Below are 138182 nucleotides of genomic sequence, written 5' to 3'. Positions count from 1 at the left end.
CCTGCAGGGAGATTTCTGTGAGCCATTTACTGAACTTCTGCATTACTTTGTCGACTTTCGAAAGTTTACTTTTTTTCGCGAGCCGCAGCAGGTTTTGTAGATGCAAAGAATGATACTGTAATAGGAAAATAGTCAAGTTTTATTAAAATGCTGCATTTACCAAAAGTCGTGTTTCTCTTCTTCCTCTTAAAACAAACTGCCGCTTCCATGTCAAACGAGTGTTTCGCAGCAGAGTATTCAATTACAGAAGTAATCCCGTACTATGGGATTAACTCAGGTTTCATTCACTTTACGATTATTTCCTGATCATTTCAGGACCCAAAATCAATCTAAACTTTCTATTCAACTAGTAGTATTCCATTAGCCCTCGACAGAGCGAGTGACAAAGGACTAACGCTCGAAACGTGTGGCCAATTTATCTTTTAAACTCGGCTTGTAACACTCAAATGCCCTGTTATACTCTCCCACCGACGCAGTACCACAATTTCTTTAGAAACTTACCCCCTTTATTCATTTTTCTTTACATTTGATGGTTCCAAGAGGTTCCTTTTTTTTTTACATAGATTACAGATCTGAATACCGCTCGTCTATAGAAAGAACACGTTGAACAACCTCCATACCCATATGTTTGTTTAGTGTTTCTTGATATTCCCTTCGATTGCCACACCTTCCTTCTTATGAGCCTAAGAAAGCTGATGTAGGGTGTTATGCTCACTAAGGGGACAGTTATTCATTAGAAGCTTCATTGGCTTTTTTTTCCTCTTTTATGTGGTAAGTTTTGTTCGAAATTGAAAACCAAAATTCTGCTCACCAGTATTTTAACTTCATGTTTTCCGAAAAATTACCTCAGTTGCAAACTCAGAATGAAGTAGAAACTCTGAAAAGTTACTACAATGCTCATATTTAGGATTTGGCAAACTTTCAAAATTATTTTGAGCAATAGAAATTTCAGCTAATTCGTTAAGAGAATAAACTTCTGCGTATTCTAGAATTTCTTAGTGATCATTGTCAGCAGATATGATTCAGTCCAAGAGTTCTTTCTTCCTTCAGCCTGGACTGGGGATTTAGCCATAAACTGCAAAGCTACACATGAGGGGGCAGCTTCTAACCAAGTATTCTAAAACTTTATTAGTTAAAGTCAAGGGGGTTTTGCTAATCCTCTGACTTTTGAAATTCAACATATTTCATTGGAACAGCATTTTCTGTAATTCTTTTCCGTTTCACCCTAAGGCAAGAAACTGAGGTGAAATTCTCCAGCTCACTTCTTGTTATAGTTGCTTCCAAATCAAACAGAGCAGCAACTGTATGTCTACATGCACCATTAGCACTATTAAAAGGAGAAAATGGGCGCTAGTTTCTTAAACCTTGGATCGACAGTCACCTCGTTCGCACAGAAACTCAACATAACTGAAATATAAATTGTAAGGAAAAGGGAAAAAACAGCACACACTTATGACTTACCCGCTTTTGCAAGCAAAGGAAGCGGGCTGGATGCTTTCAGTATTTTTAAGTACGATAACACCCCGGTAGAAGTCTTTTCCACCTTCAGTTTAAGACCTTTTAGTTGGTTTTACTTTGAATTGGAAATAGCAGTATCCCGTCTGCTCTTAAATCGCTTTCATCATTACGCAAATGAAAATGCTTCGGTGAAGCCTCTTTCTTTAAACTGCATTGCCTCTTTTTTCTTTACTTACTATATATTCACTAAAAATTGTTCAGTTTATAGAGGATATTGCGTAAATTACACTTCTAAACAATTTGAGTTTTCTTTTTGCCATAATTTCCTTAGAAATGTTAAAAAAATAGAGTGTTGTTCCCTCGGTTGTTTGTACTACCTTCGGCCAGCGGTCCACTGGTGGTATCCAAGACCTCGGGCACAGTTTTTCCCGATACAGACCTCCAGACCGGTGAATGATATATTATATTTATTGAATTCGGTTTTCGTTTGATATCATGCTCCACCTCATTCAATAATTGCTGCCTGGTCATGGTTTCTGCTGGTATGAGAGCGAAAAAATAAAGCATATGTTCAATAATCCTATGCAAGGACATGATAAATAAGGAAGAATAGGAGATTCCAGCCCGTGGTAAACATGCGCTGATTCTATTCGTCAATTAAAATCAAAAGGAAACAAGAAGAGACTTTTTAAATACTTTAGCGAATAAGTTTTACCGTCTGGCGTAACTTTCATGAGTTTTGTTATACAAAAACACAGTTTGGTGGATCGAGGTGAACTGCACAGAGCGATTTGTTGCTTTGCTTTTCTCTTTCTTGTTTCTGTTCGTTTGGTTGTTTTTTGTTTTGTGTTGTTTTTTTCCGTTCATTTAGCAGAACAAAAATTGACAAATGGTCCTTGAAGTGAATCAGTAAAAAATGGAAATTTCACGCAGCGTTTGACTACAGTCAGTAAACTTTTACGGCAATTCATTTGCGATAATTTTTTTTCCGCGCCCAAAAAATATTCCTGCCGGAGTAAGAATGTTTTTTTTTTTACTATCGGTGCTTAAGGGTTAAACTCGATTGTGGTATGGTGATTGGCTGGAGCACTGCCATGGCAACCTAACATGTCTCAAAATGAGATCGCACATATCAGTTGATACAATTTTCGCGAGATCACACACAAAACTGTTTCAGCTCATCAAAGAATAAGTGTCTCAAATTTCGCAACCCATTTCGAATCAACTTAACTTCGTCGAAAAGATAGGCTGAAATAAAACCAACTAGGCTAGAATTGTCGGGACAAAAACTGTGCACATTTTTTGGCATGTTGAAATGATGATACTTGAACAAGTTATGAACCAAAGGGAAATTTGCATCAAAAGATTAACAAAGGAGGTGTAAATTGTTTAACTATTTGATTTATTGGTTGATTTAAACAACAACTTTAAATGTGATTGGTTGATTTAAAATACGACTTTGAATGTGATTGGCTCATTGAAATGTCCGATAACAAACTGTGGCAAGTGAATCAGTGGAAAGTAGGATTTTCTTTAAACCAATCAATCACAATCGAAGAAATAGTAATTTTTATGAGTAATTTTTGTCAATGGCCTGTTTAACGGCTGCTTGAGAGTCAAGTCTTTTTTGATTGCGACACAGAAGCGAGATGATACTAAACCATCTATAATTTATAAATGGTAGTAGTTTTTTACGGGAGCCAGGTTGACAAGCAAATTATTCCTAGACCCTCAGAAATATCTTGTTTGAATATTTTCGAAAGTTGCTTGTCATTTTCAGTCACGCCATAACTGATTTATTAATGAAACCTGATATAATTATACATAGTGCTTCAGACTGTTAGTTCTAGCTCGTGTCAAGCTAGTGCTCTAATTATCTCTCGATAAGCGATCAATAAAAATTCATATTTTATACAAAACGCGAATACTACAGTCTGTGTCAATTCCCTGCTGATTATAAAGCGAGTTCACTTTTCTTCATTTTGTTTATTTTTTGCGCGAATATATTATGGGATCCCCCTGCCTTGCCCACTATATTATCTTGCGCAGGGTGATCATAACAATATGTGTTGCAATCACGCCATCACCATAATCACCAAAACAATACTCTACCTCTTCTATTATCACTGAGTACTCCTAATAAGTATCTTCTTTGGGAACGAATTGTGTAAAGTTCAGTACAAGGCGATAAAGGATTTATCACTAATAAAATATCCGTCTCCGGAACTCTTCCTTTTGTAATAATTGATGAGTTAACTGAAGTATTTCATCGAACAACGATAGCTAAACGTGGTAAGATTAGAATGACCACCATGAAAATAAAAAAATGAATTAATTCTAACTTTGAAAAATACATCGAACATCATGGATTTTATCTTTTAATAGTTTTGTGATATCCTTGTGAAACTAATTTATTCATGAAGCTATGCTGTCAAGTAGGGAATGAATTCGTTCACTCAAAATGGCAGGTGTTAAAATGCTCGATATTTTTTTTCGGTAAAATAATAAAGTTTTTATATTCTATCGCCTCGGACGTTTTCCGAAAGTTACTCTCGAAACAAAACCAATAGAAAGAAATGAAACTCGACCCATTTCAAAAAGTTTTCATCCATTCGTCTAAAATAACATTGAAATGATGAATCATTGATGAGAATAATTTGAGAGATTTTCAACACAACATTCGCCGACCGTTGCAATTAGAATGACTCTCGAAAACATCTTTTTTCCTCCAGAAGGCGCTCAGCACGCGAGTATAAACTAGAACGACACGATTGCAACGTAAGCTGCATCGGTCTCTAAGTGTCACCATAGCAACACACCCAAACTCAAGATAGTCTCGATTGCGATGGCTCTCACCTCGTTTTCGTATAACAGCCTTTATTTTGGATGTACTCCTTGTGATAGTAACGTTCTCACTGGAAACAGCCTTTGATGGATCGATGTTACTTGACAAAGAAATATTTAATTGGCCACCTGAACATCGGAAAATAAAAATTAATCACCAAAGTGTTTGTGTTCAAATTGTTCTAAAAATACTGTGGAAGCTTTACATAACTAAATGTTTTTTTTTTCCTGTGAAAACGTCCAATTATATTTTTCAATGGAAACAATTTCCCGCAGTTATCGTTTTCAATGTTATCCATAAGTTTCTCACATCAATAATTAACACCTAAAACTAAAGCTCGACTTTTGAAGATTACTTTTGTTCTGTTCCACTGAGTGTGAAGATTTAAAAGTGACTTTAAAGATTTATTGATAGATAAAAATAACAGCTGGAAACGAGCCCAACGTACATAGATACGTTTTGATATAATTTTTACAAATTCCCTACAGTCGAGAGCCTCCTTAAATTTGCAAAACTTAAGTTGAACCGTACGTTTTTCTCTTTTGATTTCTGTTTTCTTTTTCTCTTAGTTTTTAATTTTTGTCGCCAAAAGGTGAACCCTTTTACGTTTACATTTATTATCTTTATATATTTAATTTTTTCAAAAACATCGTGAGTTTTATTTTCCGATATAACAAACGATTAATGAGATTTTAACCACGCTCAGGGGTGTCAGAGCTCTATCGTAATTATCCTGAGAAAATAGCACTGAGTCGAACTAATAACTTATTTCTTTACTGTTTTGTCTACCTGCTGTGGTAAACGTGGAGGGGAAGTAATCATTTTATTTCACCGAAAAGGAAAGCTTACAATAAGCTTATCATAACAACAACTCAGATACCAAGCTTCTCCTTTCCACCTGGCGCTTGATATGAAAATGCGAGAGTTAGGTTTTCACGCATCTGGGTCTAAATTGGGATTTGGATTCCGCTTGCTAGCAACCTTATCAAGTTTATCAAATTTAAATACAACAAGGTCTATATTGAAAAAAAAAGCCAAAAAATTCAACCGCCTCCCATAGATTCCCTCTGAGCCAACAAAGATCCCCCTGTAAGGAAGACGAACGATGGCTATTTATCTACTAACATGACTAAGAGTTTGTCCCTGGTGTGACATAAGTCCCATCTTTTCAGCTCCAATTCAGCTCCAATAGGCCATAAAACACAACAACGTTCAGTAGGAGAAAACTTTAATTGTCTACCATAGCATCCCCCTGATCCAACAAAGATGCACCACTGTAAGGAATTAAGGATAGGGGCTAATTAACTATTATCTATAATTATCTCCAACCAACCTTTCAGCTTCAGTTGGACGTTGGCAACCTGCTCTGAACAAAATTGTTTCACACCTCAAGCGAAGACAAGTCGGAGTCTGTCTAGGAAACAACGATTAGTTTCCCCCAGGTATGGATACAATCTCTTTTTCAAGTTAAAATTGAAGTACGTCTGAAAGAGGAGAGCCAAAACCCGTGCCTCCTCAATTGCAACTCTCTTTTTCCTGAAAAGGGTTAATAAGCCCTAAAATTAAAAGGAATTACAGATACTAAAGTTCTCACCGGACGTTACAATGTACAATTTTTAACGATCTTTACTTATGTGCGAAGCCCAATTTCCTATAAAGGTAGCATTTTCTCGTCACCGAATTTTTAAAAGACGATTCTGAATGGATGACGAAACAGGTGAGTCTCCTAATTTGTAAATTTTACGACTTCAAATTTTACTCGCCTTACGGGCTTCAGAAGTTTTTTTTTGTCGTAGAAAAAAAACATATTTATAGGATTTATTACCAATAAAATATCCATCTCAGGAACTCTTCCTCTTGTAACAATTAATGACTTAACTGGAATATATCATGAACAACGATGGATAAATATGGCAAGATCAGAATGAACACCGTGAAATTAAAAAATGAATTAATTCTAATTTCGAAAATATATCGAACATCATGGATTTTATCTTAAAATAATTTTTGTGCGTGAATCTAATTTATTCATGAAGCTATGCTATCAAAAAATGGACTGAATTCGTTCACTCCCAATGGCAGGTGTTAAAATGCCCGAGATTTTTTTTTATGTAAAATGGTAAAGTTTTTTTATTCTATCGCCTTATATGTTTTCCGAAAGTTACTCTCGTAGCAAAGCAATCAGAAAGAAATGAAATTCGACCTGTTTCAAAATGTTTTAATCCACTCGCCTAAAATAACACTGAAATGATGAATCATTAATAAGAATAATTCCAGAGATTTTCAACACAACTTTCACCGACCCTGCCGTTGCAATTAGAATGACTTTCAAAAACATCTTTTGTCCTCCAGAAGGCGCAAATCTAATACAGTGCAAAAAAGTACGAGATTTTTTTATATAAAATAGTACAGTTTTTATATTCTATCGCCTCAGATGTTTTCCGAAATTACTTTTGTAACAAAAAGTTTTATTTCATTCGTCCAAAATAACATTGAAATGATGAATCATTTATGAGAATAATTCGAGAGATTTTCAACACAACATTCGTTGACCCTACCGTTGCAATTAGAATGACTTTCAAAGCATCTTTTGTCCTCCAGAAGGCGCAAGGCATGCGAGTAGAAAACAGAACAACAAGATTACAACATAAGGTACATCGATCTCTAAGTGTTACCATAGAAACACACCCAAACTTAAGATAGTCTCGATTGCGATAGCTCTCGTATTACAGCATTTATTTTGGATGTACTCCTTGTGACTCAAATAGTTACGTTTCTACTGAAAATACTACTTGATGGATCAATGCTATTTTTAAAAGAAAGATATATTGAATTGGCTACCTGAATATCGGAAAATAAAGATTTATCACTGAGGTGTTTGTGTTCAAATTGTTCTTAAAAGACTGTGGAAGTTTAACGTTACTAAATTATCCATAAACATCAATTCAGCTCCAGTTGGCCATAAAACACAACAGCGTCCAGTAGGAGAAAAACTTAACTGTCCATCATAGCATCCCACTGATCTAACAAAGCACCACTGTAAGGAATTAAGGATAGTGGCTATTTATCTGCAAGAGTTTGTTTATGGTGCAATATAATTCACCCTAAACATCATTTTAGCTCCAATTGGCCGTAAAACTATAACAAAGTATAGTTTGAGAATAATAATAAGTGTTTCCGATAGAATCCCGCTGATCCAACAAAGAGGTACTACTTTAAGGAAGGACGATGGCACATAATTTGTTATGAGGTCGTCTGTGGTGTAACATTATTCCCTCTAAACAACCTTTCAGCTTCAGTTGGCAGTTGGCACCCTGCTCTGAACAAAAGTGCTTCACACCTCAGGAGAAGACCGATGGGAGTTTGTTTAAGAAACAACGAGTAGTTTTAACCAGGTATGTGTATCACTGCTCCGCAGTTTATTGCACAATCTCCTTTACAAATTAAAATTGAAGTGTGTCTGAAAAAGTTAAGCGAAAACCCATGCCCCCTCAATTGTAGTTCTCTATTTCCCAATATAATGGTTAAAGAGCACTAAAATATAAGGAAACCACAGATACCAAAGTTTTAAATGGATGTTACATTGTACAATTATTAATGATCTTTACTTGTGTGCGAAGCCCAATTTCCTATAAAAGTAACATTTTCTCGTTACCGAATTTTGAAAGTTGATTTTGAATGGATGACGAAACAGGTGAGTCTCCCGATTTCAAGAAATGTAAGACTACAAATTGCACTCGCCTCATGGGCCTCAGCAGTTTTGTTGTAATAGGAAAAATATACTCGTGCTTATTTACAGCAAATTGCACTCGCAATCATGTTATTACCTATACTTAAAGTCTTTTACAAGCTGTTAAAAGTAACTAACGTTTTCACGCAGTTTCACATTTTTTCCCGCAAACTGATCAGAAAAGATTAAGACTTCAAAAGGAGAGGGAAAAAAGGCAGATTTTAAAGTGACAAAATTTCGTTTTTCTTCAATAACCTATTAAGGAATTTTTTCTCAAAATTGTCTTTAACTCAAACATTAGCAATAAACAATGTTCATCTTGTTTTCGCAGGTGTCATAGATCTGATATGCTTCTCATGGCTCGTCGACAAGCTTCATTTTTTATCGTGCTATTTTTCATTTCTCAACTGTTCCGTAACAATGCCAGTCAGCAGTGTGGAGCCGGCGGTGACCTATACTCTATTTACCAAATGATGCTGAAGGGCCACACTTACAAGTCGTTCAAGACTGCATCGGGTACTCTAGAATGCAGAGAAGCTTGTCTTGCTGATGTTAAATGTCAAAGTTACAACGTCGTTATGTTTATTGCAATATGCGAGTTAAACAACCGATCTAAAGAAGCTAGACCAGAGGACTTTGTCAAGAACAAGGACAGATATTACATGGCGAAAGGTCCAAAACGAGGTGATAGAAAATGCAAAGATTTAAAAGAAGTATTACAGTTAAGGAGAGGGGGAGGGGAAGGGGGGAAGGGAGGTAAGGGGGGGTAGGGGGGGCGACATTCAACTGATAGCTCGCTATGCGAGCGCAACTTGAAGTGTACCCAATGTGATACTCGGCATTGTCTGACACATATCTTTATAGAAGTGTCAATAGACTGCCAATTATAAAGTAAGTCATATAAACATTCCACACACAGTATATCATAAAGGTGATGTAAACAAACAATATGGGTAATCTGACTTTCGTGGATTTTACGCTGTCAGCAATGAATCTTTCTTACTCTTATTCTGCTAACATTGATCGCTTCAATTGCAGTTCCCCTTGGATCAATTCGTGAGTTGCCTGCGGAATCGTGCAAGGAGATCAAGGCGAGTGAAGGAGGAAAGGCGGTCAGCGGTAATAATTATTGGATGGATTTAACCAGATCTGGTAACTCTATTTTAGCTGGCTGTGACATGAAGACTGAAGGTTGGTACAAGACATGGTTCTTAGCATTTTGTTGCCATGCCAACGAGAAGACTTTTCTTAATCGATATTCTTTGTCCCTAGTTGCAGACTATTGTGTCAAACACCAGTGCCAAAACAATGCAAAGTGTGTGAACGGTGAGACGAACTACGCGTGTGCGTGTAACTCTGGTTGGACAGGAAAATATTGTGAAAAAGGTTAGCCATTTGTTGAGAAAAAGCATTTTATCTTCATCTTCTGTAATCAATTCTCTTTCAAACAAAAAAATTATCTTACTCTCGATTTTTATTCAAATGATTCAGAAGCCTTGTAATAAATTATAATAATGTCAGAGGAACTTATAAAGCTTTTGAAACCCTTTACCCTAAGAGATTCTTGCAATTAATCGTAACGATAAGAATTAAAAATTTTCCGTTTTCATTTCTTTAACTTTGTAGCCGAACACTGTGATAATTACAAGAACCTAAGTGATGCCAATAGAAAGAGCAGTTACGAAACACCCATCAATACAGAATTCTGCGACAGAGGACTCCTTGAGGGATGGTATCGTTTTGTGGGAGCTGCAGGAACAAAAATGCCAACAACGCGTGTGCCAACATTCAGATGTGGTACATACTTGTCAGGTTGGTTGGGTGGTGCTCATCCTTCAGTGGAAGATGGTGAAGTTTCCAGGACGATATGCTTTGGTGATAATAAACTCGGCTGCAGGCACAGAACCCAAACTTCTGTGAAAAACTGTGGATCTTACTTCATCTACAAACTTCATTCCCTAAGTCGTTGTTCCTTACGCTACTGTGGTACAGACTGACTTTGAAGCAAATGCACTTCACGTAATAAGAGGATTCATAAAGAAATAAATCCTCAAGTTCATGTTCATAAGGCTTAAGTGTGTTCTACATTTCTTTATCAAAATCATTTTAAATAGAATTGATGTGCTTTAATGCTAGTCACGAACCACCAAAATGTGTTATTTAGAAGAATTACAAAATCAAGAATGAAAATACAGTTGGTAAACCCTAAACTTGAGGGTAAATAGTTCATGTGCAATATTGCAATTGCAATATGAATGCATTCATTTACGAGAGATGCGTTGAGGATGATCTTAGGTAATTGAAAAAGATGCAAGGCAGGAAACGCGATAGACTTTATTAATTACTTGAAGACTTGCTTTTGAATAATCTTGTGTATGTCGAAATGGGAATTTTTTTTTCGAAAATACTGAACAGTTCTTTTAACTTTTAACTTTTAACGGTAGCTCTTTCAGAGAGCATAGAACTTCATTTCATAGCCTGACGCCGATTCTTAAAAAAGCACTTTTTTTGTACCACAAGGTTTAAGGGTTTTTAGAAAAATATTATTAGAAGTAGCAAAACTTGCCTTCTAGAATGGGCTTATGATGTTTCCGCAACAAACTACGCATTTTCATTGAATCTGAGTGAATGTTAAGATCGTGCATCATTTCAGATAAATTTTGATTATGCAAAAAGAGTAGAGTTAGAAGTTTAATGTTATTAAACGGAGGGATGGTGTATTCATTTATCTTTGCAAAATATATGAGACGATGTGTCCGTTTTGGAACTGTCCAAATTTTACACTGAAACGGGTCTTGTGTTGCAGCTAATGTGGTTAGACGGTAGCTATAACCTTACGATAACGAAAACAAAGGTTTCAACGAACGAGAATCCAATGCAAACATAACAGTCGCGCAATGGGTCCGTTATAATTTTCATATTGCCAGTCTTGTTTTTGCTTTGCCCAATCTTAACTTGCCCGATCTTAACCGCCAAAGTATGAAATTTGAGGAAGAAACTCGTTTTGAAAAGAGTCAACAAACCGAGGGTACATACTTAGTATGCGGGAACTGTTTCGCGTAATTCAATATAATTCGTTAGTGAAGTGAGAAATAGTGAAGTTGGTCAATTATTGACAGCTTGCTAATTGTCGCCTTTATAATTATAAGCTAGAGACCAACACTTTCCTTGAGAGAGTGGAGTTAGTCCCCGAGCTAGCACGTTGTATTGGGTTTTTAAGAATGGAAATGAAGAAAGTTACAACTGTGCAAGGAGTGTTAGAAATTCATTCAACAACAGGCATAAATGACGCCAAATTTGATATGTAATTGCAACTTTTGTTTTGTTATATGACACCAATAGATTCCAGGTTGCAGTGCGTCTACAGTGCGTCTTCCAAAAGGAATATGATTGATCTTCTTTCAAACTAAAAATTTTAATTTAAAAATTTAGACCTAACCAAGAAGTACGGGCTACGCTCATTTCTCCCAAGACTCTGATGCCCAAATGTTTCCCGAAGGTTCCTATAATACGAAAACTGACACCGATATTAATCTCGACGCATTTTCATTAATTTTATTCCATTCGATCTTAAATTACACTCTAAAGTGATGAAAACTTAATGAGTTTCATTTAAGAGATAAAACAACATTAAGCAATCTTTGCATCAGAACTGACTTATTAAAATATTTTACCCTCAAGAACCCGCTAAACACGCCAATACAAAAAGAAACGACTAGATCACATGATAAGTTGTGTCGGGTTCTTCGTGTCATTACCTTGACACACCTAGCCTCTATATAAATACACGTAGACTCAATTCTAACTACATTTACTTAATTTGCATATTCCATCCTCCATTAGGACACATCGTATTAACTACAAACGGTTCTTGTTGGATCGATGTTACCTCAAAAAGAAAGAATGATCAAAAATTCAGCAAAAACTAGAGATCAATCTCGGAGTTTTTTTTTGTTCAAACAGTTCTGGAAAGATTGTAGTAGCTCTTTTGTTCATCATTCTTAACCCTTTCACTCCCAAGATCTCATTAGTAATTCTCCTTTCCGTCTTCTATACAATTCTTATGATGTTAGCTCGGATAATTTGTTATTGGATCAACTACTAATCCCTTTATTGATATTTGTCTTTTTTCTCATCACTTGTCTGCTTGATATTGTATTGATCTCATAAGGAAAAATTCTTTTTTGGTAAGCCATGGGAGTTCAGGGATGAAACAGAGACTGCCTTCATCCCACGCAAGTGGCAAGTGTTTTAAGGTCTGAAATTTTTCTTCGTGTGACAAATATACAACGCCTATAAGCAACAACTATGCGATATTATCGTTATAATTGTTTTCCAAAATTCTTGTTTCGAAACACAGTACTTTTTGAAGTGATGGAAAATTGATGAAATTTCAGTGAGAAAATATAATAACATGATAGGTAAGCTATTCATCTCTATTGAGTCGTCTTTTGATAATATTCAACCCCAAAGGTCCTCTTAACAGCTAAATGAAAATGACTGATGCAGAGCACAAAACTACAACGTAGCCTAAATCGAGTTCTAAGTATCTTCATCCCAACGTGCAAAAAATGTGCACAGTTGGAGTTCTAAGAACTAACCGTTAAGAGTAAAAATCCTCTATTTTCAACTGTTAGCCGTAAGAATAGAAATTAAAAATCCTCCCATTTACAATGTGTCATTTTGGAGCTGTTAAAATCTTAAAATAACATGGGCATTCATTACCTTGTGGCTAATGTGGTTACGAAGGTATCTGCACTAATAACGAAAACAAAGACATTTGGCACAGGTCCGACGGAATCATATTCCTCAATAGGGAAGTGTGGAATGAGTTGACAGAGAAGTGACAAGTTTGCTTTAGGATCTTCAGTTTCTTTATTCAGTGTATGACTGGTGGCTGTCCTGAAAGGCATAATTAGTTTACCTAGCTGAGGAGGAGAAGCCAATTGAAATATTTAAGGCAAGAATTAAAATTGGACAAGAACACCGCTCTATTTCAGCTTTCAAAAGAAATCTGATATATTTTCTCAGTCCTAACTACAACGCCAAGAAGTTCGAGCTTATGTCATCTTATCTTACCACTACGCGGAAATCAGCAAGAAAAGCAGACAATTGCTCTATATCAACCCAACAGGAACTCGATCAGGAATTACCCCTTTTGTTTGACTCTTATGGTGTTTGAAAACAATGACTTTTAATTACAGACTTTTTTTACTTAATAGAAATCATTTTTAACATCTAGTCAAACGTCATGGAAAGAAATTAACCACTTGCCAAAACATGGCCACAATTTTTACCGTTAACCATAAAAGGCATACACCTATAGTGACCTTCATAGTCGTGATCCCGAAGAATTCAACCTGATCTGTTTTATTTAAGTCTATATTTGAGCGAGTTGGGGAGTTTCAAGATTATTTCAAGATTTATTTTGTTCCAACTTTTAAAAGCGTCATACTAGAGCTACTCTAAACTAATTCAGGAAACGGAAGCCTCCATAGTCTCAGTTCATCATCCTTTTTTTCCAAACTAAAGAGGCCAGACCAGAGGATTTTGTCAAGAACAAGGACAGGTATTACATGGCGAAAGGTCCAAAACGAGGTGATAGAAAATGCAAAAATTAAAAAGCAGTGTTACAGTAAAAGGGGGAGGGGCGACATTCAACTGATAGCTCGATCTGCAAGCGTAACTTTAAATTTTTACCCAATTTTTACACAAGTGTCTGTACGCATATTTTTACAGAATTGTTTAAAGACTGCTAATTATAGAGTAAGTCCTAAACACGCAAATTATATCTTAAAGGTGATGAAAACAAACAATATGGGTAATCTGAATTTCGTGGATTTTACGCTGTCAGCAATGAATCTTTCTTACTCTCATTCTGCTAAAATTAATAACTTCAATTGCAGTTCCCCTCGGATCAATTCGTGAGTTGCCTGCGGAATCGTGTAAGGAGGTCAAGGCGAGTGAAGGAGGAAAGGCGGTCAGTGGTAATAATTATTGGATGAATTCAACCAGATCTGGTAACCCTATTTAAGCCCGCTGTGACATGAAGACTGAAGGTTTGTACAAGACATGGTTCTTAGCATTTTGTTGCAGTGCCAATGAAAAGACGTCTCAAATTGATTTTCTTTTTCCCTAGTTGCAGACTATCGTGTCAAACACCAGTGCCAAAACGATGCAAAGTGTGTGAACCGTCAGACGAACTACAAGTGTGCGTGTAACTCATCTGGTTGGACAGGAAAATATTGTGAAAAAGGTTTGCTTTTTGTTTAGAGGAAGCACGGATCCATTGTAATCAATTTCTTTCACAAAAAAAGTGGTTTTACCCTCGATTGTTATTCAAATGATTCAGAAGCCTCGGACTAAGTAACAGCAACGTCAGGGGATCTTATGAAGCTTTTAAAACCCTTAACCTTGTGAGCTTCTTGCAATTAAGTTACATTTGTTACAATAAGAATTAAAATTATCCGTTTTCATTTCTTTAACTTTGTAGCCGAACACTGTGATAATTACAAGAACCTAAGTGATGCCAATAGAAAGAGCAATCACGAAACACCCATCAGTACAGACGCGACAAAGAACTCCTTGAGGGATGGTATCGTTTTGTGGGAGCTGCAGGAACAAAAATGCCAACAACGCATGTGCCAGCATTGAGATGTGGTACATACTTATCAGGTTGGTTGGATGGTGCTCATCCTTTAGTGGAAGATGGTGAAGTTTCCAGGACGATATGCTTTAGTGATCGTGTAAATGGCCCAAACTTCTGTGAAAAACTGTGGATCTTACTTCATCTACAAACTTCACCCCCCACCTATGTGTTACTCACGCTAATGTGGTACAGAATGACTTTGGAACGAATGCACTTCACGTAATAGGAGGATTCATAAATCCTTAACTTCATCTTCATAAGGGCTTCAGTGTGTTCCACGTTTCTTTATCATAACCATTTTAAATGCAATTGATGTCTTTTAATGCTAGTCACGAACCACCAAAATATGTTATCTAGAAGTATTCTCACTCGTAATGTTAACGAGGACCACTCGCATAGAAAATCAAGAATTACAATTCAGTCGGTAAATCCAAAACCAGATGGTAAATAGTTGAACCGCAATGCCTCTGCATTCATTTATTAAAGATACATTTATGATCTCTAAAATACTAAGCAGTATGTTTTTTAAAATCTGAATTTGAGTGGTTTTTTCGGTTGTAACTCCCTTAAAGAGCATTCAACTTTATTCCATAGTTTGGTACCGATTCCTAAGAAAGCACTTTTTGTACAAAAAGGTTAAGGGTTTTTTAAAAAATATTGTTAGAAGTAGAAAAGCGTGCGTTGTAGAATGAGCTTTTAATGTTTCTGCAAACAGACGTTGTAGTGCGTCTGCAGTGCGTCTTCCAAAAGGAATATGATTGATCTCCTTTTAAACAATAAATTTTAAATGAAAAATTTAGACCTAACCAAGACGTGCGGGCTACGGTCATTTATCCTGACACTCTAACGCCCAAATGTTTTCCGAAAGTACCTGTAATACGAAAACTGACAACCAAGATATGAAGCTCGACGCATTGCCATTAATGTTATTCCATTCGATCTTAAATTACACTCTAAAGTAATGAAATTCATGACTTCCATTTAAGAAATCAAACAACGTTAATTTATCTTTGCATCAGAATTTAAATGACTTTTTAAAATATTTTAGCCTCAAGAACCCGCAAAACACGCCAATAAAAAATGGGAAACGACTAGATCACATTGTAAATTGCGTCGGGTTCTACGTGTCACCAAATGAACACACTAAACCTCTATATAAATAGATGTAGACTCAGTTCCAATTGCCCTTATTTAATTTGCATATTTCATTCTCCATTTTGGACACATCGCATTAACTACAAAAAGTTCTGGATGGATCGATGTTACCTCAAAGAGAAAGAATGAATAAAAATTCAGCAAAAACTAGAGATTAATCGCGGAGTTTTTTATGTTCAAACAGTTCTGAAAGGATCATAATAGCTATACGTTCATCATTCTTAACCCTTTCACTCCCAAGATCTCATCAGTAATTCTCCTTTCTGTCTTCCGTACAATTCTTATGATGTTAGCGCGGATAATTTGTTATTGGATCAACTACTAATCCCTTCATTGACATTTGTCTTTTTTTCTCATCACTTGTCTGCTTGATATTGTATTGATCCCATAAGGAAAAATTCTTTCTTGGTAAGCCATGGGAGTTAAGGGATTAAACAGAGACTGGCTTCATCCCACGCAAAAAGGCAGGTGTTTTAGGGTCTGACTTTTTTCTTCGTGTTACGAATATAAAACGCCTATTTCCAAACAATAAACAATTATGTGATATTATCGTTATAATTGTTTTCCAAAAGTTTCTTGTTTCGAAACACTGAAAACAAGAACTAACTCGACTTTCTATATCAACTTCTTTATATTCGACCAGAGGCGAAGCTGTAAAAGTGAGAAACATATATTTTAAAAAAATGATGAAATGCCAAACAGTACTTTCAAATAATGGAAAATTGATTACATTTCAGTGAGGAAAATATAATAACATAGGTAAGCTATTCATCTCTATTGAGACGTCTTTTGATAATATTTAGCCCCAAAAATCCTCTATTTTCAACTGTTGACCGTGAGAATAGAAATTAAAAATCCTCCCATTTACAATGTGTCATTATGTAACAGTTAAAATCTTAAAATAACATGGGTATTCATTATCTTGTGGCTAATGTGGTTACGACGGTATCTACACTAATAACGAAAACAAAGACATTTGGCTCAGGTCCGACGGAATCATATTTCCTAAAGAGGGAAGTGTGGAATGAGTTGACAGAGAGGTGGCTAGTTTGTTTTAGGATTCTCAGTTTCTTTATTCAGAGTATGACTGGTGGTTGTCCTGAAAGGCATAATCAGTTTACATCGGGCTGAGGAGGAGAAGCCAACTGAAATATTTAAGGCCAAAATTAAAATCGGACAAAAACACCGCTCTATTTCAGCATTCAAAAGAAATCAGGTATTTTTTCTCACTCCTAAAAACAACGGCAAGAAGTTCAATCTTACGTCATCTTATCTTACAACTTCGCGGAAATCAGCAAGAAAAACAGAAAATTTCTCTATATCAACCCAACAGCAATTCTTTCGGGAATTACCCTTGTTGCTTGACTCTTTTGGTGAGTAAGTGTGTTTGAAAGCTATGAGTATTAATTATAGACTTTTTGTACTCAATTGAAATCATTTTTAACATTTCGTTAAACGTCACGGAGAGAAATTAACCTCTAGCCAAAAAGTGGCCACAACTTTAACCGTTAACCTTAAAAGGTATACCCTTATAGTGACCAACACAGTCGTGATCCCGAAGAATTCAGTTTGATCTGCTTTATTTAAGTCCATAATTAAGCGAGTAATGGAGTTTCAAAATTATTTCAAGATTTATTTTCCTCCAACTTATAAAAGCGTCATACTGCGAAGAGCTGCTCTAAATTAATTCAGGAAAAACTATCTAAAAACGGAGGCTTCCATAGTCGCAGTTCATCACCCTTATATAATATGCCCTGAAATAACACAAGTAAGTAAGTAGTCTTAGCAGACAATTTAGCAGAACCATCATCAAATGTTGCTTATTTGCGGAGGTTCCTTAATCATGTAGTTTTTCCCGATGTGGAATTTAAAAGATGATCAAACTATATAGACGACTAAGCGGATTCACCAGATCGATATCGGGAGAGAACTCTCTCGAAAACTATTTAACATCTTTGCCTTACCCGTACATGTTAAACGAAGAGTATTTCATTAATCGGTATAATTGTCTTCTTGAAATCTCGTAAAAAATTGTTCAAATTTTAGGGGAAATTAAAATTCTTTTTGTTTCTTCCCCAATTTAATCCTTTCCCGCAACCTGATCCCTGGTGGAAAAGTTTGCAAAAGGATATTGGGGAGCGGCAGCTTTTAAGGTGACAAAATTTCTTTTTCTTCAATTACTCATGATTTCTCCATAAAAATGTTCCACAAATGATTCTTTTTCTCTTGCCTCAAATTTTCTTCGGAATGGAAAAACTGCTAGTCTACATTAGATCTCTTGTTCTGCATGATATTTTCTCTCGCAATTATTTAAAGCATGTTTTTATTTATATATTTACTAATCATGAATATTTGGACTTTATCAGCCTTCCATGCTTATTATGACTTTTCCAATACTCCACCCTTTACATCACTTATTAGTTAATAAAAATGTTCATCTTGTCTCTTCAGTTGTCATAGATCTCATATGCTTCTCATGGCTAATCAACAGGCTTCATATTTTGTCGTGCTATTTTTCATTTCTCAACTGTTCCGTGACAATGCCAGTCAGCAGTGTGGAGCCAGCGGCGACCTATACTCAATTTACCAAATGATGCTAAAGGGCCACACCTACAAGACGTTCAAAACTGCACCGGGTACTCCGGAATGCAGAGAGCCTTGTCTCGCTGATGTCAGATGTCAAAGCTACAACGTCGTTATGTTCATTGCAATATGCGAGTTAAAGAACCGATCTAAAGAGGCTAGACCAGAGGACTTTGTCAAGAACAAGGACAGATACTACATGGCGAAAGGCCAAAACGAGGTGATAGAAAATGCAAACATTTAAAAGAAGTATTACAGTTAAGGAGGGGGGGGGGTGGGAAGGGGGCAAGGGGGCAAGGAGGGAGAGGGGGGCGACATTCAACTGATAGCTCGATATGCGAGCGCAACTTGAAATGTACCCGATATGATACTCGGCATTGTCTGACACATATCTTTACAGAAGTGTCAATAGACTGCCAATTATAAAGTAAGTCATATAAACATTCCACACACAGTATATATTAAAGGTGATGTAAAGAAACAATATGGGTAATCTGACTTTCGTGGATTTTACGCTGTCAGCAATGAATCTTTCTTACTCTTATTCTGCTAACATTAATCGCTTCAATTGCAGTTCCTCTCGAAACAATTCGTGAGTTGCCCGCGGAATCGTGCAAGGAGATCAAGGCGAGTGAAGGCGGAAAGGCAATCAGCGGTAATAATTATTGGATGGATTCAACCAGATCTGAGGGTCTGAATGGGGGGGTCAAAATGTCGGTTGTCGGTTAAAATTTCATTACTTTGTCGGTTGTCGGTTGTCGGTTAAGATTTTTGACCTTTATCGGTTGTCGGTAAATCTCAGTTAATAATTAAAAATACACGTTAATTATTCACATTTATTATGCAATTTGCCCAGTTTTAAGACTTTAAACTCTAGACGAAGTGTAATACTTGTAATAATTCATTATTTGTTTTCACTTAAACCTCGTTAACGCTGTTTTTTAATTTAGCAACGTGCTCATCTACCCCACTTTTGTTTGCAAATCTAGTATACCGATAAAATTCACCAAAGCTTTTATTATAAATGCGAATTTGCTTCCTGTCGACTACGGAGCATCGAAGTAAATCAAGAGAGGTAAATTCTGCAAAGAATGAAACACCCACTTTAGCCCCTGGGATACCTAATTTTAATTTGTAAGCTACGGAAGTCTTTTTTCCGTATATCGAAGCCTCTCTTCAGACTCGTCGGTGTGGTGAACGGCGTAGACAGCTGGCGGCAAGGCCCCAGCCTTATCTTTTGTGGTCTCACTCCTAACTGTCCGTTGGCGTACTGGTCTGTAACTCTCTAGCCACTCTTTGATCTGTCCTTCCATCCCTGGTGTTATGTCCTCACTTGGCAAAGGTGTCATCGTAGCTATAGCAGAAAGGGGCATGGCGGATTGAGGTACCGGATAGTAGGATTTGTCATGCGTGTGGTACTTTGCTGCCCATCTAGATGTGCGCTTCAGAGATTCCTTGCAAATTGTTCCAAAATCCTGGGCATATGTGAGTACCGTAAATGTCTCGCGTTTAAGGTGCGAAACAGCGTGCAAATTTTCCACTTCTGTTGTGAGCAACGTTTCGAGCAGCAGATCATCTACAAATTGGGGGTTAATGTCCATCACGCTCTTGTATAGCCTTTCTATGCCCTTTTTAAGCAAAGACACAGATACTTGCGTCTTCTGTGATACAGTTCCCTGTGGACCATTGGTTGGATACGTCTCGCTCAACTGGTAGCGTTCTTTCACCTTACTCACAGTGTCTTTTACATAGCTGTCAATCTTTGTCACGTTCTCTTTTGCTTGTTTCAAGGACACTCCGTCTGGTTTCATACCCTTAGAATGAATTCCAAAGGTATCGTAAAGGGAGCCAAGAATCCCCAAAAAAGATACCGTTTCTGAGAGGCTCGTCACTATCTTCAGTTTTCCAGCGGAAACATCTGTAACAAACAAGTTCTTGTCTACAGAGCATATCCCTTCGATTTGTTTGAATGAGCATGAGTCTTGTGTCCCATCTAACTTTTTGAGATCTTCTTCCCTACCTGAGAAGATTGAGAATTTATAAATTTTTTGTTGTTTTCTGTGTTTTCAACCATGATTTGGGCTTTAAAAATAGCTCCACGGTTTCTTTTACCAACGCTACAAGAAGACGGCGCGAACATTGGTTGTCTTGGTTTATTTTTAAAAATACATTTTAGCCCGGCAAATTCTTTATTTTAGCACGCAAAATGCGCCACAATGCCCATCAAAGTGATAATAATACAGTTTTTTTAGCCGGAATTTAAAAGAAACTATCTTTACATAGCGAACGCACCAAGTGAGCGTTTTTCGTTGTATAAACAAGGCAGTGTTTATAAACAAGGAATACCGCAGAATTTCCAAAGTAGCGAAATTTATGACTTTTGAAAATCAGGTAAACGAACTACAAGTGCTAATTCAGCCCTACCATCCTGAAACTTTTGAAGTTCTCCTTGTTGCCTTTTGTTTCTCTCGATGTCACCTCCTTCAGTCATGATCCTCTTTGCCAGATTTTCATCTTCTTTTGCTTCTTCTCGTGATTTCCGTTTCCTTCTCACTTTTGACTCGTCACCTTTCTTCTCAGTGTCGTTCATTGACTTCTGCTTGCTTTTATCAGATGTAGCCGGCGCCTTCAGCAACACTACTGGCTTTCCGGTCCAGTTTGTGACCACTTGGATAATGTGTACTAAAATATTAAATACCGTGTGTTTTAAGTTTTCTCTTTAGTAGGCTTTCGAGAAACTTACACAGTTCTTATCAGCAAATGCTCGTCAAGATGTATAAAACGTGCACATCGAGCGAAATCTCTCGTGCGTAGCTTCCCTCGAGGAGAGAATTGAATATTATTTGAACGTCTGGTTTTCAGAAACGAATAAATTTAAGGGCGTGTATAAATAAACGGAGTCTTTAATATGTTAAGCTACACTGTTGTTCATTCACCAATTAATCAGAAAGAAGCTTATAAACTGATTTACTCGCTACTTCTTTGTAGAGATTTTTCTTCTCAATTGTCGCATTCAAATGGACGGTGAAAAAGAAAAAAAAAACATTCCGCTCCACAAAACAACAAACAAAAAACGGTGGAACTAGAGTTTAACCACGTTAATATTTGAGCTTAATATTTAACTACAGAACTAAAGTGATTCATCAAACTCCGCTGCACGCGTTCCACACTTACCGTTGAGCTCACTGCTACTTTCATCCGATATTAAATTTGGAAGTTCAAGCTGCCATTGCCCATCCGTCAGAATTGCAAAATTTTCGCATTTGCCCGCAGGCGATTTCGCCAGGCGAAATAACTTAAACGAAAATCCGCCAATTCCATATTGATGTGCCTGCTCCTTTAGTCCTAAAAACTCCGTAAGATGTTTTTTTAGTTCAGATACTCCTCTATGAGCTTCTTTGTCTACTGAGGCCCTGCTTCGATGACGTTCGATGGCGACTTCTTCACCTTTTCGAAAAAAACTCACGATGACTTTAGCAATCCCAGTCATGACCCGACCGCATGAACAAACAACGAGCAATAAAAAGACAACAGCAGGGCGTCTCGTCGGCTCGATTGTGATCCGCTGTTCTTGAAATGAGACAGCAGGGCGTCTTGTCAGCCCGATTACGAGCCGCTCTTCTTGAAATGAGCCCACGCTGCTCACCGAAAAGAAGGATCCCGTGGATTTAAAGTAATTTGAAGACAAGAAATTCTATAATTCGGCTAAATTTGGAATTAATGTGGTTATGTCGGGTGAAGAAGGATTTTCTGGGCTAGAAATCATCAAAATGCTGTTCTTTCTGAATACAAACATCCCTATCACGTCTGACCATGTCGGTTGTCGGTTAGAATTTATTTGTCGCTAGTCGGTAATTTTTTACCCGTTTCGTCGGTAGTCAGTAATTTTTTACGCCCTTTGTCGCTAGTCGGTTAACCCCATTCACACCCTCAGATCTGGTAATTCTATTTTAGCTGGCTGTGACATGAAGACTGAAGGTTTGTACAAGACATGGTTCTTAGCATGTAGTTGCTGTGCCAATGAGAGGACTTTACTTAATCGATTTTCTTTCTTCCTAGTTGCAGACTATTGTGTCAAACATCAGTGCCAAAACGATGCAAAGAATCATGCACTTTTGAACAAAAATGATCGTTTTATCGCTTTTGACTGATATTGCCACACATACTTGCCTAAAACCAATTAGGATGCGTTTCGTTTGTGGTCAGGGAATCTTAGAATTAAAAAAAAAAACCAAAAGAAACTCAAGGAAAAACAAGTGGTAAATGGCGACTGCCTTCCATTATCATGTGCATGTATAATCCGAAAGAATATTTCTCTACGAGATTGCCATTACCAAATGGTCTTTAACTGGCTGTGTTCAATCACCTAATTCACATAGGTGGGAAAGATTTCACCTTTCATTTAGGAAAAAAACCGCATTTCCTTCCTTAGGACATTCTTGTAAGGAAATTCGGAACACAAGTTCCCATCTTAAAGACGGGGAGTACTGGATTGCTCTTAAGAAGAAAGGAAGCCTTCTAAAGGTCTACTGTGATATGACAACCGATGGAGGTAGGGAAGGGATGTTTAAGAGAAAATGATAACGATAACGGTGTTTTTTTTACTTCTGCACAAACTGTCCTTCTATAATAAATGGAGTGCAATATCATTTTGGTTGATCAAGAATTTCATTTAATTTGATTTCTTTTTCCCAGGAGGTTGGCTTCTGGTCTCCAACGTTGTCGTCGGCAACCTATCCTCGCTACGGTATTCATACGAATCATCATACCATGAAATAAGCAATTGCCACTACAAGTCGTTGTTATTCACGACAGATGCCATGAAGGAACTGAGAACACATTTGTCTTTCACTCAGTTGAGATTCCATTGCAGCAAAAACAAGGGACGTACTCTCCATTTGACCACGGCTTCTAACAGCAGTGGTGAAGCAGTAGTACAATACTTCAGTGGTCAGACAGATGCCAATCCGAAAGCGTGTGGCTCGTTTGTGAGGATGAATGATGACAACTCGATGTTAGCTGCTGATTGTTATCAATGGCGTAATAAAGAGTGGGGATACTCTTATAAGGGAAAAAATAGATTTCGTGTCGTTGCTTCACGCGGAATATATTACTGGTATTTGATTGGGAGCTTGTGGGAATGTGACGACATCTCCAATGATAAAAGTGCAGAATATTTTGGATTGTTCACAGGTGACTTCTGGAGGGCTTTTGTTCGTTAAGGCCAAATACAATTAGTAACTAAACAGTTCTCACTGTCTTGAAAAAAGTCCAACGGCTCACCGAGATCAGTGTCATGTTTTCTCGTTTTCTATCCTTTTGTTGCTAAAGCAAGCCTCCGCTGTTGAAATAAACTGTCATTAGAACTATCGGGATAAAAACTAAGCGCAATTTTTGGCGTGTGAAATGATGATACTTGAACCCCGATGCAACCGTATAATAATTATTTTGGAAACGGTGAAAGGACTGAGCGGAGTCCAATTCGGTCTGTAATCATATGAGTGAGTAGCCAAGTTATGGTAGAAAGAGAAATTTGCATCAAAAGACTGACAAAGGAGGCGTAAATTGTTCAGCTGTTTGATATAATTGATTGATTTAAACTACAACTTTGAATGTGATTGGCTTATTGAACTGTCTGATAACAGTGTTTTGACGAAGGGCTAACGCTCAAAACGTCAGCTTTTATACTCGTTACGGTGTCAAATTTACGGTATCAACTGAATTGATAATACTCAATAATCCTGTCTGATAATAACTTGACACGTCAGTTGGTGGAAAATAGGTCTTTTTTCCAATTGTTACAATGTGGAAATTACGATTTACTCAGTAATTGGCCTGTTTAAAGGCTTCTTGAGAAGCGAAAGTCGTTTTAATTGCGACACAGAAGCGAAACGATAAGGTTATGATTGCTCCTGAACGAAATCCAATATATAATTTGTTAATGGTAGTAATTTTTTAGTTTAAAAATTTCAGACGATACTCTACCTGTTCTATTATCACTAAGTACTCCTGATAAGTATCCTCTTTGGGAACGAACTGTGTAAACTTTAGTACAAGGCGATAAAGGATTTATCACAAATAAAATATCCATCTCCGGATCTTTTCCTTAATTTTGTAACAATTGATGAGTTACCTGGAGTATTTCATCGAACAACTTTGGATAATTATGGCAAGATTAGAATGACCAGTGTGAAATTAAAAAATGAAATAATTATAACTATGAAAAATATATCGAACTTCATGGATTTTATCTTTATATAGTTTTGTGATATCCTTGTGAAACTAATTTATTCATAAAGCTATGTTGTCAAATAGGGACTGAATTCGTTCACTCAAACTGGCAGATGTTACAATGCCCGAGACTTTTTTATGTAAAAAAATTAAAGTTTTTATATTCTATCGCCTCAGATGTTTTCTGAAAGTTACTCTTCCAACAAAACCAACAGAAAGAAATGAAACTCGACCCCTTTCAAAAGTTGTAATCCATTCGATCTAAAATAACATTGAAATGATGAATCACTTATGAGAATAATCTGAGAGATTTTCAACACAACATTCGCTGACCCTGCCGTTACAATTAGAATGACTTTCGAAAACATCTTTTGTCCTCCAGAAGGCGCAAAGCACGTGAGTATAAAATAGAACGACAAGATTACAACATAAGCTACATCGGTATTTAAGTGTCACCATAGAAACACACCCAAACTCAAGATAGTCTCGACTGCGATAGCTCTCGCCTTGTATTCGTATTACAGCCTCTATTTCGGATGTACTCCTTGTGACTTAAATAGTTACGTTTCTACTGAAGATACTCCTTGATGGATAGATGTTTCTTGACAAAGAAAGAAATATTAAATTGGCCAACTGAACATCGGAAAATAAAGATTTTTTTTTTTTTTTAGAGGGCACGGTAACGAATCCTGCAATCTGAGTGGTTCTCAACCCGGTCAGTATTTTCCTATCTCTGCCCACGGGCCACGGTAACGCTTTCGTGAGTCGCCGAGTACATCCCAAATTTCGTTGCAGTATTTTTAAGCAAAAACTACCTTAAGCCGACTTATGAATCCTCTCTTTTCTCTCTCTCAAATCACTTTGGTTGACAAAAAAGTGTTGATTTCATTACGTTGGTTGACAAGCGGCCTAAAAACCGTCTGCAATTGATTTTAATCATTCACAAAAAGTACCTAGAAAGTTAAAATGTGAGGTATTTGGTTACAGTTAAACTGAACAATGGAACTTTCATTCCTTTAATTCCTTTTGAATTTTCTCAAGCAATTTGTTCGTAGTGAAAGAGCGAGCGAAGTTTTAATTTTAGTTCGACAATAAATATACGCTCTCAGTGAGTCTTTCCATGTCCGTTCAGTTTGGACATTTGGAACATAAATTGCACAACAGAAACTGAAGGAACTTATTGAGAAAAAGCCGCATTAAATCCCCTTGTGTCTCGTTGGAGTGTGCCGTTCGAATTTAGGTTTTGTGGAGGAAAGGAGATTTACACACGCCGTTGCAGCAAACAAACGAGCAAACTCTCACAACCTCAAAATAAAAAATTTGAATTTACTCACAATTACTTTCCTGGCCGTTTACTTATTGAACAGAGGTAAATCTTCGTACGTGAATGAATCGTCGATGAGAGTGAATAATACTTTCCGTTAGATCATTGACTGTTTTTTAAGAAAACATCGTCGTGACAGACCTTGCCAAACTAGTTCCGTTGTTTTTCAAATCTTCTTGCGCTTTTTTTTCTTACGCGCTCTCTAATTGATAGGTGTCAGATTGTGACAGATACTTGTAAAAATAATGTTTCAAACTTTGTTTGGAAGCCTTTTAAATCAACTTTATCATTACGCAAGTGAAAATGTTCCAGTGAAGCATCTCTCTTTAATTTGTATCACCTCTACTTTAACTACCATTTACTTGCTCAAAATTTGTTCAGTTTATGGAAGATCTTGCCGTATTTATAGCCCTAAATCATTCGGGTTCTTTCAGAATGTATTTCGTTAAGTTCAAAAAAAAATATATGTTATTTACCGGCTAAGGGTCGGTCCGTATGGTGAAAAACTGTGACCTCGGCCTTGAAAATGCTGCCCTCGGCCTACGGCCTCGGCAGCATTTTCAAGACCTCGGTCACAGTTTTTCACCATACGGACCTCCCAGCCGGCAAATAACATATATATCTCCGAAGTGTTTGTGTTTAAATTTTTCGAAAAATACTGTGGTAGCTTTACATAACTAAATTATTCATAAAGACATCATTTAAACAGAGACTACCTTCAGCTCACACAAATTAAAGTGGCAGGTGTTTATGAAAACGTAAAATTTTTCAATGAATAACAATTTTTCGCAGCTGTCGTTTTCAATGTTTTCCGAATGGCAAAAAAAAACACCTAAAACTAAAGCTCGACTTTTGAAAATTACTTTTATTCTGTTTTCACTGGGTGTGAAGCTTTAAAAATGACTTAAACCTCTTATTTAACAAATAGAAAAGCCTGGACTGTGCTCTGTTCTGTTATAAAGCACTTAGGAAGCGGCTAGAGCACGAAAGAAGTGTAGGGAGAAACACGAGACGTAGTAGAGTGTTTTTCCCACTTCTTGAGTGCTGTAGCCGCTTCCTAAGTGCTTTATAACAGAACAGAGCACAGTCAAGGCTTCTCTATTTGTTTTATAATAACGAATCCGTTGAATTCCCCAAGCATCGCTTTCAATTTTCAAAACAAACTTTATTTCCAAAGCGAACAACAGTGTCGTCAGCATGCTCTATACTCTCATAAAGCACGCTGCAATAAGCCAATCAGAATCCCTGTTAGAATGGTTCAAATAATCTGATTGGCTGCATAAGACTAAAGCTGTCAAAAGTGTCAAACCATCAAGGTTCACATTCTGCGATAGTTTACAAACTAAAATAGTTCGGCAAGTCGAATCTTATACTTTGGCCTGAAATTTTTAAGTCTCTAATACAGAATCTTGAAGTGAAATGTTCAGTGAACTTCAGCCGAATTATGGCTCATAAAAACACGCGAGTTTTTTCACATGAAAAGGTAGAAAACAAACTGTCCAAGGGGAGTGTTTTTTGAATGAACGACAGCCAAATTCACCGGAACATGAAGATCGCTCGGGATGACAGCACGGCAAAACTCGGCTGCAGTGACAGATGTGACTTTCCACTCAACGCACCGGAAAGGATATCAGAGCAAGCTCTTATTTTTTTCACTCGAAGGGCGGCCGATGTAGATTCTGAGGCTTGCTTTACTGTGTTGACCAGAGATCGCCATGATGATCGAGCCGCAATGGTCTTCAGCATGATCATATTCGCTCAGACATCGTCATGATTAGAATGAATTTTAACAGTTATGCCAGTTTGGTTGTATTTTTCATCATTTCTGTTTTGTTCTGTTTTGTTTTTGAACACTGAACTTTATATACTATATGAGTGTTAGCTGTGTTTGATTTTTATTTCCGTAGGTAAGCTTGCAATCTAACTGAGCGTGAATTGATCTTTAAATCTCGGAATGTCTATTTTGTTTTCCTTTGAGGATTTCGTATCTACTCACCTTGTAATAACGTAAATTACGGCACTTGGTATGTTTACAAACCTTTATTTGGTTCTTCTGTTGCTACTTGCCGGCTCGCTTGTTCCGAAATTTCACTTTCAATTATCGGAAAAAAGCTTAAAAGAAGTCCCGTAAAAGGTCGAACATAGTACAATTTGGCAAATGGCGTGACAGCTTTGGCTAAGCTCTATGCTCAATACTCTCATAGAGCACGCTCTTTCAACCAAAGACAGCGCGCGTTATATCCGAACTTTATTATAATGATAGATAAAACTAAAAGCTGGAAACGACCCCCACGTACATAGATACGTTTTAATATAGTTTTTAAAAACTCCCTTCAGTTGAGAGTCTCCTTAAATTTGCAAAACTTGAACCAAACGTTTTTCTCTTTTGATTTCTGTTTTCTTTTTCTCTTTAGTTTTTAATTTTTTGTCGCCCAAAGGTGGACCTTTTTGCACGATGTAAGATTTTTTGAAAACCACATTTATTATTTTTATATTTTATTATTTTTATTTTTTCAAAAACATCGTGAGTTTTATGTTCCGATATAACAAACGATTGATGAGTTTTTAGCCAGGCTGGCAGCATGACATCAAAAATTATCCCTCAAGGGTCTCAGAGCTCTATCGTAATAATAAACAAGAAGATATAACCAACTTCAGTTAATATCCCGAGACAATAGCACTGATTCTAGCCAATAACTCGTTTCTTTACTGTTTTGCAGGTAATTTAGTGTTAAAAACCGAGTTGAAAACGTAAATTAGACACCGTAAAGGGTAAAAAAGCAGACGTTTCAAGCTATAGCCCTTCGTTAGAGCGATAGGATAATTTTTGATGTCATGCTGTCAGCCTGGCTAGAAACTCATCAATCGCTCTGACGAAGGGCTAACACCCGAAACGTCAGCTTTTTTACCCTTTACGGTGGCTAATTTACGTCTTTAACTCAGTTGTTAACACTAAAATTACCTGCTTTACTCTCCCACCGACGCAGCACCACAGTTTCTTTAGAATATTACTCCTTTATTTCTTTATTGTTTTGTCTACCTGCTGTGGTAAACGTGGAACAGAAGTAATCATTTTAGTTCACTGAAAGAAAAAGCTTACAATAAGCTTCTCATAATGGCAACATGGATACCACGCTTCTCCTTTCCACGTGGCGCCTGATATGAAAATCATTTAAACAGAGACCAACTTCAGTTACGCAACGTGGCAGGTGTTTAACGTCTACGTTTTTTTCCCTATGAAAACGGAAAATTCTATATTTCAATGAAAACAACTTTTCGCAGCTATTGTTTTCAATGTTTTACGAAAAACTAAAACACCTAGAACTAAAGCTCGACTTTTGAAAATAACTTTTATTCTCTTGCACTGGGTGTGAGGCTTTAAAAATGGCTTAAAAACTTATTGATAGATGAAAACAACAGCTGGAAACGACTCCCACGTACATAGATACGTTTTGATATAGTTCTAGAAACTTCCTACAGTCGAGAGTCTCCTTAAATTTGCAAAACTTAGGTTGAAACAAATGTTTCTCTCTTTTGATTTCTGTTTTCTTTTTCTCTTTAGTTTTTAATTTTTTGTCGCCTAAAGGTGAACTTTTTTACACGGTGTACGATTTTTTGAAAACTATATTTATTATTTTTTTTTATTTTTTCAAAAACATCGTGAGTTTTATGTTCCGATATAACAAACGATTGATGAGTTTCTAGCCAGGCTGACAGCATGACATCAAAAACTATCCTTTAAGGGTCTCAGAGCTCTATCGTAATAATAAACAAGAAGATATAACCAACTTCAGTCAATATCCCGAGACAATAGCACTGAGTCAATCCAATAATTCGTTTCTTTACTGTTTTGTCTACCTGCTGTGGTAAACGTGGAAGAGAAGTAATCATTTTATTTCATCGAAAAGAAAAGCTTACAATAAGCTTATCATAATGGCGACACAGATACCACGCTTCTCCTTTCCACCTGGCGCATGATATGAAAATGCGAGGGTCAGTTTTTCACGAGTCTAGATCTAAATCGGGATTTGGATTCCACTTGCTAGCAACCTTGCCAAGTTTATCAAAGTTAACTACAACAACGTCTATATTGAAAAATAAGATAACCAAAAATACAGCCGTCTCCCATAGATTCCCTCTGAGTCAACAAAGATCCCCCCTGTAAGAAAGACGAACGATGGCTATTTATCTACTAAGAGTTTGTCCCCGGTGTGATATAATTCCCTCACAAAAATCAATTCAGCTCAAATTGGCCATAAAACACAACAACGTGCAGTAGGAGAAAACTTTAATTGTCTACCATAGCATCCCGCTGATCCAACAGAGATGCACCACAGGAATGAATTAAGGATAAGGGCTAATTAGTTCTTATCTATAATTATCTGTAAACTACCTTCCAGCTTCAATTAGTTGTTGGCAACCTGCTCTAAACAAAAGTGCTTCACACCTCAAGAGAAGACCAGTCGGAGTCTGTCTCGGAAACAACGAAGGTATGTGTATAACTGTTCCGTAGTTTACTATATAATCTGTTTTTGAAGTTAAAATTGAGGTACGTCCGAAAAAGGTAAGCCATAACCCGTGTCTCCGCAATTGCAGATCTCTTTTTTCCTGAAAAGGGTTAATAAGCCCTAAAATTAAAGGAAACTACAGAGACTAAAGTTCTCAACGGACGTTACAATGTACAATTATGAACGATCTTTTCTTGTGTACAAAGCCCACATTTCTATAAAGGTAGCATTTTCTCTTCGCCGAATTTTTAAAAGACAATTTTGAATAGATTACGTAACAAGTGAGTCTGCCGAATTTTTAAAAGACGATTTTGAATAGATTACGTAACAGGTGAGTCTGCCGAATTTTTAAAAGACGATTTTGAATAGATTACGTAACAGGTGAGTCTCCTAATTTCAAGAAATATTAATTTTTTAGACTACAAATTGTGCTCACCTTATGGGCTTCAGTAGTTTTGTTGTCATAGAAAAAAATATACTCGTGCTTATTTACAGCAAATTGCACTCACAATCTTGTTATTACCTATGTGCTTAAAGTCTTTTACAAGCTGTCAAAAGTAACTGACGTTTTCGCGCAGTTTCTCATTTTTTCCCGCAAACTGATCAGAAAAGACAAGACTTCAAAAGGAGAGGGAGGAAAGGCAGATTTTAAAGTGACAATAATAACCTATTAAGGAACTTTTTTCCAAATTTGTCTTTAACTCAAACATTACCAATAAACGATGTTCATCTTGTATTTGCAGGTGTCATAACTCTGATCTGCTTCTCATGTCTGGTCGACAAGCTTCATTTTTTACCGTGCTATTTTTCATTTCTCAACTGTCCAGTGGCAATGGAAGTCAGCAGTGTGGAGCCGGCGGCGACCTGTACTCCATTTACCAAATGATGCTCCAGGGCCACACTTACAAGTCGTTTAAGACTGCACCGGGTACTCTGGAATGCAGAGAGGCTTGTCTTGCTGATGTCAAATGTCAAAGCTACAACTTCGTTATGTTCATTGCAATATGCGAGTTAAACAACCGAACTAAAGAGGCCAGACCAGAGGACTTTGTCAAGAACAAGGACAGATACTACATGGCCAAAGGTCCAAAACGAGGTGATAGCACATGCAAAGATTAAAAAGCAAAATTGCAGTAAAGATAGGGGAGGAGGGGAAGGGGGGAGGGAAAAGGGGGGAACATTCAACTGATCTGCGAGCGTGACTTTTAATGTACCCAATATGGCGCTGGGCATCGTCTGAAGCATATTTTTTGCAGAAGTGTCTATAGACTGCTAATTATAGAGTAAGTCCTAAACATTCCACGCAAAGTATATCTTAAGGGTAATAGAAACAAACTATATGGGTAATCTGACTTTCGTGGATTTTACGCTGTCAGCAGTGAATCTTTCTTACTCTTATTCTGCTAACATTAATCACTTTCATTGCAGTTCCCCTCGGATCAATTCGTGAGTTGCCCGCGGAATCGTGCAAGGAGATCAAGGCGAGTAAAGGCGGAAAGGTGGTCAGCGGTAAAATTTATTGGATGGATTCAACACGATCTGGTAACCCTATTTTAGCTCGCTGTGACATGAAGACTGAAGGTTGGTACAAGACATGGTTCTAAGCATTTTGTTGCCATGCCAATAGGAGGACTTTTCTTAATCAATTTTCTTTGTCCCTAGTTGCAGACTATTGTGTCAAACACCAGTGCCAAAACGATGCAAAGTGTGTGAACCGTGAGACGAACTACACGTGTGCGTGTAACTCATCCGGCTGGACAGGAAAATATTGTGAAAAAGGTTTGCCTTTTGTTAAAATCCTCTCCCCTTTTTAGGAGCATGTTAAACAAATAAGATGAGGGATGCTTAATTAAGATATGTTTATCCACAGATGTCAACGAATGCGTGGAAGGTCTTCGTGGTTGTGATCCCAACGCCATTTGTGATAATACTGTGGGTTCCTACAACTGCACATGTAGACCAGGATTAATTGGAGACGGAAGAAACAGCTGCATAAGTACAAGTAAGGATGTAAACCACTTTGTGTGGAGACGTTGTTAGAGGGATAAGCTAGAAATTACTGCGTACGATTGTACATTTGACTACTACAATAGTTGAGTATTTCTTTTTTTTTTTGTTCCACAAATCCCGCAAGAATTATGCACTTTTGAACAACAATCATCATTTTATTGCTCGTGACTGATATTGTCACACATACTTACCTAAAACCAATTAGGATGCGTTTCGTTTCTGGTCAAGGAATTCTAGAATTAAAAGAAACTCAAGGAAAAACAGAAAATTACTAATCAGTTAACGCACATTGGTGGAAAGATTATGCTTTTCATTTAGAAAAAACCGCATCTCCTTCTTTAGGTCATTCTTGTGAGGAAATTCGGAACGCAAGTTCCCATCTTAAAGACGGGGAGTACTGGATCGCTCTTAAGAAGAGCGGAAGCCTTTTAAAGGTCTACTGTGATATGACAACCGACGGAGGTAAGGAATGGATGTTTAAGAAAAACTAATAACGATAACGGTGGTTTTTTTTTTACTTCTGTACAAACTGTCCTTCTATAATTAATAGAATGCAATATTATTTTGCAAAATAAACAATTTCATTTCATTTCATTTCTTTTTTCCAGGAGGTTGGCTTCTAGTCTCCAACGTTGTCGTCGGCAACCTATCTTTGCTACAGTTTTCAGAGGAATCATCATACCATGAAATAAGTAAATGTCACAACAAGTCCTTGTTACTCACGACCGATGCCATGAAGGAACTGAGAACACAATTGTCTTTCACTCAGTTGAGATTCCACTGCCGCAAAAACAAGGGATGTACTTTCCATTTGACCACGGCTGGTAACAGCAGTGGTGAAGCAGTAGTACAATACTTCAGTGGTCAGACAGATGCCAATCCGAAAGTGTGTGGCTCGTTTGTGAGGATGAATGATGACAACTCGAAGTTAGCTGCTGATTGTAATCAATGGGGTGATAAACAGTGGGGATACCCTTTTAAAGGAAAAAGGAGAAATCTATTCGTTGCTCGTGTCCACGGGAAATATCGCTGGTTTTATAAAAGGGAGCTCAAGATGGGAATGTGATGACTTAATCAACAATGATACAGAACATTTTGGATTGTCCACAGGTGACTTCTGGAGGGTTTTTGTTCGTTAAGGCCAAATACAATAAGTAACTAAACAGTTCTCACTGTCTTGAAAAACATTCAACGGCTGACCTAGATCAGTGTCACGTTTTGTCATTTTTTATCCTTTTGTTGCTAAAGCAAGCCTCCACTGTTAAAATAAACTGTCATTAGAACTATCGGGAAAAAACTATGCGCAATTTTTGGCATGCTGAAATGATGATACTTGAACCCCGAGGCAACCGTAGTTTAGTCATATTTATAGTTAGTTAAAAAAAAATTATCTGTAAAACTTATTTAGGAAACGGTAGAAGGACTGAGTGGAGTCCAATTCGGTCTGTAGTCATAAGAGTGAGTAGCTAAGTTAGGAAGGAAAGAGAAATTTACATTAAAAGACTGACAAAGGAGGCGTAAATTGTTCAGCTGTTTGATATAATTGATTGATTTAAACTACAACTTTGAATGTGATTGGCTCATTGAACTGTCTGATAACAGTGCTTTGACGAAGGGCTAACGCTCGAGACGTCAGCTTTTAAACTCTTTAAGGTGTCAAATTTACGTCATCAACTCAATTGATAATACTCAATAACCCTGTCCGATAATAAATTGGTACGTAAGTTAATGGAAAATAGGTTTGTATTAACTCGTTACAATCGAGGAAATTACGATTAATTCCGTTATTGGCTTGTTTCTTGAGAAGCGAAAATCGTTTTAATTGCGACACAAAAGCGAGATGATAAGGTTATGATTTCTCATGAACGAAATCCAATTTATAATTTATTAATGGTAGTAATTTTTTTTCTGGAGTCAAGTTAACGTGCAAAGTATTCCTTGACGCTCAGAAATATCTTGTTGTAATATTTTCGAACGTTGCTTGTCATTCTCAGTGATGCCACAACTGATTTATTAATGAAATCTGATGTAATCATACGTAGTGTTCTAAACTGTTAGTTCTTGCTGGTGTCCAGCTATTGCTCTTATTATCTCTCGGTAAACGATCAATAAAAATTCATGTTTTATACAAAACGTGAATACTACAGTCTAAGTGTTAAGTCCTTGCTGATGATAATGCAAGTTCACTTTCTTTCATTTTGTATCTTTTTTTGTGCGAATATATCATGAGATCCCCCTGCATTGCATACTATATCATCTTACGCAGGGTGATCATAACAATATATGTTGTAATCACGCCATCACCGTAATCACCAAAACCATTTTATTAGATTAAAAATTTCAGACAATACTCTACCTGTTCTATTATCACTAAGTACTCCTAATAAGTATCTTTTTTAGGAAGAAATCGTGGAAAATTCAGTACGAGGCGAAAAAGGATTTATTACCAATAAAATATCCATCCCAGGAACTCTTCCTTTTGTAACAATTAGTAACAATTAATGACTTAACTAGAATATGTCATCGAAAAACGATGGATAAATATGGCAAAATTAGAATGACCACCGTGAAATTAAAAAATGAATTAATTATAACTTTGAAAAATATATCGAACATCATGGATTTTATCTTAAAATAGTTTTATATCCATGATATCCATGTGAAACTAATTTATTCATGAAGCTATGCTGTCAAAAAGGGACTGAATTCGTTCGCTCCAAATGGCAGGTGTTAAAATGCCCGAGATTTTTTCTTCTGTAAAATAGTAAAGTTTTTATATTCTATCGCCTCATATGTTTTCCGAAAGTTACTCTTGCAGCAAATCAAACAGAAAGAAATGAAATTCGACCTATTTCAAGAAGTTTTAATCCATTCGCCTAAAATAACATTGAAATGATGAATCATTAGTGTGAATAATTTGAGAGATTTCCAACATAACATTCGCCGACCCTGCCGTTGCAATTAGAATGACTTTCGAAAACATCTTTTGTCCTCCAGAAGGCGCTGAGCACGCGAGTATAAAATAGAACGACAAGACTACATTTATTTTGGATGTACTCCTTGTGGCTTAAGAGAGAATTTTTCTGGAGACCGCGTGAAATCAAAAAAATGTGGCACATGCCTAGAAAAAGCCCTACCTTCATACTTCGCTCAAAGATACCTTAGGGTAAGTCTATAAACGTGGTATAATTTTTTTGTTCAGAACTGTTTTTATTTTCTAAAAAATCACCAAACACTATGTCGAGCCCCAACCGCCATAACAGTGGCCGAAATGAAGCCGACGAGTAGGGCAACAAAAACGTTATTCTTCAAAAGCGCAAAAGAAAGCAAGTCTTTCCGAATATTATCTATTTGTATACGAGGTATTAACAAATGATTTGAATCTAATAACGGGATTATTGACATAACTATGAATTATTGGCGAATATTTGAAAATCGCCAAAATTTGATTGATTAAAAATTTCATTTTGGAGCAGTTTTTCAATAAAAATTTTTCCTACTCGGTATAACTCGGAATCACTTGAGATGAGCATTTCTGAAAATTGGAAACGATGTTCTTTTCAAGGATATAAAAATTAATTTGGGGCTCTTAATTACTGCGAAGAAATAGCCCGATCTATTTCGTGCAAATCGCAACGCCGCCGTGTAAACAACCGCAGATAATCCAATTATTCTTTTATTATCGAAGCCATAATTTCTTCAAAATCTTACCGCTTTGAGCTGTGCTTTATCAGAAACTCAATATGTTACCCTTACTTTCTGAAACCAGTGATTAAGGAGTGATGTTTCCATTATTTTTGTTTCAAATCGCCATGTTCACTTGAAAAGTGTTTACAACGTCCGGCTTGACCATTTACAATACTCGGAGCTGTTCATAAATCATCGCAAACCATCGCAACTCTTGACTTATTTCTGCTTCCATACAACTCCAGTATATACAAAAGTCTTTTTAGCACGATAAACCAAGATGCTTTGATTGCTTACAGTTTCAGTTAAGAAACGTTTGGCTCCCCAAATGGCACAACGATGTTCACCAACTAAGTCGTGCGTCATCACTCATGTTTGTCACGCAATCACGCTAAACGTGCACAGGACACCCAGACAGGCATTCGTCTGCAGACATCGCTGTACCGAGTGCAGGGCCAACTAATATTTATTTCTTAGTCAGTGTTATGTTTTAAACAAAAACCTGCGCGAATTCACTTAAAAAACGTTGTAGATCTCTTTTAAGTGTTTTGAATCAGTGCCATTCTGAAAAACTACTTTTTGACGTTTTCGTAAATTTAGTCACCCCCTGGTACTGACTATACATGCGTTGTTATCGACTCTATTTCCACGACTTCGCGCTTGCAAAGATTCTATTTATCAATAGGCACTTCAAGCACGACGTTTAACGGCAAACGGCAAACGCAAGCTTGCCTTTCATTTTGTTACCTATTTATGGAATTCTTAAAAAAATCCTGCACAAAAAATAAAATAAAATAAATCGAACGTACTTAATTCCGTGTACACACGCCTAGAGACAGACGACAGATATTGAATTTTTGACGTTCGCGGGAAAAACAAACGTCATGCGTAACCTCTCAAATGACGAACTTCCCTGTTAACTAAAACAACTGGAAGTTAATTGTCTAGTGCTCCGTGATTATATACATCACCTACGTGTCCCTAGTGGATCGATAAGGTCTACCATGACCTTCAGTGGCAGGCAGACAGGTTCCACGGTGAGGCGTTCTTTTCTAATGACACTGGAAAAATTCTACCGAATATGTAAACAGAACAACAGACTAACAATTTCGTGCTTTATCTAAGCGCTTTGAACGTTAAACTTCACTAAAAACGTAAATCTTCGAGTCACAAAGTCGGCCGCTTGTATCAGGCCGCGAGACATTACGTGTTATTTGATATCGCCTGACTGTAGGTCATTACAATTACATTTTTTAAAGCTTTGGACTTACACAATCTCTGTTTTTTGTTTTTGTTGTTGTTGTTTTTTTTTAAATTTTCCTTACGATAGCGTGCTCATCAATTTAAACCTTTCGATTTTGTACCTTGATTGCTACGATGATAATGGCCATCGCTAGAAACTTGACAGTTTTTTTTCAACTCGAACTCGGAAAAAGTTGTTTCCCGTCCCTTAATCAAACAATTAATCGGCCATTCTCTGAGATCCCGAATTCTCGACAAGACAGAGGCGGCGTACCCTCGGAGATTCAAGAAATCAGGAAGTTCCTCCATTCCAGCTAACTGAATGGGTTTTATAAAGCAAAAAAAGAAAGAAAGAAAGAAAGAAAGAAAGGAAAAGAATACAGTGTCATATACTTAAGGTGTTTTCCTGGTCAATGAAACCAATATTCAAGCTACATGTAGTTCGTCACTGCTGACAGGTACAGCTAAAACAAAGGGCTTCGATCTTGCTCACGTAAGGCTGCTTACGATGAACTGAGATATCGAGATACCGAAATATTGGAAGGCAACGTGAATATCGATGCCCGTGCTAAAATGAGATCGACTTCCGATTCAACATCATTCACGCCCACAGCCTGTTTGTGTGCTGAGATGTCTTTCTCACATAAGCGCAGAGGGACTATAAGAGAAGCTTTTCCTGCAACTCGACTTCGCTTATCTTGGGAGCAGCATCCCCCAACAAATCTTTGAAAGGAGCAATTGATTTCCATTTGGTACGCTCACCTCTTAAAAAAATCGGCAGCCAAACGAAAACACCAATTTAGTTTGCTTTGGAAAATTTATGGCGCGACGCTCATTATATGGTTAGAAACTGTGCCTAATCTAATTTATTTTTTAGCGCTGAGTATTTTAGAAAGCTACTCCCAATTTAATTTTTCCACTCCTGCACCTGTCTACCCTGCAAGCCGTCACAATTTACAAAATAGGATAACACATTTTTTTACGTCGTTAAAAATTAATGCAGTGAAATTTCCTCTATGCTGTAGTAACATATACCTAATTCATTTAGCAGTCTAGGGTGATGTATGAGTGGTATCGCGCTTAAAAAATGCAAACAACGGTAATTTTAAATTCTGGATTTAAAACTTTTTCCCGGAAATAAAAAATAGGGGATAAGAAGGAAAGAAAATAAGAGCGTATTGGTAACCGAGCCTCCTTTCGAGTGACATGTTATTGCGTGACACCATCGCAAAAAACGAACGTCAATGATTCATTTCATCTGTCAGGATGCTCTGGCTCGTTCTATAAAAAACAAACTTCCATTCTTATTGTGAAAGGAAGACTTGTAAAATGTGAGTGTTCCAAGCTGAATATGGGTTATAACTGTCCAGCAATGCGACGTTTCCGGCAGGAACCTTCGTGAGATGTTTCCACTGTGATTTGGTATACACCGCCTGTAGTGCTGTACTATCGAAGCTGTTGTCAAGTCTCTTTATAACAAGATTGAGGCAAGGAACCAATCTTAGAAAGGTGTTTTTCGCCAGGTGAGCCTAAGAAATCCAGTTTACAATCTAGTATAGGTCAAAGCGATAAGATTTTGTTGGAATTATGGCTTCGATAATAAAAAGCCTAATTGGATTATCTGCGGTTGTTTACATGGCGGCATTGCGATTTGCACGAAATAGACCGGGCTACTTCTTCGCAGTAATTAAGAGCCCCAAATTAATTTTTATATCCATGGAAAGAACATTCTTTCCACTTTGTAAAAATGCTCATCTTAAGTGATTCCGAGTTATACCAGGTAGGAAAAATTTTTATTGAAAAACTGCTCCAAAATGTAATTTTTAATCAATCAAATTTTGGCTATTTTCAAATATTCGCCAATCATTCATAGTTATGTCAACAAGCCCGTTATTAGATTCAAATCATTTTTTAATACCTCGTATACAAATAGGTAAAATTCAGAAAGACTTGCTTTCTTTTGCGCTTTTGAGGAATAAAGGTTTTGTTGCCCTACTCGTCGACTTCATTTCGGTCATTTTATGGCGGTTGGGGCTCGATACAGTGTTTGGTGATTTTCTAGAAAATAAAAACAGCTCTGAACAAAAAAATTATACCACGTTTATAGACTTACCCTAAGGTATCTCTGAGCGAAATATGAGGATAGTGATTTTTCCGATCATGTGCCACCTCCCACGCGGTGGTAAAAAAAATTCGCTCTTAAATAGTTACGTTTCTACTGAAAACAGTCCTTGATGGATCGATGCTACTTGACAAAGGAAGAAATATTGAATTGGCCACTTGAACATCGGAAAATAAAGATTAATCACCAAGGTGTTTGTGTTCAAATTGTTCTAAAAATACTGTGGAAGCTTTACATCACTAAACTATTCATAGAGACATCATTTAAACAGAGACTAACTTCAGTTCACGCAAAGTGGCAGGTGTTTAACGTCTGTGCTAAAAAAAATTTTTCGCAGCTGTCGTTTTCAACGTTTTCCAAAAGGCCCCCTCTTTTGATTTCTGTTTTCTTTTTCTCTTTAGTTTTTAATTTTTGCCACCTTAAGGTGAACCTTTTTACACGATGTACGATTTTTTGGAAAACTACATCTATTATCTTTATATATTTATTTTTTCAAAAACATCGTGAGTTTTATGTTCCGATATAACAAACGATTGACGAGTTTTTAGCCAGGCTGAGAGCATGACATCAAAAATTATCCCTTAGTGGTCTCAGAGTTCTATCGTAATTAATAAACAAGAAGATAAACCAGCTTCAGTTAATATTCTGAGATAATAGCACTGAGTCAAGTCAACCAATCCTTCTTTACTGTTTTGTCGACCTGCTATGGTAAACGTAGAAGGGAAGTAATCATTTTATTTCACCGAGAAGAAAAGCTTACAATAAGCTTATCATAATGGCGATACGGACACCACGCTTCTCCTTTCCACCTGACGCATGATGTGAAAATGCGAGAGTTAGTTTTCCACGTATGTGGATCTAAATTGGAATTTAGATTCTGCTTGCTGGCAACCTCACCAAGTTTATCAAAATTAAACAAAACGGCATCTATATTAAAAAAAAAAGCAAAAAAATTCAACCGTCTCCCATAGATTCCCTCTGAGCCAACAAAGATCCCCCCTGTAAGGAAGACGAACGATGGCTATTTATCTACTAAGAGTTTGTCCCTGGTGTGATATAATTCCCTCATAAACATCAATTGAGCTCCAGTTGGCCATAAAACACAACAACGTTCAGAAGGAGTAAACTTTAATTGTCTACCATAGCAACTCACTGATTTAACAAAGATGCACCACTGTAATGAATTAAGGATAGCGGCTAATTAGCTATTATCTGTAATTATGTTTAAACAACCTTTCAGCTTCAGTTGGCCGTTGGCAACCTGCCCTGAACAAAAGTGCTTCACAACTAAAGAGAAGACCGGTCGGAGTCTGGCTAGGAAACAACGGGCACTTTCACTCAGGTATGTGTATAACTGTTCCGTAGTTTATTATACAATCTCTCTTTCAAGTTAAAATTGAAGTACGTCTGAAAAAGGTGAGCCAAACCCGTGCCTCCTCAATTGCAGATCTCTTTTTCCTGAAAAGGGTTAAAATAAGCCCTAAAATGAAAGGAAACTACAGAGACTAAAGTTCTCACCGGACGTTACAATGTACAGTTATGAACGATCTTTTCTTATGTACGAAGCCCAAATCCTTTAAAGGTAGCATTCCCTCGTCACCGAATTTTTAAAAGACGATTTTGAATGGATGACGAAACAGGTGAGTCTCCTAATTTCAAGAAATGTAAATTTTTAAGACTACAAATTGTGTTCGCCTTATGGGCTTCAGCAGTTTTGTTGTCATAGAAAAAATATACTCGTGCTTATTTACAGCAAATTGTACTCGCAATCATGCTATTACCTCTATGCTTAAAGTCCTTTAAAAGCTATTACCTATATGCTTAAAGTCCTTTAAAAGCTATTACCTATATGCTTAAAGTCCTTTAAAAGCTATTACCTATATGCTTAAAGTCCTTTAAAAGCTATTACCTATATGCTTAAAGTCCTTTAAAAGCTATTACCTATATGCTTAAAGTCCTTTAAAAGCTGTCAAAAGTAACTGACGTTTTCACGCAGTTTCTCATTTTTTCCCGCAAACTGATCAAATATATTCAGACTTCAAAAGGAGAGGAAGGAAAGGCAGATTTTAAAGCGACAATAATAACCGATTAAGGAACTTTTTCCCAAAATTGTTTTTAACTCAAACAAAATAAATAAACAATGATCATTTTGTATTTGCAGGTGTCATAACTCTGATCTGCTTCTCATGTCTCGTCGACAAGCTTCATTTTTTACCGTGCTATTTTTCATTTCTCAACTGTTCCGTGACAATGCCAGTCAGCAGTGTGGAGCTAACCGCGACCTATACTCCATTTACCAAATGATGCTCAAGGGCCACACTTACAAGTCGTTCAAGACTGCACCGGGTACTCCGGAATGCAGAGAGGCTTGTCTTGCTGATGTCAGATGTCAAAGCTACAACGTTGTTATGTTTACTGCAATATGCGAGTTAAACAGACGAACTAAAGAGGCCAGACCAGAGGACTTTGTCAAGAACAAGGACAAATATTACATGGCGAAAGGACCAAACCGAGGTGATAGAAAATGCAAAGATTTAAAAGAAGTATTACAGTTACGGAGAGGGGGAGGGGAAGGGGGGGGAGGGAGGTAAGGGGGGGTAGGGGGGCGACATTCAACTGATAGCTCGCTTAAGATTAAAAAGCTTAAGATTAAAAAGCAGTATTACAGTTAAGGAAGGGGGAGAGGGAGGGGGAGAGGGGGAAAGGGGGAAAGGGGGAAAGGGGAAGGGGAAAATAGGAAGGGGGAAATGGGGGAAGGAGGGGGGAAGGGAGGTAAGGGTGGGATGGGGGGCGACATTCAAATGATAGCTCGATACGCGAGCGCAACTTGAAATGTACCCAATATGATGCTCAGCATTGTCTGACACATATCTTTACAGAAGTGTCAAGTGGGAAAGAAGTGGGAAATGGCGACTGCCTTCCCTTATCATGTGCATGTATAGTCGGAAAGAATATTTCTCTACGAACGAAGAGCAGCATCTTAACAATTATTACCAAATAGTCTTTAACTGACTGTGTTCAATCACTTAACTCATATTCGTGGGGAAATTATGCCTTTCATTTAGGAAAAAAACCGCATTTCCTCCTTTAGGTCGTTCATGTAAGGAAATTCGGAACTCAAATTCCCATCTTAAAGACGGGGATCGCTCTTGAGAAGATTGGAAACTTTTTAAAGGTCTACTGTGATATGACAACCAGATGAGGTAAGGAATTGATGTTTAAGAAAAACTAATAACGATCACGGTGTTTTTTTTACTTCTGCACAAATTGTCCTTCTATAATAAATGCAATGCAATATTATTTTGCCTAATGAAGAATTTCATTTCATTTCATTTCTTTTTTCCAGGAGGTTGGCTTCTGGTCTCCAACGTTGTCGTCGGCAAGCCATCCTCGCTATGGTATTCATTTGAGTCATCATACCGTGAAATTGTCAAAACAAGTCGTTGTTCCTCAAAACAGATGCAATGAAGAAACTGAGAACACACTTGTCTTTCACTCAGTTGAGATTCCACTGCAGCAAAAACAAGGGACGTACTCTCCATTTGACCACGGCTGCTAACAGCAGTGGTGAAGCAGTAGTACAATACTTCAGTGGTCAGACAGATGCCAATCCGAAAGCGTGTGGCTCGTTTCTGAGGATGAAGGATGACAACTCAAAGATAGCTGCTTATTGTAATCAATGGAGGGATTAAAGAATGGGGAAACTCTTATTAAGGAAAAAACAGATATCGAATCGTTGCTCTAGTCCCTGGGAAATATTACTGGGCTTTGTTTGATGGTAGCTCAAGATGGGAATGTGACGACTTCAACTCCAATAGTGGAGAATATTTTGGATTGTTCACAGGTGACTTCTGGAGGGTTTTTGTTCGTTAAGGCCAAATACAACTAGTACCTAAACAGTTCTCACTGTCTTGAAAAACTTCAACGGCTGACCTAGATCAGTGTCACGCTTTGTCGTTTTTTATCCTTTTTTTGCTAAAGCAAGCCTCCACTGTTGAAATAAACTGTTATTAGAACTATCGGGATAAAATCTATGCGCAATTTTTGGCATGTTGAAGTGATGATACTTGAACCCCGATGCAACCGTAGTTTAGTCATAATAATAGTAAGTTAAATAATTATTATCTGTAATAATTATTTCGGAAACGGTGAAAGGACTGAGTGGAGTCCAAGTCGGTCTGTAATCATAAGAATGAGTAGCTAAGTTATGAAAGAAAGAGAAATTTGCATTAAAAGACTGACAAAGGAGGCGTAAATTGTTCAACTGTTTGATATAATTGATTGATATAAACTACAACTTTGAATGTGATTGGCTTATTGAACTGTCTGATAACAGTGCTTTGACGAAGGGCTAACGCTCGAAACGTCAGCTTTTAAACTCTTTACGGTGTCAAATTCACGTCATCAACTCAATTGATAATACTCAATAACCCTGTCCGATAACAACTTAGCACGTCAGTTGGTGGAAAATAGGTTTTTTTTCTAACTTGTCACAATCGAGGAAATTACGATTAATTCTGTTATTGGCTTGTTTAACAGCTTCTTGAGAAGCGAAAGTCATTTTAATTGCGACACAGAAGCGAGATGATAAGGTTATGATTTCTCCTGTGCGAAATCCAAAACAGAATTTATTAATGGTAGTAATTTTTACGGGAGTCAAGTTAACGTGCAAAATATTCCTTGACCCTCAGAAATATCTTGCTGCAATAATTTCGAAAGTTGCTTGTCATTCTCAGTGATGCCACAACTGATTTATTAATGAAGTCTGATGTAATCATACGTAGTGTTCTTGTCCGTTAGTTCTACCTCGTGTCAAGCTATTGCTCTTATTATCTCTCGATAAGCGATCAATAAAAATTCATGTTTTATACAAAACGTGAATACTACGGTCTAAGTGTCAAGTCGTTGTTGATGATAAAGCAAATTCACTTTCTTTCGTTTTGTATCTTTTTTGTGCGAATATATCATGAGATCCCCCTGCATTGCCCATTATATCATCTTGCGCAGGGTGATCATAACAATATATGTTGCAATAACGTCATCACCGTAATCACCAAAATCATTTTATTAGATGAAAAATTTTAGATAATACTCTACGTGTTCTATTATCACTAAGTACTCCTAATAAGTATCTTCTTTGGGAACAAATCGTGGAAAATTCAGTACAAGGCGAGAAAGGATTTATTACCAATAAAATATCCATCTCAGGAACTCTTCCTTTGTAACAATTAATGACTTAACTGGAATATATCATCGAACGACGATGGATAAATATGGTAAGATTAGAATGACCACCGTGAAATTAAAAAATGAATTAATTCTAATTTCGAAAAATATATCGAACATCATGGATTTTATCTTAAAACAGTTTTTGTGAGTGAATCTAATTTATTCATGAAGCTATGCTGTCAAAAAGGGACTGAATTCGTTCACTCCAAATGGCAGGTGTTAAAATGCCTGACATTTTTTTTTTTTATAAAGTGGTAAGGTTTTTTTTTATACTATCGCCTCATATGTTTTCCGAAAGTTACTCTTGTAGCAAAGCAATCAGAAAGAAATTAAATTCGACCCATTTCAAGAAGTTTTAATCCATTCGCCTAAAAAAACACTGAAATGATGAATCATTAATGAGAATGATTCGAGAGATTTTCAGCACAACTTTCACCGACCCTGCCGTTACGATTACATTGACTTTCAAAAACATATTTTGTCCTTCAGAAGGCGCAAATCCAGTACAGCACAGAATAGTACGAGAGTACGAGTACAGTTTTTATATTCTATCGCCTCAGATGTTTTCCGAAATCACTCTTGTAACAAAACTAACAGAAAGAAATGAAATTCGACCTATTTCAAAAGTTTTATTCCATTCGTCCAAAATAACATTGAAATTCTCATCTCATTTATGAGAATAATTCGAGAGATTTTTAACACAACATTCGTTGACCCTACCGTTGCAATTAGAATGACATTCAAAACATCTTTTGTCCTCCAGAAGGCGCAAGGCACGCGAGTAGAAAACAGAACAACAAGATTACAACATAAGCTACATCGGTCTCTAAGTGTTACCATAGAAACACACCCAAACTTAAGATAGTCTCGATTGCGATAGCTCTCGCCTCGTATTCGTATTACAGCATTTATTTTGGATGTACTCCTTGTGACTCAAATAGTTACGTTTCTACTGAAAATACTCCTTGATGGATCAAGGCTATTTTTAAAAGAAAGAAATAATGAATTGGCTACCTGAATATCGGAAAATAAAGATTTATCACCGAGGTGTTTGTGTTCAAATTGTTCTAAAAAGACTGCGGAAGCTTAACGTTACTAAATTATTCATAAACATCAATTCAGCTCCAGTTGGCCATAAAACACAACAGCGTCCAGTAGGAGAAAAACTTAACTGTCCACCATAGCATCCCACTGATCTAACAAAGCACCACTGTAAGGAATTAAGGATAGTGGCTATTTATCTGCAAGAGTTTGTTCATGGTGCAATATAATTCACCCTAAACATCATTTTAGCTCCAATTGGCCGTAAAACTATAACACTATAACTATAGAAAACTATAACTATAGTTTGAGAATAATAATAAGTGTTTCCGATAGAATCCCGCTGATCCAACAAAGAGGTACTACTTTAAGGAAGGACAATGACACATAATTTGTTATGAGGTCGTCTGTGGTGTAACATTATTCCCGCCTCTAAACAACCTTTCAGCTTCAGTTGGCAGTTGGCCCTGGGCCTGAACAAAAGTGCTTCACACCTCAGGAGAAGACCGATGAGAGTTTGTTTAAGAAACAACGATTAGTTTTAACCAGGTATGTGTATCACTGCTCCGCAGTTTATTGCACAATCTCCTTTACAAATCAAAATTGAAGTGTGTCTGAAAAAGTTAAGCGAAAACCCATGCCCCCTCAATTGTAGTTCTCTATTTCCCAATATAATGGTTAAGGAGCACTAAAATATAAGGAAACCACAGATACCAAAGTTTTAAATGGATGTTACATTGTACAATTATTAACGATCTTTACTTGTGTGCGAAACCCAATTTCCTATAAAAGTAACATTTTCTCGTTACCGAATTTTGAAAGTTGATTTTGAATGGATGAAGAAACAGGTGAGTCTCCCGATTTCAAGAAATGTAAGACTACAAATTGCACTCGCCTCATGGAACTCAGCAGTTTTGTTGTAATAGGAAATAATATACTCGTGCTTATTTACAGCAAATTGCACTCGCAATCATGTTATTACCTATACTTTAAGTCTTTTACAAGCTGTAAAAAGTAGCTAACGTTTTCACGCAGTTTCTCATTTTTTCCCGCAAACTGATCAGAAAAGATTAAGACTTCAAAAGGAGAGGGAAGAAAGGCAGATTTTAAAGTGACAAAATTTCGTTTTTCTTCAATAACCTATTAAGGAATTTTTTTCTAAAAATTGTCTTTAACTCAAACGTTACCAATAAACAGCGTTCATCTTGTTTTCGCAGGTGTCTTAAATCTGATATGCTTCTCGTGGCTGGTTTCAGTGGTTTTGTTTTCATAGAAAAAATATACTCGTGCTTATTTACAGCAAATTGCACTCGCAATAATGTTATTACCAATATACTAAAAGTCTTTTACAAGCTGTCAAAATTAACTGACGTTTTCACGCAGTTACGCACGCTAAGCATGAACAAATTCTTAATTATCCCTTAGGGGTGTCAGAGCTCTATCGTAATTAATAAACAAGAAGATATAACCAAGTTCAGTTAATATCCCGAGGCAATAGCACTGAGTCAAGCCAATAACTTATTTCCTCAGTTCATTGTTTTATCTACTTGCTATGGTAAACGTAGACGGGAAGTAATCATTTTATTTCACCAAAAAGAAAAGCTTTCAATAAGCTTCTCATAATGGCGACACGGATACCACGCTTCTCCTTTCCACCTGGCGCATGGTATGAAAATGCAAGAGTTAGTTTTTCATATATATGGATCTAAATTGGAATTTGGATTCCGCTTGCTGGCAGCCTAATCTAGTTTATCAAAATTAAACACAACGGTATCTATATTGAAAACAAAAAAGGCAAAAAATTCAACCGTCTCCCATAGATTCCCTCTGAGCCAACAAAGATCCCCCCTGTAAGGAAGACGAAACGATTGCTATTTATCTACTAAGAGTTTGTCCCTGGTGTGATATAATTCTCTCGTGAACATCAATTCAGCTCCAATGGGCCATAAAACACAACAACGTTCAGTAGGAGTAAACTTTATTTGTCTACCATAGCACCCCACTAATCCAACAAAGATGCACCAATGTAAGGAATTAAGGATAGTGGCTAATTAACTATTATCTATAATTCTCTCTAAACAACCTTTCATCTTCAGTTGGCCGTTGGCAACCTCCTCTGAACAAAGGTGCTTCACCTCAAGAGAAGACCAGTCGGAGTCTGTCTAAGAAACAACGAGTACTTTCACCCAGGTATACGTATAACTGTTCCGCAGTTTATTATACAATCTCTTTTCCAAGTTACAATTGAAGCACGTCTCAAAAATGTAAGCCAAAACCCTTGCCTCCTCAATTGCAGATCTCTTTTCCCGAAAAAGTATAATAAGTCCCAAAATTAAAGGAAACTTCAGATACTTAAGTTCTCACCGGACGTTAAAATGTACAACTGTGAACGATCTTTTCTTATGTGCGAAGCCCAAATTCATATAAAGGTAGCATTTTCTGATCACCAATTTTTAAAAGCAATTTTGAATGGCTGACAAAACAGGTGAGTCTCATAGTTTCAAGAAATGTAAATTTTTTAGACTACAATTGTACTCGCCTTACGAGCTTCAGTGGTTTTGTTTTCATAGAAAAAATATACTCGTGCTTATTTACAGCAAATTGCACTAGCAATAATGTTATTACCAATATACTAAAAGTCATTTACAAGCTGTCAAAAGTAACTGACGTTTTCACACAGTTTCTCATTTTTTCCCGCAAACTGATCAGAAAAAGATTAAGACTTCAAAGGAGAGGGAGGAAAGGCAGACTTAAAAGCGACAAAATTTCGTTTTTCTTTAATAACCTATCAAGATATTTTTTCCAAAAATGTCTTTAACTCAAACGTTACCAATAAACAGCGTTCATCTTGTTTTCGCAGGTGTCTTAAATCTGATATGCTTCTCGTGGCTGGTCGACAAGCTTCATTTTTTATCGTGCTACTTTTCATTTCTCAACTGTTCCGTGACAATGCCAGTCAGCAGTGTGTAGCCGGCGGCGACCTATACTCCATTTACCAAATGATGCTCAAGGGCCACACTTACAAGTCGTTCAAGACTGCATCGGGTACTCTAGAATGCAGAGAAGCTTGTCTTGCTGATGTCAAATGTCAAAGCTACAACGTTGCTATGTTCATTGCAATATGCGAATTAAACAACCGAACTAAAGAGGCCAGACCAGAGGACTTTGTCAAAAACAAGGACAGATATACATGGCGAAAGGTCCAAAACGAGGTGAGGATTTTACGCTGTCAGCAATGAATCTTTCTTATTCTATTCTGCTAACATCAATCGCTTCAATTGCAGTTCCTCTCGGATCAATTCGGGAGTTGCCCGCGGAATCGTGCAAGGAAATCAAGGCGAGTGAAGGAGGAAAGGCGGTCAGCGGTAATAATTATTGGATGGATTCAACCAGATCTGGTAACTCTATTTTAGCTGGCTGTGACCATGAAGACTGAAGGTTTGTACAGGACATGGTCTTAGCGTGTAGTTGCTGTGCCAATGAGAGGACTTTACTTAATCGATCTTCTTTGTCCCTAGTTGCAGATTATTGTGTCAAACACCAGTGCCAAAACAAGGCAAAGTGTGTGAACCGTGAGACGAACTACAAGTGTGCGTGTAACTCACCTGGTTGGACAGGAAAATATTGGGGAAAAAGGTTTGCCTTTTGTTAAAATCGTTTCCCATTTTTAGGAGCATGTTAAACAAAGAAGATAAGGAATGCTAATTAAGGATATGCTGATCCACAGATGTCAACGAATGCGTGGAAGGTCTACATGGTTGTGATCCCAACGCCTTTTGTGATAACACTGTGGGTTCTTACAACTGCACATGCAGACCAGAATTAATTGGAGACGGAAGAAACAGCTGAATAAGTACAAATAAGGATGTAAACCACTTTGTGTGGAGACGTTGTTAGAGGATAAGCTAGGAAAATTACAGCGCACGATTTACATTTTGACTCTACACTTTTGAGTATTCCTTTTTTTTTTGTTGTTCCACAAATCGCGCAAGAAGTATGCACTTTTGAACAAACAATCATCATTTGATGCTTGTGACTGATATTGTCACCCATACTTACCTAAAACTAATCAGGATGCGTTTCGTTTCTGGTCAAGGAATTATAGAATTAAAGAAACTCAAGGAAAAACAACAGTTGGGAAATGGCGACTACCTTCCCTTATCATGTGCATGTAAAGTCCGAAAGAATATTTCTCTACAAACGAAGAGCAGCATATTAACAATAATTACTAATCAGTTGACTCACATTGGTGGGAAGATTATGCTTTTCATCTAGGAAAAAACCGAATCTCCTTCTTCAGGTCAGTCTTGTGAGGAAATCGGAACGCAAGTTCCCATCTTAAGGACGAGAGTACTGGATCGCTCTTAAGAAGAACGGAAGCCTTTTAAAGGTCTACTGTGATATGATAACCGATGGAGGTAAGGAATGGATGTTAAGAAAAACTAATAACGATAACAGTGGTTTTGTTTTACTTCTGTACAAACTGTCCTTCTATAATTAATGGAATGCAATATTATTTTGCAAAATAAACAATTTCATTCATTTCATTTCTTTTTTCCAGGAGGTTGGCTTCTGGTCTCCAACGTTGTCGTCGACAACCTATCTTTGCTACAGTTTTCAGAGGAATCATCATACCATGAAATAAGTAAATGTCACAACAAGTCCTTGTTACTCACGACAGATGCCATGAAGGAACTGAGAACACACTTGTCTTTCACTCAGTTGAGATTCCACTGCCGCAAAAACAAGGGACGTACTTTCCATTTGACCACGGCTGCTAACAGCAGTGGTGACGCAGTAGTACAATACTTCAGTGGTCAGACAGATGCCAATCCGAAAGCGTGTGGCTCGTTTGTGAGGATGAATGATGCCATCTCGAAGTTAGCTGCTGATTGTAATCAATGGGGTGATAAACAGTGGGGATACCCGTTTAAAGGAAAAAAAGGAGAAATCTGTTCGTTGCTCGTGTCAACGGGACTATCGCTGGTTTTAAAAGGGAGCTCAAGATGGGAATGTGACGACTTTATCAACAATGATACAGAACATTTTGGATTGTCCACAGGTGACTTCTGGAGGGTTTTTGTTCGTTAAGGCCAAATACAATAAGTTACTAAACAGCTCTCACTGTATTGAAAAATATTCAACGGCGTTTGCGTCAACTAGATCAGTGTGCACGTTTTGTCGTTCTCTAACCTTTTTGGTGCTAAAAGGCAATCGGTCCACTGTTTAAAACAAACTGGTCATTAAGACCTATCGGACAAAAAAATATGCGCAATTTTTGGCATGTCTGAAGGAGTGATACGGATACGGGGATGCAACCGTAGTTTAGTCATTATGTATAGTGAGTGAAAATATGAGTCTCTGTAAACACTTATGGAGGAAAACGGTTTGAAAGGACTGAGTGGCGTCCAATTCGGTCTGTAGTCATAAGAGTGAGTAGCTACAGTTAAGAAGGAAAGAGAAATTGACATTAAAAGACGGAAAGGAGACGTAAAGGGGTCAGCTGTTTGATATAATTGAGTGATTTAACAATACAACTTTGAAAGGTGATGGGCTCATTGAACTGTGCTTTGACGAAGGGCTAACGCTCGAGAAGTCAGCTTTTAAACTCTTTAGGGTGTCAAAATTTACGTCATCAACTCAATTGATAATACTCAATAACCGGTTACGATAATAAACTTGGCAAGTAAGTTAATGGAAGAAATAGGGTTTTTTAAATTGTTACAACGCAAAAATTCCGATTAATTCCGTTATTGGCTTGTTTCGTGAGAAGGCGAAAAGTCGTTTTAATGGGCGACACAATAAGCGAGATGATAAGGTTAGTGATTTCTCCAGCGCGAAATTCAAACCGAATTTATTAATGGGTAGTAATTTTGTACGGGAGTCAAGGTTAACGTGCAAATATTCCTTGACCCTCCATAAATCTCTTGCTGGCAATATTTTCGAAAGTTGTTTGTCATTCTCAGTGGATTGCCACAATCTTGGAATTTATTAATGAAATCTGATGGTAATCAATGACGTAATGTTCTAGTCCGTTTAGTTCTACCTCGTGTCACAAAGCTAGTGCTCCTATTATCTGCTCGATAAGCGATCAATAAAAATTCAGGGGTGTTTTATACAAAACGTGAATACTACAGTCTAAGGTGTCAAGTCCTTGCTGATGATAAAGCAAATTCACTGTTCTTTTATTATGTATCTTTTTTGTGACCGAATATGAGTTCATGAGATCCCCCTGCAGTTGCCCCGTATATCATCTTGCGCAGGTGGATCATAGGCACGATATGTTGCCATCACGTGACGGTACCAACGACCATCACCCGTAATCATCAAAATCATATTTATTAGATGGAAAAAAATTATTTAGACAATACTCTACTGTTCTATTATCACTAAGTACTCCTAAGAAGTATCTTCTTTAGGACCAACAAATCGTGGAAAATTCGTACGAGGCGAGAATAGGAGTTATTACCAATAAAATCTCAGGAATCTAACATAAAATCTCAGGAGGAACTCCTTCCTTTGTGTAAACCCACATTAATGACTTACATGGAATGAGTATCATCGAACACCCGCTGGATAAATATGGCAATTAAAGCACTGAGTCAAAGCCAATAACTTATTTTCCTCAGTTCATTGTTTTAGTCTACTTGCTATGGTAAACGTAGACGGGAAGTAATCATTTTATTTCACCAAAAAGAAAAGCTTTCAATTAATGCTTCTCATAATGGCGGGCACCGGAAAACCATTACACACGCTTCTCCTTTCCGCCTGGCGCAGTGGTTAATTAAAATGCAGACAGTAAGTTTTCATATATATGGATCTAAATCTGGAATTGGATTCCGCTTGCTGGCAGGCCTAATCTAGTTTATCAAAATTAACCCCAACGGATGTATCTATATTGAAAACAAAAAAGGCAAAAAATTTCAACCGTCTCCCATAGATTCCCTCTGAGCCCACAACAGATTCCCCCCTGTAAGGAAAAGACGAAATACGATTTGCTATTTATCCTAGCTAAGTAGTTTGTCCCCTGGTGGTGGATATATAATTCTCTCGTGAACATCAATTCAGCTCGCAATGGTCCCCCCCAATTAAAACACAACAACCGTTCAGTAGGAGTAAACTATTATTTGTCTACAATTAGCACCCACACTAATCCAACAAAGATGCACCAATGTAAGGAATTAAGGATAGTGGCTAATATGAAACTATTATCTATAATTCTCTCTAAACAACCTTTCATCTTCAGGTTGGCCGTAAATGGCAACCTAGCTCTGAACACAGGTGCTTCACCTCAAGAGAAGACCAGTCGGCACGAGTTCCTGTCTAAAAGAAACAACGAGTACTTTCACCCAGGTATACGTATAACTGTTCCGCAGTTTATTAACAATCTCTTTTTCAAGTACCAATTGAAGCACGTCTCAAAAATGTAAGCCACCAACAACCTTGCGCTACTCCTAATTGCAGATACTCTTTTCCCGAAAAAGTAGAATAAGTCCCAAAATTACAAGGAAACTTTAGATACTGTAAGTTCTCACCGGACGTTACAATGTATAATCTGGGTGACGATCTTTTCTTACGCCCGCTGAAGCCCGACAAATTCATATAAAGGTAGCCATTTTCCTCATCACCAATTTTTAAAAGCAATTTTGAATGGCTGACCAAAACAGGTGAGTCTCGTTTAATTTTCAAGAAATGGTAAATTTTATAGACTACAAATTGTACTCGTGCCTTACGAGCTTTCATTGGGTTTTGTGGTTTCATAGAACAAAATATACTCGTGCTTATTTACAGCAAATGCACTAGCAATAAATGTTATTACCAATATACTAAAACGTCCTTTACAAGCTGCTCAAAAGTAACTGACGTTTCACACAGTTTCTCAGTTTTTCCCGCAAAACTGATCAGAAAAGTAAGACTTGCAAGTGGAGAGGGAGGAAAGGCAGACTTAAAAGCGAACAAAATGTTCGTTTTGTTCTTTAATAACCTATCAAGATATTTGTTGTGCCAAAAATGTCTTTAACTCAACCGCTTAACCAATAAACAGCGTTCATATTGTTTTCGCAGGTGTCCTTAAATCTGATATGCTTCTCGTGACTGGTCGACAAGCTTCATTAATTTTATTCGTGCATTACTTTTCATTTCTCCAACTGTTTGCCGTGACAATGTCCATGTCAGGCAGTGTGTAGGCCGGCGGCGTGACCTATACTCCCATTTTGATTGGACCAAAGTAGATGCTGCAAGGGCCACACTTACAAGAATATCGGTTCAAGACTGCACCGGCCCGTACTCTTCAGCAATGCAGAGAAGCTTGTCTTGCGGATATCAAATGGTCAAAGCTACAACGTTTGCTATGTTTAATTGCAAATATGCGAATTAAACAATCCGAACTAAAGAGGCCAAGACCAGAGGACTTTGTCAAAATACAAGGGACAGTATTATTACATGGCGGAAAGGTTCCAAAACTGAGGTGAGGATTATTAACCGCTGTCAGCAATGATAATTCTTTCTTACTTTATTCTGCTAACTCATCGCTTCAAATTGCCAGTTTCCTCTCGGATCAATTCCCCCGGGGAGAGTTTGCCCGCGGAGTATCGTGCAAGGAAAATCAAGGGCGACGTGAACGGATGGAAAGGCGGTCAGCAAGGTAATATATTATTGGATCAATTGGATCATAACTATCAACCAGACTCTTGGTAACATCTATTTGTAGCTGGCATGTGACCTGGAAGGACTGAAGGTTTGTACAGGACATGGTTCTTAGCGTGTAGTTAGGGCTGTGCAAATGAGAGGAACTTTACTTAAGCGATTTTTGCTTGTGTCCCTAGTATGCCAGATTAGGGTGTGGGTGCAAACACCAGTTCCAAAAACAATGCAAAGTGTGTGAACCGTGAGACGAACTACAAGTGTGCGTTGTAACTCACCTGGTGGGACAGGAAATATGTGAAAAAGGTTTGCCTTTTGTTAAAATCGTTACCCATTTTTAGGAGCATGTTAAAACAAAGAGATAAGAATTGCTAATTAAGGATATGCTTATCCACAGATGGTTCAACGAATATGCGTGGAAGGTCTACATGGTTGTGATCCTAACGCCATTTGTGATAACACTGTGGGTTTTCTTACAAATCTGCACATGGAGACCAGAATTAATTGGAGGACGGGACGAAGAAAAGAAGAAAAGCTGAATAAGTACCAGTAAGGATGTAAACCACTTTGTGTGGAGACGTTGTTAGAAGGATAAGCAGAAACGAAATGATCAGCGCACGATTTTACATTTTGACTACTACACTAGTTGGGTATTCCTTGTTTTTTTATTGTTCCAACAATCGCGCAAGAATTATGCAATTTTGAACAACAATCATCATTTATTCGCTTGGGACTGATATTGTCACACATACTTACCAAAAACTAATAAGGATGCAGTTTCGTTTCTGGTCAAGCAAATTTAGAATTAAAAGAAACTCAAGGAAAATAAAACACAGTGAGAAATGGCGACTGCCTTCCATATCACTCACATTCGTGGGAAGATTATGCCGTTTTTTATTTAGGAAAAAAACCGCAATTTCTGTCACCAGGGATCCTGTAAGGAATTCCCGGACCGCAAGTTCACCATCTTAAAGCGGGAGAGTACCTGGATCGTTCTTAAGAAGAACGAGAGCCTGTTAAAGGTCTTACTGTGATCTGACAACCGATGGAGGTAAGGAATGGATGTTTAAGAAAAAACTAACAGGATAACGGTGGTTTTGTTTTAGTTCTGCACAAACTGTCCTTCTATATAAAGGGAAGGCAATATTACTTTGCAAAATAAAGAATTTCCTTTTATTGCCTTTCGTTTTGCAGGAGGTTGGCTTCTGGTCTCCAACGTTGTCGTCGGCAACACATCTCGCTACGGTGAGTAATTTGAGGTATCATACCGTGAAATAAGCAATTTGTCATAACAAGTCGTTGTTACTCACGATAGATGCCATGAAGGAATGGAGCAAGGACACTTGTTCTTTCACTCAGTTGAGATTCCACTTGCCAGCAAAACACAGGGAAGCACTCCTCCATTTGACCACGGCTGCTAACAGCAGTGGTTGAAGCAAGTTGTTACCATACTTCAGTGGGTCAGACGAGATGCACATCCGAAAGCACTGTGGCTAGGTTCGTGCAGGATGAAGGATGACAACTCGAAGGTTAGCTGTTGATTGTAATCAATGGGGGAATAAAGTTGTGGGGGTACTCGTATTTTGGAAAAAACAGATATCGAGTCGTTGCTTATGTCCATGGGAAATATAACTGGCGTTCTTGAAGGGAGCTCAAGATGGGAATGTGACGACTTCCACATCATGGTGCAGCATATTTGATTTCTCCACTAGGTGAATCTGGCGGGTTTTTGTTCGTTAAGGGCCCAAATAAAACTAGTAACTGAAACATTTCTCACTGTCTTGAAAAAAAACTCAACGACTGACCATGATCAATGTCACGTTTGTCGTTTTTATCCTTTTGTTGACTTAAAGCAAGCCTAAGCTGTTGAAATAAACTGTTATTGGAACTATCGGAGATATATACCTTTTGGTAGGAAAAGGCATGGTGAATGATGATACTTGAACCCTGATGCAACCGTAGTTTAGTCATACTTATAATTAGTTAAAATAATAACTATCTGTAATTAATTTATTTGGAAATGGTGAAGGACCGAGTAGGGTCCAATTCGGTCTTTAATCATAGGATTGACTGGCCAAGTTATGAAAAAAAGGGGAAATTTGCATCAAAAGAGTGACAAAGGAGGCGTAAATTGTTCAACTGTTTGATTAATTGATTGATTTTAACACAAATTTGAATGTGATTGGCTTATTGAACTGTCTGATAACAGTGCTCTGACGAAGGGCTAACGCTCGAAACGTCAGCTTTTAATTCTTTACGGTGGCAAATTTACGTTATCAACTTAATTGATAATACTCAATAACCATGTCCGATAACAACTTGGCACGTCAGTTAGTGGAAAAAAGGTTGTTTTTAACTAATCACAATCAAGGAAATTATGATTAATTTTGTTGCTGGCTTGTTTAACAGCTTCTTGAGGAGCGAAAGTCGTTCAATTGCGACGCAGAAGCGAGATGATAAGGCTATGATTTCCCCTGAAAGAAACCCATGTATAATGTATTAATGGTAGTAATTTTTTACGGGGTTCAAGTTAACATGCAAAAGATTCCTTTTCCCTCAGAAATATCTTGTTGTAATATTTTTGAAAGTTGCTTGTCATTCTAGTTCTCAGTCATGCCACAACTGATTTATTAATGACATCTGATGTAATCATACGTATTTTCCTAGGCTGTTAGTTCTAGTTCGTGTCAAGCTAGTGCTTTTATTATGTTTTATACAAAACGTGAATACTACAGTCTGAGTGTCAAGTCCCGACTGATGATAAAGCGACATCACTTTCTTTCATTTTGTTTATTTTTTGTGCGAACATATCATAAGATCCCCCTGCGCTGCCCACTATATCATCTTGGGGAGGGTGATCATAACAATATATGTTCCAATCACGCCAACCTCTTAATGAACAAACCATTTTATTAGTTTGAGAATTTCAGACAATACTCTACTTCCTTCATTATCACTAAATACTCCTAATAAGTATCTTCTTATTAACTTCAGTACAAGGTGATAGCGGATTTATCACTGATAAATATCCATCTCCGAAACTCTTCCTTTTGAAACAATTGATGAGTTAACTGGAGTATTTCATCGAACAACGATGGATAAATGTTACAAGATTACAACGACCACCGCGAAATTAAAATATAGAAATAAATTCTTCAAAAATTTGAAAAAGATATCGAACATCGTAGATTTTATCCTTTAACAGTTTTGTGATATCCTAGTGAAACTGATTCATTCATAAAGCTATGCTGTCAAATAGGGACTGAATTCGTTCACTCAAACTGGCAGGTGTTAAAATGCCCGAGATTTTTTTTTATGTAAATTTGTAAAGTTTTCATATTCTATCGCCTCAGATGTTTTCCGAAAGTTACTCTTGGGGCAAAACCAACAGAAAGAAATGAAACTCGACCCATTTCAAATTCGATCTAAAATAAAATTGAAATGATGAATCATGAATGAGAATAATTTGAGAGATTTTGAAAACAACATTCGCCGACCTTGCCGTTGCAATTAGAATGACTTTTGAAAACATCTTTTGTCCTCTAGAAGGCGCTAAGCACGCGAGTATAAAATAGAACGCCAAGATTACAACTGCATCGGTCTGTAAGTGTCACCATAGCAACACACCCAAACCTAAGATAGTCTCAATTGCGATAGCTCTGGCCTTGTATTCGTATAACAGCCTTTATTTTGAATGTACTCCTTGTGAGTCAAATAGTTACGTTTCTACTGAAAACACTCCTTGATGGATCGATGCTACTTGACAAAGAAAGAAATATTGAATTGGCCATCTGAACATCGGAAAATAAAGATTGATCTCCGAGGTGTTTGTGTTCAAATTGTTCTATAAGAAGACTGCGGAAGCCATTCAAATGATAGTTCGATCTGCGAGCGTAACTTTAAATGTACCCAATATGAGGCTGGGCATTGTCTGTCGCATATTTTTACAGAAGTGTCTATAGACTACTAACTATAGAGTAAGTCCTAAACATTCCAAGCAAAGTAAATCTTTACTCTTTCCTATTCTTATCCACTAGTTTAAGGAAGAATACAATGTTTTATTACCAAAATTTGATGCATGGCTGTGCACAAAACTTAAATTTGACTGCACATCTATGGCCAATATAATACCAAGTCCTACATAATAAATTGTGAACAGGGCCAGGAGAAAAATTAATGTACAATACATCTGCACAATTCACGTAATTATGAAAAGTTTTCAAAAGACCTGTTGATAACTGATACTAGGAGATCTGATCTAATAATATTCAAAAGAATCTAAAATTTGGTAGAAAAATTAGAATTCAGTGTAGGCCAATTTCACAACATTCTAAGAAAAAATGTTCTAATGAAAGAGGCTTAACAAAATTTTGCAGCATAACAGCTTTTCACAACAACCATATGTATCTGCACAAAAATAGTAAAATCGTTCCACGTAGTCACAATCCTGGCTTCAATGCAGATTTCCTATAATCCTATAATATGGGTAATCTAAATTTCAAGGATTTACGCTGTCAGCAATGAATCTTCCTTACTCTCCTTTCGCTAAAATGGGCCATTTCAATGCAGTTCCCCTCGGATCAATTCGTGAGTTGCCTGCGGAATCGTGCAAGGAGATCAAGGCGAGTGAAGGAGGAAAGGTGGTCAGCGGTAATAATTATTGGATGGATTCAACCAGATCTGGTAACTCTATTTTAGCTGGTTGTGACATGAAGACAGAAGGTTTGTACAAGACATACATGCATACCCCCATGAATGTCAAAACATCAGTGTCAAAACGATGTAAATTGTGTGAACCACGAGATGAACTATACGTGTGTGTGTTACTCATCTGGTTGGACAGGAAAATATTGTAAAAAAGGTTTGCCTTTTGTTGAGAGGAAGCACGAATCCATTGTAATCAATTCCTTTTCACAAAAAGAATGGTTTTACCCTCGATTATTTTTTAAATGATTCAGAAGCCTCGTGCTAAGTTATAATAATGTCAGAGGAACCTATGAAGCTTTTAAAACCCTTCACCCTATGAGATTCTTGCAGTTAAGTTACAATCGTAACGATAAGAATTAAAATTTCCGTTTAAAATTTTTGAACTTTGTAGCCGACTACTGTTATCATTATAAGAATCTAAGAGATGCTGATAGAAAAAGCAGTTACGTAACTCCCGAAAACCAAACACATTATTTGTGTAACGACATACTCGTTGAGGGATGGTATCGTTTTGTGGGAACTGCTGGAACTAAAATGTCAACCACAGGTGTGCCATCATTAAGATGTGGTACAAAATTGTCAGACTGGTTGGGTGGTGCTCATCCTACAGTGGAAGATGGTGAAGTTTACAGGACGGTATGCTTTAGTAATAATTACAAAATTTTCAAATTCTCTGCAAAGATTTTTTTAAAAAAAACTGTTCATCCTACTTCGTCTACAAACCTCATCAGCTATCAGATTGTCCTATGCGCCACTGTGCCACAGACCGACTTTGAAGCAAATGTACTTCACGTAATAGGATTCATAAATAAATCCTTAACTTCATCTTCATAAGAGGTTAAGTGTGGTCCAATTTTCCTTGTCATAATCATTTTAAACACAATTGATGTGTTTAATGCTAGTTACAAACCACCAGAATGTCTTATCTAGAAGTATTATCGCTCGTAATGTTAACGAGGACCACTCGCGTAGAAAATCAAGAATGAAAATATAGTTGGTAAATCATAAACTCGAAGGTAAATAGTTCAACTGCAGTGCCTCTGCATTAATTTATGAGAGATGCGTAAAGAATGATCTCAAGTAATTGGAAATGATGCAAGGCAGGAAACGTGATATTTAACCGTCATGGTCGCCAAGTGATGGGCGTTAGTATATAGCTTTAGGCAAGCCTAAGAGCGGAGCTCGCATTTCTTTTTTCCCGCACGTCTCTTCAACAAAACTAAAGCCCCTACAGTGGATAAAGTGCTTGGTAATATTGATGGATTTTCATTCGCAACTTCTCCGTATCCGTGTAGAGGACTGATTATAAGATAGTGCCCGTGGTACAGTTGGCCGCGCATGCTAAAAGTAGCACCTTGTACGGTCGGTCATACGGTCGTACGGTCGTACATCCAAATTTTTTCGGCTTGATGGGTTACTACTATTTTGGATAATTATGGGGCTACGCTCTGCGAGCTCCGCTATTGAGTACTTGAAAGTCTTACCATTGGAATGGTCTAGTGTAAGTCGAAAAGGGAATTTTCTCTCTCTCGAAAATACTAAGCAGTTTATTTTCAAATTTAAATCTGAGTGATTTTTTCCGGTACGTAGCTCCCTGAAAGGGCGTCGAACTTCATTCCACAGTGACACCGATTCTTAAGAAAGCACTTTTTTGTACAATATAAGGTTTAGGGGTTTTAAGACAAATATTATCAGAAGTAGAAAAACGTGTGTTGTAAAATGAACTTTAGATGTTTCCGCAAATAAACTACAAATGTTTATTGAATCTGAGGCAATTTTAACATTATGAATCAATTCAGATAAATTTTTACTATACAAAAAGGGTTGAGGTAGAAGTGTAACTTTACCGGCAGAGGGATGGTGTATTCATACATGTATGCAAAATATATGAGACGGAGTGCACGTTTACTGTAACAGTGATATTTTGTTTAGGTGAGACTTACAAACAGATAATCCGCAATATAAAGAGAGATTAAAGATCGAAAAAATAGTTAAGTACAAAGATGTACAAAATATATAATAAAGGTCCTGATACAGAGCCGCATATTGTGAAGGTTATTTCAGATACGGTTGGACTATTTTGCATAATTTACGTCTAGTCTTTTAGATACGATGAAAAGCGTTTGTTTACAACTCCACAAAAAACAAAGTGATGAGGCAATAGAAAATAATGGAACAGAGAAGGGGGTTTCTAGGTCTTGGGATATGTCGATTTCCATCAAGTTATTTACAGATAGTTTTCCGACCATTCCATGCGTGTGTTGACATGCAATACTGGCTATTGAAAATTAGGTTTATTAGAAATAAATGACGGTGACATATATAAATCACAGGACGATAAAATTTTAAGACCAACTAGACATTAGGAATCCGTTTTTCCTTGTTCAAAACTGTTGTAACACAACACCTCCATATGCTGCGAGGCGAGAGTCACGTTTCGCTAAATCCGAAAGTAATGTTGTTTAATTGTTTACTTGCGCAAGTCACGCATCGCTTTTCGTTTCGCGTAAGGCCCTTAGAAAAAATGAGAAGAAAAAAGAATTGAAATAAAATAAAAAAGACGCCCGTCCTCGTGTCGCCTGTGGGTAGTATTAATGCGTCGGCGAACAGCGAGATGAGATCGGCTCTTTTAGTACCAAACTTTCTAGAGCAATAGGTAACTACATTGGGAAACCACGATGCCTTTCACCCCAAGATCAAAACAAATTTTTTTTGTTCTAAATAGTGTTTTCAATATTTTTAGTTGCATCTTGGGTGAGTGTTTCTCGCGCAACCCATATAGAGAGGGAATTCTGTTAAAATCAGATAACAAAGATATTGCTTAGGTTCGTTTCATCGTCTGTCTTCAATATGGGGATGATTTTTGACATTTTTGACCCGGCTGGGTTAGGGTTAAGTTTCTAGTTAGATCTGAAGAAATTACAAGATTGAATCTCATGGTTGCATGACATATAGCTAAGAAAAAAGTCACGCTAATTGTCTCTGTCACGCAGCGAAAATATCTCATAGCCCGCGGTCATGTCAGTGGTTGTGATCAAGTCAATACTCGCTGTGTGTCACACATTACAAAATAAGTGTCCCAGACAGGTTTTGTCAACTGCCAGACCTTACGTAGTGTTCTTTGCCCCGACGAAGAAATGATTCCTCAGAACCTTGAACCTTGTATGACCACTTTTGATCCGGCTAAACTTTTTAAATAAACGGGATTTTTTTAAGGTAAGTGTCAGTAAGCGTTTGTTGCGGAAGATCGACAACGTGTGTCTTCTTTTGTTTGTGTTGGAAAAATTGAATATTCAAGTTTTAAGGCTCTTTCGGCCCGTGGATTTAAGAAGTCGGTGTAACTTATAATCCAGTTTCGTATAATCCACTTTGTAGAATTACTGTGTTCGGTTAAGGACGATAAAATTGTGGGTTAGATTCGACTGTCTTCACAGATAAGAAAATGATGTCAGTACATATATATTGCTGGTGTCTTCGATGAGATAGACGGCATTCATTTCATTTTCTGGGACGCAGTTTCCTTCTAGAAAATAAAACTCTTGTGTTTTGATTCTCAAAGAACGTTTTTATATTTCATTTTCAAAAGGTCTCGATTTGCTCTTGCTTAAAGGAAAATAAAACCATTTGCATTCAGCTTGTGACAGCTGTCTGTTTGTTTGGCGTTCAAGTGTCCCACGACCGACAGCTGTGGAAATTCATTTCACATCAAACTTAGATTTCATTTTCTATTTTAAAAACTCAGATCTTGTCCTGGTGTGAAACACTCAAATAAAAAACATTCAGGAAAAAATCCTAAAGTTTAAGAGTGAAGTATCAAAGTGCTTAATACCCTCTTGGACTATATTTATGTGAAATCCTGGTGTAGCTATGGTTTACAGACACATATTTTAATATAATATTGACATACTGTTTTTACTGTTTGTGATTGGCTATCTTATCAGACAAGTTTTCAATAGGAACATATGGAATGATAGACATAGGTGTTATAATTAACAGTGTCTGGACTGTTGATAATAAATATTCAAAAGAAACTTTAAAGTGTATATGAGGGAAAGATAATAAAAATGTTGATTTTTTTAAATGATTTTATGATTCTATGTGTTTTGTGTGATCATGTGGATTTCAGCAAAAACTGAAATCTCTCTGCAGAACAATTAGAATATTATTTTACACACTTGATTACAAAAAAGTTGAGCCCCAAAAAAGTATGATCCATGAATGATGAGGCTGAAATGCTTGAAGGGAAGTGGTTGTGTAGATATATAATTAGTGATTCACTTTTGTCACTATTTACGAAAAACCTTTGTTATGGTAATTATTTCCTTCCAAGAAAGTGCGGATAGCTTTGCTCACCACCTGCTAATGGTGGCTGTTGTGTGTATGTGTACCCAGGGAGCCACAGGGTCTCATCTTTTATTATTGTAAACTCTTTTCTAAGTGTCAAGCTTTTTGCAATCGACTGTATGCTGGTGCAAGTGTGCCTGAAGTAATTAGATTAAGTTGTCAAAGGTCTTAATTCAACATTGGGTTTTTTTCTTTTTTCTTTTTTTTGAGGAAGAATGCTGGTAACTTTTTTTCAGGATTAGGATGAGAATTGTTTCCTTTTTAACTAAGATGTCAATCCAAAAAGATTCATAAGTTTATAGTAATATTATATAATACTTGTGTCACAAAATGATGTAACTACAGTCAAACCTTGATTATCCAAACCTCTTTGAGAATGGCCCTTAATTTTTGCATCATGATGATATTGCTTAATTGATCTGTATTCAGTTTTTTGGTTCATCACTATTTATACTTTAAATTATCTGTACTCTTGATTATATGGACTCTTCAGCCCAGTCCCACAAGTCTCTATTGCATGTTAATCTTACTGTGCAGTGTATATTTTGAAATATATAATTATATATTATATATACATATATATATATATATATAAATGAATGTGGGGGTAGAGTCTACCTTGGTATAAAGTGCTCAATGCTGTGGTAGCAGAGCTAAGTATACATAAGTTAAAGAATTAAAGAGGACGCATTGATTCTCTGTGACTCTGAGTTTCGTGCCTAAGGGCTTGTCAGACAGAACTTTTCTTTTCTTTTTCAGAAAAGTTCTGTCTGACAAGCGCTTAGGCGTGAAACTCAGAGTCACAGAGAATCGATGCGTCCTCTTTAATTCTTTAACTTATGTATATATATAATTTATATATATATATATATATATATATATATATATAATTTATATATAAGTGAAAGAATCAAAGAGGACACATACATATAGAAAGTTCTGTCTGACAAGCGCTTAGGTGCGAAACTCAGGGTAACAGAGAATCAATGTGTCCTCTTTGATTCTTTCACTTATATATACTCAGCTCTGCTATCACAGCATTGAGAACTTTATGCCAAGGTAGACTCTACCCCCACATTTATATAATTTTATATATATTTTTTTGATATTGAAATCTTAGGGTACTAATCAAAACTAGAGAGATCAATGAGAAACAAGTCTTTCTTACAAAATAACATTGGTTGCTGTAAAGGTACAATTAGAGGGCATTTTAAGCAAGGTCATCAGTCTGTGGTGTTTTTTACAGATAGAGTGCATAGGTGAGAGTAAGTAAGTGAGTGTTGACTTCCAAATATTTTATTATCATGTAAGTGTACATGTGCACTTAAAACGCCACAAAAGACAGAGGCTTGTTTTGGGACCAGACAGTCTATTTAAATGTATATATCCTAGGTAAATAACACACTAGACTATTACATAAAAGATATTTGACAAATACAGTAAACCAACAATCCAGTAATCCAGAATAATTAACAAACACAAGTGAGATTAATTAAGATACAATGATTCTTATGTAATACTTTTGATTGTCTGGATGGGAGGGAGACTAGAACTCTCTTAAAGCTAGAAATAAACTTGTTATTTACTTGCTTGCCAGATTACTAAAAAGATGTGCACAGATACCTAAGCAGTAATATACTAAAGTACTATATACTAATTTGCACCCTGCTTGTACCCAGTCCAGGCCTCTCAGTTATCAATGTCTAGATTCCAATTCATAGAGATTAATATTCACTTTAGCAACATCTTTTTTTTTCTTTCAGTTTTTTTTCATAATTTACGGCGATAATTTATGATACAGGACTTGATATGGATGAAGATAGCATAGTCAGTGATGCTGATTATCAAACTTTGAATCTTTCTTCAGAAGGTCTGCATTATTTATTAATAATTTAGTTATCTGTAAATTCTCTTTCCTTATTTCTTTTTTGTTGTTGTATTTTTTAAATTTTTATTGGAAAATTTTAAGTGGGAGTTTTTTCTTGTCAAAGAACTGAGCTGGTTCATCAAAAACCTTTTGTTTATTGTACTGCTATTCGCTCAATGTTTTACACCCAAACATTAGTATGAATACTCTCCATACTGTCGTTCTCTTTACATTTCTTTAGGTGCTGACAAAGAGAATTTGTTTTACAAACAAGAGTTTCTCGTGACCTTAATGTGTGATTTAGGGTCAATATTGTAGGAAGAAATGAGATGCTTGTGGCATTTAAAGTATAGAGTGACAGAGAAATGGGTTTCACACTGAAATGAATCTTTCCTTAGATGTAGCTGTTGTTGTTCCTGGAGGGGACTTTCACAAGGTTTATCTCAAGCCAACACAAACAGCAGCAATCAAAAAGAAATGTAAGTTACTCCTGTTTTGTTAACCTTTACATCCTAACATCAGTATGCATATTCTCCATACTGTTCTCTATACATTTCCTTGGGTGCTGACAAGGAGAATTTGTTTTATAAACAAGGGTTTCATAAGTTGGTGATCATTTCTTTATTCTTGTGACTTTAATGTGTAATTCAGGGGTGATATTGTAAGGAGAAATAAGATGATTGGTAATTGTTGGAATACATGTATGTACTTTCTTACTGCAAATGTCATGAAATGTCATGAAGCCAACAACATTTAGTTTAATGGGTTGGACTCAGAATCAAATACTCCTTTGTTTGAGGACTGGTTGACATGACTTGTGCGGGGAATGTCTAAAACATGATTCAGTAAAAATTTTTCCCATTGGCAATGAACTTTTTATATGGATTACAAATTACAATTTGACCTAGTGTGCCGGACATTAAACCAGACTATTCACGTGACAGATTTGTTTTGCAGCCATATTCCAGACTAGACATTAGAGGTATCCTATTAGGACCTTTTCCAGGACATTTTGTTTCTTACAGACCCAGTATTGGCCATTATACATTGTGTGCCTCTGGTTTTGTTATGGTTTTCGTGAGAGCAAGGCTTGTATTATTTTCCTGAAGCTTGTGGAACCAAGTTAATGGCCCCTGATGGCCAATGCAGCATGCAGTGCATACTGGTCAAAACTGGATCTTTAAATCAGCCAAAAAATTTGAAAGAAGCTCTTAAGTGAGATTGTTTAGAAGGGTGTCTTAATTAAAAGTTTTAGAAGCTACTAAGATTGTAAACTATTATTATTGGTCAAAGTGACTCCTCAATTAATTTTTTTTAAAATTAATTTTGACTGGTTTTCTTGTTAAATGTTTTATTTGTTAATAAGACCAACCTCTATTAATCCCATTCTATCTATGTACATGCTTTCCTTGGATCTGATCCCAAGTGGAAATTATCCATGCTAGGGTGCTTTAAGGTGCAGTTAATCCTTTTACTCCCAAGATCGGAGTAGTAATTCTCCTAACCGTCTGCCAAATGATTTTCATTTTGTTGGCTGGGAAATTTGGTACTGGATCAATTAGCAATCTCATAGTTGGTATTTTTCTTTATTCTCATCACTTGTCTGCATGATATTGTGTAGATATAGTAAGGAGAAATTCTGTCATGGTCACTCTCAGGAGTTAGAGGGTTGAGGGAGGCTGAAACTGTGCATGCGATTTTGTTTTTTTTTTTTTCTGAGTGTAATTTTTTTCTATCTTTCATCTGATGTTCATAGATTCAAAAGGACCTAGAAGACCCCAACCAAAGAAAGAGCTGTACTTAAAACTGGATGAAATCTTGTTTGATGCTCTTCGTCAAGAGTTTGAAGTGTGTCCAGGTTACACTATTGATCGACTCTATATGGTGAAGTTCTTGACAAGCGTTGTCCAACGACATTTAAGTGACTTTCCAGATCTTGACAACCTTTTGAACCTTCGAGACACTGTGTTGACTGGTCGCATCAAAAAGGTTTTTCCAGAGGTAGAGTATAAGAGAAGACAGGTCAAAGAGGATCAGTATAGAAAGGCGTATCCTTTTGGGAAATTGAAAAGAAGTTTTTAGAAATACAGTGTATGATTAAATTCAATTTTCGATTAAGTGTAAAAAATAATCTGGGGTTGTTTTGGTTTCGTTTTACTTTGCACTGGAATTGGTTTGAATTAAGTGTATGCCACCTTGTTGATCAATCAGATTCAAAGCTGAAACCAACTGCTATTGTCTTTGCTTTCTTGTGTTATTTCTGTTATTCTGATTGCCTGTTTTGAGTACTTTGCTTTTGATTTTTCAACACTCAAGCAAAGTTAACTACTGTACTGGTTTCATTATTAGGAGTGAGAGGCAGGAAGGAGGTGAGTTAGGGCAGGGGGCAGGGGGCAGGGGGCAGGGGGCAGGGGGCAGGGGGGGTAAAAACTATGGGGTTGAATGTTTGGGTGGGAGGATTGATGAGGAATACTCCATAGGAGAACCTAGGGTGCATCTGAGGAAGGGTGGTCACTACAGAGGCTGGTAACTTTAGGATTTTTTTTTTAGTATTGATGTTAGTTTTGGAGGATCAATACTTCTAGATGGTCATTAAGTTTCACTTAGCAGTAGCAATTGGTTTTTTTTAAAAAATTTGATTCAGTGTTTGACTCCTTGACTAAAATCTTTAGGTGGTTGTATGTAAATATCAGAAGGAAACCTTCCAGAACCACTCATCACAATGAAGGTAAGACTTTTGTTTATTAGCAGTGATAAATGTTTTCTCTTTTTTCTAGAACATTTTTTTCCAAATCTGGTGTCTCGCTGTTGAAATGTAAGCATTTTTCTGTAATAGCACAGATGTTTAGATTGGCGAGTTATTAGCGGATCAAAGTTACCATCCTCTGGGTTGTCGTATGTTTCCACTCTTTTCACTAATTGTTTGAACTGGTCGAGCTAGAGTTACTACAGTAGTTTCAACTCAGGTCATGAAAAATATAATACAGGCAGTTCAACCCCTCACACATCACACTAACATCAGCATTCATATTCCGCTCCATAATGTTCCCCAGACATATCCTATGGTGCTGACTGGGAGACTTTGTTTTTAAAACAATCGAGATTTTCTTTTGTGTTTGGTCCTTTGTTCTCATGATGTTAACGTTTGACTGAATGGGGAATAACCCTTGAACCCTAACAGTTACTTGTATCTAATTTCTCCTCACAGTATCTGTGGTGAATCAAAATGTAAAAGTCTTGAGAATAAAGGATATGATCACCAATTTTAGAAGCTCCTGATTGTCAAACAAGTTCTCCTTCTCAGTACCATCTGAAGTGTAGAGAGACCAGTATGGAGAATATGAAAATTGATATAAGGATATAATAGATTTCAGGTGAAACAATTTGTGGCTGAAAAATGGATAGAAAATTAAAGGTTTTAGGGCAGATTGATCTTATCTCGTATTTATTTTACATCGTATCTGACCATATCCTACTCCCAGTTCTTAGAGATTTCAGAGAACAGAGAACTGACAGTTAATATTTTCAAACCACAGTTAAAATTGAAAGTGTAAGCACCACTAGCACATGGACACCACCTGTTGCGTCTGGAAATGTATCACGGAAGCGAGCGTCGCCTGCACCACACTCCTCATCATCAGCAGGTGCCGGCCATCACCAAAGTTCACCCGCTTACACAAGTGCCACATTGGAGCGCTGTAGCCCCAATACGATGGTTGTAGACAGCAGCGGTGTAGGACTATACGGTGGCGAGTCTCCTGGGTGTGATAGTGGTTCTGATGGTATGGCATTAGATGTGAGCACTCATTTCAACGTCGAATGTGAAGGGAGTGAGAGATCAGCTTTAGTTATGGACAGCTCCAATTTGCAGGAATGGTAAGAGGAGAAATAATCTCCATACTGTTCTCTAAGAATTTTCCTTGCTAACAAGGCTTCTTTAGTTGGTGATCATTTCCTTTATTCTTACGACCGTAATGTGTGATTCAGGAATAATATTGTGAAAAGAAATTAAGTGCTGGCGGTCAAAAAGTTAAATGTGCATTTTGTATCACTAGAAATGAAGCCTTGAAACTTTCCTAATGCTTCGGACTGATAGCCATAAATCGCGCCTGAGTCGATGGAGGGATTGAGGCGTGCGAAAGCTGGATCACATTTCGCAAACGAAACGGTCTCAAACATTGTCTCGTTACTACAACAATTACCAGTAGTTGCTGAAGGTACTAATTCACTATTATGGTCGGAATGAAGGTCAAATAACAACGTTTGTTGTACTGAACAGGACTATCCCTTTAGAAAGAGGAGAAGATAACGAGGGGGCGTACTGTGCTGATTTCGAATTTCCCTCTCTCCCCTCCCTTGCTCTCTTTCGCACTCTTTGACACCTACATATACGGTTTACTTTCAACACAAACAAGACTAAGTTAATGTTTTAATACTGCAATGTTTAGGGTGGTTTCAAGCTACGTGCAGGACAGTTCATGGTATGTTCCCGTTCAAGATGTGGTAAAAGCATTCAAACAAGATTTTAATGTGGACATTACGTACAAAGAATGCCACCAGCTAGTCCTGTCCGCTTACGCCAGTCCTAGAAACCGACTGATCCCCAAGAAGAACGTACGAGTGTCTTCCATTGGGCAGCAGTATGTGTACAGGGGAATAAGACCTATCAATAAAGGTTCTGGGTCTTCTGAGAAATCTCAGGTAACCTCGATGTGTTTAAAGTGGCTTTCAAGAGCTTTCTTCAAACTCGTTCTCAGGGTCCTCCCTCTTTCTCCCTCGAGAAGGGACCCTGGCTGCGGCTCAGTCGCGTGCCTATGCAGACCAAAGAATACCGTAAGGAGCAAGAGATTTTAAACTGTTTTTAACCTTTTATTAGGGGAGTAGGGGTTGGGTCTTCGACGCAATTTTTTCCAACTCCCTAAGCTTAAGCTGGGGTCCAAAAAGTTTCCCCCTACCCATCCTGTTAGTATTGCCAAAAACTTGACGCGCAAGACCGTCCCTCGGTTTGGTTTTTGTGTCTCCCAATTTCTAAGAGACACATGACCAGCTTCGAGGGTGGAAGAGAAAAGACCCTGGGAACGAGGTTCGGTCTTTCTTGACGCAGCTACCTCGCGATATTTTCATTAAATTTTTTTTTTCTTTTGCAATATATAAAACATTTTTGACTAGGAAGAGACAGGAAAATATTAACTTTGTTAGTTAGATAGAAAAAGACGAAAGTGATGCGATCGCCCCCAAGATATCATTAGTCATTACTGTCTACTATAAAGTCGTTGATGATGTTAGTTCGGAGACGTTGATGATGTTAGTTTGGAGACGTTGGTATTGGATCGACTAATTATCTCTTAATTGGCATTTTTCTTTTTTCTAGTCACTTGTCTACTTGATATTGCATTGATGTTTTAAGGAGAAATTCTGTCCTGTTTAAGTAATATCGTTCAAGTTATTTTTTTCCCGGAATTCGTTGCAACTGGGAAAGTTTATTGACTGGGTCATTTAGTATTATCAACTGAGTTGATAACGTAAATTGGCCACCGTAAAGAGTTTTAAAGCTGACGTTTCGAGCGTTAGCCCTTCGTGTGAGCTTAGCCCCTTCCTTCACTGATTCGCTCTGACGAAGGGCAAACGCTCGAAAAGTCAGCTTTAAAACTCGTTACGGTGGCCAATTTACATTATCAAATCAGTTGATAATGCTTAATTACCCTGTTATACTTTCCCACCGACGCAGCACAACAGTTTCTTTAGAAACTTACCACCTTTATTAAAGTTTATTGACTGTTTGTGTGTCCTTTGTTTGTCTCCTTGATTTGAAATTTTTGAAACTACAATGCAGCTTGACTCTTGAACCTCTATGCCTGAAACTCGTAACATTGCAAAGTGTTCTCGTTAAAGTCTCGCAAACTAATTCCCGAAGTTTCTTGTAGGCTAGAAACGAATTAGAGTTAGCTCGAACCTTTCAAGGGGAGGATTCCTGCGAAGAGCCCGAGGAAGACTGGAAGCAAAGGATGAAGGAATTGACTGATGAGCGCGACCAAGCATTAAAGGAACGGAATCAGGCTCTCGCGGCCCTAATGGAACTAGAAAAAGAACATGCAGAGGCATTGGGGACAATAGAGAGAATTAGGAAAGAAAAAACGAGAAGTAGCGTGGCCGAAAACTCTTTAAGGACGAAGAGGGAAACGGTAGTCAATAGCGTAGAACTCAGCGCGAATCACTGCAAAGAATCGTTGCTTGAAAAGTTGTGGGAAAGATTAGGAGGAGCAAAAAGCGATTTTGTGACAGAAAAGAAAATGGAATGTGATCGAGATAATTCTGATTATTCACTTTTGAAGGAGATTGTCACGCAAGCGAATGAAGAGCGTGACAATATACTGAAAAGGTTAACGGTGGTTAAAACTGAAAGGAACTCGTATTTGGAGCGCATTCACTTGTTGGAGAAAGAAAACCAACGACTGCGTGACGCTGTAGATTTTCAGCACACCGATGTGTCACAGCACCGGCTGTTAGATGACATTTCACGACATTTGCAAACTAGCTGTCACGGTGAAAATGACCCGAAAGAAGCGTTAAGTTCTGTTCTGGCTCATTTAAAATCAAAGCGGTAAGTGTCTCATAATGGGCCATTTCCGAATTACCTTTGGCCTCTTTTTCAAGGCGAGTCCTTGAGCTCATCCTCTCATATGATTATAGGGTTTCATTCACATACAAATTAAACTCATATTCATGCGAATGGTTGAGCACCAGGCCTCGTTTTGAAGAAGAGGCCACTTTCATCCAAGTGGCATGGAAGCTATCAGATGATTCCGAAAAAAACCGCCAGACGAATAAAGTTCATGAACGAAAAGTTCCAGAAATTGTTCAGACGCTCTTTCATGTGAAGAATCATAATTTATGTTATCATGCTCAGCCTCATCCAATCATTGCTTAATATCTAATCTAGTGTTTATTTGTTCGTGTCAGCTAAAAAAATTTAGGCCTCCATATCTTTTTTCTACTTTCAGAGAGAAGTTCAGACCTACCTTAAATTTGCGACTGAACAACCTTGAAATTTTTCATCACTTGGCCATCAACCGATGTAAATTAAAACTAGTTATGTTTGTCTTAGCAATATCATTGTAGACTATTGCGAACCATCTTAAACTGTGATGGACTTTTGAATGATTGTGATAAACTATCTTTGTCTTCTTTGATCCACTCTAATCATTTTATTATTATTGCTATTATTATTATTTCAGGAAACAAGTGACTCCGTCACGGTTAAACAAGTCTCCAAGACTTGATCATGGCAGTGGTAGAAATAGCAGCGAGGATCCAGCTACTCACCCAGTTACTTACACCTTGTCTTCAGAGATACGAGACAATGGAACAGCTTTTTCAGGGGACTTGGGCGCCTCAAACGATGAATTTCTGAAAGAGAGATCTGAGGGATTAGTAAATGGCAATGTCGACAACAAAGAAAGTAACGCAAGCACTAAACAACCGGATATTGAGCAAGATTTTCTCGTTTTTACATCAGGTAGTGAAATGGTCGAGTTCTCACGACATCCTCTGGAGGACTAAGTTCGATACAGCATGTCTTCAATCACAGAATGAAGTTTTTTGGGTATGAATCTAGCTCGCTAACTTTTACTTGGCGAAGAGAGCATCTATACTTAATTTAAAAGGGTTATCAGAACTCCTTTTTGTGCTGTACGAGTTGTGTTTAAGAACGAAGTTGCATTTATATATCGTACTCAACCGGAATTGTACTCCACCGGAATCGTCCTCAATTATATTTCAGTCGTATCGGAGTCTTCTCAGGTCGTACATTAGTCGTACTGGAATTAGTCCTAGTTGTTTCACGGTCGTGTCAGGGTCGTCTACAGTCGTAGTATAGGAGGTCGGTTGTGACTCGTACCAGGATTGTCTATAATCGTACCTGAGCTATTCCTGGTCTTACATTATTCGTGCTGGAGTCGTCCTTAGTCGTTTCGGGTTCGTCTTCAGTCGTACATGAGTTGGCCTTAAGTCGTATATTAGTCGTGCCTTGGTCTTACACAGTGTTACTTCTGTTGTACTGAATTGGTAGCGGTTTGCTTGGTCGAGCTGTAGGTTTACTTCATTTGTTCACAGTCGCATCGAGTTATTACGTGAAAATTCCTTAACGTCGTGTACTTTCTGGCTGAGGATAAAAGTCATCACCTTAGCAAGAGTTATTCGTTTCATGTAGATTTTCATACGCGCAGTCAATCCACTGCTAAATTCGGGCGGATGATTTTAGTCATATTAACATCAGAGCTTTGATGGACGTTTTAAACGAGGTAAAACTCAGAGTGCAGTTTTACATTAGAGGGTGCTCCGACAGCATACCCAGTACTTCGTTTTGTATGGAATTTTTCCTTTTTTCGTCAACAGAACTAGAGCTTTACAGTTAAACATAAAGAGTTCTTCCCCTTAATTTATTGAGTACGTAATTTATTTTAAACCTCGATAACTTATTATGCTATTATGTTATGTTATTAGTCTTTTTTTTTCTCAGCAGAAGAGCGGGGTACCGGTAATGTTGTTAGACGTAGGATAAGCGGGTAAATCGGCAAAACATTAGATATTTGTTATTGTTGCTTTACCTTGCTTTTGTTGTTGTTGTGGTTAGAGTTGATCAATCTATGTAGCATTTGTGTTATCGATTTATTGACATCACACTTCTTTATTCAAGCAGTAAAGGACTTCCGTGGTCACATAGCCTCATTTAAACACGAAAGTGGTGGTGTTGGTTGAGGGAGAGGGGGAGGGGGAGGTTGGTGAAAATCTGAGACAGTGATACATGCCCTTGAGGGTTTGAGGGTTTGCTTAGGGTTACTTCGTAAAAATTACCTCCGTCTTCCCCCCCCCTCCCCCCCCCCACCTTTCTTAAGGTGTTCAGACAAGGCTGTGAAGATACAGAATAACCTTTGTTTCTTTAGAGTAATACACCTTTTCAATACGCCCTAATCTAAAGCATGATAACGGTGTTCACAAGTACCACTCAAGCAACGTGGGCACACGTGGTTTCTAATTCATTTATTTACGAAGTGATATAAATTCGTTATATAAGATTGTTACTTATTGTAACTGTGTAAATTGTAAATTATTTAACTTGGGTTTTCCTAAGGTCAATTTTTAGTTTTAAAAGAAAATAGGAGAAAGAACACAATTCAATATACTAAAGAAATAATCTTAACTGACTCCTGCGTATTGTCATAGCAGTAAAAATTCTCCTCAGGTTTCGCAAAGCGTTTTTAATTGACTGTCTTAATGATAGCGTCTCGGGTTTTGCTTCACAGCGGCCTTTGACTGGTCTTAAAAACACGTGTCACCCTTTCGACCAATCAGATGCAAATGTAAAGAAAATTGCACCTTGTCACTCGCGTTTTCCCGCGCAGTGGGCAGTTTGCTTGTTTTTACTTTGAGTTCTTATTTTAATCCATGTGATACTTTCTTTGCTCTGATTGGTAGATTTTATTACTTTGCTTTTGTTTTTAAAATATTCAATCTAAATTTGCGTTAAAGGATCATACATACGTGGCTTTTATTGTTAAGAAATAAACGCTGAAGTTTCTTCTTATTTTGTGTCGTTTGTCCGTAAATTGGAACAGGTTCAACGCGCATGGCGTGTTCTGGGATAATGTCAGTCTGTATTTGTTAAGAAGGAGACTCGGAGCGTCAATTGATACCACCCCGGACTCTCGATTATGTAAATTATAATCCCAGTAAGAAACTCTTGGTCCAAACTTAAGCCCGGTCGGTTCGATTCGTTATATAGTGGCTTCTGGCGAAATGTGTTTCTCTCACAGCGTCTCTGTCCAAGCAAGCTTGATATCGGGTACCAGCAAACAGGTATATTCCCCTTCAGTGGAGAAGCCAACCTCGTCCCCAGGGTTTTCTCGGTTTTTAAAAATATCGGTCGATCGAATCTGAACGCTTTCTTCGTACCGCCATCTTCAAAAAAACCTGCCTAAGAAACCTGTTAAGACGAGGTTGGAGGAGAAGCTATGCTCAAAATTACTTCACGCTGCTTAAACTAGGGCTTTTGGAGATTGAACTTCCCTAAATTATATTTCCGTGTTGACTAGAACAGTTACCGACACCGACGTACTTTGGTAACAACCGACTGTAAGGGTGCACGTTCAAACGCTTGATCGGCCCAATCAGTTTTTTCAGGCGAAAAGAGCAAGCAGAGGTTCAGAATTTTTTTCCCCAGCGCCTGCAGCAGAAAATTTCTCTGAGAAAACCATTGAAAAATAGTAAGAAAATGTATTCACATTTGCTGGTTGGTGCACATGCTCCCCCTGACCATCCATCTTAAGGCCTACGACCAAAGCCCCTTTCCTGACTTCAGGTCCTTCATGGTGTGCAGAGCCTCAGTATACTTTACGCTTCTTAGATGAAACAAATTGACTAGAGCAGCAACAAAGCCAAAAAAACAAAAGGCCAGACACAATAAAAAAACCCAAAACAAAACAAACAAAAACAGTGAACAGCAACAACAACAACAAAAGAAACGCACACGCAACATAAACAACCAAACACAAGAGAAAATACTGAAACCTTAATGTAGACAATAACAGAAACGGTTTTACCCATCTGTCTTAGATCCTATGTGATTGAAAAGGAGTGTGCTTTAGCAGCCTTCCCACTGCCGCGACATCACTGTACGCTCTACAAAACTTCCCGGTCACCTCTTCGATCATCTCGCCCCCAGGCAAGAGATGTCTATATTGATTTTTACGACGTAGTACAACTAAGAAACTTTAATTTATTCCGCGCACTCCGACAGTTACTCGCACAGAATAATATTTTAAACTAGCACTTAAATTTGACCATAAACAACTGTTTAAATAACAAAAGAAAAAGTATTTTCAAATAAATTTGTCATAACAACAGTCTAGTCAGACGCGGTTACGGAATATTTTTAGCCCGATAACGCGCGGCTGTATTAAAAAAAAAACTGTTATTTTCCAAAGTTCAATTTCGTGGCATTGATCAGTGCCGTCCTCAGACCCAGGTTCTTTGAGTATTTCTGAGACAATGAGTCGGCGAACGACCAGCGGTTTTTCAAGAAAGCAGGCGTGATGAGTGTGATCGAGAGGAGAGAGATCAGAAAAATTCCTCTAAGTTCATCTTTGTAGCTGCGGAAAACTGTCATTTGTGGAGGTATCATCATGTCGACTTCACCTTACCATATAGCGTCTCTTTTGGACAAGGTAATGTGCATTTGAGTTATTTCACTTTCTTTGGCGATGGCAAACTTTTCATTTTAGTTTGTGTACGTGTGGGTGCAGGTTACAATGATCCATGATCCGATCCCACCGCTGATAACTGACAGTGCAATTCTTCAATCGATTATTTATGCCAATTTGTTCCATCAAAAAGGTGTGAGCCTTTTGGTGAGGACGGTTTCATTTCGACTTATTGTAAAATAGGCACTAGAAGGGATTGAATTCGTTTACTTGTGATCTCGAAAACAAAAAGAGAAATGTCAAACAGATTGCAGAATAATTGTATCCGCTCAGCTTCGATCAGTGATCGCGCATGTATGAAAAAGCCCACTTAACGGCAGCTCGGAGTTAGTAGATTGTTATTTTCTGTCAGTTACCTTTCCTCTTACGCTGAAACTGGGTAGATATGGGCTCGCAACTGCGAAAGACGTCGTTTACATCTTGCGCCTCTCTATTCATGACAGCCTGAATGTAGTCTCCTCTATGGCTGCCTCTTGTCACTCAGATGTACTCCAAACGATCGGTGAAAAAGTAAATGCAGATAAATCTGTGTTGAGTGAATGGGGTATTCCAATATGTAGTGAAGATAATATGTTCCATGTAAATTTACCAGCCATGTCCTGAGTAGACTTCCTTGTACTCAACTGTCAGTGATGATCAGTTCTCATATTCTCCACACTGATTTGATATAATGTAGTGAAAAGGGAGAAGGCTTTCTCCAAATTTCCAACTTAACATTGCAGGGTTAATTTACAAACAACAGTGTAGTCATCAGTTACAGAGCTTTGAAGTTGATTTAATCCTTTAACTCTTGTTAATGACTAAGACAGAATTTCTCCTTACTATATCTATACAATATCATGGAGACAAGTGATGTGAATAAAGAAAAATATCAAGTATGAGATTACTAATAGATCTGATACTGAATTATCTAAACTAACATAATGAGAATCATTTGGCAGACTGTAAGGAGAATTGGGAGAGGGTTATAGGGAACAGAGTGAAATTTCAACCACATAGCCTTCAATTGTAATGCAGTAGGCATCACCTTCCTGGAGGGAGAGGAGGGGAAGGTATGGGGGCATACTCCCTATTACTCTGTGTGAGAATATCCTCTGTTGGATGGTGTTTGAAGCAAATAAAAAGGGAACGAGGAGTAAATGATGTTTAGAAGGATAATTGAATTAATACGTAGTTACCAGTTAACAATAACATCATTTTGCTATCTCAAAATCAACAATTTAGATGAAAGAAGTTTAAATGCATGAAAAATAATAGTTTCAGTGTAGTAACATAAGATTGAATTTGTCTGCTCTGTAATAGATAAAATTAGCTTTTGGGTGTGAGAAGATAAAATGGCAATGCTGCCAAAAAAAACAGGATTTTGTTGCAGCTGTGTTGCTCTGTTTCTTTGTTTGTTTCTTTTTAAGAACATCTGTTGCAAGTGCTTTAAGTTTTTTCTGTTCTTTTTGTGGAGTACCTAAGTATGTGTACCTAGACTCTTATTGGAGTGTGTGTATGCACAGCTGTAGACACTTATAGTGAATCAATCTTGAACAGTCCTGACATAGCCTTCCCATTTTTTTTTTCTCAAGAAAATTTTATCTGTATTTTAAATTTCCTCTGTAAAAGATATATAAATTCATTTGAATAGTGTTGAAATAATGCTTTCCTTTTCACAAAGTATTTTCACATTTTTCTCATCACTACAGTTCTCAAAGCCCAGGGCTAAAAATTAACTCCAGTGCTTGGTGGCCAGTCGGGCCAGTTTCCTTGAATTCTTAGTGGCCCATCCCAAAATGAAGTAGCCCTCGATTTCCTCTAATTTAAAATGAAAAACTTGAATAAATGCCCCATGGCTTTTAACAAAGCATTAACTAAAAGGAAAGAACAAGCTCGTGAAATCACTGTTAAAACAGCTCAGAATTTCCACTTCAGAACTAAATAATTTCCTAAAATGGATGATCTTAGAGTTCAGGCAACAAAATAAAGAGAAGGGTAGTCCAATTAAACTACATATTTAGTTTTATTTTTAACTTTGTACTTTGCATAATTTACATAGCAACTTTTCAAAATTCTGTAGCATAGTCACACATCGAGCATTCAAACCTTAACTTTTGGTGGCCCTGGTAAGTTTAACTCGCCACTGGCGACTGTGCAACTGCCGATTTTTTGCCTTGAAAGCCTATAGTAGCTGAGAAAAGAATGCAGTCATGTGTGTTTTATAGAGCCTGGAGGGCAGTTTTAGTCTGAAGACAAACAAACCAAAATTTTAAACTCTGAAGCCTCCCAACTAGTGATTAATTTTATTTCCCTACACAATTAGCATCATTTATTCAATTTTGCATGTTTGCTTGTATTAATTGTCATTCTTTGGCTTGTGTTTAGATGACATCAAGTGACAAGGACTTCAGATTTATGGCAACAAATGACTTGATGGCTGAACTCCAGAAAGATTCTATAAAACTGGATGACGATAGTGAAAGAAAGGTCAGTTATCCGTGCATGTATTCAGCCAAAACTTGTATTTCCTGGGGCTCCAAGCACACCTTGTTTCAAAGTACTTCTCTTTTCTTTTCTCTTTTGTTTGTTTGTTTTTTTTGATGTCAACCTTTACATACCTGTAAGCAGTTGTAACCTTTTTTTTTGGATCATTTCAGGTTGTTCAGATGCTTTTGAAATTGCTTGAAGATAAGAATGGTGAAGTACAAAACCTTGCTGTTAAATGGTGACTATGTCATTTTCTTGGCTTCTTTTGGTTGACATGATCTGATACTCTAAATATTACAGAAAATTAATATTTTGTATTCAATCATGAAACCTCTGGACCTGGTCTAGAATTACAATTCACAGTCAAAACAGCCCAAATGCACCTCTTGCTCAAAGAGTTACTAAATTCAGAGAAATTTACATGAACGCCTTTATCTCCCTAAATCCAATTGAAATTTGATCTGTTTTTACATGAAATATTCAACAGAATTTGTGTTAAACAATCATTTGACTGAGCGTCTATTCAGGGTTTTCAGCAAGAAGTGGTGGCTGGGAAAATTCACCAGCTAGATGCTCAGTATCTGGCATATTTGGCAAACACTCCCTTCCTAACTCTTTAAATCCCAGATCAAATTTGTAATTCTCCTTACTGTCTACCATACAATTCTTACAATATTAGTTCAGCTAATTAAGTATTGGATCAACTAATTATCCCCCAATTGATATTTTTCTTTATTCTCATCACTTGTCTGTTTAATATTGTATTGATATTGTAAGGAGAAATTCTGTCTTGGTCACTCATGGGAGTTAAAGGGTTAACTTACTCCTGAATCTTTGTTGCCTATTTGGATTCTTACTGAAAATTCTGCTCTTTAGATAACATGTCTTATGGTATGGTGTATGTATAATTATGTATCCATACTTCTTATCTTTCTTTTAATCCCATTTTGTTTTCTCTCCCCTTCCTGTCTTCTTTCCCCTCTATAAACTTCTCCTCTGTCTCCCTCTTGTTTCAGTTTCTTTTCCCCTGTGATCTTCCTTTCATCTTCACCCCAGAGTCAGTGTACATATTTTCCATACTGTTCTCTATGCATTTCCATGTAACTGTCAGTAAAAAAAAATTAACGTGTTGTGGTGTTGTTATTTTTTACCATCTCTAGCCTTGGCCCTCTGGTTAGTAAAGTCAAGGAACATCATGTGGAGACCATAGTTGATTCACTCTGCTCAAACATGCTGTCAGACAATGAGCAACTGAGAGACATTTCAAGTATTGGTAAGCAGTTAAGAATCAGCAGACTTTGTGAATGCATATTTACACAGTGGACATTTCTTTTGTGCAAGTCGACACTTTTGGACTTGGAAAAAGTTCAGTCTTATGAGAAATTAAATCATCAGTCATGAACAAGTGTAGGAATAGAACTTAAAGGCTTGGTAGTATGACAGCGAGTTACAATCATCCTCACCAAGATGCACAAGAGATTGAATTAATCTAAGCTTTACACTAAGCACTGAAATGTCTACTGTGTTTAAAAAGGAAATATTAACTAAATGATGTATCTCAAACAACAGCCCTAATGAATTTGACAACTGTATAAAAACATACATTCTGTACAGTATTTGAAATAATCTGATGTCTACAAGAGAGCTCTACTCTTAAACATTTTTTACTCTCCATATTCAGTACTGTACTTCCAGCTTTGCTGAAAAGGTCTTCCTTTTGAGAAAAATTTCCCTTACAGATGCAAAGGACAGATGTACATGCATGTTGTACTTGTCATTGTAGGTTTGAAAACAGTTATTGGTGAATTACCCCCTGCTTCATCTTCACTGGCTGCCAACATCTGCCGAAGAATAACTGGAAGACTCACAAATGCTATTTCCAAGGTAGCTATTTCAAGAAATGCATGCAGCATTCTCCTTGAAATGGATATTAACAGCAAAAGTACTCTTGTATTCATGCTATAACATTATAAATGTGAATACAGTACACTTGTGTACAGTATATTGAAAACAGAACAACGCCTGCATGTGGTGTTTCTCGTACATCTCAGTTATGAATAATTGGGCTTAATGTCTTTTTTTGAGAAAGCTAACTCAACAAGGTTTAGGTCTTGGAAAAAAATTTGGTTTTATTGGTTGTCTGTTAATGGAAAGTTGACTGTGTATAGATTGGTTCAGAAATTTTTTTTACCAAAGAAAAATTTGATGCAAAGAATTTTACACTGTCATCATGGAAACACTCCTCAATGGAAATTCTTTATTGCAATGTCTCATGTGATTTCAGACCAATAAGGTGCAAAAATCATTTGATGCAATTTACATTTTTCGTATTACTACAGTAGTGGCAAAACATGGAACACCTTCATTCATGTAAGCTTTTTTGCCGCAGTATGTACTGCACTTTATCACTGTGTTCCTTTTTTTGATCAGAGCACTGATGTTTCTGTCCAGCTTGAGGCCTTGGATATTTTGGGTGATCTGTTGAGCAGGTTTGGAGGTATGTAAAGCAATTCTTGTGGAATGTTTAAGTTGTGCTATACAGCATCACCTAAACCAAAGTGGTGATGCAAAGGGCAAAGGGTTGTAAGGTCAGCTTTAAAAACTGTTCACAGTAGCCAATTTGATAAACACCCCCCCCCCCCAAAAAAAAAAATATATATATATATATCTTGCAACACCCCCCTGCCTTATCACAGTAGCACAGTTTCACCATGAACTTACCCCCTCTTACTCCTTTCCCTGCCCATGCCCACCTACATATTGCAGTCAATGAAAACTGTAGACATGATTAGTTGTCACTCTAAGGTGCAAACCAGCGAACCCTTTTACCCTCTAACTCCCATGAGTGACCAAGACTGAATTTCTCCTTACTATTTCAAACCAACATCAAGCAAACGAGTGATGAGAGTAAAGAAAGATCTATATCAATTAGGGGATTATCAGTTGATCCAATACCAAAATTTAATTCTCCAAAATAACACCAAAATAATTATATGGCAGACAGTAAGGAGAATTGCTAAGGAGATCTTGGGAGTTAAAGGGTTAATCCCTGAGAGTGACGAGCATCTAATTTCTCCTTTCAATATCACCCCTCAGTCAAACATTAAGGTTATGACGATAAAGGAAATGATTATCAACTGAAGAACCTCTTGATTTTCAAACAAATTCTCCTTGCCAGCACATTATGGAGATTATACATACTGATGTTAGGGTGTAAAGGATTAACATACAATTATTATTCATTTGACAGGACTCTTGGTATCATACCACCAGTCTATTCAGCAAGCTCTGTTACCACAATTAACAAGTGCCAGGCTTGCTGTCAGAAAGAGAACCATCATTGCATTGGGTAATGAAATAACCTTCCTGATTATTCTGAATTCACATGGAATTGCAATTCATACTGTAAACATATTATACTAGAATTATACCCCAGAAACTAAACAATCTTTTTCTCTGTCACAAAAATGGTACATGTATTGTACAGAAGGTTACTATATCCACAATTTTTAGGTTTCACAGAGTAACCAGACTGCTCTATCATCATGCAGGCTGCCATTTTAAAAGCAACTCAGTATTGTGCATGTACGGTTTGATTTCTTTAAATCCAAGAATTTTTTCTTATTATATATAATAAACTTCTGCTACCCTGATCATAGCTGGAAAGTTATTTTTGGAGCAGAGCTGTCAAAACAAATTGTCGACTCTGAAAAACACATGGGTTATTCTGAAAGCTTGTGGCTCTATTTTCAGCATTGAAGAATAACATTGAACTGCCTTCTTTGTAACTCAAACTGGCTCTCAAAATCTTTTTGACAACCCTGTTGGAGTCAAGAGCACCTTTGATGGTACATGTAGCATCAGCATTCTGTACTAGTCAACAGTTTTTACTTAAGTGCATGCATCAGAATTCTATGTGCTCTTTGTTTGAGGCATTCCTGCTTGTGCTTTGAGCATGAACTTGCAGGTTTGTTTGGAGTGGCAGCTCATTGTCCAGGCAGTTTTTCCCACCCATTCCCTACCTCTTTCCACTGTTCATTCAGTGTGGCAAGCCTGTTTCCCTTTCCTACTTGAGGGTTCATAGTTGGGTTGCCATGATTTTCCAGCGATGGGAGCAGTCTCCATCTAGGAGCTGGCTCCCAATAGTGGGAGCCCCTGGATGTCTCAGTCACCCAACCTCCACTTAGCGATGCAGTTGTTAATCTCTAGTTGGAAACTTATTGTACTTGTTTGATGTGATTGTGTTCAATGCAGGCCATCTTGTGTTAAGTGCAAACAGCAGTTTGTTTGTTGAACTAATGGATCATTTGCTTACTGAACTGAAGCAAAATGCCTCGCATTCTACAACTAGAACTTTTATCCAGTGCATAGGAGCAATATGGTAAGTCACATTCTTTTGTATGGAAACTCCACAAAATGAATTATTTTATCACAAATCCCTCTTTTTATTTGGTTTTCATTTGTTGAAGAAAATGCAGAGAAAGAAGCCAAAAAAAAAAAAATTAAAATATAAAAGAAAGAAAAATAAGGCGGTGGATTTTAAACCCCTCTTCCCAGATATGAGTTGAATGAAACTCTCAGCTTTTTCTGCAATTTTTCCAATTGATGTGCATTGCTGAGGATCAGTTTGTCATTTGACTGTTACATGTTATTGCACTTCAGTCGCCAAGCTGGTCACAGAGTTGGAGAACATCTAGAGAGAATCATACCCATGATAGTACAATATTCTAGGGTTGAAAATGATGATGAGCTGAGAGAATACTGTATTCAGGTTAGCCTTGACTCTTTATTTGAACTACCAGCATGCAAAACAGTTTCCTTTACATGTGCTGTAATGTTCTATTCCAAGAGCACTACTTGTATTTCTGAGCTTTTGGTCCAACTCCATGTGCTTCAGAAATGTAACTCTTAGTTTGCTTAGCCTGTAATATTCTCTTGAAACTTTTTACAAAACTTTATTCTTTTTTTTGTGAACTCTTTGCAATTATGAGATGAGCATTCAAGCTCCTATTAGGAACTTAGGCAAGTCTGTGTGCACAAAGCTGGCCTCTGTTGTTATCTTCCCATTATACAACTGGAGCCTGGAGTAAAAAAACGTGAAAGGCTTGCACAACATTTGCAAAGTTTTTTTATTTTTCCCCCACCCAACTTAATATCCTTGCATGTAAAGGAGTATTAATAACAGAAAGCGTTTAGTGCTGCAACAAACTTACGTTTCCTTTAGTGTTGATAACTACTACCTCACATAAAAAGATAATATTAAACTGGCACTAATAAAGTTTCAAGGGGTTTTTGTGGTGCAGATGCGTTGCGCTCAGTACATTTTATGATGCTTGAAGAGGTTTATGGGCTGCACATGCGTTGTGTTACATTTTATGATGCCTGGGTAGTGCCGGTTGTGAAGTATGTCTCTCTTTGGTTCTTTTGTAGGCATTTGAATCATTTGTTTGCAGATGCCCCAAAGAAGTAACCTCTTATATTCCCAAGGTAATTGTAGTTTGGAAATCTTTTTATGCTTTACTCTATCCCAAACAACACAGAAAGGAATATAAGAACAACTCATGCTTTTACTAAACTATCCGTAGTTCAAAAGATTGTCAGTGTTAATCCAGGATTAAAATCCAAAAGTGGATTTGATAAACATTTTCTAATGGCATAAATACAATGTACAAAGGCTAAGCTTTTACGGGGTCTCATCTTAGTTTAAAACAATTCTAGAGGAAACAAAACATTACACAAATCTATGCTAAGTTAAATGATCTTTTTAATTACCTGGCCAAGCAATGCTGCGGCATGTGTGTTTTTTTAAAATTAATATTATTTTACACATCTCCACTCGAAAATTACGAGAAACACTTTGTTAATTAAAAGCGGTACCACTAGTTTTTACTGTCTTGCTCCCGCTAGATTTCCCTCAAAAAACAATAACAACCAAAATAACAATGAGACGACAGCAGCAAAATCGAGTTCGTGACCAAGGGCAGTCTTTACCCACCCCTCCATAGAGAGCAGTTTTATTTGAGTGTCAAAATACCAAAAGCAGAGTAATCATGACGGCCATTTATTTAAAAAAAAAAAAAAAATATATATATATATATATATATAATAAGCCAAAGGGAAATCAAAGTAAAAACGGGTAGATTGCTAAAAGCGCGAGAAAACGCGGGTGTTAAAATCACGATTGGTTTTAAGTTTGCGTCCAGACAAATCTCAGAGCAAAGTAAAGCAAAACCAAAGAAAGTCCTGATTACTTTTGACGCTCACTTGAAAATGACTTTTAACAAGCTGTAAAATGTGACATGTTTTCGTCTGGTGTTCCACAGATTACAGAGCTCTGCCTGGAATTCATTTGCTATGATCCAAACTATAACTATGGAAGTGACGACGAAGATGAAAACATGGAAACAGACTTGGATGACGACGAGGAGGAGTAAGTATTAACCCTTTACACCCTAATATCAGTATGCATATTATCCCAACTCTTCTCTATACATGTCCTTTGGTATTGACGAGGAGAATTTGTTCAACAATCAAAGCTTCTTGGGTTGGCGATCATTTCCTTTATTCTCGTGATCTTAGTGAATGATTCAGATATATTACTGTGAGGAGAAATTAGATGCTGGTCAGTCTAAGGGGTCTAAAGTTTTAAACAACATAAATTACAGTCAATAGCTGATATTTAGAATCCTAGCTGACTCAAACCAAAAGTTATTTCTTCCTGGATTCTCGTTACTGTATATTGCGTATTAGCTTGGTAGTATCGCTTAGTATTTTTACGAGCTGTGCCGCATTTTGAGGAGCCCGTAGGGGGAGTCAAAATACAAATAACGAGTAAAAATACTCAGCGATTCTACACACCAAAACGTGTAAAAAGTTATTTATGCCCAACTGCTTTTTTTTTTGGCCAAAAATTTCAACTAATTTCTCATAAGGAGGGAAAAGTAAAGCGGCGAGAGAAGCGTAGCGCGCGCAGCCGACGGGTTAAACAGGCCTTTTTTTTACAGGACAAAATAACCAACCGTACAATATCGCAGGATATTTGTTCTTTATTTGCATGTTATTGGTACTCTACTTCATGCGGTTGAATAATAACTGTACAAATCGTATTAATTCGACGAAGCGTCCGACCTCGAATAAGTACCCACCCAGCAAGTAGGAAGAATTACTTAACGCGCGACCTCTATTACGCATGTGTGACACATGCATGAGACATGGTCCACTTATCCCTTGACATCCTCACATCAGCATGCATATTCTCCACACTTTTCTCTGCACATTACTGTGGTATTGACAAGGAGAATTTGTCAAACAATCAAGAGCTTCTTTAGTTGGTGATCATTTCCTGTATTCTCGTGACCTCAATGTTTGATTCAGAGCTGATAAGGTGAGGAGAAATTAGGTGTCGGTCACTCTTAGGGGTTAACCCTTTACACCCTAATATCAGTAAGGGTATTCTCCATACTGTTCCCCATACATTTCCTAAGCTGTGGACAAGGAGAATTTGTTTAACAATCAACAGCTTCTTTAGCTGCTGGTAATTGTCTTTATTCTCATGACCTTACTGCATGATTCAGGGGTGATATTTTAAGGAAAAATAGATGCTAGTAAGTTAGGTTAAAGGGTTAAAGGGTGTACAGTAGCTTAGCTGCGTTAAGACTTCTGTGGGTCCTGAGAAGGTTTGACCAAGACAGAGATTACGAATTTTAACTGAAAACAATGATATACAATGTTCTTTAACTTGTGGGTTGTTACCACTCTTCATAGGGACGAAGATGACGACTATAGCGATGATGATGACATGAGTTGGAAGGTAAATGTAATATGGTCATATGAGCGTGTACGTTGTATTCGTTATTAGTGGAGACTGAGGCAGAGCTCAGTAACAGTTATACTTGTGATATTGTTGCGGTGAAAGACGAGTTGACCATGACTGCAATGTGAGTCACACCATGCTATCAGAGTAGTTTTCAATTGAGTGTCGAATCCAGGATTACTTTGGTTGTGCTTTTTTTCGCTCTGTGATTGGTCCAGAAAACCAATCAATTCAAAACTAAAACCAATCACGACTTGGTCGCCCGCGTTTTCCCGCGCTTTAGGCAGTTTGTTTGTCTTTACTTTGAGTTCTCATTGGCTCTTAGAGTTATCTTCATTTCCTCTGATTGGTCGTTTCGATTACTTTGGTTTTTATTTTACGACACTCGATCCAAGCCCTCTAATATAGTCACGCATTTTTTTTTTTAATTTTAATATATATATATATTTACTGATGGGCCTGGTATATAACCCTTCTTACTGTATAGAGAGCATTAATTTTGATATCGGCGAAATCATAGATTGATTTTATTGTCAACTGCAGGTTCGAAGATCAGCAGCCAAGTGTTTGTCTGCAGTGTTAGGATCAAGACCAGAACTGTTGTCTGAGTTCTACAAATCAGTTTCACCAGCGCTTATTGCCAGATTCAAAGGTACAGCAAATCAATGAAGTATTAGAAAAAATATTAGGATTGGTCCCTTAATCAAAAAGTGTGGATTTTTATTTTGTAGAACGGGAAGAGAATGTTAAAGCTGACATATTTGCAGCATACATCACTCTTCTGAGACAGACCAGGCCTGTGGCTAGTCAGACGCTGGATGCTGAAGCTATGGAAGATGATTCAGGGTGAGAGGAAACTACAAACAAACAATAACAAACAACATGTGCCGTTTATTACCGAGTCTCATTACATTGTTAGGAACGATATAATTGGTAGTAATAATCTGAATTGGATTTTGTTTGTTTGTTTGTTTGTTTTTATTGAAGAAAGACGTTTTACTTTACGTTATTATTCCACAAACTCCAGCACCTTTTCTGTTATGTTTACTCACATGACGCTTTTTGACGTTGTTGATCCAAGCAGCGAAGAAACGCTCTTCCCAAAGCGCTTAAGTTAAGGACTGGTCGCAAGCTAGTGACTGTCGTGGTCTGGTGTTAATCAAAATGACATGTAAAACGGTCATTGATACTACACTGTAGCTGCCAGTCATCGCTATTATCACTTATCTTGAGTTCTTCCACAAAATATAGAAAATACACTACATGTACAGTGCACTTAACCCTTTAACTCCCACGATCTCATTAGTAATTCTCCTAACTGTGTTCTTGTAATGTTACTTTGGAGAATTTGGTATTGGATCAACTTATAATCCCCTAACTTATATTTTTCTTTTTTCTCATCACTTGTCTGCTGGATATTGTATTGATATTGTAAGGAGAAATTATGTTGTGGTCACTCATGGGAGTTAAAGGGTTAACAGCATATTACCGTATGTTTATTTTTTTGCTCTTTGTAGCCCTGTGAATCTCCTGACCACTCAGATACCATCCATTGTCAGAGCTTTGCACAAACAGCTGAAGGAAAAGAGTGTGAAAACCAGACAGGTACACATTTTCACGGTGTAGTTGGCTCCATGACTCGTAAGCATCGAGGAAAAAAACTGACATGCTGCTTCTTTGGTTCAGAGAAGCGAATTTTCTATGGACAGTTTTCTCAAAGATGTGAATTTTCATGAACAATTTGAGATAAACCATATGAAGTATTTCCGCTCGAACGAGAGCATTGTGCCTGCCATGCTTCATGCTTTCAGCTGTTCATATCCACTTGAGTAGGTTAGAGAGCACTCAAGAAGCGAGGGTTGTTCTTGGTTGCGCCTCGAGCAATTCCTACACCTCGCTCTTGCTCTGCAAACTTCACCTAGTTATACTAACAGCTAAAAGCGTGGATCAATTTTTGATTGAAGATGTACTTTCACTGAACTTATTTAACTTTCTTCCATTTCAGGGATGCTTCCATTTGTTGTTGGAACTTGTTGCTGTTTTGCCTGGGGCTCTGTCTGATCACATCAGTGCCATTGTTCCTGGAATACAGTTTTCACTTGGGTAAGGCGTTGTTTGCTTACTCAAGAGGGTTTTGTGTACAGCATTTTCGACAAAGGGTGTGAAGCAGAGATGTAGAATTGTACGTGAAAATGCTCAAAGGCTATCTGAGTAGTGCTTGTTTTCTGATGTTTGAATAAAATGCACGTTATTTTGTATTTTATTTGGAAAAAAAGTGTCGTTGTCTCGTATCGCGGAAAATAATGATTGCCCTGTCCGATTTTATGCTTCTGAAGGAATATCTTTCACCGAGCAGCTTTGTATAACGTTTGTTGACCATGTACAGTGACACAAAAACGAATGGTTTATACCGATACTTCGTCGTGGAAATTTTGAGTTCTTGAGTACCTGATTACTAAAAATATAACAAGCACTTCTTTCTTGAGGCCACGAAGGCAATTGAAGCAGGATGTATTTGTTGAATGGGCTATTCTCGCTAATTAATTGCCTTACTTTACCAGTGAGAGTTCAAAGTTGTAAATGGTTGCTTCTTAGACGATGATGTTTTTTTAATTCATAAATAATCGCCTTTTTTCTTACATTCTTCCTGTTTTTTTCAGAGATAAGAGCTCAACATCAAATATGAAAATCGACACCCTCGCCTTCCTTGGCTGCATTCTAGCCCAACATCCACCCAAAGTTTTCCATCCACATATTCATGTACTAGTTCCGGTAAATAGTCATTATGTTTTATTTTTGTTTTTGTGTTGTTGTTGTTGTTGTTGTTTACTACAATTTGAAATATTGGGTGAGCAAGGCAGGGGTTTTGTTGATGGCCGGTTATCATCAGTCTTCCGCCACCTGTAAGACCCCTTTCTGTCATTTGTTCAGCCTCTCGGTACATGTTTCCTATTACACCATCGACAGCCGCTTATAAAAAGAAAAAAAAACCTTATTAAAACCCTAATAAGGTGGTTTTGTTGTCTTCAATTCCTTCATTATAGAATGCAAGGGAACATGATTCGCATAATTATGTAAAAGTGAACTTTCACTCGAAAAACGACAGAGTTGCACTCAAAATTAGTTTTGCATCTGATTGCTTAAGAAGGTGGCGTTAGATTTGAAGAACCAACTCAGAAGTTGAGTCAGGCAAAAGCAGGAAAACCATGAATTACTTTCGACGGTCCTTTGGAACTTGCTCTTTTATTTTACAACTTGAAGCAATTAGATCAGGTAGTCGACCTTAATATCTCTTGTTGAAACTTTTTTTGTGTGTGTGTGTGTATGCTCATAGCCTGTTGTGACAGCAGTTGGCGATCCATTCTACAAGATCACTTCCGAAGCTTTGATGGTCACTCAACAGCTGGTCAAGGTCATCAGACCTCACGGTATGTCACAGTATTTTGATTCATTCTTTGTGCTAAATGTATGTGAGATATACATTGACCTAACTTGACCTTAAAGTTAGCTCGTTGGACTCTGGGCTGAGAAGTCCGAGCTCAAGACTTGCCAAGACACTTTGCTCTTACGGCCCCCTCTTCCACCCAGGAGAATAAATGGGTACCAGTGAATTGTCAGGAAAGCCTGATGAAATGCTAGGAGGTAATCTGCGCAATGAAGTAGCATCCCATCCAGGGAGATCAGTAATACTATAAAAACCGGGATAAGCTCCTGCTGGATGTGTCTCTCGGCTTTAGTGCCGTTACCTTTACTTTATAAAGACATACACTCTATTTAAAATCTCCATCAAGCTAGCGCGTCCGGCGTTTTTTGTTTTGTTTTGTTTTGTTTTTTGCGTGCCTAAAAGACTCGAGATGGGACGATGAGGGAAGGGCCAAAACAATTTATTGGAGTTAAGGTACTGTAGTCCGAGAGGAGAGTGTCATTAACTTGAGATCTTAGAAGAGAAAATACCCATCGACCTCCTGCACACAGTTTCTCGAATCGAAGCTCTGGTGCTCCACATTGCTGTCTCTATTTTCGTTAACCTTTTCCACCTTAACATCAGCATGCATATTCCACATAGTGTTCCGTATATATTTCCTATGGTGTTGACAAGGAAAATTTGTTTCACGATTAGGAGTTTCTTTAGGTGGTGATCATTTCTTGTAATTTTGTGACCTTCATGTGTGATTCAGGGGTGATACTGTAGAGTAGAAGTTAGACGCCAGTCAGCCTGAGGGATCAAAGGTTTAAAGGTGCAGAAAAGTCAGCTGCGCAGAATAATTCCCATTCAGCTGGCGTGACAGGAATCACCATACCGTTTTTTAACATGTAACAATGTCCTCGGACACAACATTAATTGCTGTTTCTCGTCAAATCGAACAGGAGTGCCAGCAAGTGAATTTGAATTTAGGCCGTATGTGAAGGATATTTACCAATGTACTCTTGTCAGACTCAAAGCTGCCGATATTGACCAGGAGGTCAAAGAAAGAGCCATATCATGCATGTAAGTTATGATTAAGGAGTGTTCATTTCTGTGGAAAGGCGCTCTGTGCAACATTGATGTTGAATGGTTTTTCAAAAGCCATATTCCCGATAATCGCTTGTCTTTGAACCAGGCAAAGAAACATCGGTGAAAAAGACAAAAAAGCAGTTGATCGGTTTGAACTTGACTCAATAATTTTCTCTATTTTATCGCGGGCTTCATCAGTGGTTTAACTGGGCACTCAAGCGTCTCAAGAGCCTTCTTGCTTGCTGTGGATCGCTCACTTTGATCTCGCAGACAAAGAAAGTTACTGGAAGCTGGTTTGCTTCCAGTAACTCTCTTTGTCTACAAAAATACGGACAGAAACAATCCGCGCCTTCTTTGATTTCTTTTCCGTTTTTCAGACGTTATTTTTTCAGCGACGAACTTCGAAGCTTTCGGTCATCAAGAATACTTGTAGAAATGGTTTCTTTTGTGTCGTTTTCTCCTTTCACACACGCCTTGTACGATTAGTACGATGCTCAGATAAGACCGTATGAGCATTAGTTTCGAAAAGAACAAGGCGTCAAAAGACTAGAAAATGAAATAACAGTGAAATAATAAATCCCCTATTCGATGGTTTAACATATAGTGCGAGGGGACATTTTGCTCATTGTTCGTATGCTTCATCGCCCATAAGGGGCTCACAGAAATACTACGCAACTCGCAAAATATCCGCGCGTATGGCATGTTAAACTATCGAACAAAGTATGACCTCACAAGAAATCTCTTCTTTTGGCCACAGTTTTTTTTTTACCTCAATATTAGCCCGGCTTAACGGGTTAAAAGCTCGTGTTTAGCACCAATTCTCGGTGCACAAAGAAACAAATCAAACATGGACGCATTATCTCTTCCAGTTGGCTTTAAATTTCCAATGATAAAGATGTCTGTTTTTCAGGGGTCAGATTCTGTGCAGCCTCGGCGATGAACTTGGTCAGCAACTTCCACAGTGTCTCCCAATATTCCTTGATAGACTGAGAAATGAAATCACAAGGCTAACTACTGTCAAAGCTTATTCACTGATTGCAGGGTATGTCGACCAACTCCTTTACTCGCCATTTGCAATCAGCTGCGATGAAAATACGTGGGACGCTCAATCAAATAGAGTTGTATTGTAAAATCAATTTAGCTCACAGATCATTTTAGTTTCTAAGTTTCAATATGACGTGGGTTGGGACTGTACCTCCATTTTGTAAAGTACCATTTCAATCCCTGCATTAATCTCCTCTTCATAAGCTTTCCGAAGCCAATGAATTTCCGGACCCCAAGCTAAGACCTCTTTTTATTTGTCTTTCAGATCACCACTTAGAATTGACCTCTATACAATACTGGTAGGTATAAAAGGGAATGAAATCATTAGGGTCTTGTGTGTAGCTCCAATAAGCCGAATATTTCATTCACTGATCATCTGTTTTTTTGTTTGTTTTGTTTTTGTTTTTTTAATCACTGTTTAGGGTGATTCTATGCCAATTCTTGCCTCCTTCTTGCGCAAGAACCAAAGAGCACTTAAGCTATCAACCTTGACAACCCTCAATGTTTTGGTTACTAATTATGGTAAGACTTTTTTTTCTTTTGTTTATATTGTCATCATGATCCCTTTTAACGAGGAGCGTACTATAGTTTGCTAACGGCATCCTTGGAACAGGCTTTGTGATTGTTCTAACAGTCTAACTCCTAAGAGTACGAAGCATCTAATTTCTCCCAAAAATATCACCTCCCTGAATCAAACATTACCCTTTCACTCCCATGATCTCTTCAGCAATTCTCCTTACTCTCTGCCATACACTGCTTATAATTTTAGTTTGGAGAATTTGGTATTTAATCAAATGAAAAATCCACCAATTGATATTTTTCTTTATTCTCATCACTTGTCTACTTGAGATTGTATTTATATTGTAAGGAGAAATTCTGTCTTGGTCACTGTTGGGAGTGAAAGGGTGAAGGTCATGAGAGAAGAGGAAATGATTGTACACTCGAAGAGTTCTTTCATCGTGAGAAACATTCCCCTTGCAGGGCGTGAAATTGCGCCCAATACCGGCGCCAATGCGACTAAATTTTTCACCTTGGCGACCAAGTCCTGAAAGTTAGTCGCCAAATTGGCGACTAGAATGTTTCATCATAACCTTACTAAGAGATCTAGTGAATTAAAAAGATTTGCAAAGACAAATCCGCGGCAAACTTCCTCGTTAAGTTTGTTTCCAAAATGCAGCACATGCATCTCGATCGATAACTAGACGCCATCTTTGATTTAGATGAGCTTAAACGTTGCATATCATCCTTCCTAGTGTCCATTTTGTAGCACGTTAAAGATCTTTTCCCCTACTTAATTTCTAGAACGATGACAGCGTAAAAAAGAGGTTTTGTTTGTCTTTGAAAATGGCGACCAACTTTTCTTGAATTGGCTACCACTTTGAAGAATTTAGGAGCCAAGTGGCTGTCAGAAAAAAAAAATTAATTTCACGCCCTGCCTTGTAAGTACCATAGGAAATCTGTAGAGAATATTATGGAGATTTTGTATACTGATGTTAGGGAATAAAGCGTTAACCAATGTGCTTCCGTATTGTGTTTAGGTCATTTATTGTCTCAAGAGAACATATCAGGAGTATTGACAGAGGTTCCGCCCTTAATCAGCGAAAGCGATCTTCATATCTCACAGGTATGGGTTTCTGGCGCATTTAACGCGTCGCGTTTCGAGGGCTGTGCTGTAAGGTTAATGTGAGGGAAACATATGAAAACGAACGATAACTTGAACTGCGGTTCAAGTTATTGCACCCCTGCTTCCTCTTCACCAGTTAGGCGCACTACTAACAACTGAGTTACAAAAGCTTACCGTTGAGAACGAGGCAATCGTCATCAACAGTGTTTTGTACTTTATTTTTCCTCCACTCCAGTATTTTAATATATGTAAAGTCACTATTGAGCTCAATAGAAGTTTGATTAAGTTGTAGTTTTGTCATCAACAGTGAAACTATGTAGCTATACAAAAAGGGGCTATGTAGCTTTACAAAAGTTTCATTAATCCTGGGCTAGCATAAGCGTGTTTTGAACGGTCTGGCACCACCATGCCTTTCTTTTTCCTATACTTCTTTTATTCAAAATGCACCTTATAACTTTGTGTGGTTTATATAATTGATTAATTGATTGATTGATTGATTGAATGATTGATATTATTTTCAGCTCTCACTTACATTGTTAACTTCTGTTGCCAAGATCCACAAGGACAGCATGGCGCAGGTAAAGCCCTGTGATTGCTACACGAACGAGCGTTTATTCTCTTTGCTAGGCTTCCAAGCCTTCACACCTTCCGAAGGGAGACAAATGGTCTCTCCCTATCTTCCTCTTGCTCCAGGAGGGGTGGGAAGAAGAAAAATTTGGAGAACGACTTTGACAACTGTAGTTCCTATTAGTGCTTAACCCTGACCCCTAAGGTTCTTTATTTTACACCTATTACTAGGCCACAATCAGCAACAAAATCAGTGGAAACACCAGTAGCAATAATTCTAAGCACTTCATGCCACTTAACTCCGAGAATCAAGGACTAGATGATGCTCGTGACTATTTTACTTCAATCCATAGTCCATTCCTTTTCCCTGATACTCTAACAATGAACTATCACGCGTTTCACAGGCCTGCACTTCCACTCTGCCAGCCATCATGGTTTTGATAAGGTCGCCACTTCTTCAAGGTTAGAGAGGTGTTACCAAGCTATCTCATTTACAATTCATAAGATGTTACGTAGTCTCTTAAAATTTTATAGCTCTGCCTATAAACCCCTGGGTATCGGGGCAGGGTGATTTGCCTCGCATTCAGCCCTAAAGAGAATATATTTTTTCGTCATTTAGAGTAACGCACCTGGTTAGGAGCGTTTCCGTTTGTTTTTCCGACGAATTAAATCCAGGATCTCTCCTGTTTTTTCTCAACATCGCTCTGTGATTGGTTAAGGTCTTATGCATCATCCTCTTATCCAATCAGATGCAAAACCAACACCAATAGCAGCTTGCTTACAACACAGCGGTCTAACGTTTACGAATGTGCCAACGTTATAGAAGCTAGGTTCCAGGCTCCTAGGGCTGTCGACATAAAATTGTCTTGCACGAGTTATAAACAATTACACATATTACAGGGTAGTTTCTTATGTTTCCTTTCGTAATTTTGCGCGGGAATTGAACCGCGGCTGGCCAAAGTTGGTCTTTTTGTGCATGCTTTACCTTAGACCGCTGGTTACTGATATTTCCTCATGTTTGAGTTTGATATTTCCTCATGTTTGATATTTCCTCATGTTTGATATTTCCTCATGTTTGATATTTCCTCATGTTTGATATTTCCTCATGTTTGATATTTCCTCATGTTTGATATTTCCTCATGTTTTTTCTTTTAAAAAAGATTTTATCATTGGGTAATAATTATCATTTCTTAATCGCTCAGGTGGAGCACTGAATGCTACTCTCACTCTTCTTACTGAACTGGTTACTTCTGGAATAAAAGGAATGGGATTTAAAGATCTCTTCCAGGTATGACGTAACCCTTTGACCCTTAAGACTGACTGGCATTTAATTTCTCCTTACCATATCACCCTTAAATCAAACATTAAGGTCATGAGAATAAAGGAAATGATCACCTACTAAAGAAGCTATTGATTGTTAGACAAATTCTCCATGTCGACATCTTAGGAATTCTTTTGAGAACAGTATGGAGAATATGCATACTGATGTTAGGGTGTAAAGGGTTAACTTAGGACTAAATGAGAGGCCACTTTCATTTAGGAAACCATAAGGTGACTGGGGCGAGCGGTACTGATACTGAGTGTCAACATCGCACTGCATGAATATCACGTAACCCTGCACACCCTAACATTGGTATTAATGTTCTCCATACCAGAAAATTTTTGATAATTGGGAGCTTCCTAAATTTGTGATTATTTTCTTTATTCTCCAGACCTTAATAAGCGACTCGGGGGGTGAGGAGGGGGGGGGGGGGGGGTATTGTAAGGCGAAACGAGATTTCAGTCTCTCTGAGGGGTTAAACTTGTACGCCTTCGGCACTAGAGTCGATGAGAAACATATAATTTGGCTTCCCTTGACGTTCAATATTCGAAAGAATAGGAGAAGAGAAGGAACAATACAGAGTAAGTGTGAATGAAACAGTGTATTTCTTGTCTCTCCCAGAACCTACTTGTACATTTGTGAGTAATATTTGAAAATAAGGCAAGCTACGTCATAACACTTTTGATTCTTTCACTCTTAGATGTTAGTATCTCCTATTTACTCCTCAAGCCAAGGAAGTCAACAAACAATCATCCACAAACAGGTATGGTTATCCAGACTATGTAAGAAAGCCTCTAGGAACAAGGAGGTGCGAAAACCTTTCCTGAAAGAGCGCAAGACCACAATAACGGAAGGTTATAAAATTGCTTACCTAAATCAGTTGAATTTTGTTTCTATAGGGTTTATTTTCTATACTTCCCAACTCCCTCTCTCAGCGACTACTCCCTCCCCCCCCCCCCTTCCCCCTCAAAAAAGATTTTCTTCTCACAGTCTGAGTCTATTTGACGCTCTGAATACCATGACAACAAGGAAAAATGGAAATTGTTTTAACTATTATGACTGAGGCTGGGTAAACAAGTTGTTTCTCTCAAAACTGAAAAACAAAATTGAACAAGGACCATGATTGAGACCTGATTAGCCAATTAAATTTGGTTTATAATTAACGATACATGGAAAACCATTTTCAGTGTAGAAAGTATCACTTTTTTGTTCTGTCTTATTTTACAATTCCCTTAAACATGCCGAATTTTTTTTTGTTTTAATTTTAATTTTCCACTTTTTCCATTTTTCTTCTTTTCCCGCAGGCCTTCCACTCCATTGCTAAGTGTGTTGCGGTACTGGCCATGTCGTGTCTATCCGATGGAGAATCTGTTGTAAATCAGTTTGTCAGAGATATTCAGGTAAAAATGAGTTTTAATGTAAAGTGTTAAATTTATACTTTTGTCATAATTCTACCTTTGATCAATAAATATTATTATGTGCTTATTTTCTTTTTATCCACAGAGTGAAAAGGTCGCTGATCCGTTACGTTTATTTTCCCTGCTGTCATTGGGTGAAATAGGAAGACACATGTACGTTGGTAGAAAATTGTTCTTTGTGTAGCCTGCAGTACAAGCGTTTTTGGGCCACCTCAAAGGCCCTTGTGCTTGAATTTCGTCTTACGGCCCCTCTCCCGGCACAGCCTCCTATTACATCATCGGTGACCGCTTGCGAAAAAGGGGAAAGTTACTGAAACCCCTGGAGTGTTGAAAATTCCATCGAGTGTTTGAAACACTCACTCGAAAGCAGAGGGGGCTCAGATTACCTGGGAGAAAAACTCGGAGGTGGGGGCGGGGGAAATGTCATTAAAGGCTGTCGCCAGGAGCTTATCTAGGGGGGGGGTTCATGGGACCTTCCCCCTCCCCCCTCTTCCTCTCTACCACTTTGTATAGCCTTATCAAATTTATCGGATTAAATTTAGGACTATCATTTTTGACCTTTCAGTGACTTAAGCAGTCATCAAGAACTAGCTGTGGCCATCTTAGATTGCTTCTCGTCACCATCAGAGGAAGTAAAGTCAGCGGCTTCTTTCGCATTAGGTTTGATCTACTGCGTGTATGTTAACTTCACTTAGATCTAAGACGAATATCAAAGTCTTTCATGAATGAGCTAATTAAATGAATGTGGCTGTCAATGGTGGACAAATTTTCAACATAGCGTAGAGAGTAAACGTGTGTTGCTTTGGTTTTGGGCTACTTGCTCAGTGTTTGGTCCAGAAAACCCACGCCACTCTCTCGGCCAATTGGATGCAACACTTGTTACAATCTCTCAGTTAGTGCCGCTATCGCTATGTTTTATTGATCTGGCGGGCCGTTTTTCACTGCACGGCTTGCAAAATTCAAAAATTTGCTTGAATTGAAATCTCCCCCTTCTATTTGAACCAAGAAATATAATGGATATCTTATTAACCTCATTTTTCTTGGTCCGTATTGAAAGTTACAGAACCTCGTTTTTATTTTTCGCTCGAATTTATGGCCTGCGCTTCGCGTTTGGGGCTAAATCCGAGCGGAGAAAGCTCGGTCCGTAAAGTACAGTACGGAACTCAAACTCGGTTGGTAAGAGATATTTTTACATAAGGATTTAAACTACGTTATTTTGTGGCCCTAGATATGTACAAAGCCTCATTTTGTGTCTTTGTGCCCTTTCATCGTTAATCCTTGAACTCCTATGAGTGACCAAGATAGAATTTCTCCTCACAATATCAATCAAATATCAACCAGATAAGTGATGAGAATAAAGAAAAATATCAATTTGGGGATAATTAGTTGATTCAATACTAAATTCTCTGAACTAACATCATGAAAATTGTATGGTTGACAGTAAGGAGAAGTACAAATTTGATCTGGGGGTTAAAGGGTTAAAACTATCGTGGCTCGTCCCCTTTCTTTTTAACTTTGCTGATGTTGTCTCTTCTGTGTAGGTAAAATTGCTGCGGGAAATTTGAACTTGTATTTACCATTCCTGCTCAAGGAGATTCAAGCAAATCCCAAGAGACAGTATCTGTTGCTTCATTCTCTTAAAGAGGTACGAAAATTTACCAAAAAAAGTATGTACTAGAATTTACACGTGAAGAAGGCTCTTTCTTGCCAAAAGGCAGCTGACACGGGACAAAGGTGCAAGAAAAATAAAGGAAGATAAAAACAAAGACGAGAGAAAACGCGGTGGGCTAGGTACTAATGTAGTGTGACACCTCAGCCCTTACTCTCACAGTGCACATCTGAGTCTGCTGAGTAGTATAGATGGGTACCGGCATAATGTTAGAGAAACTCTTTTAGAGGCTTGAGGGTAACGCTGCCATGAACTGGCTTCCCATCAAGAGGATAGATGCAATTCTCCTAGTCGCTTCATGCGACGAAAACCGTAAAAGCTCTTGCATGATTTGCCTGCGGGCTCGTTAGCTGACTTTTCCGGCTCTTGTAAACTTCGCTATTCCTTTACATGTCCAATACTTGTTTTTGATGGTGATTTTCCACTAGGTGATCTCATGTGAAGCAGGAAGTCCAACTGGAGTTGAAGCTTTAAGACCATTTATTAGCTCAATATGGTAAGAATGGTGATCAAATGGGATAGATGTATAAACATGTCCTTGTTCAACTTCTCAGTAAGCGTTTTAACCCTCTTACGCTGCAAAGTTTGAAAATAAGTTTATTGTCATGAAGATGTGCCTCCCGTGCTGTAGAAGTCTCTTGTTCAACTTCTCAGTAAGCCTTTTGACGCTCTTTTGTGCTAATTTTGCATAAAGTGTGTTGTCATGAAGGTGTGCCTTCCGTGCTGTAGAAGTCATAGTTTCAATAATTATTCAGGTGATTGTCTTCCCGCAGGACTTTGTTATTCAGTCATTGTGAAAGTACGGAGGAAGGAACGAGGAACGTTGTCGCCGAATGTCTGGGGAAACTGACTCTTGTAGATCCATTGCACCTTCTACCACAGCTTAAGGTATGTGACTGTACTAAATATACATCCCAATGTAAACAAGTGCAATAGGGTGTCTACGCATCCAGAATCATCGATGAAAGCAAACAAACTGACTACATACAGTCAGAGACCTAAAACGATTCTCCACATATAGGAATTATACACATTGGACTCAATATCTTGTAAGGATACTTGTCATTGAAAGCTGAAATTTTTACTTCCGTGATCAAAGTGTCGACTCTGCACCGTCTGCCGAGCATTTCGTATAATGTTGGATCTGAGAATTTAGTATTAAATCGAACAACATCTTGTTTTTTTTTTAGTCCTTCTTCTCATTGGCGTTCTCTGCGAAAATTTATTGTTCATATTGGAGAAACTCATTTGGGTCAATCCATGGGAATGAAAGGATTAATAGCTTTAAGAAATTTATAAAAGAAATTGAAATAAATGAATAAATAGGCGTTTAACCAACGTAAAGTGATTTTTTTTAAAATGATCTGTTTCAACTCTGGAAAATTGGTAAAACACTAATGCACCAAAGTAGAATTTCTTTTGTCTCAAAGTTTTTTTTTAATGATCCTTGTTCACCACTAAAGTTGCCTGTATTTTTTAACACAGCATCTCTTGTAAGCGACTGTGCTTATTTTTCCTTTGTCAAACTAGTTTTCTACTTTCTACCGCAGGACTACCTGAACTCAGACTCAGCCTTTGCTCGGAGTACTGTGGTGACAGCTGTAAAATTTACCATCTCGGACCATGTAAGGAAATTACTGATAACGTCATATTATCTCGCCTGCGTACGAAACGCGCTGAAGGCGTCACCTGTTGCTTTGATGAAGCAGGTTGGCGTGCGATGAACGAGCCTGACTCTTCCCTTTTGCGCCGCTAAATTATCCACAAATGTCCGGGAATATCTTGAAAGAACATACTCAAAAAAGATATCCCTTTATATTTGCGCCGCTAAATTATCCACAAATGTCCGGGAATATCTTGAAAGAACATACTCAAAAAAGATACCCTTTATATTTGTGTGAAGTATAACCTTGAAACATGGTTGTTTGGGAAAGTTCATTTTTACTTCGTCCTGAAGAAAAAAACATGGTTTATTTACATGTACTGCGTATACGATTTAGGCACGAAAGCTCGCTCATGGTTTCTTTCACTGTTTATTCAGCCTCAGCCGATTGACAGCCAGCTAAGAGGATGCATTGGAGATTTTCTCCGAACAGTACAGGACCCTGATTTGGTATGTTCTACCTGGTCATTTTGGTTTTCCAACGGGCTTAAACCTCTTTGTTTTACCCTGCATTGTGGAGAATCTTCTTTGAATCTTCTCTGTTTTGTTTGTTTTACTCAGAATGTCCGCCGTGTCGCTTTAGTTACATTCAACTCAGCGGCTCACAATAAACCGAGTCTCATCAGAGATTTGTTGGAACAAATTCTTCCTCGACTGTACAACGAGACGAAAGTTAGGGTAGGTTAAACTTTGATATTTTGGTTTCGGTAAAGAGTATTTCTAACTTGAGTAACAGTTTTAAACTTTAAATAATTTGCTGGACATTATTTAGCAGGGTAGTTTGCCTGTAACTTTGAAGGCTGCGAGTAGGTCCTCTTTTATTCTCCCAACAGGAAGCGTGTTCCTCTACCCGCGGGAAGATTTGAGAGGAGTTGGGGCGAGATCTACCGGATGTCTGGCGTACTAGACTCGTTCCAGACTTCTCACCTCAAGGTGTCATATTTTCCCGCGGGCACAGAAACGCTTTTGACGAAGCCTTTTCACACATAGTAAATGTGATGACTGTCTTCTTCCTTTAGAAAGAACTCATTCGCGAAGTCGAGATGGGACCGTTTAAGCACACTGTTGATGATGGCTTGGACATCAGAAAGGTACCTAACGTTTCTTTGTTCGTGTTTATTTGGTAAAGTAGACGTGAAGTGATTGTTTAATGCGCTATAGTGCCGCAGGCATCCAAGTGAAACACCTGTCGCTTACAGTTGCAAAGGAATATAGTTAAATTTTACCATCTAGATAGGATGGCAAATAGATAAAACCTTTTTTATGTTTGTCCCTTCTTTGTTACTTTATTTGTTTATTTTCTATGTTTGCCTTTGAAAAGTGCTTTGTTGCTGCGGGACATATTTTGCCTCTCAGTTAAGTTTAATTTGAGTTTTACTTTCCTATTCTCCATTCACACCAAAGATAAAACTCATTTTAAGCTGTCTTGTCAAAGAAATTATTGTCTTTATTGAATTAAGTAATTTCATACACTTATCTTCCCTCTTACTTGTGCCGATGATGATATTCCGGGTAGGCGCACTTTTGCACTGCAGATGCTCTGTATACGCTTTGGCACTTCTCCGTATTTTAATTGTGGAAAAGGAAAAGAAATAAATGGAAAGAGTTTGTGTTCGAATGTTGTGGCTTTTATTTTGATATTCGCTTCGTTGTGATTTTAGGCAGCGTTCGAATGTATGTATACACTTCTCGACACATGTCTCGATCGCCTCGACATCTTCGAGTTCTTGAGCCATGTAGAAGACGGACTTAAAGATCACTATGATATCAAGGTTTGTACAGCGGTCACTTTTCCACTCTATGTCGAACCCAAACGGAATGACTCCTTACAATTTTTTGGTAGATGCCGAGGAAATTATTGGGTAAGCTTAGAAGGGAATGAGAAAACCTTCGATCACCTTTAGCCCGTGACCCTTTGACCCCTAAAAGTGATTATCACCTACCTATTTCTTCCTATAACATCAGCCCTGAATGAAGCCTTTAAGGTCACGAGAATAAAGGAAATGATCACCAACTGAAGAAGCTATTGATTGTCAAAGAAATTCTCCTTGTCAACACTTTAGGAAATGTATAGAGAACAGTATGGAGAAAATGCCTAATGATTTTGGATCGGAAAAGCTAAGTGCAACGTGGTCAGTATAGGACATCTCAGGATCTTTTTTTCTTTTTGTCGTTGTTGCTAAATTTTATCAGGGGTGGAATGTTAAATTTTCTTGCTGTGGAATTGTGGAGTAATATGCACTGCTTGTTACGTTGGTCAGAGTCTAATAATCAGTGTTATTGATTCAGATGCTGACGTTCCTGATGTTAGTGAGACTGTCTTCTTTGTGTCCTAATGCTATATTACAGCGTGAGTATTCACCAGAAAATTACCTTACGTTTGTTTTCTCTTCTTTCTTTCTTCTTTTCTTGAACCCTTTAAACCCTAAGAGTGATTAGTATCTAATTTCTCTTTACAATATTACCCCTGAATCACAAATGAAGGTCATGAGAATAAAGTTAATGGTCACTAGGGAAGGAACCTTTTGATTAGCTAACAAATTCTCCTTGTCAGCACCTTAGGAAATGTATGAAGATCAGTGTGGAGAATATGCATACTGATGTTAGGGTGTAAAGGGTTGATATGATAAACTGAATTACGCGGGCATTTTGACTGGTTCTTATGGTCTATTGAAGGGCAGCTGTACTGATGACCTCACCATTAAGAACATTTTCCTTTTTTTCATGTAAAACGTCTGCGCCTCTTGTGCCACTGTTTTTTTTTTCTTTTTCTTACCCCATTTTGACGTCGTCTAAGTGCACAGCAACACTATGTTCATTAAATTCATTGATTTTTTTTCATAGTCCTCAAATATACGCGTATTATTGTGATTGGGTGCGATGTTGTCAGTTCGAGTGAAAGGGAGCGTTTCCTCGGAATACGTTGTTAATTTTTATTTTCTTTGACCCAAGGTGTGGATATCCTCGTGGAACCGTTACGTGCGACGTTGCAAACGAAGGTGAAGGCAAATTCCGTGAAGCAAGAATTCGAAAAACAAGACGAGCTGAAGAGATCGGCGCTGAGAGCCGTAGCTGCCCTGCTGTCGATTCCAGATAGTGGTAAGTATTTTTAAGTACACACATAAAAAAAGTTATAAATAATAAAAAAAAAACGACGTCGATTACAGCAAAAAGAGAAAAAAATGTGAATTAAAGCTAATAGCGCCGATTTCACATTGTTTTTTATGCTATTTTCGAATTTCGGAATGCGCACGAAGGTTTCCGAAAGAGCATTGTAAGCATCCAAAGTAATAGCATTCGAAAAAATTGGAAGTTCTTTCAATCGAACGCGCTCGAAGATTTCCGAAGATGCAGCGGAAGCATTCTCAGCAATAGTATTCGACAATAGAATTAAGCAACGCTGTGTTATCTAAAGAATTAGTATTCCTCGCAGAGTTGTACGTGACTTGTTCAATAACGAGCAAGTAAATGGTGATTATGGTCCAGTGTTGCGTAGACTACCACACCATCAACTGTAGAGCACTTTTCGATTGAGTGTCGTGAAACCAAACCTAAGGTAATCACAACGACCAATCAGAAGAAGAGAGATACCGTGAAGAGCCAACGTGAACTCAAAGCAAAGAAACGCCTAAAGCGCGGGAAAACGCGGGCCACCAAGTCGTCGTACGTCATAGCTTTTTTGCATCTGATTGGTTGAGAGAGTGGCGTGAGTTTTCTGGATAATGACGTTGCAAAGAGAAACAAAACCAATGCTATCCCGGATTAGTCTCGACATTGAATTGAAAATTACTATCTAATCAAGGTAAAACAAGCTAGCAAAATTTTGTGGTGGGCGGTACTTGTCAGTGCTAGATTGTTCATGTGGAAGGAGTGTTTGTAGAGACGTTGATAAGATTGGCCATTCCTTCATTTTCTTAGAGCTGACATCCATTTTTTTCCTTCTAAGCCAAGAAATCAATTTTATTTTTCTTCTTCTTCTAGATAAAAGTCCCTTGCTCAGCGAGTTCCTAGCGCAGATCAAATCAAGTCCTGAGCTGTCCGCCATGTTTGATTCCATCCAGAGAGATGCTGGTTCAGCGGAAAGCATGGACACTAGTTAAAGCGTGTTACCCTGCTTGTCAAATAAAAAAATAATGATACCCCCCCCCCCCAAAAAAAAAAAAAAAAACCACAATTACCAGAATACCGTCTGCAAGGAGGTATAAAACAGTAACAAGGAGGGCGAGTTTTCCAAAAAACTATTGTAGCTGTCTTTACACCAAAGAAAACATTATTTTAAAACAAAACTGTTGTAATTTGCATAACTTGTTTAGAACTCAACGCATTTGCAATTAGAAAACCCTTTTTTCTCGTTACCTTTATTTAACAAGTTCAAATGATCAAGAAGTGAGAATAAAGGATTTGATTTTGTTGGTAAGAAACTGTTCCTTTTTGTCAGAAGAATTATCTTTTGTGACCAATATCTGGGGTCAGCGGTTGACGGATGGACAAGGTCTGGGTTTTTTTTGTAACTGGGTCATCGTAATGTGTCCTTAACTTCTTGATTCTCATGAGTGACCAAGACAGAATTTCTCTTTACAATATAAAGATACAATATCAAGTAGAAAAGTGACGAGAATGAAAGAAAATATAATTTGGGGGATTATTAGTTGATACAGTACCAAATTCCCCAAATTCGTATCGTAAGAATTGTGTTGCAGACAGTAGACAGAACCCTTGATGAGATCTTGCGGTGAAAAAGTTGAGCAATCATTTCACCCTCGCACCATCGACAAACTGCGAGAGAAACTCGAAGAACTATTGCGAGACTAGCCTTCGTATAGCCGTACCCTCCCTCCCCCTTGTTTCTACTTGTCAGGGGGGAGGGTAGGGGAAGGGAGCAACGAACGAGCGTTCGAAAGCGTAGAAAAAGCCTAATTTTGTTCACAATCCTGCTCTTCGATAGGAAAGTTACGATTTTTTGCAATTATCAACACATCGGAGCACGAATGGTTACAAAACGGTTAACAAGAGTTCGTATCTTTATATTGTTGGTATCGCCATGGTTGCGAGGATTTCAGACGGGGATTCCCCCAAGGTAATCGCTCTTGGACATGTCAAACAACAAGATGGCGACAGGCGGGGAGAAAGATTTTTCGTATCCTTTCACTGATACTTTGTCCTCACCTTCGTCTTCTTCTTCCAGAATATCTTTTTCAGAATCTAACAGTACTGAACCTACAAGTAGTTCGGAAGGTAAGAACCAATTTTGATTTGAGAAGAAATAAAAATCGAGAATGAACGTAGAGGTCTTCATGAAATGCTTCGAGTTTGTTTTGATTTGTTCGGAAGGCAAGAGCTTTTTTTTGACGTGAGAAAAGTCAAAATCTAGCGTTGAGATTTTTTGTCTCCTTAGTTGATGCAAAGGTGGTCTTAGACGAAGGAATATACGGCTGGATCTTGCATTTAATCGAGGAAGGGAAAATCGCTCGAATTGTCGACCGTTGTAACTGGATTTACGAGCTCGATTGGCAAGATGCAGTTTGGAAGTACTGGCATGAGTTTCGCGAAGCAAGGAGAGGTGGAAATAGCCCCCTTAAAAAAGACAACTTCAACATCAGAACGGCAAGCAATGGTTTAAGAGCTGCTCTGCTGAATTCTTACAAAGATAAAGGTGCTAAAGAATATCCAGAAAAGAAGGTTATGGATGAGGAGAACAAAACAAGCAAACGATGCTTCAAATTGCCTTCAAATGTGGTTGATAAACTTGCAGGAACAGCCTTTGCTAGTCATGCTGTTTCGAAAGTTGTAAGTACTACCTTTTTTTCGATTCACCCATTTATATTCTAAAGCTAAGTACAGTAAACTCATCCTGTGTTGGTGCTCTGCACAAAGAAAAAAAGAGAGAGTTATGACAATTAACCCTTTAGTCTTGGAGTGACATGCATATAATTTATCCTCATGATATTACCCCTGAATCACACATTTGGGTCATGAGAATAAAGGAAATGATCACCAATTAAACAATTAAACAGATTATTTGACAAATTCTCCTTATCAGCACCCTGGGAAATGTATCAAGGATAGTATAGAGAATATGCATACTGATGTTGGGGTGTAAGTTATTATTTTGTTTTTTTTTTCCCTCATTTTATTAGTTCATTTGAAGATTTCATAGTTTCATTCAAATGAAAGGAAGTTATGGACTTCAATTTTCATTTTTTTTTTTCCCAGGGATATTTTTTGTCTTGTTTTGCTTGTTTTTTTTGTTCCATTTACCTCAGCCTATACTGATATTGTTTTATTTTACACTTCAGAATGAAACTTCCAGTTCTAATGTGACTGATTTTAGAGAGACATCTGAGTCTAAGTCAGATGCACATGGAGGAGAAAACGCCATCAATGGTACTCTTCACGCTTTGTAAATGCTAAAAAATAAAAGATATACAGTAGAACCCCCCCCCCCCAACTCTAACTCAGTTAACTCCGTCAACCCCGCCCCCCTTCCCCCCTCTTGTAACTCAAAAAGGATTCCATTTTGAGTCATTTACTATCAGGTAACTTGAGCCCTGACTAATTAAAAACATTTTAAGTTTCCTTTAGGAGTTCAAGTTACATAGGGTTGTACTGTACATTATTTTTAATATTAAGTCTACTGTTGTATAATTTCACTTGATAAATAACATTGTTAAATCAATCCAATTTTGATATGTTAGTTTTAATTCACCATTATCTAGCAATCACAGTGTTTAAGAGCAATACTTGATGTTTTATTTATGTTGAATATTTATACATTTTAAAAAACAGACTCTGCTTCTCATCTGTCAAGACCACCTCCTACAGCTTCTATGGACTTAAATTCTCTCAGTGTTGATCCTGAGGTAATATTCTCTCTTCTTAACTAATTTAAACCCTTACCCCTAAGGGAGACTTGTATTCTATTTCTCCTTACATTATATAGCCCCTGAATCACAAATGAAGGTAACAAGAATATAAGAATTGATCACCAACTAAGGAAGCTCTTGATTGTTGAACATAAGGATAAATCAACTCACTACATACAACTTTAGTATTTACATAGAAAATAAATTCTGGAATCAGGATCTTGATGTTTATATATAAACATTCAGTCACTGTAGTCTCCTATTGAAAAATTCATAAACTAATTGACCCTTTAACTCCCATGAGTCACCAAGACAGACTTTCTTCTTACAATATCAATACAATATCAACCAGACAAGGGATGAGGATAAAGAAATTAGTTGATCCAATATTAAATTCTCTGAACAAACATTATAATAATTGTATAGTTGACAGTAAAGAGAATTACAAATTTGATCTGGGAGTTAAAGAGTTGAGACTAACTTGTTCTGTGTTTCAATTGCAATTAATTTGGTTATAAAGGCTGACTGGACAACATTCCTTTTCTTTTTGATTGCAAAAATTATGCAACATCCAAGAAAAAAACAAACAAAATCATGCACTAAAGTGTCTTGCTTAATCCCTGTCAATAGCTTCATTGATGAATGAGCTAACAACAAGCCCATTTGTTTGCTTGCTTATTTTTTTTTTGCCTTGGTTTCACTCTTAATTGAATTCAGGGTGTTACATAGCATTACAAATTTCTGTAGGGTCTTAACTTGATTTCCCTCCTAAAAGTTTTGAAGCTATTAATATTAAAAAAGGCCTGTTTTTAGATGATTGAGGTAGGCATAGGAAAACTGCAATGTTAATAGTAACCTGCATATGATCTTTCAATTGTTTATAATAACATATAACCTGTTGATCAATTTGGAGCTTCAAGGGCCCCCCCCCCCCTCCTCAGGCAACCCCCTTGAACTTTTGATGGTGCTCAAATACCCAATCCAAGAGTCAGTTGTGATCACCACATTTTTTTGTAAAAGGCCAAACCACAACCCTGGCTTTCTCAGTTATCGACCAGTAATTGAATTTAAAATCTAAACCTGGTAGACCTTTTTCCCTGAGCCACTAGCTCATAAAAGTGAACTCTTTTTACCTTGAAACACCTCTATATTAAAAGATAAAACATTTGTATTCCACTTCCAAAACCGGCTCAAAATCCCCACCCCACCCTGGCAAGGTTCAAAATTTCCATCCCTTCCTGTGGGTTGCCTGGTTGGAGTGGGGGCAGTGAGGAGGGCTGAAGCTTTAAATTCTTATATAGCCTACAGCAATTCTATGAATCAGCATTGCTATCATTTTTAAATAAGGTTATTTTTACCTGTGGTTACATTTGTTAGTTATTTGCAACTTAATTTCAGGAATCCCAAGTCCTGATCAATCACATACTCTCCCATGATGGTAATCTGCTCAACCCAGATTTTGGTCTCACTCCAATGCCTAGTAATGATGAGGAATTGTTACCCATACTTCCTGACTGGGCAAACACAAGCCAGTATGATGCAGAGTCCTCTGGTTATGAAAGTAGGTCTATAACAACCAACACATAACATGTAGTAGCCTGAAAATTTGTTTTTGTGTTTGTTTACCATCCTGTTATTAGTTTATAGGGTTCAAATAAATAAAATCTGCCAGTAACTTCATTAACTACATTTCTTTTGTACTGCCTGATATGAATATATTTTTTGGAAATAATATCAATTAATATTAATTATTATTAATACTAAATCATTCTCTAAAATCATGAGTCAGGATAAAGCAATTAAGCTTTGACTGTTAAAAGAATTCTCCTGTTTTTTTTTTTTTTGTTTTTTTTTTTATCCCTTTTAATTGCATACCAGGTGGCAAACTTGCTCTCTAATTTTGATAGAAGATAAATTTCATAAGTATCAATTAGGTCACTTAAGTCAATTTATGGAGTTATGATACTCCAGAGCAAGGAAACTAATAACATTTTATACAATGAAAAATCAGTCAACATTCTTTTGTGTCACCCGACAGCTGGTATAGATGAGAATCTGGTGAAAGAAATGGACCCCTGTGAAGGTCCCTATCAGGTAATATGCATTTTGGAAATGATTACCAACTAGTGTGCTCTCTGTTCTTCTGTCTGCAACTTCTCTTTGTCATTGCATAGGAAATGTGTAGTGAACAGCATGGAGAATATTCATTGGCTACATGACCCTGCTAGTCTTTCCTTTATTTCCAATTGTTTTTAGAGGGCAGTTCTCTATTTTCTTTCCTTTTCTTTCTTCTTTTTCTCTTTTTCTTTTCTTTTTTCTTTTCTTTTCTATTTTCTCTACTTTTTTTTCACTTCTCTCCTCTTTTCTTTTCTTTCCTCTTCTTTTTTTCTTCCCACCTCTTTTCTTTTCTTTTCTTTTTTTCCTTTTCTTTACTTGTCTATCCTTTTCTTTGTTCGCTTTTCCTTTCTTTTTCCTCATCTCTGTTTTTCTCCTTTCTTTTCTTTTTTTTAACTTGGTCTTTCTCTTTCCTTTTTTTCTCTTTGGTTTGTTTTGTTTTGTTTTTGTTTTTGTTTTTTCTATCTTATTTTATTTTTATTTTTTTTATTTTTGACAATCTGTGTTTACTTTTTTCGTAGGGGGGAAATATGTCTTTTATTTTCCTGGAACAGCCCTTGTCTACTCGTTTTCCTGGAGTTAACAGTACCAGCAGGTGCAAGGTGGTGTTCTCTTCACCCAAGCACAGGCCTATGTCTCCTCGTGTGGTTCATGCAACAGTGAAAAACTGTTATACTTTAAAAGTCCGTGTCCCTCGCTGTCCAAGTGAGTTTCCTCTTCAGCATGTCCAACTAGGGGATTTTAACGATGAGCAGTTGTTAAGCAGTTAACAGCTAATCTCTCTGACTTTGTATGTGCGCAATGATTGGTTAACTCAGTGGGTCGTATTTTACTGTGCGGCCCACTAAATTCTAACTTTTGTGTGAATTGAAATCTCCCCACCCCACTAAATTCTGACTTTTGTGTGAATTGAAATCTCCTCACTATAACCTCGAACTCGGTTAGGAAGAGATCTGTTTTATATGACCATGATACAGAGGGCAGGGACCGCGCAGAAAGTTTTTGGTTGGGGGGGGGGGGGTGATAAAAAATGACAAAAATGTAATTTTTTTTTTCTTTTGCAAAAAAGGGAAGGGGCCAAAGGATCCCCAGCCCCTCCCTCTGCGTGGTCTCTGGAGAGGCAGTGAATATCGAGTTCTTTTATTTTCGCAACAATGCAGAATCAGATAAAAACCGGACTTTTTTTGATATGGTTACGGGATAATCTTCAAGTTTTAAGGTAATAAATCAAAGCTTGACAACGTCATATGAATACTTTTTTCCAGGAATTCCAGGAGAACAGTTGGTGCGTGGGAAGTTGACAGTTAAAGTTGTTGTTAGGACGCAGGAGGATGCCTACATTGGCGAAACCAAATACACCTACAACTCTAACCTGCTGAGGCAGTTTGAACAGTGCGTCAAAGCCTTAGATGACGAAGATATGGAGCTTGACTGTACTGGTTCCCCGGTTGAACACCACGTTACCATGAGCCTCAGAGGTACGTTCACTGAGTTAACTCTTTAATCCCTAAAATCTGACTCATTTGCATTTATCCCTTCTGGTCGATTAACATATATAGCCTGTGTGATGACGTGCTGGCCTAGCTGCGCGTGTTTTCTACGTCATAATCAAACATTTTCCCCTCCGGCCCGGCCTAACTCAGCTAGTAGGTCTAGATAACAGTAGATATGTCACGAATTTAAGAAAATATATGTCATTAAAGCCTATTGATTGAATTTCAGAAAGGATATGACATTTTTTAAAAACATGTTTCGACATGCTGATTGGACAAAACAAACAATAAAAACAGAACAATGTCAGCAAATTACACTTTAAATGCAACTTTGTACTTTGTATAAATCAGAACTGAAGATGACAGAAGAACTGTTGAAACATGTTTTTTAAAAATGTCATATATTTTCTGAAATTCAGTCAATAGGCTTTTAATATTATGTGACCGTCGCTCTTTCATTTTCAACTCGCATTCCCACAGGGCCGTGCGGCTTTTTCCGGTCCTGCCCGGAATATGTATATTGTAGATCACAAAACTGCGAATAAATCTGTGATAAGCTCACCTTATCCCTGATTTTAAGCTCCTGATAAACTCCTAAAAAGCTACGAATTTCATTTCCAGAACGAGGTTTTGCCACTGATCACCAGTTCAACTTCGCTACCCTGAGAGTGCTGGTCTTTGTTGCGGTGAAGGAGAAAGCCTATAACGTCTTGCTAGCAGTCTTGAAGTGCCCTGTTATTTCGCAAGTATTTCAGCGCCATGCACACAAATTACTGCCATTCTTGGAACAAGTGCAGAAAAGAGAGAGACAAACTGACAGAAGTGCGTTGGTCCTTGAAATGAGCAGAAAGTGAGTGTGAATGAGCACGCAGACTCAGGCTTAGTCTGTTCTAGGCATTCAGGTTGGGGGTACAAGCGAAGAAGTAGAGCGATTGATGGAATAAATGGATCATTGTCAATATCTGCGCACCCACATATTCCTCCCCTAACCCGACAGCAATCAACTGATATAAAGCCAGGGTTAATGTTGAGTTAGGAGAGGGGTAGGTGTGTAGTTGATCAGATTCAAGCCCCTTCAAGAGAATTTTCAATGAATTCAAATCAGCAGGGTTCCATTGTATTGGACTGAAGGTTCAGCGTTTTATTGGTGTCACCCTCTGAGTTGTATCCACCTTGACCCTCATTACTTTGAGACGAACCTGAAACACTTATTTGATCGAGAACAAAAGCTTTCCTAGTTGATACTGAAGTGCGATTGATACGCGATGCCTTAGTGTCCCTCATATGATGATGGGTTGTTCTTTTTGTTGATCCTAGGCTTTTATTGGAATGCAATGGCAGCAACGAGTCTCTAAAGCAATGTAAGTTGTTACTAAGTGCAAATTGTTCATTCGTGAAATGCTTGCCTCCGTTACGAGGCAAGATATAGCTACTCTCTGATAAGTCGTAGTCTCTTTCGCATGATATATTAACCCTTGACCCTGAGAGTGATGACCATCACGGCTAATTTCTCCTAACAATATCAGCCTTAAATCAAACATATAGTTCATGAGAACAAAGAAAATGATCGCAAGGTCAAGATGCTCTTGCCGTGTGATTATTTGGCAAATGCCCCTTGTAAGTACCATAGGAAATGTATGGAGAACAAACCAAACTGATGTTGGGGTGTAAAGGGTTTAAACTAGTTCATATCGAGTTTCAGTTGTAAATCATATTGTTAATGTTAATTTGCTTGTAGCTTTGACTTCGATTTGATTTCAAACGTCCACAGTTTGTCGGTAAATTTCCTTTTCCAGACGAAAAATCCACTCGAATTGAGACCTCCGTCAAATTTAAGACTGATGCTTTTTGTCTTGTTAAGTGAACATCTTGCGGCTAACCATTAATGTATTTGGAATTGCAGTCAAGGAAAACGCACGAGAGACGACGGACAAGTTAATTGAAAATGGCTATGAGGGGGGCTCAGAACTAGAAACCCAAGAAGTGGAAGTGTCATTTCATGATTGGAATGAGTCGTCTTCATCCTTGAAGCGTAAAGAAGAAAAGACGGAGAACGGTAAAAGGTTTGAAACAAGAGAGATTTTCCGTGATGAGGAGAACACAAGTCATACTGAAGTGAGAGACACCCCCGTCCATTTAACATGCAGTCTTTCCACAGAGGAAGATGCAACAATACAGAGCAAGGATGAGAGAAAACAAGACAACGAAGAGATCTCTAAGCCAAAGATTTTTGTTCTTCGGAAGCCATGTTCTCCCGTCCCAATAAGCAGAAGTCGCTCTAGTTTCCCAGATCCCCGAACGGACATTTTTATCGAGTTGCAAGTCCGTAATGACCAAAGGACCTCTGAATACAGCGATAACCAAGGTGGCACTCTTGACAACGTGACAGAGCACGTGATCGTTAATAAACAACTCGTGACAGAACACGTGTCAAACACGAAACACCACGTGACTGTGGATGTGAAGCACAACGGTACTAAACAGACTGCGAGAGACTGGGAGGCAAAGTATGTAAAACGTGTCAGCGGCAAGCTGGGGTACTGGTTTCGATTTTACGAACCAAGTTGTGAGCTATTGCTGATGTTTACACTATACGACAAGCCTCATCCTACCAAGTCAGAGACGAAGTTGAAGGAAGCAGTCCTGGACTACGTTACTATTGAGGTCGAGACGATCAGTTGGAAGTTACATTCCTCAAGGGAGACCAGAGGAGAGAAGGAGCACGATAAACGCGAGCTTGCACTTACTCGACAGGTTCCCCTTGTGGCTGTATCGCCCTCACAGACCAAGGTGTGCATCATTATGAACGAGCTGCATGAATTATGCGACAATGGAGAATGGGTGAAGTTTGAAGAAGCGTGCGAGATGCACCAACATTCGAGCAATTCTGATGTCAAGGTTGCAGTTTTGCTGGAGAAAGCCATTGCATTTTTGTACCACCGGGATCTGGAAAAAGCGGAGGCGACAGCTTTGGAGGCTCTCAGGATTGTTTCCGTAGCTGACAATCACCAACTCCTCATAGGACGAGCTTACTACTACCTTGCGCATGTCTACCGCCGGCAAAAAAAACTTGGAGAAGCAGTGCGGTGCATTGACTTGTCCAAGCAGAATCTTCTCCTGATCGATGTCTGCCTTGACCAAAGTTTCATGGCCTACGAAGAAGGAAATGTCATGAAGGAGTTCATCTCTAGTGGAAGCATTTTGAGGAAGAAGCTTCTTCTCCAAGCTAAGCATTGCTTTGAGCATTGTCTTGATCTTAGTCGGCGGCTGGATGACAGCAGCAACCGGGTGATTCCTCACACGCACAGTTTCGCCCTCATCAAGATGGCCATGCTCCTTCTCGATTGCGGGAGCACCTCAGGACGAGAGCGGCGTGTGAGCAAGGAGCACGTCATGGAAGCGTCAAAGTTCCTTACTCTTCTGCAAAATAATGGCCTGGACGACATAACCGAGAGAAGAAAACTCCAATACCTTTTGGCGCGCTCGGATCTCGACTACCGGCTTTCTAAATACCAGGCAGCAGCAAGTAGCGCCCATCAAGCTTTGGAGATGGCGCAGGAGTACGGCTTCCTACTGGAAGAGATGCCAGCCCGTGATCGAATCTACCACAACCGTCAGTTACTTGAAAAAGGAGGAGCTTACGCTTGTCCAGAAATTTAAGCTGACGTTAAAAATTGAATCAAATAATTGTTATTTTCCTGGTTTTACTAAGACGTGTTGCTATAAAGCAGAACAAAATTAATAACCAAAGGCTCTAAATTATTCCTATTAACCCTTTAACTCCCAGAAGTGATTCAGATGAAACTTCTCCTTACATACTCATACATTATCCAGCAAACAAGTTATGAAAATACTCAAACGTATCAGGTAGAAGTTTATGTCCTGATCGAACACCAAATTCTTTTATTTTATTTCCAAGGAAACGAGTAGCAGCTAGAGGAGAGAATTAACAATCAGATCTTGGGAGTTAAAGGTTTAATAGTTTAGGTAATCTGAGCAACTCCTGGTTGAGTTTGGAAATTGGGGGGGGGGGGGAGGACAAAAGACGGAAGTAAACTTCCTACCCTTCCCTCCACTGTAAAATATCTTAAATTGGATAATAACTTCGGAATTGTTTTCCTTTATCCGCGGCAGATTACTTAAAGTAAAAGTCGCAATGTAAATAGCTTTGAGCACAATATGTTTCTATTTTAACCGGAAACATGTACATCAAAGACTACTCCAATTGTAACTAACAATAAATGTATCTTAATTTGATTAAGATCAATTTAATGATTAAAATAATATGTTGGATACGTTACTGTTTCTCCACGAGGTAGTTCTCCCAACTGAATACTGGGAATTTTGTTTTTGGCTGGTCCTGATATTTTGATGCTTATCAATTTTTATCATTTTTCCTGTTTTAACCTTTTTATTTTAATTTTTATTTAAATTTTTTAGTGCATGTAAATGCAAAAGTCGGTTTGTGGGTATGAATATGTGAGTGGAATTTTTCAAAAACGAGAAGAAGGAAAAAAAAATTCGGAATCATCGTAACCATTCATATATAAAAGGAAAGGGAATATTTAAAATAACAATAAGCCATTTTACTATTATAAATAACGCTAGCATCAAAGCAAAGCATCTTGCATTAAAGGTTATGAGTATGGAAGCGATCTTTACAATAATGAACTCTACTTAGGCGGTAGTGAAAATACTACCGCTTAAGTAGTGTTTATTATACGAAGATCGATTCCATATTCATTTCTTCATCCGCAGTTCACATACATGATTTTCATATAATTTCAGTCATTTATTAAAGATAATGTTAGTATTTTGTGAAATATTAGTGTTACCAATATGTCAATATTGCTAGTAACGCCAGTATCGTTAACAATGTCGGTTTTGTATTTTGTAGCTAGTGTATAGTTAATTAAAAACTTATGAAATTAAAACAAATTCAGTGCAATAATGGATAATGTTTATATTCTCATCACCGCTGTGCCGAGCCGTGGGCTCTAAACTTAAAGGAATTTACACGTTGATCAGTCCTAGAATTGTTTAAGGTTAAAGTAAGCCGACGTCACCGCTAATCTATTTAGGATGAAAAAAAAGACAACAACAACAACAAGCTTTTTAAGCTCGTCATTTGAAATAGTTCGCTCTCATTTTATTTTAGTAAAAGCAGTGACTTAATACATACTCTTAACAATGCTAAAAGAATGAAACGCTCATACTCAGCCAGCCTTAGAAGCTTGGTCGTGATCGGTTTCATCTTTCCTTGTATCTGTTAGTTAGCCGTCTCCTCCACAGTTCGTTATCAATTAGTTTTTCATCCCAAGGCAGTCGACTTACATGAAGTATGAAGAAACTTACGAAGATTCTAAAAGTAGATATCTGTCCGTCAACTCATTCCACACTCGCAGGGCAGATACTTCCGGTTCGCCGAATGTGACTCAGTATTCGGTATCAGTATGTGTAGGCAATTAATGGATGAGGTTAAGCATAATATTATGAATTAACAATGCCGAGGTCTGAGTTATCTGCCGATGCCGAATGCTGAGGCAGAGAACAAAGACACAAAGTTTGATAATCACCACATCATGCGAAATTGATGTCTCACCGTGGTAACTACATTGGCCAAAAGACACTGTCTATAATGATGTTGACACTTTCAAAATGACACATGTTAAATAGAGAGAGTGCACCTCGTGATCACATGGCGATGATTGGGAAACTATCTTCCGTCCCGAACCTCACGAGGCGCAAACCAAAAGGAAAAGTTCCGCGGTCCAAACGAGTAGCTTCTTGTCCCCCATCTCCCCTCTCCCCTCAGTATTTTTCGACTTACTCTTTTGTCAAGGGGACCACGCTGCTTTTCCTGAGGGCCTTTTAACATTAGCAAGTCAAATAAGGGTAATACAATAAAACAAAAAGGTTAACTACTTAAAGAATTGACCGGTTTTTTGTTAGACGACCGCATAAAATAAAGAGCTTTCGTGGCAACGTGATCATAATTAGAAAAAATTTCGAATCCTCTATAAATAGTGCAGCTTTGTATGGGTATTATTGAATTTCAATCTCTCTACGACAATAGTAAGAGGTGTAGCTTGTTATGCACCTCCTGCATATTTTCCGCGTCGTCTGATGATAAGTTTCCTAGATTGTGTTCATAACATTTCAGTTGCTGACACGTTTCAGGGAACGAGGTGAGTTAGTCCACTGTCTTTTTTTTCAATATTTCACCGTTCTTAAGCCTTAGGAAACTGCTCTAAAACAGGTGGAGATCCAATGGGGTTTAATTTCTCTCGTGGGTGACATCACCGGGCCTCGTGAAGATCTTTGTGTGGTTGTTATTATCGTTTCGCGGTCTCGAAAACTCTCGATTTTTGTATTTATTCTTCCTCAACGACTGTGTGGTAAAAATTATATACATACATACATTACATATATATATATATGAACTAGAACCACACATGGTAACTGTGAAACGAAGACGCAATGAATTTCTATGCATTTTTGTTATTTTGCGACCGGAAATATATCACGCATAATTCCCTTAGTCACTTGGCAAAAATGAAAGATTTAAGAGCCCGATCACCCAAATGAATTAATATTTGGCTACTAGACGCATTTGCAAAGTTCTCAGGATTGATGAACAGAAACGACGAGAAATGTGTTATGTTATATTGGTTTAGTGTTTGAAACGCATGACCTTAACAAGCCTCACACGTTGTGTGCATAATATAACGTTGTAAACAATAAAAACATTTCTATTCTATGAATCGACTTTGCAAAACATTATGTATTTATTCAAGATAAGCTAAGGGCGGTCATTCATTCGGGCGGTCATTCGAGCTTTACCGAGTACAGTGACGGTGATCGACTGCCAAATGGTGAGTATTTATAGCTGGCTTAAACTGCAAAACTAAGAAACCAAAAAGATAGAATGATTAAGTAGAAGATTGGTATCATTTCGTAAAACGTTGCTCGGGGTCATTTCCAAGTTATCGATGTTGCATCGCATACGTTGTAATTACCTATCGAAAGTGCAACCATTAACTACAATTGTAACCAACCGACTTCAATTTAAAGCCCTATCTAATCCAAAATTGATCTACTCGGCTGATTCAGTTTATTTAAAACCCCTAGTCCAATTTTCGGCTTACTTGAATCAAAAGTTTTTGGGTGAACCACTATAAACTATTTCATGTCTTGACTTTTGGAGCACGAGACGAACTTAGTATCATTTTATCATCATCATCTAGTTGTTATCGTTACCGCGCAATTTCGGGTATGCGGAAACTTTCGAAACCGAAGGAAAAGACTATCGTGCACATTAGCAAAGGCGATGAAAAGTGTCCACTCAGAAAAACAAAAAACAAAAACAAAAAACAGAAAATAAAAGTAAAGGGAAAGTTAAAAAATAATCGAAGTTACCGTAATTACTCGATTAAACGCCGCAGTTTAGAGCAGAAATATTAATAAACGCCCCCCTCGAATAAACGCCGCATCATGATGCGGCGCTTATTCGAACAATAGACTAAAAAAACACATAGCGATAAATGCTTCGATCGCAGTTGGAAATTTGGGGTGAGCCAGATACAAATCCTTGTGAATTTACCAGTTCTGATGTCGAGAAAACATATCCGACATTAGATCTTTATTAACTTTATGTATTGCAGTAGCATTAACATGCAAATTGTGAAATCGAGAACGATATGGAAAATTACTTTTTAGACAAACACTAAGACATTTTTTTCTAAATTCAGATGGTCAGTTGCCATATTATTGTTTGCAAGAAATGAATTGGATTTTAAATGAACGCCGCCCTCGTATAAACGCCGCCCTGGAATGTTTATTGCACTCGAATCGCGAAAAATTTGATAAATGCCGCGGCGTTTAATCGAATCACTCCGAGGAGTGACTGGTGTCTAATGTTACGAGAATGTAGATAAAAAAATGATTGTTAAACAAATTCTCCTGGTCAGCACCATAAGAAATGTATAGGAACAGTATGAAGAATATTCAACATGATCATTAGGCAATAAAGCTAAAACCTCGCCACTCGACTTTAAAACTGAAAACAATTATTTCATATCTCTTTCGTAACGCTTTGAAAGTGCCACGAAACGGAAGACGCCTTGATTTTTTTCTCTCTTGTAACGGCTTAAATTTTCTACTCACTACGTTAAGAGACTGATAATCTGACATCCAGATTCAAACACACGATAAGCTACCTGTTAGACAATGAAGTGTCCATTCAGTTCAGACATTTCAGAAGGTAAAACTGCCCCCCCCCCAAAAAAAAAAGAAAAAAAAAACATGCTTACACTGTGTTTCAAGGAAAAAAAGTAATTAGGCACGAGAGACTAACCGCAAGCACCAAAGGTTAAGATTTGTGGTTTCTTTTTAAATCTGTTTTTATCATTATTATTGTGATTGTTTTTTACACGACTTATCTAGTCACGTCTGTCTGAGTCATCCCGCAAATAAAGGGCTGCGTGGTGTATTTAGCAACAGACCGCACCTTCTTGCGGGTTACCACAATAATAACCCACGCAGGATATTGAAAGAACACGAGAGAAGTTTGTATATCACGAGCCTCCGGCTCGTGATTAACGAACTTATCGAGTGGTTTACTAAGCCAATAAAACTATAAATAGCGCGGTCTACTGCTTTTATAAAATAAACTTAACATGGGTTTACTGATGAAATAAACGTAGGTTTTTGACCGATTAGGGTGCTTGTGGTATTTCAGTAAATTTTTTCACGTGTACTCTATTCCTAAACTTAGGAAGTGGGTGTAAAGTAAAACGCGATGAAAAATGATCTAATAGTCAGCGGTAAGCTCATTTACGGTAAGCAGGAATCCACGTATGTGCATCTATTTCAGTTTCCTTAATAATGATATTAAATATTCGTTTTGATTATTTGGAACTCAATGTGATATTTAGCCCATGCATATCTAAAGGATATATAAAGATAGTATTGTTTATTTGGTTAAGCCTTGGAATTTTGCCAGCCTCCAGAAAAAGCTTATTTTATTCTAAGTACTTTTGTTTTTGCGTTTTCGGGGTGAATAAAATTCGGCGCGAGGCGATTGCTGGGAGTTACTTTAACAAGATGAGAAAATGACATGACAGATAGCTTCCGACGGTGTGACCTGTAGCGTGTCTGAACGTGACCGCTCAACCACGTGACGGTGTATTTTCTGTTTACATTACCGTCGCTAGCCATTCGTAATATATTCGTAGGAACTGTCAATGTTTACAATTAACTCTTGCGAGGATTCAAATGTAAATCTTCTTTACCAGCGACACCCATGAACAAAAAGAGACGAGAAACATTCGCCACCAATCTTAGTACTAAAAACTCTAAAGGTAAGGAAATTTTTTCTTAAATGCTAAATTGCAAAGCTGCTTTTCTATTGTGACGAATTTAATAGCGTCATAACCAAACTACCTCGGAAATCATTAGCTTTGCGAAATTCGTTTAAGGTTTGCTTTCAAAATGTGACGCACTACACCACACTTCGCTAATTTGAAGCAGTGGTGAAGGCCTTCGAAATTTTATTTCGCAATAAGAGTCAGCGGGTAGGCGGAGTGTTCCCGAAATATTGCCTGGTGGTTTGGACTTGAAAATCTAGGCGCCATCTTAACAGTGTCAACATCGAATGCTTTGTCAGCACTTTCTGCAAACTTAAATATCTTGGATAAAAGATGAGATGTTTTGATCGAAATCGAAAATGTACTGCAAAGCTTGGTCCATAAAGATCCATAAAAGCCTTAGATAATTAAAATTTAAAAAAATAACAAGGAAATATTTTTACGAGCATCTAGTTAATATTCAACCGCGACAAATACCCAAACCAAGGTAATTTTTATCTGACATATTATTCCGCTTAGCGATACATCTACTGAAAGGGGCCAACTGATTCGAAACCATACGTGACCTTCGATGCTAAGATTCTATGAACGAGACACTTAAAAAACATTGTTTCACTTTATTTTTTTTCCCCGTGCTAATACGCTATTATTTTCAACTCTGCAAAAAGTCAGAAATAATTTTGTTTTCTATGGGTTTTTTTTGGCATGGTTTTGTTTTGTTTTATTTGTTTTGCAACACAACCACTGATAAAATCCTTTCCGCGAAGGCTCCCTTGTTTTGATCTATATCTCTCTATGCCTAAGGCGAGGGTGGCGAAATGCTTACTTTGATTTTATCTTATATGGCTAATGAGGAAATTTCTAGCCCGTTTCTCGTTACCTTGACCATAAAAATTAATTTGTAATTAAAAATGTTCTCTCTAAAAACTCATAAGATTTGTAAAAGTTTTAAAATAGACCTGGAAGTAGCTGCTACTGAGTTTTACCTCAAAATAGCATTTCTAAGTTACTTGAGTCAGTGCTGTGGCCCTAGGGAAGGCGTTGTGTTAACGGGAATCTTAAGGAGTGATTAACTCCCGAAAATAATTTTTGCACAAGGAAACACTTTTCGATCTAGCAAAAGAAAACGTGTTGCTTCCTTTTTACGCTCAAATTTCCCCTAAGAGTGCATTTGAGCAGATACGTTTGTAGAATTTGCTTGAATATTTGGCATTATGATCGATCTTTACTTTATTAGTCAAGAATGTTTTTGGCAATTAGAGCAGAAAAACGTTTCTGTTGATAAAATCAAAGGCAAAATGATACCCTGCGTGAGGAGCCCTCGACAAGAACGCAAGTTACACGTGCGTGAGAGAGCAGAAACGCGAGCGTAACTACTGGCTCGCGCGTGTTCGACTCAATCCCTCGCGTCCGCGCGTGTCTGGTGTGTTGTGATTTCTTTGACACAAGGTCTTTTTTATTGTATTATGTAAACCTAAACGTCATTTCAGCTGTTGCCATTATTTTGGTTCTTTTTTTTTTTTGTTTTTTTTTTGCCTTTTTGGTTTTTCGGTTTTTTTGTTTTATTTTTTTGTGTTTCACTCAAGAATGTTTTTTGGCGATCAGAAAAGAAAAGCATGTCTGTTGATATCAATTAAAAGCCTTAATGATGGCACATAGATAGAAGGAAAATAACAGAGGCAGGAAAGAACAGATCTTGCTTGAACGTAAGCTTATCCTCAGTGAATATGAAGAAAAGGTTGCAGCCGTCTAGGTTCCCCTCTCTTTCATATCTGAAGGTGTTCCTATTCAAACTTTTTTTTTATTACATGTAGTCACATTTCTTTTTGAGGAAAGGAGAAGAACTAATTTCACTTTCTGGTAAATCAGTAAAAATAAGCGGTGATTTGGCGTTCCTGTCTTGTCTACCATGCTCGTGATCTAAGGATGTGTGAAGGAATTGCTAAGTTGCTTCAAGTGACGTAATGAAAACTTGATACGCGTCTCAAATTTAGCAAATTGCACAGTCAGGTTCTAATCTTCACAAATATATCTCCGATTATCTAAGGTAAGTTGTCATTTCTCTGAGACATATTATTTATTCAGTGCTTCGTGTTCAAAGCAAACATCAAAACCCACTTCCCAATTATTGAATAACCGTCACGATCAACATTGAATGTAAGAGTATATTGAAAGCTACGAACCGTGAAAGGTTAATGTGTATTGAACCATCTTAAGTGGACGGGTGGCTCTCCTTCCTTCCAAAATTTGCGCTTCTCTGATGAAGTAGCATCGTGGGCGGGAGGCAAGCAGTGCTATCATTGCCCTGGAATTTTATTTCATAGTGGGCTCGAGCCTTGAACATTTCCTTCTGAATTTGGAAACCTCTTCACGAAAAACGTCACTAGTTAATTTATAGTCAGTCACGCAACACTGCATCATTCATGACTAACACGATATTGAAATTTTCTTCATTTGAATCTTGGTTAACCAGAGCGACAAGAGAACTGAAAGATTTCCGCTATTGCGTTTTATTTATGGCTTAGTTTAAAGTATTCATATTTTGGCCGTCTTTCTCCAGTATATCCTGTATATAAATTTGACGAACTTATCAATATGCATTCGTTATCGGTCTGCGTATGCAGAGCAAAGCATAGCTAAAAATAACTTTTCATAAAAGCTGTGCAAAGGTCGTAAAAGAGCCCTTTGAGGCTCGTTTTAAAAAACGCGTTGCAGACTTGATCAATCCGAAAATACGATCCTAGTTCCATCCACACATCTCGATAAGTCGAGACAGCTATCCTTCTCTTGAAACGCAAATCTCGATTGGTCATAATTTTAAATTCTTGGTACCATATTTGGTATTGCCATTGAGTGCTCTGTCAGCGCTTTTGAGAACCATTTTGACTTGAAACAAAGATGAGGAGTTATGAACTCAAGATTTTCGCAGCATTGTGTGGAAAAAGCCTACGCCGATGAAATATTCCAGGTCGCTAGCTGAATTTGTCGGTCAGTTACAAGTAGCTAGTTCATGTTATTCATATCATGCATGGCATCTGACTTGTGCAATTAATCTGTCTGAGCATATTTCCGCAAGTGATACATCCTGGCAAAAGAGGCCAACGAATTCGAAACCTCTCACGATCCTATGATTCTGTGAATGAAATTATCTAAAGAAGTTGTTATTTTTTTCGTTTATTTATCAGATGCTTAAATTTTTATTTTCAATGTTGCATAATATCAGAGTATATTTCGTGATGCGACTCAATCATTTACAATAATTTGGCCTTAAAGGCCATTTTGTTATGTTTACAGATAAGCAATATTTAGATCTTTAGATGCCTAACGTGACAGGCTAAATGCTTGGCGGAAACATCAACTAATATGGGAATTCATGAAAATGCCAACCATAACTCGTTACGCTTCTTTTGTTAATTAGCAGTAAAAGCATTAGTTGCTGTTTTGTTTTTATCAAAGAATTGACCAAATTAGCAAAGTTTTACGCAGCTGTTCCTCCTCTCCTAAAATCATTGCTCTTAAAGGTTCCTTTTGATATCCAAACTGGAAGTCGCTGCTAAAAAGTTTGACCTCTACCCAAATTGCCGACTTGCCGACTCAAATCAATACAGGAGCTCCAAGGAAAGTAAAGCATGCGAGGCTCCTAAAAGATGATCCACATAAATCTTCTCCCTACAATTTTTTTACATTATCCAGCAAACTGGTGATGTGAATAGACAGACTTAGCAGCACGAAATTGCGACCTAGATATGACGTGAAAATTCCATCCACTTTACTGCCTTTCGTCACGTTCACTTTCATTTCGTTTCATGCATTTTATTTCATCTCATTTTGCCTCACTTTCGACTCCATTTCAGTGCTTTTTTTTGTCTCATTGCATGTTAATTCATTGTTTCATCATTTTTTATCGTTTTAGAAAGTTCTGCTCGGAAGCCGAACAACATTTCGTTCTAAATATAGTGCAGTAAATATATACAGTTGTTTGCGGAGTACTCCCTTCGATTTCCAAACTGATATCAATGTCTTTGATCCCAATAAAATTTTTTATTTGTCTCTAGATTTGTGAAGCTGTCATGACTTTGCTAGCATTTGGATTTGAAGAAGTTGCCAAATAGGTGAGTGTCTTTTTTCTTTCTTAGCTACGAATTAGGCTACGATGTGTTCATTTTTTTTGAGTCGCTGAAAACTGCAGTTTGATGGAAGAAAAATCTACACGGAACCTCGTCAAATATTAAAGACGAATTATTAAACCTCCTGAGAAGCTATTAAAATAGAGATAAAATCATAACAAAGATGGAAAAAGAATGATTTTACTTGGAAAAGTTAAGAATTATCGTAGAGTATGGAGTATGTTGTAATGGAAAATGGGAAGGGGGGGGGGGGGAGAGGTGGGATATGAAATGTAGAAATACATGTAAGTATTTGTCAACTATGATTTTGTCCATTCAAACGTTGCAAGACATCCTCGTCTCACTGAGCGTGTACAACTGATGGAGGTTTGTGTTAGTGATATTGGGGCTTTTCCAAATTGGAAACTGTATAAATCATTTGGAGACAGCGTGACGAACATGCGTGATTCTTTTTTATGGGATATCGTAGAAGCCATAATTTCCTTAATTAAGATGCATTGAAATGACTAATTTTCCTTGCAGTCATCCTTGTTTTGTTGTCCTTGAACAATGCAGATATTTAGTAGTTTGTTGTCGTTAGACAATATCTCTTTAGCTGGCTTGGTAGTAACGCTCCTTGTCACGCAACACCGTGACTGTCGATTATCGATTATAAAACTTCGCCCAAAGATTGTATGCCCAACGATAACCAGTTCGCAAGAAACATAAAAGACTCTTACGCAAGCAATACCTCAAAATTAATTAAAAATTTGATTACGTTTGCAAAATGACGAGTTCATTGGTTAATTCTGCTTCAAAGCATTACTTGCTACATGAACCCTTAGCAAAAAGTCGTATTGGACTATGCCATATTTTACAACATTCGGTGATCGTACGAAGAATTCTTCAATTTATTAATTTATCAATTAATTTATTTTTGAGATGTAAATCGACAGTTAAAATTGCGATTTACTTCCCCATAGTGTTCACAGGATTACTTGATCATGAGATACCCTTGATTTTGTCACGTTTATAAATGGAAAACTTCAAATCTTTCCAGTTGTGTACAAGATTTCAGGGAATCATGAGGTTTTCACGAACTGAGAAAAAAATTCACGAGTCACCAATATTTTAGGAGGCATATCACGTCTTATGCTGTTTTGATTTAAAGAGGTGATACAAACCTTGTGCTAGAACCCAGTCAGTATGAGAAACGACTGCCTTGTCGATGTCATAGAATATGACAGTTTTAATACACGGCCATTCACCGCTGTTGCCTTTTTTTCCTCATTATTTTAATATTTGTTCCAAGGGAGAGGCAGTTAGTTGATCAACCCGGCACTTGGGTAGGGTATTTGAACGCAATTTTGGCCATAGGGAGGCGGGAATTTGTCGGAATTTGGACAAACCATCAAAATTTCGGGTGGGTTGCCCGGGGGTTGCCCGTGTGGGGGGTGTTGAAACTTCGTATAGATCGACCGTGATATAGAACCCAGCTAATCATTCGAACACGGGTAACTCGAGCCCCCCCGATAACCTGAATAAGACTCGATTTTTCTTGACCCGATTTTTTCCGTCATTTACTCTCGGCTGTCTCGAACCCGCGCTTATTCGAACCATTTGTTTATGTTTGGAGTTCGAATTAGCGGGGTTCTACTGTATATGAGCGACAATTTTTCTTTACACTTAAGCTCAACTTGCTCCAACTTTACTGAGCAATTTGCTTGAATGTTTGGCATAGTTATGTATTCAATAATGTGTTTGGCCGTCAGAGCAGAACATTCTGTCTGTTGATAAAACATTCTTATGTCTATTGATAACGCGCGTGACAGCCTCTCGAGAGGAAGCAGGCATGATGATCTTAATCACTCGCGCGGGCCCGCGTAAATAAAGTGCCTTCAAGACAAGCTTCATGATAAGAGGCTAGTGACCGTTGTGTTGCAGAAGATATTGTTATGTTGTTACAACACTTCAAACTCATTGTGATTTTTTAACGAAATGGAAGGGTGGGAATGTACAGCAACTACTAGGGAGGACTATTCATCGGTGAATCGAGATTTTGACCACATTTTAATATTTCAAGCCGCACATTGACCTTTGAGGGCTTCTGATGACTCATCTCATGCATCAGCCTTTTACTACTAATTCAGCATGACTGTGATTCTTCAGAAAGGAATTCGGACTTGCATTTCATCGAGGGCCAGCTGTTTGAGGGAAACACAGGGAAGCAATATACTTAATTGTTCCAGCATCTGGGATATGAAGAACAGTATTGATGTTTCAGTTGATTTAAAGCAGTTGCAACCGTAGAAGCCGATGAAAGGCGCTTGTCTATCAGAACGGAAGTGTTTTTTCCGCATTTTTTTTTCTTTTTTCAAGTTGCGAGCACGTAATAATTCTTTTTTCGCTGAGAATGGACAACCGAAATGACAGATTTAAGAAGAAAAAAAACCCTCGAACTGGGGAACGAAAATATTATGTGATTTAGCAGTATTAGTCATAATGCACAGATTATAAATATTATTCTGAAATATGGTTATGAAATAATAGAATTACGTAGCCCGTATCTTAGCAATAATAGAGTGTTACAACAATTCTTCTTAATGTGACAGTCATATGAAAAATATTTGTATAGTGGTCGCAAAATCCTCCATACGTCACGCTTTGGGTAGCTTTTCGGTCCAGTCCGTTTAATCAATCAATTTTCTCAATGCTAAATGGCACTAAACTGACTGGTTGCAATCATTTGTCAGCGATGACCTCTTTCTTAATTCCTGTTCCTGTTCAAACTGATTTTTACTACACGCTAATCTCTTTGGCGTTTCTTGTACATACACAGTACAAGGACAACTTACAAGTGTTCATGATGATCGAAAGAGTTGCTCATTTGCGCCTGACAAGTAAAATAATGAAAACATGATAGTAATTTGCACCGTCACTCTCTCAGTTGTCTCCGATAATCATAACCCTCGATAAATATTTCTCGGATTAACTCAGGTGAGTTATCATCCCTCTTAGTAAACATATTCTTCATATTTTCTGGATGAAATTCATCGTGGAAACACCAACCATCAAAACCCACGTCCTGCACCTGGAAAAATCGTTGTGATCTGTGGGAGTATTTACGCTACAAAACCGTCAAATCCAAAATGCAAATCGCATTGGTTCAAGTGAGCGGGTGTCTTTTTTCCCCCAGCCGGAATTTATGCTTAGCTGATGAAATGATATCCTGGGCGGGCGATAAGATGAGCTACCCTTTTCGCCGGAATCTCGGACCTTGGATCTTTCCATCAAAATTTCATCGTGATGTTAATCAACGTCACGCAACACGCCACAACGCTTGTGACAAACGCGGTGTATAAGCTTTCCCTGTTTGAATCTCTCTTCACCAGACGAGCAAAAGACTGAAGGATTTCCGTTATTTCTGGTCTTATTCATGTCTAATTCTAAGTTTTTTTTTATATTTAGGCTCACTATCGCTTAAATACCCTGCATTCAAAATTAATCCTGTAAATTTCGCGGAACTTGTAAACTGCCACCTCATTCTTCCGCGCGGTCTGCGCATTTGTAGGAAGTCATGATTGAAAATAGGTCTTTTAAGCAGTGTAAAGCTGCGTAAAAAGAGCCTGAAAGCATGTTCCAGCATCATCATTCCATACAAGCGATCTAATCACAATTATTAACACTTATCATAAGTGAAAACACATCTCGATTATTGGTTGGCTCACGATCGACCCACTCTTAAGACGAGAATCCTAATTGGTCGAAGCAACTTCCGCTCTGTTTGAACAAGACTTGAGAGGTCACGACTGAATAACATTTTAAACGCTCTTTCAAGCTCTGCAACGAATCTTCCATGTACTTAGGATGAAGTTTATTGTTTTCTATGTGGGATCGCGAAGTTCGGCGTAGGTCCTTTAGCTAAATTTAACCATTGTGAACACACTTGGGCGACATTATAGTATTTTGGTTCGTAGGTGTCAAGATTCTTGCATGATGTTTCATTGATGTTATGAAATTTAATTTGCGTAGGTGATGGCATCCGTCGCTTGGGTTGTGAAGAACGTATATGCGCACTAATTTTGAAAGTGCAATATCTCCCTCAAGGGATGTACCGGGAGAAACACGTCGGTAGTGCTTGCTACGGAGAATCCCTAACATTCGAAGGACACGAGGAAGTTGGGAGAATAATCGAGGAATCACCACCAAGAGCGCCGAAATGAGTAAGTGAATTAATATTAAACGTAAAATATTCTGTGAACCGTTTCACACCTCTTCAAAAAAATTAGATTCAGTCGAATTATTCTCGAGGTAGTCGATTGGAATCCGTTTTGGTCACCTTGGGCAATATTTCCGCACAACCCCGTACTTCATTATGCAGAAACATCTTGGAAAAATAAAACTGGAGAAAACGATGGAATATCTTTGAGACTACGACTTTGTTTTAGAATAGTATGGGATTATCAGAAAATCTTTCCCCTTTTGGACTTAACTGTCGTCATTGATTCTTTTCCATTGAGCGATATTTTAGCAGGGGACGTAAGATTGCGCGTCGATTGCGTGTGTCTTTGACCTAATTTAAGCCGTATACCAGAGAAGTGACACTTCAAAGCGTTCTCGCTCAATCGGATAATTACTACCACTTTTATTTTTGTGGTTTCTCAAAACGCAAATAACCAAATATGTATAAAGAATGCATGAAATGACTTCGCCATATACCTTTGAAACGTAAGACCACAGCCGAAATCCGCTGTAAATTAAAATTATGTTTAACATAGCTCGCTTGCTTGTCCTACTGATAAGCTTCGTTTGAGCCAAGACGGTCTGTCTCTATTTTCTTATGGTTGCGTGTAGACATTTGATTTCAAAAAAGTTGACACAAAAATATGCGTTTGTAATAAACGATGACAACTCAAGGCTCACTAGGTACACGTACACAATAGCCACCATTAACACGTGGTGAATTATGAAACTTATGTTCGCTTTGTGGAAGAAAAGGACGGTCATAACAAAGGTTTTTAATAAAGAACAAGGAATGTGCATCACTAATTATGTATTTGGACGAGCATTCCCATAAAGCCATTGCGTCCCTTCGTTCGTGGATCACATGCTTTTAAGGGGTCACCGTTTTAGCAAATGAGCTTTCATCACGACGTGCGCAGTTCCAATTCGTTGCGAAGTTCCCGTCCAGTTTTGTAGAGAGTTCCTTTTGCCAAACTTCCGTAATTCAGTCGAAGAAACTAATGAAGAAAATTGACCCCCTCTCAACTGATTCTTCTCCTTCCGGTCATCTGTCCTTCAAAAATAGCAGTGTTGCAGTCGTTCAGAGGAAAAATGGAATTTTAACAACATTTTGAAGATCAAAACTCTTCTCCAAGTCTTTGATTTTTGTTAAGCTAAGACCACCACTGAAACTTTGGTATTTTACTTGGTTTCTCTTGATTCTCTTTTTGTAAGCGAATTTTCCAGGATAACTAGTTTGAAGAACCAGATTTTCATCGAAAATTAAGAACTGATTCATGCTTAGCTTGCGAATGTCGGGGTGTAGATGCACTTGCGGTATTAGAAGAGCACTAGAGAAGCGGAAGAGTCGCTCGTAGGCGAAAGAGCACAACTTACCAACAAATTTTCACAGTGACATTGGAATCCGACCAGTTACATATTTTGATATTCCGGGTTTTTTTTTTTTTTTGCTGTTCGTGTGTCAACCATGATTTATCAATGGAATTTAAAATGCACTTTTCATTTCATTTCCTCGAAATCTCATGAAAAGCTTTGATAGCTGCAAAGCATAACTTTCCTTGATTTTCGGAATGATATCGATGTTATATGTAATCTTAGATGTAACATTACATTTAGACTTTGAAATGCTTAGCAACTTTCATGACCGTGCGAGTTTTACAAGTTTTCAAGCCTTATTTATATGATCAATAACATCACTGTCAGTGGAGGAGGTGGTGCGTCACGCGGATGTCAGAGAAGACTCCAGAAAAACAAACAAAGGAAAAAAAACAAACTATCATAACAATGAGTTGCTCTTCCGGTTAAGATTATAAGTACAAAGTCTGGTTTGCTCAGTGGATCAATGACGGTTGTTGTTTAGAGAAGGAGAAACCATAGATATTTAACGAAGATTTCAAGATGTCTAAAGTGAAAATGGCTTCTTTAACGTGATCAATTAAGTTGTTGGCTCTTTTTTTTTTTCAACGACGGCTTGGACTTTCCGTTGACTGAGCAATTGAGAGGCTCTATTTTCTGGAAAAGTGCCCTACAGCGGACCCACTCACTTACTTGGCATTGTTTCAAATCCTTGTTTTTACCTAAGAACATTCATGGTATGAGAGCATTAGAACTTGTCTGAACTTATACTCTGTTGGTGACGACTAACTCCTCCCTCCGTTCCCATTGAAATTGAAAACCATGATTTCTCCCTTCCCCCCTTCCCCCCCCTTTCCCCCTCCCCCCCCCTTTAAAAAAAAAAAGACAAAATACCTTAGCTTTCGTTTTGGGGGCTTCACGCATGAATAGACAGTTTTAACCAGAGGCTTTTGGTACGTGGCTCTGTTCAAAAAGATTTCAGTTGTAGGAAACACAAATGCGTACTCGAGTGATTTGTTGCTTTCCGCCCGTAAAGTCTTCGTTTAACCCTTTGACTCCTAAGAGTGACGAGCATCTAATTTCTCCTTACAATATCACTCCTGAATCAAACATTAAGGTCAGGAGAATAAAAGATATGATCACCAACTAAAGGAGCTTGTGATTTTTTAAACAAATTCTCCTTGTAAGCCTCTTAGGAAATAAGCAGAGAACAGTAGGGAGAAAAGGGATGTAACGAGTTAGTCCACATGAATGAGAAAAATATAAGTAACTTTCTCCAAGTTATTTGTTGTATCTTTTCTTAGCTGCAGCTCTATCTTCTCATGAGTTATTTGAGATGTTGCAGTCGCTGTCTGAGAAACAACCCGAGGAGGTGCATAGGAAAGACTGGGGCGTAGGTTCGGAAATATATTGTACCGTTGAAGAAGGTAGGTTTTAAACTGAGGAGGGAGGGGTAGGTAGGTAGGCAGGTTACACTTAACTACAGTTAAGGAGCTTAAGTAGCTGTCGGTGGGTAAACCCTCGAGTGTGTGCAGGTCATCAAGTATTCTGGTATTCGTTTGTACTTCTTGCAAGAGAAAGGAAATTAACGAATTAACTGTCTTGTCCACGAACAGAAACGTTGACCCTTGCACGGCTCGAACCCAGGACTTTCGATGCCGAGTCCAATACGCTTTCCTCATGGGCGGGTCAAGGAAGTAAAGTTTCATTGGCCAGAAAAAAGGGTCAAGGCTTGACCGGCTTTTTCTTTGCTTAGAAGTAGTATTACAACGAATGAAAAAAATGATCTCATTATCTGAATTTCTGTTTTTGTATTTCCTTAGACGCAGCAACATCTCCAAGCAGTTTACCTCAGCCAGTACAACCAGTAGCTGAAGAACAGCTAGAGGAGGTGTTTTGTGTGAAATGGGGTTCAGCTTCTGATATGCACTGGCAACTGGACGATACTAAAAGCGCTATTTACAAGTATCTGTTAGAGTACGGTCAAGGAGAATTTCCATCCCACAAGAAAATTCTAAAACAGCTAAAAAAGAACCTGGCGCGGTTTAAAGATGAGGATCAACTCCGTGACACAATGACGAGCGTGACGGAAGAAAGGTCGAGCACTTTTCACGCACTCATCGCTGAGGTCGCGAGTCACGTAATCGTTGCAACCGTGCGTTTGAAACAGCCAGGTCTGCGAAAGTTTTACTCCAATGGCATCGGAAAGCACGTAATGACTTCTGTGGAGAGGAAACATTCTTGTTTGATAGAGATACTTGACGACAAGACACAGGCTACCTCCAGTGACGAGATCGAAACTTGCTTTGACAGTGCCTTAGCAGAGTTTGAGAAGATCTCGGATGTTTTCAAAACACATGTTAGTATTTAAATTGAATTAGTACAACACACTATGAGGGGGAAGGGGTGTAGAGGATATTGATGGAGAAGGGATGTGCCATCAATAAAGATGAATATAGAGCGCAGCTCCCCATCCTCAGATATTCATCAAAATTTTGTTTACGAATTTTGAGGTACAGGATCCGTAATAGCAGTGGACCTCATTGGGTTCACAATATATGCTGGTTTCCAAAAGAATAACTTAATGCTTTCAAGCTGAAAAGTTCCCTCATCTTCGTTACACAAGCGGTCATGAAATCACGATCTATCTCGGTTTCTATAGCAACAAGGGACTGTAAGTATCACCATTACCCCAAGTTCACCTTCCTTCGTCCCTCATTCCTCAATTTCCTTGACCCTCACAATTCAATGGTGCCTGTTTATAATCGTGGGTGGAGAGACGCATTGTGATATTCAGGTGTCACTCTCCCCTAAGAACACGTAAAAAGAAAGCAAGAAAAAAAAGATAAAGCAAAACAAAAAAAAGTAAACCGCCTATGGGACCAGACCCATTCTCACAGCACTAACCGCTAACATCACACCACATCACCCTAGCTTTATTGTAGATGATCGCCCATGTCGCGAAAACACGGTGCCAAACAGCTATTGAAGAATGGAAGATTATTAACTACGGACGGTGTTTACTTTGCAGATGGGTTCTCCAAAAATTGTGGACGAAAAGGTTTGGCGCGAAAGGAGCTGGAAACGAACCTTCCCTGAACTGTCAGCGGATCGCAGTGAGAGCACATGGATTAAGAACACGCAGATATGCGTATGCATGGGCGATGTGACGAAAGAAACAACTGACTCTTTGTTGATCATAAATACAAATACACTGGAGCTGAAGAAAGGTGGTCAGTTAAACAAAAGTCTCGACCATGCTGCTGGCCCTACTGTCCGAAATGAGTGCAAGCACATCATCTCCAGAGATGGTGCGCAACTTCCCGGCAACATAGTAATGACAGGAGGTGGGGATCTCCCCTCTAAGAACATAATACATGTCATCGCTTACCCAGGCTCTCCGCAGATCCTGGATCTTCAGATGGGAGTGAAAATGGGTCTAAAGTTCGCAGACGAAAGAGGAATGGGTTCTATAGTTCTACCAGCGATAGGCGCGGGGGCCATGGGACTGTCACCATCAAACTCGGCCCGGGTTCTTTCAAGGGGAATTCTAAGCTTTCTTGAGACGCCCCCACGGACCATCAGAGAGATAAGAATTGTCCTATTCAACGCAGATCTATTGTCGACGTTTCGCGATGAGTTGAAAAACGAATTCGCCCCCATTCAAGCCCTTGAGGGCTTTTCCCCGCTTTCTATGCCTGCTGAGGAAGAAGACTGTATGACTGAGATGACACCTTCGGTGGTCGAATTTCCCAAAGAGTGCGGAAACACTCCGCCGACTAAGACGGCAGAGTTTCGAGTGTATGGAAAAGATAGGAAGTGCGTTACCACTGTCATAAACAGTTTGCGTGGCAAGTTTATGAAATATTGCACAGTACAAAAAGTAACTCACAAAGAGATTCCTCGGTTGATTCAAAGCTGCTGGGCGTGGCTTCGACACGTGGCATCAAAACATGACACGGATATTAAAAAAGATGAGCAAAACAGAACTCTTATAGTAGGCGGCAATTCAGACGATGTTTGTGTGGTTGTGAGTTGTATTCGGCAGAAAATCGATCAGCTCATCGAGAATCAGCAAGTACTTGAAAAACGTAAATTGATGACGCAGTACATGCGGTGGCATTATGTTATCCTTGACCAGGAAATTCCTGTCAACGAGGTAGTCAGCTCAATGATAGAAGAGGCGTGGACTAAGAAACAAGATGGAGTTGCATTCTGTATGAGTAATAACACTTACAAAGTGAATTTTAAGTCCATGACTGTTGTGTCGAGCGACATGAAATACCAACCACTCCGGCTGAGTCGGAAGTTATTTACAGAAACCGGTATGCTCTCTTCCTTACCCCTTTAACACTCAAGATCTGATTATTAATTCTCCCCTCTAGCTGCAACACGTTTCCTTGTAAATTAGATTCAAGAATTTGGCTTTAGATCAATATTGCAAACTCTTCCTGATAAGTTTGATAATTTTCATCACCCGTTTGCTGGATAATGTATGGATCTTATAGGGAGAAGTTACATTTTAATCACTCACGGAAGTTAAAGGGTTTAGCTGCTTTATATTGTGGGTGCTAGGTAGTCTTGCGCAATCATTGTTTGTTCTCGTCACGAAACGCATTTTGATAGCTTCTTATCGGCGCCATTTTGCCTTTTGTTATCATATAAAGCAAATAGTTCTCATTTTGCCGTGGGTCTGTACAGTAACGGGACTCAGGAGAGGTCAAAAGGCTATAAGGACATCAGTGACACACTCGGCTACGCCTTGTGTGCCGCTTCGTTGTTCTTATCACATTTTGATGTCATCTGTGATCTATTATTGAAAACGCGCACGGCAACATGGAATGTATTTGTAAACTATAAGAGATACTTCTTTTTCAGGTGTTGTCACTCCAGATTCTTGGTCAACGCAACCTTTCTTCGCAGACGGAAAACCATTTCCAGTTGCCATGTTTACCGTTGCCCCTTCCGCAGACATGGAGTACCAAAGCGTTGCCAACACGTTTTATAGCACTGGTGGCCCGGGTACGATAGTCAGCATCGAGCGTGTTCAGAATCCATGTCTTTACACGCAGTACATCGCTTATAAGCAGGAGGTTGAGCGGACAAACAGTCGATTCGATCGATACGTAAGAAACGAGTTACAACTGTTTCACGGGACGAAAGGTTCGAATGTTAACTCCATTAACAGGCAAGGATTCAACAGAACCTTTTCTGGAACGATGCACGGTTAGTTTGCTGATTGTATGTCATTTATATTCTTTAAGGGCACCAGATTTTGATCTTGACTGAGTTCCATAATTTCTCAGAGAGGACCCATATTCATATTCGAGCTAAAGACTCCAAGAATTTCCGAAGAGCTCCGACACCACCTCCTTCCCAAGACCCCCCCTTATCAAACCGGACGTTTTCGGAAACAAAACCATCAATCACATGGGCATTTCTTCTTCTGTATTCCTTAGACTTTATCTCAAATTATTCTTGCTAGGCGTGAGAAAGTGGTAAGCAGACTTGAAAAAGCGTTAGTTTGGAGATTTTAATCCATTGTGGTCAGATTTAGCCGGTTTTAAATTTCAATTCTGTTTGTTTTGTTTCAGGAGCGGCCTTTGGCAATGGGGTGTACTTCGCATCTAGAGCGTCCTATTCTAAGGGCTACACGGCCCCGGATAAAAATGGACTGAGACACATGTATCTGGCTCGAGTCGTTGTGGGTTTTTACACCTTAGGACAGAGAGGGCTACTTGTTCCTCCCGCGATATCCAGTCATGAACCAGAAGTTCTTTTTGATTCTGTAGTGGACAACACGGAAAATCCATCCGTTTTCGTTGTATTTCGAGACGCGCAATGCTATCCGGAATATCTCATCACTTTTAAGACTTGAGTCAACCATCACAGTAGCTTTCATACTTCTCATTATTGCGTGACTAAACACGGCTGTTGCGTGACTTCATTCTTTTCAATCCAGTCGTAACGCAATCTTCTACAAACGTTGAAACAAGCGCAGTTGTGTTGTTTCGTGTTGTTGTTGCCCTCCTAAAATACTATGATATTCCAAAGTTCAGAATTAACAATCCTCATGGAATTTTTTTTTCCTGTTTGGAGAAATGCTGTTGTTAAATAATCTCCTTGTTACAACAACTTCATGTTTAAAAGCAATCAAAATATTAGGTATTATCTTTAAACAATTGCAAAACACTGGGTGTAGGAAAAAGAGAATTGGGAGAGATAAAATAAAAACAAAAGTTTAAAAAATCCCTTTGTATTCTTTTAGCTACAATTTAACTAATATCATAACCTAATAATACAAAACTATTTACCAAAGTGGAGGTAAATATTCACCACTTTCACTGATAATTAGGTGAATAATTTTTGGTATATACCACACAGAAACCAAAAAGTAGTTTTGTCAATATACCAGAAAAAAAGGTTGGAGACTAAACTCTTGACATGCAATTTTGTCTCCTCAGCTGTTTGTATGTAGGTGGATAGTACTGGCTAATCATGACTTCCAAACAGGCCACTCATAGGGCAAAACACATTATTAACCTGTGTGGTGTACACTAACTAAGGGTGTTATGATATCTCAATATTTTACTAGCCTGCCTTGATTAGTTTGGCTATATGCAGGCCAGCCCAGTGTGTTAAGTGTAGATTAAAGAATAAAGAACCTATTTCAATTTTGTAATAATGTACATGCAAAAATTACAAGCTTTTGATTGGCTGAAAATGAGAGCATTCTTACATAACACACGACCAAATCGCATGAAGGGTGAGCACCCTTTCTAAATTTTTTCTGTTTTGACTCTTTGTGATGTATTTTTTCATGTACATTTTTAACAAGTAACAACATGATTTCCCTTGCAATTTGGTGTAATAAGCTCTTGGAAACGGCTTGTGCAATTTTACTGTCTTTGAAAAATTTACTTGTTCTTGCAAACACCAAATTTCACATGAAATCATGTTATTACCTATATTGATTCAACTTTTAAAAGCATCGATTTCTGATGGGTTAAGTTAGTTGTTCAGGGAAGAATTTTCAACCACTCATCATGCGGAAATTTGTCTTCAGCCAAATTTTACAATGAAAATATACTTTTTAGTATATTGGACATACTGTACAACCCAGTTACAAGTGTGAATCCCACTTTGGCTTCATAAATTATCACAGGATTCGTCTCATAATTATTTCAAGTTTATAACCATTCAAACACATACATAAACAATTAACCTTCTAATCCCTGAGTATCTAGCATCTAATTTCTCCCAACAGTATAACTGCTACATTGCACAGTAAGGTCATGAGAATAAAAGAAATGATCACTGACTTAATATTCTCTTGATTGATAAACAAATTCTCCTTGTCAGCACCTTAGGAATTGTATAGAAAACAGTATGGAGAATTTGCATACTGATGTTAGGGTGTAAAGGGTCAAAGCCAACTGGTATGCCTTCCTCATAGCCGACATTTCAAGCATAATTTATCGCATAAAATTCAAATTTGAATGACTATGTACATAGATAATAGACTCCATTTGACGTAAAAATATGCTCAGATATTTTTCTGTGGACATAACCTGTTCTGAGAAGCAATTTTTTGTTAGAATAAAGTTTGAAGAAAACTGTGAACTAATAAGGACAATTAATGTCTCTCCACAAGTATTAAGGAGGGTAATTTCGAGCCAGTTGGAAGCTATAAGTTAAAGTTATCTTTCCAATATATTTACCTTTTGGATATCACACATAACTTGATGTTTTCAAATGACTTACCCTTGAAGAATTTTCAAATTCTCTCCCAATTTGAGCTAACTTGGTAAAGGGAAGACTTTCATCACATCTCATGCAATATCATTCTTGGGATATCACCTCATATTCCTCAGTTTTAGTTGGGGTACATCCAGTCACATGATGTAATTGAACAAATCACAT

General features: G+C 37.9%; 7 protein-coding genes and 1 pseudogene across 12 annotated transcripts; 7 read left to right on the top strand and 1 right to left on the bottom strand.

Moving 5' to 3' along the window:
• Positions 1–5696: 5696 nt before the first annotated feature.
• On the top strand, positions 5697–33559 carry LOC131788965 (protein kinase C-binding protein NELL1). The gene is made up of 8 exons (XM_066166355.1): positions 5697–5745; positions 7597–7698; positions 8365–8717; positions 9072–9224; positions 32146–32262; positions 32354–32485; positions 32836–32955; positions 33102–33559. Exons 3-8 carry the CDS (start codon positions 8381–8383, stop codon positions 33557–33559), a joined length of 1317 nt encoding a protein of 438 aa, XP_066022452.1. The 5' UTR covers positions 5697–5745; positions 7597–7698; positions 8365–8380.
• Positions 18965–24409, top strand: LOC131796272 (uncharacterized). Its single transcript, XM_066167504.1, has 3 exons — positions 18965–19075; positions 22853–22972; positions 23116–24409. Exons 2-3 carry the CDS (start codon positions 22957–22959, stop codon positions 23640–23642), a joined length of 543 nt encoding a protein of 180 aa, XP_066023601.1. The 5' UTR covers positions 18965–19075; positions 22853–22956; the 3' UTR covers positions 23643–24409.
• Positions 20681–21910, bottom strand: LOC131785989 (uncharacterized). Its single transcript, XM_066167499.1, has 2 exons — positions 21595–21910; positions 20681–21102 (listed from the first exon to the last, which is right to left on the bottom strand). Exons 1-2 carry the CDS (start codon positions 21908–21910, stop codon positions 20792–20794), a joined length of 627 nt encoding a protein of 208 aa, XP_066023596.1. The 3' UTR covers positions 20681–20791.
• Positions 33560–47919: 14360 nt separating the features above from the next.
• On the top strand, positions 47920–49466 carry LOC136280701 (uncharacterized; annotated as a pseudogene).
• Positions 49467–62242: 12776 nt separating this feature from the next.
• Positions 62243–74519, top strand: LOC131788967 (uncharacterized). Its single transcript, XM_059106051.2, has 9 exons — positions 62243–62380; positions 65272–65378; positions 65774–65854; positions 67132–67423; positions 68048–68103; positions 68912–69251; positions 69824–70076; positions 71300–71976; positions 72611–74519. Exons 2-9 carry the CDS (start codon positions 65318–65320, stop codon positions 72933–72935), a joined length of 2085 nt encoding a protein of 694 aa, XP_058962034.2. The 5' UTR covers positions 62243–62380; positions 65272–65317; the 3' UTR covers positions 72936–74519.
• A 1938-nt stretch (positions 74520–76457) lies between these two features.
• On the top strand, positions 76458–104861 carry LOC131788963 (cullin-associated NEDD8-dissociated protein 1). Its single transcript, XM_059106049.2, has 41 exons — positions 76458–76597; positions 79001–79102; positions 79273–79340; positions 80263–80375; positions 80886–80986; positions 81533–81599; positions 82353–82451; positions 83357–83483; positions 83765–83873; positions 84533–84589; positions 85426–85532; positions 86867–86912; positions 87459–87567; positions 87647–87761; positions 88433–88520; positions 88921–89018; positions 89576–89687; positions 90250–90343; positions 91284–91404; positions 92321–92452; positions 92720–92753; positions 92877–92976; positions 93993–94078; positions 94600–94656; positions 95050–95107; positions 95848–95933; positions 96667–96729; positions 97271–97366; positions 97470–97537; positions 97950–98044; positions 98926–99029; positions 99482–99549; positions 99827–99941; positions 100604–100678; positions 101095–101166; positions 101278–101394; positions 101736–101807; positions 102378–102488; positions 103006–103066; positions 103669–103815; positions 104698–104861. Exons 1-41 carry the CDS (start codon positions 76556–76558, stop codon positions 104814–104816), a joined length of 3711 nt encoding a protein of 1236 aa, XP_058962032.2. The 5' UTR covers positions 76458–76555; the 3' UTR covers positions 104817–104861.
• Positions 104862–105823: 962 nt separating this feature from the next.
• Positions 105824–116115, top strand: LOC131788970 (uncharacterized). Its single transcript, XM_059106057.2, has 11 exons — positions 105824–105951; positions 106112–106503; positions 107013–107100; positions 107503–107576; positions 108978–109140; positions 109618–109673; positions 110216–110399; positions 110960–111172; positions 111809–112037; positions 112505–112548; positions 113091–116115. The coding sequence occupies exons 1-11, from the start codon at positions 105825–105827 to the stop codon at positions 114845–114847; spliced, it is 3327 nt and encodes a 1108-aa protein (XP_058962040.2). The 5' UTR covers position 105824; the 3' UTR covers positions 114848–116115.
• A 1151-nt stretch (positions 116116–117266) lies between these two features.
• On the top strand, positions 117267–137895 carry LOC131788968 (protein mono-ADP-ribosyltransferase PARP14). 6 transcript variants are annotated; one of them, XM_059106054.2, is made up of 8 exons: positions 117267–117375; positions 124611–124667; positions 128694–128884; positions 131564–131686; positions 132083–132618; positions 133291–134584; positions 135138–135485; positions 135854–137895. In XM_059106054.2, the coding sequence occupies exons 3-8, from the start codon at positions 128881–128883 to the stop codon at positions 136135–136137; spliced, it is 2589 nt and encodes an 862-aa protein (XP_058962037.2). In that variant the 5' UTR covers positions 117267–117375; positions 124611–124667; positions 128694–128880; the 3' UTR covers positions 136138–137895. The 6 variants fall into 6 exon arrangements, with proteins under 6 accessions (XP_058962037.2, XP_058962035.2, XP_058962038.2 ...); XM_059106052.2 differs by lacking the exon at positions 117267–117375 and adding an exon at positions 120423–120549; XM_059106055.2 differs by lacking the exon at positions 117267–117375 and adding an exon at positions 122540–122602.
• The last annotated feature ends 287 nt before the right edge of the window (positions 137896–138182 follow it).

This window comes from Pocillopora verrucosa, chromosome 5 (assembly GCF_036669915.1).
Source record: "Pocillopora verrucosa isolate sample1 chromosome 5, ASM3666991v2, whole genome shotgun sequence".
NCBI classification, from domain to species: domain Eukaryota; kingdom Metazoa; phylum Cnidaria; class Anthozoa; order Scleractinia; family Pocilloporidae; genus Pocillopora; species Pocillopora verrucosa.
Note: the sequence above shows the minus strand (reverse complement) of the source record. Positions and strands in the feature narration are given on the sequence as shown.

Bases quoted from the DNA above. Each gene is read 5' to 3' on its own strand.
- LOC131788965 (XM_066166355.1), top strand. From the start codon at position 8,381: ATGCTTCTCATGGCTCGTCGACAAGCTTCATTTTTTATCGTGCTATTT. The intron at 8,718-9,071 runs GTGATAGAAAAT...CTTCAATTGCAG, and splicing joins GGCGAAAGGTCCAAAACGAG to TTCCCCTTGGATCAATTCGT. The intron at 32,486-32,835 runs GTAAGGATGTAA...CTCCTTCTTTAG, and splicing joins AAACAGCTGCATAAGTACAA to GTCATTCTTGTGAGGAAATT.
- LOC131785989 (XM_066167499.1), bottom strand. From the start codon at position 21,910: ATGACTGGGATTGCTAAAGTCATCGTGAGTTTTTTTCGAAAAGGTGAA. The intron at 21,103-21,594 runs GTAAGTGTGGAA...TTAATATTTTAG, and splicing joins AAGTAGCAGTGAGCTCAACG to TACACATTATCCAAGTGGTC.
- LOC131788967 (XM_059106051.2), top strand. From the start codon at position 65,318: ATGGATGAAGATAGCATAGTCAGTGATGCTGATTATCAAACTTTGAAT. The intron at 69,252-69,823 runs GTAAGAGGAGAA...TGCAATGTTTAG, and splicing joins AGCTCCAATTTGCAGGAATG to GGTGGTTTCAAGCTACGTGC. The intron at 70,077-71,299 runs GTAACCTCGATG...AGTTTCTTGTAG, and splicing joins GGTCTTCTGAGAAATCTCAG to GCTAGAAACGAATTAGAGTT.
- LOC131788963 (XM_059106049.2), top strand. From the start codon at position 76,556: ATGTCGACTTCACCTTACCATATAGCGTCTCTTTTGGACAAG. The intron at 101,167-101,277 runs GTATGTTCTACC...TGTTTTACTCAG, and splicing joins CAGTACAGGACCCTGATTTG to AATGTCCGCCGTGTCGCTTT. The intron at 101,395-101,735 runs GTAGGTTAAACT...TTCTTCCTTTAG, and splicing joins ACAACGAGACGAAAGTTAGG to AAAGAACTCATTCGCGAAGT.
- LOC131788970 (XM_059106057.2), top strand. From the start codon at position 105,825: ATGGCGACAGGCGGGGAGAAAGATTTTTCGTATCCTTTCACTGATACT. The intron at 107,101-107,502 runs GTACTCTTCACG...TTTAAAAAACAG, and splicing joins AGGAGAAAACGCCATCAATG to ACTCTGCTTCTCATCTGTCA. The intron at 107,577-108,977 runs GTAATATTCTCT...ACTTAATTTCAG, and splicing joins CTCTCAGTGTTGATCCTGAG to GAATCCCAAGTCCTGATCAA.
- LOC131788968 (XM_059106054.2), top strand. The intron at 131,687-132,082 runs GTAGGTTTTAAA...GTATTTCCTTAG, and splicing joins ATATTGTACCGTTGAAGAAG to ACGCAGCAACATCTCCAAGC. The intron at 134,585-135,137 runs GTATGCTCTCTT...CTTCTTTTTCAG, and splicing joins GAAGTTATTTACAGAAACCG to GTGTTGTCACTCCAGATTCT.